The 101,016-nt window shown below is 36.2% G+C and overlaps 3 protein-coding genes and 1 long non-coding RNA gene across 7 annotated transcripts; 2 read left to right on the top strand and 2 right to left on the bottom strand.

The window, feature by feature from the left end:
* The first annotated feature begins 2,621 nt into the window (after nucleotides 1-2,621).
* Nucleotides 2,622-33,504, top strand: LOC121731514 (NADPH--cytochrome P450 reductase). Of its 3 annotated transcripts, XM_042120960.1 has the most exons (12): nucleotides 2,622-3,118; nucleotides 7,768-7,954; nucleotides 8,819-8,968; nucleotides 15,273-15,397; nucleotides 15,475-15,669; nucleotides 15,831-15,958; nucleotides 16,147-16,388; nucleotides 16,764-16,961; nucleotides 17,200-17,363; nucleotides 20,459-20,633; nucleotides 31,380-31,537; nucleotides 32,398-33,504. In XM_042120960.1, exons 1-12 carry the CDS (start codon nucleotides 2,934-2,936, stop codon nucleotides 32,540-32,542), a joined length of 2,052 nt encoding a protein of 683 aa, XP_041976894.1. In that variant the 5' UTR covers nucleotides 2,622-2,933; the 3' UTR covers nucleotides 32,543-33,504. The 3 variants fall into 3 exon arrangements, with proteins under 3 accessions (XP_041976894.1, XP_041976895.1, XP_041976896.1); XM_042120961.1 differs by lacking the exons at nucleotides 2,622-3,118; nucleotides 7,768-7,954; nucleotides 8,819-8,968 and adding an exon at nucleotides 14,896-15,072; XM_042120962.1 differs by lacking the exons at nucleotides 2,622-3,118; nucleotides 7,768-7,954; nucleotides 8,819-8,968 and adding an exon at nucleotides 14,969-15,113.
* An 8,390-nt stretch (nucleotides 33,505-41,894) lies between these two features.
* LOC121731505 (A-kinase anchor protein 1, mitochondrial) lies at nucleotides 41,895-51,178 on the bottom strand. Of its 2 annotated transcripts, none has more exons than XM_042120939.1 (8): nucleotides 51,008-51,178; nucleotides 49,023-49,833; nucleotides 48,599-48,839; nucleotides 48,082-48,221; nucleotides 47,827-48,004; nucleotides 46,283-46,501; nucleotides 44,245-44,378; nucleotides 41,895-43,274 (listed from the first exon to the last, which is right to left on the bottom strand). In XM_042120939.1, exons 2-8 carry the CDS (start codon nucleotides 49,809-49,811, stop codon nucleotides 43,203-43,205), a joined length of 1,773 nt encoding a protein of 590 aa, XP_041976873.1. In that variant the 5' UTR covers nucleotides 49,812-49,833; nucleotides 51,008-51,178; the 3' UTR covers nucleotides 41,895-43,202. The 2 variants fall into 2 exon arrangements, with proteins under 2 accessions (XP_041976873.1, XP_041976874.1); XM_042120940.1 differs by having other exon boundaries at nucleotides 47,827-47,998; nucleotides 51,008-51,177.
* Nucleotides 51,179-57,934: 6,756 nt separating this feature from the next.
* On the bottom strand, nucleotides 57,935-59,060 carry LOC121731506 (eukaryotic translation initiation factor 1A, X-chromosomal). Its single transcript, XM_042120941.1, has one exon. The coding sequence runs from the start codon at nucleotides 58,958-58,960 to the stop codon at nucleotides 58,514-58,516; it is 447 nt and encodes a 148-aa protein (XP_041976875.1). The 5' UTR covers nucleotides 58,961-59,060; the 3' UTR covers nucleotides 57,935-58,513.
* Nucleotides 59,061-60,059: 999 nt separating this feature from the next.
* LOC121731507 lies at nucleotides 60,060-62,295 on the top strand. Its single transcript, XR_006036247.1, has 3 exons — nucleotides 60,060-60,257; nucleotides 60,809-60,967; nucleotides 62,183-62,295. It is a non-coding gene; the product is annotated as an uncharacterized LOC121731507 (long non-coding RNA).
* Nucleotides 62,296-101,016: the final 38,721 nt, after the last annotated feature.

Below are 101,016 nucleotides of genomic sequence, written 5' to 3'. Positions count from 1 at the left end.
ATGATCCAGGGCGGGGCAGCTGCCCCCCCCCCCTGCCCCCCCCCCCTGCCCCCCCCCCCCCCCCCCCTGCCGCCCGTAACAATCTGCCCCCCCCCTGGATCATGTTGACGTTCCTACTAAGTATAGTATCTAGTACTTTTATCTATAAAAATAAAAAATTAAGAACGAATTTTTGCCATTTGTTTGCAATACAATATTTTTACGACAAAAAATTATTAATTTTTTATTCTTTATAAACACCTAGCTTATGAAAAATCTGATTTGCCCCCCCTGGCCCAGAACCTGGGTGATTTGCCCCCCCTGGCACCAGAACCTGGGTAATTTGCCCCCCCCCCTGGCCCAAAACCTGGGTACGCCCATGGTCGGCTGTACACTCTCGCCGAGAGCTCTCGGGCGAGAGTCTCGTGCGAGAGCCCCTTGCCCGAGTGCGATCATGTACAATGTACATTCTCGCTTAGTTCAATCGCAGTTTAAATGAGCTCAGAGAAGATGGACCATTATTTTTCTCTATGAGATGGACGAAAACACTTCTTTTGCAGCTGCTGTAACCCTTTGTCTCAGGCGCAAAATACCGACACCGGACCGAGAGGGTCCGAGATGAGGCGAGCGCACCCATTTACAGCCCGTCAAAAAAGTCACGACATTAATAGAGTCACCACTTGTTTCCGGTGTGGCCTCTTATGGCCACACTGTATCCAGTCACTATAAAAGATTTTGATACTTTATATTAAGTACAGTGTAAAAAATACGTAAATATTATTATGATTTATAATTATATAATATGTACTTAAGAAAATTTAAAATAATTACAAGAAACAATCTAATCTATGTAAAGTATTATAATCTTTGTATCATAGTCTGTCTCTGTCAAGAAAGTGAAGAAATTAAAAAGTGGCAACATCGTAGTGTCATCCCTTTCAAATCAATCTAAGAAAAAAGGGATGACATTACGATGTTTCCACTTTTAATTTCTTCACTTTCTTGATGGACTATATAAAAATGCAATAACTCGATTAAACGGTTGAACCGATGTGGCTAATTTTAGTCTTAAAATATTCCTGGAAGTCCAGGGAAGGTTTATAAGTGACACGAAGTTCACCGGGACATCCAGTCACTAGTGAGACATATTATGAATTTATAGCACCTGTTATTTAAGTACCCTCTCTTTCTGAGAGCTGCAGAGCTACTTTGATGACTGTGAAAGCTGAGAGAAGCTCACTTCTTTTTTATTAAGAAACTACTTATTTAATAAAATACAAAAAATAAATTAATTAAAAACACGGTTTTGTTATTTTAATAAAATATGATCATCCAAATATTCTACAATGCAGCCGGAAACAGAATCATCGCCACTTTCTAGGTCCATGTAGTTACAGCAGTGGTGTCACAGTGAAGAGGCACTTTCATCTTCAATAAGCAGCTCTTCAATATCCTAATAAAGGGTTAATTCCCACTTCTTGTATTTATTTTCAGTGTTTTTTTTTTCAAAATTATAGCATATATTCTCCCAGTTATTTCGGTTATTTCGTTAAACGCTTTTTCTGCTACCTGTAAACATAAAACGTAAAAATTGTAATATTATATTACGCTGCATCAAAGTACTAAAGGAGTTAAGCACATATACTGTGACGCGAGAATTTTATATACATCTAAGATATATAATTACGCAAAGCACCTAAGTCAAAGTATCAATCATTGTTAGGCGCGTTATATGATAGATTTCTATGACAGTTCAGATTGTTTACGTAAACATAGGGTTTATGTAAAATTATTGCTTTAATAAACTACATAATACTTACTCAGGCTACTTAAAATTGCAATAAACAATAAAATTAACTAACAAAATTTATAAAACAAACGCTTAATTATCTGCTACTATGGTGATTGAGCGATCAGAATCGGAAATATGGACGCGAGAATTTCAGTAATATTTTCGCATTTTACTATTTTTCTTCAATGAAAATCTTCTAATTTTCAGCACTCATGACACGTCTTTCACTTTAATTATTCATATTAATCACAGTAACATGTAGTTTTCACATTGTAAAACTAAATTTAAGCAAATTGAAAATCTTTGTTTTGTAAATTTTATGTCATAGAGTATTGATACAACAAAGGGACAAATGTCACAAGAGTGTTGCTATTGCTCAAAAAAAAAAGTTTCGCCTCCTAGACATTCTTGACGCACTATACACTCTCGCACTCGGGCCGCCTCGCTGTGTCTCGGCGAGAGTGTACAGCCGACATTACTAGACACTGGCCATGGTTATACTTTATAGCCGAAGTGCCATTATAAGAAGAAAAAAAATTGTATTCTGTTGTTGTCAGTGTTGTCACTGTCAAAAAGTTAACCAAAGTCCAAACAGCAAACTTTCTTGACAACTCACCGAGGCGGCCATTTTTAAAAGAAGAAGAACTACAAATATATTTTTTACATTGCATTTTCTATCATAAAACATATTATTTTATGATAATTTATGTAAATTTCTATAAAATTTTGCTTTTGCTCAATACAGCCAATTCATAGAAAAATGTTTGCGGTAAACATTTCATAATATTATTATGTAGGTAGATATATTCAATGTCAAAGTCGTGGCATTCGTGGTTTGCCGCCTGAGTTAAAGCAAATATCTTGCTCTTTGCGTATTCAAATATCTACGAGCGCGACGCGCCGTGACGCCTGCGCTCGCGCATTTGAATTAAATATTGTTCACGTGGTAGTTCAGTGCAAGTGATTACGTATACTCTGTGAAACTTGTTAGGACGACTTGATTTGATCAGTGTCATTTTGCTGATGAAACCAGTACGTTGTATAAAATACGAATGTATAGTTCGTTTTCCTATGGTGTGAATTAATTGTAGGATTAGTGATAGAACTAAACTAATCATAGTGAAAGTGAAATAAATATTGAACCTGTATTCAGTTTATTACTATGGCTGATAATACACAGGAAATCCTAAAAGAGGCAGCGGCAGCGGCCGCTGTCGGTGGATCGCTCTTTAGTACATTCGATATAATTATGCTAGTTATCTTATTCGGTGCTGCAGTGTGGTGGCTTTATAGTTCTCGCAAAGACAATAAAAAGGATGATTTACTATTAAGTAAATATTCTATACAGTAAGTACTCTTCATACTACACACCCTTAATGCTTACTATCTTTTAAATAGTTATATTTATATGTAAAACAACTTTGTCCTCAATGGCATCATCAAAGAATTTGCTAGGAGTCAATAAACTAATTTCTTAGCTTAGGTATATTTTGTTTATTATGATATTATGTATGTAACATATTATATCATGATGTAGGCATCTATTTTCACAGACTTGTATATTTAATTAGTACTATAAGAGATCTGCCTGTAGTTGAAATTTGCCCATACTAAAAATGTTTTAAATATTTCTCAAGTATCTTGTACGATCAAAGGACTTTTTTCTCCCATGGTTTAGAGATTTTTCATGATACAATAAAATGTTCAACTTTTCAAGACCTTTCATTTGGTATATATGTCTCAAAGTGCTACATTAGTTGCATATGAAGTGCCCCACTTCGTATGCAACTAATGTAGCACTTTGAGACATATATACCAAATGAAAGGTCTTGAAAAGTTGAACATTTTATTGTATCATGAAAAATCCCTAAACCATGGGAGAAAAAAGTTAAAGAGGGTAGAAGGTAATAAAAAATCACAAAGAACATCCTGTATTATTGCATCAGTTTATAGTGTTGCTGGTAAGGAATCATTTGAAAGTAATCATATATAGCAATTTTGAGGAAAGTGTTGTATTTTAGTATATCATTGTTTAACCCTTTCTGTACGGGTGACATCTATTATATAGTTGATTTCGCGATGTCAGCCCTGAATATGGGTGGCAACTATTGTTGATTTGAGAAAGGGCCTACTTTAAGCCCATGTATTTTCAAAACTATACCTTCCTCCTTTGAGTTAAAGTTTAGGATGTGAAGTCGATAAAACAGTCTTTTACCTTAAAACAGTTCCAAAATATTTCCATAGATGGAAAACAAATAAAATAATTAAATTCAAAAATCTCGTTTTTTCACTGGCAACTATTGGTGCCACCCGTATTAGTATCCGTAAAATTTTAAACTCTAATGGCGGCAGTTAGTGTTGTGCAAAAACTATTGTCGCGGTTTTTACGTGAGTGTTATAGGTTTCTTGGCATAATTTGATATTTTTAAGCTATTTCACAATTATAATTAAGGTAATAAATAATGAAAATATTGGTTTTTCCTAGGTACCAAATTTGGTGACACATAAGTTATAAAATAGTACTTAAACCTTTTTTTACCGAATTACGTAAGTAATTAAAATATGTTAAAATGATAAAATACGTTGATTAATTATTTAATTTTATTCTATATTATTCTTTACCCATACAGGGTAGTTATGAAATCAACCACGTCACAACTCACAAGTCACAACACGTATTCCGCTGTATCGATACTTGCACATCACTAGTTAGTGCCGAAAATTATAACTTAAATTTAGTTGTTTTAAAACTAAGTTTTTATTTAATATATTTTGTTAAATTCAGTATTTTTGTAGACGAATGTGTAACAAGATATTGTTGTCGTTATTTCAATAGTAAATTATCTTAAAATGAAGTTTCGTTTGAACAAAAACAGTGATTTAAACTTCTTAACTTCGATTTTTGGTTATTATGTGAAGATTAGTAAACGAATTGGAATAAAACTAATATACTTCAAACAATGATAATCTATGTTACTAACGTAACTAGATTGGAAGTTTACGGTAGCAACGCGTTGCCACTTCGAAGATGCCTGCAGGCATATCTCACATACATAATGACATAACGAATATATGACTTGACATTGTCTTTTGAACAAAAAAGTGGTTACGCATTTCTGAGAATCTTTTGTAAGACATTGCTACTCTAGTATTTTAGAAACTCATTGACTTCAAAGGTCAGTGAAATAATAAATAAGTGTATAAAATTTTATGTGTCTAGGTCTCATAATTGAAAAGATACATCGAAATTAATACATAGCATACAGGGTTTGGAAACCTGGTTAATCTTCGCGATCCTGTTCGTTAGAAACACATTATACATACATTTCCAAAAAAGCGTTTTCATTTCGATTCCACTCTGAACGGACCGAAATTATTTCTGGTTTAGTTCTTAGAGCAAAATTAATTGCTCACTGCTCAAAATACCGGTTAGCACCGTTCGCGGTTATGTTAGCCCCGCCCACTCACACACACCATGACCCCCCATTGTCCACACATAAACAAGTTATGGCCTATTGGCTATTAAATGGTGCACTAGAAAGGGATAGAAGATATCACTGCATTAGTTACTTTCCGCGAGAAATTAACCAGGTTAATTTCAGAAGCAATACCGCTCGCATCTCTATTTCGTTCCGAACGAACACTTATTCAAAAACCTGGTTAAAGAGCGTTTTAACCTGGTTAAAGAAATACCGATTCCGAGCCCTGATGGCATATTACGCTCGCGCGCGAAAATATACCCGAATTAAGTGCTGACATTGCTTTTAAAACCCCATACAGAAAGGGTTAATATTTTTAAGAAATGTATAGAAAAATAATAAAATCTTAAAAATCTGACCTTTCCTAGATTTTACCGTATATTGTTACCTTGTAGAAATTGTTTATAATAGCTACTGGTGCAATAATACAGGATGTTTTATTTAAAAAAAAAATAAGAAAAAAATATATTCCTGTACTTATTATAATTTAAAAATATAAAAATTATATAAATTAAAATTAATTAAAAAAATATATTCCTGTAAGTATAGGAATATATTTTTTTCTTATTTTTTTGAAAAAATAATACATCCTGTATTATTGCACAAATCATTAGTATTACTAATTATAAACAATTTCTCCAAAGTGATAATATACGATAAAACGGAAAGGTTCGATTTTTAGCATCTTATTGTTTTCTTATACATTTCTTTAATATAATATGTAACAATAATACATTTAAAATATAACATTTCCTCAAGTTTGCCATATACAATTACTTAACAGAAGTGATTTCTTATCAGCAACACTATAAATTGATACAATAATACAGGGTGTTTTTTTTTTACTTTCTATCCTCGTTAACTTTCTCCTATGGTTTAGAGATTTTACGTCATACATTTTCAAGCCCTTTCATTTGATATATGTCTCAACGTGCTACAGCTTGGGTACGGGTCCCATACAAAAAAGCCCCTTCTTTTTTAATAATAAGTGATTTTGCATATTTCGGCCATTTTTCGTGCATCGTGCATATAATCCGATGTCTAGTTATATCTTTATATAGCGACCGAACCGCGAATACAGAATGTTATTTATTCATTTTCGGAAAAATAAAACATCCCGTATTATTGCGCCATTCGCTAGTATTGCTAATTATAAAACATTTCTCCAAAGTGATTATATACGATAAAATCCAGGAAAGGTTAGATTTTTAAGGTTTTATTGTTTTCCCATACATATCTTTAAAATATGAAAGAATATACTAAAATATAACACTTTCCTTAAGTTTGTCATATACGATTACTTTCTAGAAATGATTCCTTACCAGCAACACTATAAATTGGTGCAATAATACAGGATGTTTTTTTGTGATTTTTTCTTACCTTCTACCCTCATTAACTTTTTTCTCCCATGATTTAGAGATTTTTCGTCATACAATAAAATGTTCAACTTTTCAAGCCCTTTAATTTGGTATATGTCTCAATGTGCTACATTGGTAGGTACGAAGTGCTCCTCCTTCTTTATTGTTTTTTGAAGAGCTTTCCGGTGGTGCCGTTAATAAATGTGCCAATATTCATCATTCCATCAAATCCGGGATTTTTAATTGCTATTTCAATAATAGTATTTAAAGGTAAGGGAGCCCTAGAACAATATTTTTTTATTACTATCAAGATAATTTTTGTGAGTAGCTTCATTTTGATAAGACAAACAACATTTTTATTTGCGAAAAATCTCGAAAGTGGTAGCTAACTGAGATAGAAAGGATTTCACACTTTGATTTGATGGTCCTAAAATATGGACAGTTTTATTTGTAGGACAATATTACTCTTAAATTATATGACTAATCAATATTAGTGTTCCGTAATAGGGTTCTGTAATCAACAAAACTTACTAGACTACTGAACCTTAAAACGGAACCCTAACAAGCTGATTTTTTGTATACCTACCTACCGATATGATAATACATAGTTATATAATTTAAGAGTAATAATAAAATATCTACCACACACTTGCTAACTACTAGTTAGCAAGTGTGTGGTAGGCATTGTCAGTGATAACTAGTTAGTAACTAGTTATCCCCCAGACCTGACCATTACATATTCTGTTCTTGATTGAGCTAGGCTTTCATTTCACATTTTTCGTTATGATAGGATTGCGTTTTTATTAATACAAGCGTGTAGGTATTAGCTGTACACTGAACACTCATGCAGCAGGGCTAGCATCGCGGAAAATTAATTATAAAGGGTGAATTTCAAACGCATCGTGGATCTATAATTTTAATTTTATTTAATTGTTTTTATGTATCTCTTCAAAAGTTACGATTTTGAAGTGTTTTCATCGTACTTTTTACAAACTACAGAAATCGATTCTTGGGTGATTTGGTGTTGATAATATTGTACACTCTGGTTCTAAATCTAAATCTTAGTTAGTTTTAAAACCAATAAAGCTAGACTAATGATGTGACATTAAATATAGTTAATACGTAATGTAATATTAGTAAACTAATATCTTACTCGTAGGCCAGCGGGTTCAATTCAAGTCACAGAAAATTCATTCATAAAAAAACTACAAACGTCTGGAAGAAGTCTAGTCGTATTTTATGGATCGCAAACGGGCACAGCCGAGGAGTTTGCGGGAAGGCTGGCCAAAGAAGGTATTAGATATAAAATGAAAGGAATGGTTGCGGATCCAGAAGAATGTAACATGGTGAGTCCAACATGCTGAAATAGTTGCTAACTATAGCCCAAATAAACACGAAGAAATTCGGACATAGAGTATCTACGTTACTTGTCTGTCCACTCGCGTACGAATATTTAGCTTAATTTCTACAGGTATGCGATTGTGATAGCGAAGTTATGTGAATAATGCTAAGTGCTCACATTCGGTTTTGCTCGATAGTTTTACTCCAAATCGAGCAAAAAGTACCGCGTGGACCGCAAAACTCACAACTTGAAGGCTCGCATATCAAAATACAGAATAAACTGTAAATAAATATTGTGAGGCTCGCATCGAGCCGGCTCGACGTTTCCTTCGAATTTAGGTACTTGACGCGAGCCGTCGAGCTTTACTCAAGCGTGTGGACGTGACTTCGAGTGGCGCGAGTCAACCTTCTCCTTAGTTGAACAGACATCTTTTTGCTCGAACGGTTTGGTGAATACTGAACGGCCAGCTTACGCAATAGAATAATGCTGAATATGTGGACGCAAGCCGCGGGTTTAGCTCGATGTGATTGCTCGATCGAGTAAAACCGTGCTCGATAGTTTTATTCCGAATCGAAGGAAATGACATATTTGACATATTTAATTCTATCGAGGCCGGCTCGAAGCGAGCCTTCGAGCTGTCAGTTTTGCGGTCCACATGGTGGTTAAATTGCTCGATTTGGAGTAAAACTATCGAGCAAAACCGTATGTGAGTACTTAGCATTATAGAGACAAGAGACGATAGTCTTTAGGTCAATGGCTGATATCTGCGTGCTTAGTAACCGAGCTATAGTACATAATAACGTTAAAGTTACTGTGTGATTTGGTGTCATTATAAAGAGCGATGCTTAAAAACGAACCCTTTTTTCAGGAAGAACTTACGCAACTGAAAGACATAACGAAGTCACTTGCTGTATTTTGTTTGGCAACATACGGTGAAGGTGATCCTACAGACAATGCTATGGAGTTTTTTGAGTGGCTCAAATCTGGAGATGGTGATTTGACCGGTTTAAATTACGCAGTAAGTAATAAATGCGATGTTTTTAATATGGGAATTGAGATACTGTATACGTCGTAAACTTAAATAATAATAGAATCCTACAATTTAAACAAGACAATCTTGTGTATTTATAATATAAATATAATATAATAATTTTATTTATTTCTCACCACATAATATTAAAAGACAGAAAGTAGGTACATAATTATAGACACAAAGTAGTATGATTATAGATAATTGTAGATAAAGTAGTATAATTATAGACACAAATAGCTCGACAAATAGCACATTATAGGTAGGTTTCATGTGGGAGACTGGTGCCTAAACTGGGCGTGAACCTGTATTTCAGGACACCAGGCCTCTATCCCAGATTAAAAAGCTCTACAAAAGAATGATTATGTTTAGAAGTAGATGTTCGAGTTTTAGATTACATAAGAAAAATTATTTTAAAGGTAGAGATGGTGAAGTCAGGTTAGTATGAATATTGTGTAGTATAGAAGATGTAAAGAAGTGTGTGTATGTGTGTGTGTGTTTGTGTGTGCATGTGGTGTGTGTGAGGGAGAGTGTGTATGTGTGAGTGTGTATGTGTCTGTGTGAGTGTGTGCGACATGCGTGTGTGGGAATGTGTACTCAATTATTGTCTATAGATCTGGGACTGCCATTAACTTTTCAGTATCGTCGTAGCTTAGATTTTGGAGCCATTTGGTAAGTCGGTTTTTACAAACTGCTTTTGTGAGGTCGTGTATTTTTTCACATCTGTTTATTTTATTGTATAGATATCCCACAATAAAACAAAAGAAATGGTTACTTAAACGGGTACGAAAAAGTCTATTATTATTAGTGTTGACGGGATTGTGTCGTCTCTTCCCTTGGGATGACGTTTGTTCGTAAGATAGGAGACTGTGCTGTTTGAGTATTTATTATATATTTGTATTTATAATACGATTATTCGATTATAATCAATACGATTTACTCGAACGAGGTTCCATTTCATAAGGATTGTATCGTCACAAAATTTATTAGTTTTTTAGAGAAAAACGATTTAGCTAGGTTCTATCTCTATTCCCTAGGGCCTAGGAAGACTCGCATCCGGCTAAATAAGTTGTTTCGGCATTGCCAGCTTACATCAGTGATCAGCTTAAATCTAATAATAAAGTCGCCGTGGTCATCGTCCTTACGGATAAAATATAGATATTATGTTGTTTTTATACAACACATCATACACTTTGACCTTCATAGAGCAAAAAGGAAACCGCCTATTACGAGCTCACCTTCAAGTCATCATGCGTTCAAAGCAAACATTAACGGAAGGCTAGATGTTTCGACAACTTGTTGCGTTAGAATACCAATATTAACGCGATGGGTGTTCCGCGAATCGATTAAAGGCAGGACGCTATTTCCGTTATAATACGATCAAATTAATAAAATCAGCGGAAATATTTCGTGTAGTTTTGAAAATCGCTACAGTTATTCCTTGTGATATCCAGATGAACATGTCAAAAGTCCTCAAGGGTGGGGGGTGAGCTAAGAGTGTAGGGGGGGGTCAAAGGACCCTTTTTTTAGGTTTTTGCTCATAAGTAAAAAACCTGCACAAATAGCATTACGGTTACTTCTAGGAAAATTTTCTACATAAAATTTCCTCTAAATTATGTCCTATAATTTTTTTTGTACGGTTGATACTTTAGGAACTACAGGGGGGGTCAAATTCCTCAAAAGTGCGAATCGCGAAAATAACACGCATCGAACGTCCGAGACTAAGAAAACAACTTATTTTGATTCAAATACCTGCTATTCACAGATAATTATTTGTCCTAGCTGCTATTATTACAAAACGTTAGACTAGTCACCATGGAATTAGGAAGTACTATACAGCTGGAAGGCTTACTTCATCATTTTGAAATATTAAAATGAACCTTACTTCCATGTGCTAAATTATTATTTTTATTAACTAATATCTCCTTATAGTAGCGAGCACGAGCGAGAAATCGATTTTCTTGGTTTGTCCCTTTCGCACAATTGCCATGTAAAATATACGATAATACATTGGTAGTAAATTGAAAAAAGCATTTTTCGTAGAAAACGATAAAATAAGGCATAAATATTATATAAACGACATGTTTTAATACTGCGCTTTCCTGCTTCAGTTTAATATTATTTAATTTCAATAATAATGGATGTTTTTGGCGATGTATCGTGCAGCCACTGATCAGCTTGATCTTAACAGACATCGATACTCAGTTTTTGTCAAATCCAGCACCAAATCCAAACCAGATCTTTCCTCTTTCCCACCTACAAAAGCAAAATTTCACTCATTCCGAGTGTTCCACCAAGTACAAGAGTGGTTAGGTAACGCACTGCCTCCTGAAATGTGGGGATGGAAGCGAGGAGCTGATGGAAACCTCGAGCCTGTTACCACTCATGATCCTCCAGCTCCTGACACCGTGCTGAAGTCAATATTTTGTCGCTGCAAAAGTGATTGCACTGGTAATTGTGGATGCCGAAAAGCTGGTATCACGTGCAGTCTAGTATGCAACGGCTGCTTGGGTTCATGTACAAATGGCGTACCTGTAGATTTGGTAGATATAGAAGGTGAAGATGATGATGATGTAGTAAAAGAAAATTATTGATTTAATTAAGACTGTCTAATTATTATTTTCTAGTTTTGAATACATTTTGAAAACATACCAATTTTATTTTATTTATAAAACCGTCTCATTTTTTATACCTATACACTCTACAAGGAACATGTACACACCCTAAAGTATTATCACTAGTTTTTGTTACACACTGTATAAAGTTGAACACTCTGTAACTTCTAAAGTATCGACCATACAAAAAAAATTATAGGATCAAATTTAAAGGAAATTTTATGTAGAATGTTTTCCTAGAAGTAACCGTTACGCTATTTGTGCAGGTTTTAGACTTATGAGCTAAAATCTAAAAAAAGGGTCCTTTGACCCCCCTCTACACCTTTAGCTCACCCCCCACCCTTGGGGATTTTCGATATGTTTATCTGGATATCTCAAGGAATAACTGTAGCGATTTTCAAAACTACACGAATTATTTCCGCTGATCGTCCATTTTCGGCTTAATTTTCTTAGGCTATTACTGCTTTGAATCAATCACTCTATAGTTCCTTACATTTGTTGACGTAAGTCATAATATTATTTGATGATAAAAATCATATAAAACTTCAAAAACCTTACTTAAATAAAACTTGAGAGGTGTCAAGGGACACCCGGATGAAACAAAGTTATTAAAAAAACGCCAACGCCACGCCAGGAATACTAACAACGACACTTTTGTGGAATTGAAATAAAATTTATTTAAACGTCCGGTAGATGTCGCTGTTTCTTCTCAAAAACGCCATCTATTTGACGCCCAGGAATGCTATTTACGCCTCTGTCCATACAGCGCAGGGACTAATAAAAATGTGTCTTTACAACTTTTCCGTCTAGCCCCCTTTCGCAACGCGCGTTTAGGAACTTCGTTCCAAAAATGTGTTGTAATGCGGACAGCGGGGACGACTTGGGAGTTAGGGGTATTCCTATTATTTCGAAATAATATTTTGAATGTTTTTGCTAGGTTAAAATCTCTGGAACTAACCTATCAAAATATTGTAAATTAAAGAATAATTCGACCTGAAACTACTTCATGCCATAATATGAGCTTACGCAACAGCGTCGTTTTAAATGCAGTCAAATTAATAAAAGATGATGCAAGTCTGCAGCGTTGGCTACAACTACATACACTGACAAAATTATCTTTTATGTTTCTTAATTATCTCGGATCAACATAAATTATAGTCTGTCAAAAAAGTGAAGAAATTAAAAAGTGGCAACATCGTGGTGTTATCCCTTTTAGGGTTCCGTAGCCAAATGGCAAAAACGGAACCCTTATAGATTCGTCATGTCTGTCTGTCTGTCTGTCTGTCCGTCCGTCCGTATGTCACAGCCACTTTTCTCCGAAACTATGAAAGCTATAAGATTGAAACTTGGTAAGTAGATGTAGTCTGTGAACCGCACGACTTTGATACAAAATTGGAAAAATTATTATAAATTTTAGGGGTCCCCATAGATACAACTGAAATAAAAAACATTTTTTTTCATCTAACCTATGCGTGTGGGATATCTATGGATAGGTCTTTGAAAATCATATTGAGGTTTCTTATATCATTTTTTTTAACCTGAATAGTTTGTGAGGGAGACTCTTCCAAAGTGGTAAAAATGTGTCCCCCCCCCCCCCCCCCCTCTAACTTCTAAAGTCCCTACTTTAGAAGTAGGGATCATATATTTTTTTAGAGTTATCATGCCCCTGCATGATAACTCTAAAAAAATATATGATGTATATTACTACAAAAACTACCAACGAAAATTGGTTCCAACGAAATCTAGCCAGTAGTTTTTTTTATACGTCATGAATGGTAAACCTTAATTTAACTTTCATTAAATCAACTGAAATATGAAAATAAATCAAAAACCTCTTAATTTCATAAAAATAAACCTTATTGCTGCTGCGGAACCCTTCATGGGCGAGTCCAACTCGCACTTGGCCGGTTTTTTTTCTTAGTTTGATTTGAAATGGATGACGACGACGATGTTGCCACTTTTTAATTTCTTGACTTTTTTGACGGGACTATATTTTAAAAGACCATAATGATTTATTATAATCTTTCGTCTATTATGGCGGCTCTCGACATAGGCGAACGCGTTGGCCAACGCGTCTGCAGACGCGTTGGCCCAATGTGTAGAACGGGCGTTCGCGCGTTGGCCGTAGGTATTTAGACGTTGGCCAGCGCGCGAACGCCCGTTCTACACATTGGGCCAACGCGTCTGCAGACGCGTTGGCCAACGCGTTCGCCTATGTCGAGAGCCGCCATATAGCATACGATCTTCTTAGGGTGGGTTGCACCAACTTACTTTAACTATAACAGTAACTTTAACTACAATGCAAAATGTCAAATCTTTGGTTTAAAGCCAAAAATGGACGCCATATTTAACCATAACCATAGTGATCGACAAGGATTTAAATGCACGGCGCGAAAATAGGAATTAACGCTGTCATCATACAAAAATGCCATTTTTCACAGTTCTTTACCAGCAGCGCCCCCGCCCACGTTCATTTAAAGCCTTGTCGGACCAGCAACGTATTCTCACAAATTATGTGGTCAAAATTAAGGTTAAAGTTAAATTAGCCTTAACTATAACCATAACTTTGACCATAACTTTAATTTTTACCACGCCTCTGGTTCTTTCAGTTATGTCGTTTACATACCTTTAGTGAATTATGATACATAGGTAATAGGTAATTATTGTTTAACGCAGACAACTATCTAGGTGAGGTCGAATAATTAAGTGGAAAATTACTTAAAAACTGGTTCCTAGTTCCTACGTCATCAGTAACCTATTCGCGATTCTTAACCAGTAGGTACGTCTTTTAAGTACGATTGCTTAAATTTTGTAGGCGTTAAAGTATGAAGTTTATTGATAATTACTGCTATCAAAAACGTGTTTCTCGGCAAAATATACAAAAAAAGCCAGTAATAAGAAAATTTACTTGAAAACTAAACAAACAACATCAACATAACAACGCGCATTTCATGCAAATGTAAAAAACTTTCAACACTGGGAAAATGATTATTGAATCTTTTCCTTGCGGTGTTATGCATAGACTTAATATATGTGTTATGCATATGAAACCATAGTATTTGGTAAGATGGCTGTTATCACTTATATTTATCTGCCGTCTGTTAACTGTTTATCCATATTCCATATCACAAATATATAAAATGTGTGTCTTGCTTCGTAATTAAAAAAGACGACGAAGTGTCATTGTGACATTCGATGTCACTTTGTTAATTTATTTTGACATAACCTTTTGAGGTTATGTTTAGAGTTTGAACTCTACTGTTTAAATAATTAATACCGTAATTTCGCGATTTATTTTTCTAAAATAGAACAAGAAATATACATGTGCCATAAAAACATGAAGACGTGAAGATGGTGGTGATTTTTACATCGAGTTAAAATCTATAACATTTGTGTACTTATTAATAATAATGTTGTCAGTGCTTGAATCTTTTGCAACACGACTTCTTCCGCGTTATATAAATGATTTCATGCGACGTAAATACGTATTTAATTCATTCTTTAAATTTAAATATGTGGTATGCATTATTTCTGATCGTAAAATTTTAAGTTTAATGCAATTTGTTGCAGGTCTTTAAATTGTACAGTAAAGTTTCTGAAGTATTTCATCAGATTCTTTCATTCAGTTTATTTACAGTAACAACATTTGAATTATAAGTTGTTTTTTTATTCATTAGGTTTTTGGCCTGGGAAATAAAACATATGAGCACTACAACTCTGTGGCAATATATGTTGATAAACGCCTCGAAGAGTTGGGCGCTACAAGAATTTATGAATTAGGTTTAGGAGATGATGACGCCAAGTTAGTATAACTTTTTATTTTTTTTGTGATCCACATTTAAATTAAATTATATTTCTTAATGATGTTGTCAATTTTAGTATTGAAGATGACTTTATTACTTGGAAAGAGAAGTTTTGGCCAACGGTCTGTGAGAAGTTCAACATTGAAAGTACCGGAGAGGAAGAATTATCTCGACAGTTCACTTTGGTGAAACATGCCGCTGGTGAATTGGCACCAAATGAAATCTTCACTGGTGAAATTGCCAGACTACATTCACTACAAAACCAAAGACCGTAAGTTCAATGTTTATTAATTTTCCTGAAGAAGAAGGAATAAAATCATAATAATGACTACAATACTGTATAAAATAACTTCGTTAAAGTCTCACACCTCACAGTTAAATGATCTGTTTAAAAAAAACAACTAAGATTGATAATTAATATTTTTCTTTTAGACCATTTGACTCCAAAAATCCATTCTTAGCACAAATAAAAGTCAACAGGGAGCTCCACAAAGGTGGTGACAGGTCATGTCTACATATTGAGTTGGATATTTCGGACTCCAAAATGAAATATGAAGCAGGTATGTATTACAAAAATACTACCTTAACCAAATTTAAAAAAGGAAGTTTCCATTTTTTAAGGACACATTTCATAGCTTTGCTAGGACAAAGGCATAAGTGCCAAGCATTTTTATAATGATTTACCTTTGGTTACCTAAGGTACAATGTGTATTTTTTGTAGCAATATTCAAAGAATAAAAATTTTTAGGTGACCATGTTGCTGTGTATCCAATTAATGATAGCGGTTTAGTAGATAGGCTAGGTGAACTATTGAATACAGACTTAGATGAAGTATTCTCCCTCATTAATACTGACTTGGAGAGCACAAAGAAACACCCATTCCCATGCCCTACGTCTTATCGTACGGCATTGTCACACTACTTAGAAATAACCGCAATACCAAGGACACATATTCTAAGGGAATTAGCTGAATACTGTACTGATGAGGAGGTAAGTTGCATTCTTATTAATTTTTTTAAAAACCTTTTACACTATCCCACTGCTGGGCAAAGGCCAGGCCATTTAGCCGAAACTTTTTCGTTTTCGCTTCGTTATAGAATCGCCGATCAAAAAGTATGGAATTGACATAAGACGAGTCGAACATCAACGCCATATCAACGAACGCTTATGTCAATTCCATACATTTTCATCGGCGATTCTATAAAGAAGCGAAAACGAAAAGATTTTGGCTCACCCCCCTGTAGTGCTTAATTCTTATTAGATACATTTAATTTTTTTGCTTTAATAAATGTAAACCTGAAAGGTCTTCAATCATTTTTTTTATTACAAAAAAGTCAATTTATGTAAATAATACAATTTTTTTAGGACAAGAAGAAGTTATTGTTAATGTCAACTAACTCGCAAGAGGGCAAAGCATTGTATCAATCCTTTGTAGCTGATGCGTGCAGGAATATTGTACATATACTTGAAGACATTAAGTCATGTAAACCACCACTGGATCACATTTGTGAACTGCTTCCAAGACTACAGCCAAGATATTACTCAATATCATCAAGTCCTAAGGTAATTTATTTTGCTACTTTTATTACATGTCTTTTTAATTGCTTCTTATCTCATTGAATATGTTATTACTTATTGGTTATTTAAATCTGTTACAAAGTTATGAATGTATGTGTGAAAATACATACAATTTTCATAAGTTTGACACAGAAATGTGCATCTTTAGTATTTTATTAAGCATTTCGTTTGAGGGTTTGAAGGCTAGTAAATAATTTACTTAGATAAATGTGAATTACTGTAGCTTCACCCGGAGACGGTTCACGTGACTGCGGTGGTAGTGAAGTACAAGACAGCAACGGGTAGAGTGAACAAGGGAGTGACAACCACGTGGCTGGCCGACAACAAGCCCGAGCCCGGCAAGCCCCTACCTCGAGTGCCAGTGTTCATCCGCAAGTCACAGTTCAGGTCGATATTTTTTATTATGTAACATATTTCTACAACTTATCAATACCCGCCCAGGCTACGCGCACTCGTAAGAATTGCTACATCTAAGCAAACACACCACATTAAATCTACTTTCTTTTTAATTACATAATACAAATATACATTTATAACCTTTTACCCAACTGCGTCTGAAAGCAAAATGCTTTTATTTTGTCTTATGTTTAAAGTCAGACTTTTATTTTGTCTGTATATTTAGAGTTAGACTTAAGAGTCTAAAGCCTAATTGACTAGTACTTGTGGCAAAACTTCCATTGCTCTGATTTTAAATTCACAAGTATTATCAGATGGTTCACTATTAACGTAATGGCTTATTATGTAAGTGGTAGTTTATCGAATTAATAAATAATTGACCTGTTCATACTGCTACGTAGTTTTTTAAATCGTCGAGTCACGAGGTGTCATCGTGTTTTTATCATACTGTGTATCAAAACATTTTAATATTGAACATAAACAGTTATTTACAAAAAAAAATATATATACTATTATTATCAAAAGAAACTTCGTTTGTAGAGCCATAAATGACTTTGATAAAAAACTTTTTTCGCGTCACTTTCTGAATACTTCCTAGTGGGAATCGCAGACACAAATCACAATAGATTTTTAATTGTTATGCGATAGCCGGGTGCCGCTTGGGGATTGATGGGGTAATATTATAAATGCGAAAGTGTGTATGTCTGTCTGTAATACCTCTTCAAGCCGAAACCGCTGAAATGATTTTACTGAAATTCTCTATCGAGATACTTTGAGAACCGAGAAAAGACATAGGACTACTTTTTATCCCGGAAAAATGTATAGTTCCCGCGCGATAAAGGAATTTTGGCGCAACGGAGTTGCGGGCGTCATCTAGTGTAAGTATTTTAGCTATGTATGTACATTTAACGTCGCCTCAATTATCATAATATTTCTGATTATGGATACAGTATCTATAATTACTATACTAATACATGTTAGTTAACGCCTCCATGGTCCAGTGGTTCAGAGCATGGATCTTGACTCGGAGGTCGTGGGTTCAATTCCGTTGGAAACATGTCATTTTCATGTTTGGTTAGAACAATGCAGGCTGATCACCTGATTGTCTGACAAGTAAGATGATCCATGCGTCGGATGGGCATGTAAAAAGTCGGTCCTGCGCCTGACCTCTCGCCAGTTGCAGTAGTGTCGGTCTTCCGTCCCACTGAGTTATGAGAGTAAAAGGAATAGAGAGTGTTCTCGTGTATTGCGCACACACTTGGGCACTATAAAATTACTCCTACGTAACTGGCCTGGTTTCAATTAAACCGGCCACCGTCACCGAAACCGGTGTGGGAGTTATTATTATTACACGTTAGTCTTATAAGTTATAACCCTGATAAATTATTATCGTTTCACAAATCACAACCAACCTACTTCCTACTTCCAGGTAATTTGTATTGGCAAAACTGGTTTTGTGTTTTAGTTAAAAAATAAACCAATGGAATCATCTAGAAAATCTTGAGAACAAGAAAAAGATTATTATAACTACTTGTGAAATAATAGTTGGCACTGGTGTGCTAATCTAAGTAGGTACTTATTTATGTCGGAAACGAATGTAATATAACACATACTTATAGGTCTTTTATAGCTCTTGTAGTTGTAGATAAGTAGGTAACTACTGACACTTAGATATTATATAGGAGTTATATTCAAAGTAACGCTAGTAAACCGTAAAGTGTTCTACTCGGTAGTACTTTTAAGAGAATTTTAAACCGACCTTTAATTTATTTCAGTATATTACTTAAACATATTTGGTCTTACTACTTTAACGTTGTTCGTGGCGGCCGAAAAGGAAGATCTTCCGACCGAGTGAGATAGCATGCTCGGTCAGGCCGAAGCCCACTGACGTCATTTCAGACGTTGTATATATCTTGCCGTTCTACGAAACTTCGATAGCGCGATGCAGGAATGTTAGGCGAATTGTGGGTACCGCCACACTACAAAAGATTTAAACATCCCTTGAACAGTTGATTACAGAAAAATTCAGTACTTAAAATGGTCTCAAAACAACTGTTCAACAGATGTTTAATCTTTTGTGGTAAGACCGTTATTTTCTAAGGTTTGTCACTGATTCACGGAAAACTAATAAAAGTAGATAGTAGTTTAGGCTTTGGATTGTGCTAGTCAGGGTTTTACCACTAAACTAATCATAGTTTAGTGGTAAAACCCTGACTAGCGTATTATCAAATACACTATACAAATGTAATGGAATGTTTCCTTGAATCGGTTAGTTAGGCATTTGTTTATAGAGATTTCAACCCGAACAAACCTTTAGGTTTGTATAATATTATGGAATTGAATATTACTCAGAACTCAATAATGTTGAGTTTCCCCTAACGTCATAAGCCGTAATATCAGCATTTGCGTAGCGGGCATTCCGCTCAAGCGAAGTCTCACTACTAATATAGACAACATGAATTATATTACTACCTCATTTGTTAATCACGGCAGCGAAGTAGTATTTACAGTGGCACAGTGACCTTCGTGTTTTGCTCTGCACGTAGCTGTAGCAAGTGTATTTTATGAGTTAATGTCATATTTAAAACTTTCTGTGCAAAATTTAGATGCAGGAGACCATGACGTTAACTAAAAGATCGTTTAATAAAATCAGTTGGAATGATCTGCCCACTTGTATTTACATGCGTAGGGCTAGTGGCTACCATAATAGACGCTGATCCACCTACCGACGGGGCTCCGCGCTAAAGAGCCCTTAACTGTGTGAAAAAATCTCCTGAAAAAATATCCTGCAAGAAACGATCGATATGCGTCACCCCACTGCACAGTGGTTTCCCGGAGCTGCGAGGATTGTTTTGAGATCCAATAGAATTGATTCATTTGCTTGTCCTCGCTCACCTCGCTCAGAGCAATGGATTGGATCTTAAAAACGCATTCCTCGCAACGTTGCGTATTGTAGCGCAGCGAATAACCGTGTTCGCGACGTATTCGCTGCGTGCCTGTCCCGCCCCAAAGTCGCTTGCCAACCGCTATTATGAATGAACCCTTAAACTCTGGCAATGCACATATTAAAAACGATGTATAAACAGGTTGCCGCTGCAGCCGCAGACGCCAGTGCTGATGGTGGGACCTGGCACTGGTCTGGCGCCGTTCCGCGGCTTCCTGCAGGAGCGATCCGTCGCGCGCGCCGCCGGCAAGCCCGTCGGTGACACCATCCTGTACTTTGGTTGCAGGCACCGAGACCAGGACTACATCTACAGAGAGGTACGTGGCATCTCACAGATCTTAGAAATTATTTCCTTGTCTATTTTTGTGTTCCGTCCTGGAGCTTGGGGAAACTCGTCAAGACTTTCAGTGTAATCACCCCTATACTGCCATATAGGTCAATAATATTGTTAATTGCGCTCAAATAAATATTTTGAAACGGGCCTAAATCGTGGTTCATTTATTGCTCGCAAATTTTATAAGTTGTAGAAGGCTGAGAGAAACAAAGCTATATTGCTCAAAATAGTGTCACTTTTGGCGTAACTAAAAAGGAAATAATTTAATGGTAATATGTATGTAATTTATTTTACTAGCTACTTTATTACCGACCATAAAATATTCTCAAAATTGCTTATTTTATTTCCGAAAAAAAAATAGATAAAATCTAATCACGTAACGGAAAAACAAGACTGTAAAATAAAAAATTACGTGTATTATCAATTGTGAATTTTATCATTACTTACAGCGTAACATCTCTCTTATCCACATTTATAATATAATCAATAATTAATATTACTACGCATTTAAAAGTTGGTGGCTTGCTTCTTCTCAAAAGCGAGATAGTTATACGGTCTACATTCGTCTGATCTTTCATCAAACAGAAATTTACTGATAAGATTTTGGAAGAGTAATTAATTTTGTAAGTAAAAATCGGCCAAGTGCGAGTTGGACTCGCGCACGAAGGGTTCCGTACCGTTATATAGGGCAAAAATAGTACAAAAATTATGTTTTTTGTTTGGAAGCCCCCCTTAAATATTTACTTTATTTAATTTTTAAAGTACACATAATATTATTAAGGATTGTGTGAAAATTTCAAGTGCCTATTTGTTAGTTGTTACCATTGTCCATTATTGATATTGAGCAAAAAATCACGTTTGTTGTATGGGAACCCCCTTAAATAAGTGTTAATTTTGTTTTGTTTTTAGTACTTATTTGTTGTTAGAGTGGCAACAGAAATATAAAATCTGTGAAAATTTCAGAAGTCCAGCTACAGCGGTTCTTGAGATACAGCCTGAAGACAGACAGACAGACAGACAGACGGACAGACAGACAGACGGACAGACAGACAGACGGACAGACAGACAGACGGACAGACACCGAAGTCTCAGTAATAGGGTCCCGTTTTTACCCTTTGGGTACGGAACCCTAAAAATTGTATAGTATCTAAACTAAATACATTTTTCTGAACATAAAAAATACTACTTTGAACATTTAGAAGGCGGAGTCGACACTCGAGACGACTGAATAGTGAATAGATTTAAATAAAACACACACCGTTACATGAATACAAAGAATAAACCACGGCTTAACAATATCGTAAATACAAAGTTTTACATACTTGTAATAAGTTCTATTCTTACAAAGATGAAATGATTTAAAATCATTTTAAAAAGACTCGAAGTGCGCTGGCTATCGAATTTACTATCAGAGAAGTTGATTCCCTAGGCAAATCAAATCAAAATATTTTTATTTAGAGTAATTTTTTTACAAAAATATTTATGAACGTCGATACTAAGGTGCCTACCACCGGTTCGGGAACTAACCCGGCGAGAAGAACCGGCGTAAGAAACTCGCACGGGGCCATCTTTTACTAAACAGATGGAACATTACAATTTAAAACCTATATAGTGCAGTTGGCAGACCTATGTCCTTTGGTCGGTTTATGTTAATTCAATGTTTTTCGTGATTTATTAGCTGGATTTGACATAACGCGACTAAATTACTTAGGTCCGTCATCTGCCTATGAATCAACTTCTCTGATAGTAAAAAAAAACCTTAAAAACTAGCCCTTTCAAAAGAGTTTTGTTTCAGAGGAATTGCTGATTATATTGGAACGTTTTTTAATATCGGAAAAACCTACATTTAAGTCGCATCAGCAGAGTATTTGAAAGCAAAGTATTTTTTGGTGTTTGGTATAGAAATCGGGGGACATAAAACCTTTTTAATAATTTTTGTAGTGAGCTCATAACAGTCATGTACTTAATTTTAATTATGAAATAACCCGCATAAAAGCAACATTTTGCATTAATGAACTTACCAAGGTGATCTTAATTTTATCCTCATACAAGAACCTGCTACAAGGTTTTGGTCACTGACAGCAAACTATAAAATATGTAAGCTTAATTACTTCTTTCTTTTTTTTGTTTCATTTAACTTATTTAAAATAAGATGTTAGAAGACATTTCTAGAGTCTGAATTCTTTACATCATCTCTTTAATTTTGTTAGTAGCAGATTAAAAAGTTGCTATTATTTTACTGAGATCAACATTTATTTGTTTTTATGCAGGCTGTAGGTATTTTAGTTTTTAACCTACATTTAATTTCTTGTAATTAAAACAAAATACCATTAGTCCAGTCTAAGTTAAAGTTACAGTTAAGGTTAGGATTGGTTGGTGCAATCCAGTCTTAGACTGGATTGCACCAACTACGAGGGCTGCTATTTATGTATCCGGAATTAAAAAAAGAAACAAACATATATCATTTAATATGGTTTTATTGCTTTTCAAAATATTCGCCGCGATGATCGACACACTTTTGCATACGCTGGAACCAATTTTCATAGCACTTTTTCCATTCTGATTGAGGTATCTCCAAAACGTGCATTTTGAACGCATCAACAGCCTCTTCGCGGCTCGAAAAACGTTGACCACGTAATTTGTTCTTCGCGTATGGAAATAAAAAGAAATCGTTAGGTGCCAAATCAGGGCTGTACGGCGGATGACCAGTCAATTCGATCTTGTGACCCTCCAAAAACTGAGTTGTTTCAGCTGAGGTGTGACAGCTAGCATTGTCGTGATGTAATATGATTCTGCGTTGTCGGTTGTCCTTTCTTATTTCTTCAAAGACTTCTGGTAAACAAATGGTCGTATACCATTCAGAATTAACCGTTTTACGATTCTCTAATGGCACTGTAGCCACATGTCCATTAATTCCAAAAAAACAGGCGACCATTTGCTTCAAAGTACTTTTTGCACGAGTAACTTTTGTTGGTTTCGGCTCATCTTGGAACACCCACACCGTTGACTGTTGTTTAGTTTCGGGGTCATATGCATAGATCCAAGATTCATCACCTGTGTAGATATTATAAACGGCTTTTGACGTACCACGGTTGTATTTTTTTATCATTTTTTTGCACCAATCGACACGAGCCCGTTTTTGATCGATTGTCAAGTTGTGCGGAATCCAACGCGAACATATTTTTTTTACAGCCAAATGTTCGTGTAATATCTTATGTATGCTCGTCATACTTATGCCTAAGGACGCCTCTATCTCGCGATATGTAACATGACGATCACGCATTATTAGTTCCCGCACAGCATCTATATTTTGTGGGACAACTGCTGTTTTTGGGCGACCTTCTTTATTTTCATCCGTGAGCATAGACCGCCCACGATTAAACTCACTGTACCAGTGATAAACAGTGGTTTTTGATGGTGCTTCATCTCCAAAAGTTGCGGTGAGTTGAATAAAGCACTGTTGTTGATTTAGCCCACGCCGAAAATCGTAGTAAATCATTGCACGAAAATGTTCACGCGTTAAATCCATGGCAAATGAAGACACGCAATTTTCAAAATGACGCCACAATGGAAAAATAATTGACAGTCACATGAAACAAAATGTATTCTTCAACCAAAGAGTTCTATTTTCAAATGTTGTAATTACTTTTTAAATATTGTTCTTGTAAGTGGCCAGTTCCGGATACATAAATAGCAGCCCTCGTAACTTTGACCTTAACTATAACCGGAAAAATTGACAGATGTCGTATGACAATATGGGGTGTTTGGACGCCATATTTAACTTTAACTTTACCCACGCCTCTGGTGCAACCCAGTCTAAGAAAGAAATTTATTTCGAAAGGGTAAATCGGTTGTATAAGTTATTGTCGAATATATTGTCGTTTGAGTCGCGATCTAATGAACAATTCATGATAGAATCGGAAACGATAGACGAAATTAAGTCTAAGTTCGAGAGCATTATTGATGAGTTAAATTGTTTATTATTGAAGGACGACTCTGATGCAACTCCTGATTATTAATAAAGGTGTTATTAGCCTTTGAGGAATTGTTTACTCGCAATAAACGTACTAGAAATAATATAATTTCCGCTTCTTCTGTCACAGTTGCTTCTCCGTCTCGTTCCAGTGATCGGATACAAATTAAATTAATAAATTGAAATATTTTTGAAATACCTAGTTTTGATGGAAGTACAGAGAAATGGCCAATTTTCTATGAATCTTTTAAAGCGAACATACATAATAATACTCAACTGACTGACTCGCAGCGTGTACAGTATTTAGTTGGTAAACTTACTCATAGTGCCTTGAGGGCCATCGCTGGTATTGTACCAACGGGTGAAACTTATAAGATTATTTGGGAAGATTTAGTTAAGAAATACCAAGACAAGCGGTCATTAGGTACTTTTTATTTAAATAATATTTTCGATATGAAACCGTGTATTAACACAACAAATAGTCTGGACACCTTCATAGAGAAATATTCTGCTTCAGTATCTGCCTTAAAACAGTTAGGTATTGTAGATGTGACTGATTTTATTTTGTTACATTGTGCTTTGAGGAAACTTGATACTCAGACTGCTCAATCCTTTGAGCTGTCAGTGCAGAGTAAAGATATACCTTCTTACAATGATTTAATTTTTTTTATGAAATAAGGGGGCAAACGAGCAAACGGGTCACCTGATGGAAAGCAACTTCCGTCGCCCATGGACACTCGCAAAATCAGAAGAGCTGCAAGTGCGTTGCCGGCCTTTTAAGAGGGAATAGGGTAATAGGGGAGGGTAGGGAAGGGAAGGGAAGGGAATAGTTGAGGGTAGGGAAGGGAATAGGGTAGGGGTTAGGGGATTGGGCCTCCGGTAAACTCACTCACTCGGCGAAACACAGCGCAAGCGATGTTTAACGCCGGTTTTCTGTGAGAACGTCGTATTTATCCGGTCGAGCCGGCCCATTCGTGCCGAAGCATGGCTCTCCCACGTATAATTTCGTTTGTACGCGATCAAGTTAAGATCTTGGGGAGGTCTCCCACTAACCATAATGTTAGTTTGCCTAGCTCGCGTTCAGTTAGTGGTACAAATAAATCTAGTAAAAAATCAGTATTGTCCACCCGCTCTAACACAAATAAAGATTTTATAACAAAAAATTATAACACAGTTACTTCTATTGCCTCGGTTTGTGGATATTGTAATGGAGCAAATCACAAACATTTATATGAATGTGCCCAGTTTAAATCTTTGAGTACACCGCAAATTAAATTTGAAGTTGTGAAGTCAAAACATGGTTGTGTGAATTGTTTGAGTATGTCACATACTCTCTCAGGCTGTAGCTCTTCATCTGTCTGCGGTATATGCGGTTTGTTAAAGGGATTAACAAACTACCCTTAAGATTTTTGCAACGCTGGTTGGCTCGTGCTTCTGAGAAGCTAGGGTGAGCGCAGCGGAGATGGTTCTATTAAACGCACTTGAAAATAAACCAAATTATTCAAGTAAAATGCATAATTAAGATGCCAAAAATGCATCATACACTTACATACTTTAATTAATTAAATATATTATACAAAAAAAATGGACTTTATATTCGTCCCATACAAAACGCCAATTTCATATGTAAGGGCCTAATATTTCTTTTTGGCAAACTATTGGGTATCAAAGTAGTTTTGGTACTGGCATATACTACGCGTGGTCACCAGGGGGAGGGGGGGGGGTCAAAAAATCTTAAAAAGTAGGTAACGTAGTATGGGTATGCTCCCAAATGTACGTTTTCTGTAAAATTCCTAATTTACGCGGGCGAAGCCATAATCCATTTTCAATTTGTCAACTGGTTGTCAACAGACTTCAACCACAAATAAAAGAGTATAATTCGTATGTATAGGCTTGTCACTCAAAAATCTGTAATTTTTCCTAGTAATAGTGTCGTAATGTGTGTAACGTTTTATTTGTTAAAAATATATATGATAAAAGCATAATTTTAAAATAATATTAGCTCGATGCACTCCTTCACCATATAAACTATAACTGTGCGAAATTTCATGCACCTACGTTTCCCCATTTTTCGTAAAAAGGGTTACAAAGTTTTTCTCTCACGTATTAATATATAGATTAGGGGTTTCGGGGGCGATAAATCGATCTAGCTAGGAATCATTTTTAGAAAATGTCATTTTATTCGTGTTTTATCGAATACCGAGCAAAGCTCGGTCAAATAGCTAGTATTAATAATTATCTAACACTATGACTGTCATGAATCCATACTAATATTATAAATGCGAAAGTATCTCTGTCTGTCTGTCTGTCTGTCTGTCTGTCTGTCTGTCTGTCTTGCTTTCACGCCAAAACTACTGAACCGATTGCAATGAAATTTTGTACACAGTTATTCTAGAGTCTGAGAAAGGACATAGGCTACATTTTGATGTGGGAAAATATCTTATTTCCATGAAAATATCGATGAAAATTTATTCGCATTGCGCAGGCCAGCGCTCATCCCGGGGGTCCTGGGTTCGAGTCCCGCAGGCGGAACAAGTTTTCAATGTTCCTGGGTCTTGGATGTGTATTAAAATAATATTTCAAAAATCTTAAATATATTTTATGTATAATATTATAAAAAATCCAGAAATATATCGATGCAATTTAGTTCTAATACGATTCAACAGATGGCGTTTTATTTTATTTTAGTTCTAATACGATTCAACAGATGGCGTTTTATTTTTTACTTAAATATATTTTATCCATACTAATATAATATTATACTAATATAATGCGAAAGTATCTCTGTCTGTCTGTCTGTCTGTCTGTCTGTCTGTCTTGCTTTCACGCCAAAACTACTGAACCGATTGCAATGAAATTTTGTATACAGTTATTCTAGAGTCTGAGAAAGGACATAGGCTACATTTTGATGTGGGAAAATATCTTATTTCCATGAAAATTTCGATGAAAATGAATTCGCATTGCGCGTGGCCAGCGCTCACCCCGGGGGTCCTGGGTTCGAGTCCCGCAGGCGGAACAAAAAGTTTTCAATGTTCCTGGGTCTTGGATGTGTATTAAAATAAAATTTCAAAAATCTTAAACATATTTTATGTATAATATTATAAAAAATCCAGAAATATATCGATGGAATGAACATTTTAGTTCTAATACGATTCAACAGATGGCGTTTTATTTTTTACTTTATTGTAACATAGAACTAATCATACTTATTAGTTAGTATGTTTTTGTTTATAGTTTTTAATACGTTAGAATATTATCTATACTAATATTATAAATGCGAAAGTATCTCTGTCTGTCTGTCTGTCTGTCTCGCTTTCACGCCAAAACTACTGAACCGATTGTAATGAAATTTTGTACACAGATAGTCTAAAGCCTGAGAAAGGACATAGGCTACTTTTTAACTGGAAAAGGGGGTTGTAAGGGGGTGAAAATGCGTAAATTTGGTCAAATTAAGTTAGTTCCAAAAACTCAAAATAGATGGCGCCAAGAGTCCCCTAGATTCGCTATTGCTTGCTCATGCGTATTTCTATAAGAGGTTGTACCATGTTAAACATGGGTTTTCGATTCTTTCGATTGTTATTTTTTTTTTATATGAAATAAGGGGGCAAACGAGCAAACGGGTCACCTGATGGAAAGCAACTTCCGTCGCCCATGGACACTCGCAGCACCAGAAGAGCTGCAGGTGCGTTGCCGGCCTTTTAAGAGGAAATAAGGTAATAGGGGAGGGTAGGGATGGGAAGGGAAGGGAATATGGGAGGGTAGGGAAGGAAATAGGGTAGGGGATTGGGCCTCCGGTAAACTCACTCACTCGGCGAAACACAGCGCAAGCGCTGTTTCACGCCGGTTTTCTGTGAGAACGTGGTATTTCTCCGGTCGAGCCGGCCCGTTCGTGCCGAAGCATGGCTCTCCCACGTTATACACGTTCTATACTAATATTATAAATGCGAAAGTATCTCTGTCTGTCTGTCTGTCTGTCTGTCTCGCTTTCACGCCAAAACTACCGAACCGATTGTAATGAAATTTTGTATACAGATAGTCTAAAGCCTGAGAAAGGACATAGGCTACTTTTTTACTGGAAAAAAGGGTTGTAAGGGGGTGAAAATACGAAAATTTGTTTAAATTAAGTTAGTTCCAAAAATTCATACTAGATGGCGCCGTGCGTCTTTTACATCGCGCTAACGCTTGCCCAACATCTTTCTATAAGAGGTGGTATCATCATACAACTAAGTTTCGGTTTTTTTCGATTGTTATTTCTTTGCGTTATTTAATAAGCCTTATATATTTTACATTATATTATTATATTACATAGGGTGACGTAACCTTACACCTATCAATGATAAATAGTTTATGGGTAAAGTTGTGTAATTGGGGGGCTAAATAAGCTTTAAAATTTGGCATAATATATAAAGTTTAATTTTAAAAAAATGAAATATTATGTACACACTGCACAGCTGTTTTGATTTAAGGGGTACCAGGGTATTTTTTATAATAGCTTTTGACACCAATTTTGTTGACATCGCGCGCTATAAACTGAAGTCCACGCGGACGAAGTCGCGGGCAACAGCTAGTATTAAATACACGCTTTGAAGTCCTTAATGCGTGTACTTAATATTCTGTTTAATTTTTACTTCACTATTCACTACAGTATGCATGTAGGAATATATTAAGTAGTACCACAGTATTTGTAGTACTATACCTAAGTATACTTTTTTAAGTAAGTACTTTTTTTTTTACAACGTTACATTATGATTTTTAAAAATATAAAAAATTGTGTATTATCACAGTGATTTCTGTAAAATGTAATTATGCATTCCCGTGATTTGGCTATTACTTACATTATAAAAATGGGAAAATATTTTTGTAACATTTTTATATTACTTACTTATATCTAATACATTTTTATACATATAGGTTATATCTGATATTTGATATTAAGAAAAAAATCTAATAAAATATTTGCTTATAATGATGATTTCATGAATACAATCACGATGAACCGCGAGAAGTTTGAAAGTTATTATAATAATAAATAATTTATATTTGTCTCTGTTTATCAGTACGTGAAGTAATTAGCTTTCATATCCTACTCCACAATGTCAGATTACAACGGCAAATAGATAAGATATCGTCTTTTTGTCGCGACGAAATATATTCTGTAGGCGGTTCTGAAATCTGAATACTATAATACTTTATCTATGTTTCTGAGTGCGTAATTTACTGCGGCAACATTCTTCATATTGCGAATTAAAGTACAATGTTGTCGACACCAAACTTCATGGAGTTCATTTCTAATCTGTATTCATTCTTATATTATTAAAGCTAAAGTGTGTCTGTCTGTCTGTGTCCTCTTCCTGCCCAAATGAACCAATCCAATCAAATCCAATGACTCGGAAATTTGGTATGGAGATTACTTTGAATCCCGGAAAAGGACTTCTAAGGATAGTCTTTATCCCGAAAAAATGTACGGTTCCCGCGCGATGAACGAAATTTTGAGTAACGGAGTTGCGGGCGTCATCTATATTATATTTATTATCGCGGTAAGCCGCAGCCCCGCAGGCCACCGACCGTCGCAAGTCCAAGTTCCAAACGGGCACTCGGAATGTCAATTACATCTACACAACGCCTGATACCATTTAAAAATAATTTGCCCGAAGGTCGTTTTTCATTGTACCGATGAAACTACATATTATCATCATCATCATGAACTTAGACCCAATTTCATTAACGTCTGTTAGTGTTAACAGCTTGTTAAAATGTCATGTCTTCTCTTTCATTCATATGAAAGACGAAAGGGGTAACGTGATGAGAAGAAGAAGGAGGAAAGCTCCCATACAAAAACACAATTTTGGCCGATTTTTGCTCTATAACGGTACGGTCCGTACCGTTATAGAGCAACAAGAGGTCGTACAGGAGTATAAATTAAATGTTTTTTGTATAAGGAACTAGGAAGTATAATATTATTATACTAATTATAATTATATAAGCTTATGAAATACATAAATTAGTGAACATTATTTCCTAAACTATAATTCTGTAAACTATATTAATTCTATGAAAATTAAAAATAGTTCCTAAATGCGCACATGCCCGAGGTAGATTTGATTATCACTTCCTTGTTGATAAATATTTAGTATGTTTGTCAATAACGATTAACGAACCAGTTTTATCGTCAGCATATTAGTTATGGAACTCCATATTTCACACATATCTGTCAAGAGTCTAGACTCTAGCTAGTCTAAGGGCCTGTTTCACCACTTCCTGTAAGGCTATCCACCACTTAACTTGTCAGATAGAGTATGGAGAATCTGTCAAATAAGCCTATCCGCCACCTTATCAGGAAGTGGTTAAACAGGCCCTTAGAGTTCTAGACCCTGGTCCATGACACATGACTGTTTTAAAAACAGGCCAAGATATGGCCATAAATTGTCTTGTTTTATGATAAAGTAAAATATTATTGGCTGTTTAAGAGTTATTAACAGAAAGTCCCATTATTTATTGGCATTCCTGAATATTTTCTAATAAAATCTAAGGTGCCAATAATGTGATGACTGCTGAAGTTTGCCCTTATTCATTATTTTGTAAAATTTTAAGGTGTTATTGATAACAATTATTTAAATTTGAAACATGCTCGTTGCCCTCTGGTGAGGGTAAAAAATAAAAATCTATGATAATGCTGTTACGCCGCCAGGCGGCACTTCATTCGTCTGGACTTTCTGGATACTGAAAAACAAATGCTGATTTCCTTATTCATTGCAGGAGCTAGAAGAGTATGAAAAGAACGGAGACGTGACCCTCCACGTGGCGTTCTCGCGAGACCAGCCCGAGAAGATATACGTCACGCATCTACTAGAGAACAACTTGGACCAGATCTGGGACCTAATCGGCAAGAGAAATGGTCACTTCTACATCTGCGGGTAAGTTTTAATTGCCCCTAAAGTCGTAATTATTAGACTAGAACGACCGTGTCGTGTAACTGTAACATGTGGTACGGCCTTCATTTTTAAGCAATTGCAAAAAAAAAAGTTTAGTTTTAAAACTTTTAATCACAATGACCTACATTCATAGGTCTGTGTAAAAGCTAAAACAATAAAGTATTAATTGGAGTTATCAGTATTGAACTGCCGAAGATACCTAAATTAATGCTTTCCCTTTCTGCCTGCGGTTGAAAATGCTAAAAGATTGTTTAAACTTTAAAGCAAACCTCTATATTATACGAGTGAATACTAAGGAAATTCCTTATATTGGCTTTTCTTGTTTTTTGAGGTTTTCACTCTAAGTGTTTTCAACTTTTCACACACTAGGCCGAAGTTACGCGCCGTAAATTCCGCATGATTACGCCCGCAATGTATTTTAAATTACCGATGACACACTATTCCGTCGCGTTCCATCCGTATTTTGTATGCGTTTGACATTGCGGACGTAATCATGCGGAATTTACGACGCGTAACTTCGGCCTAGTGTGTTTAGACACTAAGGACTCATTAGAGTCTATTTATACTAGTGCAGAATCGAAGCGCATCGAAGCGTCTTACCAAATTCGCTAGAATGCGCACTGCGCAGGTCTTTTCAAAACCTCAGAAGTAATGTTCGCTCTGGAGTTGACGTTGAATTGTTATTTTCAGTTTTGGTAAGTCGCTTCGATGCGCTCTACGCTAGTATAAATCGACCCTTAGTCCTTAGAGTGAAAACCTTGTTAGGACTTTTTCAATCATTGACACCTTTGCCAATTATTGATAAAGTTCTATGCATTATTATTATAATATTTTTTATACAGCGACGCGAAGAACATGGCCGTGGACGTGCGTAACATCGTGGTGCGCGCAATCCGGGAGAAGGGCGGGCGCACGGAGGCCGAGGCGGCGCAGTTCATCAAGAAACTCGAGTCCATGAAGAAATACTCCGCCGACGTCTGGAGCTAAACCCTGGCCGGGTGCCGCCGTACTCGGTCGACGCGATAAGTGGCCAACTCGTTTGTTACCGACCCGATGACTTCGTTCTCTCGTAGCAACAAATATGCGGCGATAACGAGATATTTAGCGAGAATCGAAATGCAAAACAGAAGTAGGTTGTTGTTGTCCGTCGCCGACCGCCGTGCGTCAGCATGTTTTGACGTTAAGCGTCGTCATGATGATGAAGAATAAGCGTCGTCACGATGACGGTCGTCGTTTGAATGTTAATTTTTTACAATTCTAATAGTAACATATAATTTTTATTGTAACGACTTTTTCGACGTTACAGATTCTAGGACAAGTGCGTATTTAATTAGTTATAATTAGCAGTTCACAAATTATATAACTGGAAGTATATAGTAGTTAAAGATATCTAATATTTTTGTTAAGCGAAGGTCATATTTATACTATAATGATACATCGGAAATATTTTTTAGCTTTTATAAGTAATATAGATTATCTAAAATAAATTATTATCGATTGTGTAAACTGATCCAACTGACTGTGATGTTGCGCGTGTGAACTGTGACCTAGCTGCTAAGCTGCACGCTGTAGGGAGTCTGGGAAGTGGCCGAGGGGGACTCCCCACTCCCCAGTCCCCACACCGAGTGCGATCTAATACCATAATAAAATCAAACTATTTAATTTATATAGTTTAAATCCGACATTATATCGTTAATATTGAGTGGTACAACTATGTCGTAAGTATTATGGTATGGCTGAAATAAAATCATACGGTTGAAAATATGCTACGTTTTATATTTTTTATAATTTAAAGATTTTATTTTTTTCGGTTGTAACTTTTATATATATTTTGTAGCAAATGCTTAATGTTTTAATACTTTTAATACTGTTGTTAGTGAAAATATGGAATGGGTATTTTTAGTTTCCGCATAATTTGTTATTTAAGTAAAATACATTTATTGTATACAAATTGTTTTTTATTTGCCGACGTCACTCCTCATCAATCGTCGTGTGTACTGTGTAGTACTCGCGCGGTGCGTGAAGGCCAAAGTTGTTTCTAGAACATGCTCGTTTAATCTTTAACTGTAGTTGTTTAACTTTTGTTTTCAAAGTCGCTTTGAAGTAATAGGTGACAATAATAGCTTGTACAAAAGTAGTAAACTATATATTCATGGGCGTACCCACCTTCTGAGCCAGGGGGGGGCAAATTATGCAGGTTCTGGGCCAGGGGGGCGGGGACAAATCAGATTTTTCATAAGCTAGGTGTTTATTAAGAATTAATAATTTTAGTAGTTAAAATATTGTATTGCAAACAAATGGCAAAAATTCGTTTTCTTAATTTTTAATTTTTATAGATAAAAGTACTAGATAATATACCAATATAGGGCGATTCCATTATCGCGGGTGCAACATTTTGACGCACTTAAAGCGTCCTACTGACAAAATAAAACATATTTATTAATAAATTATCTTCAGAAGGGATACATTTTAACTAGTTTAATCATGATTTGTAAATGAAAACTATAATTAAATCTAAGAAAAGCCACAAAATATGTTTGAAGTACTATCGCGGGTGCAATCAAATCGGCCCTCCATTAACAACTCGGACGAGTTCATTTGAGAATACTGTTAATTGTGAAACTTTTAGTAATTTATTAACCCATATTTTAAAAGTGTATAAGACAAAGAAATTATTTAACTAGATACAATTAATTTAATTTATTAGTACTAGGAATTATTAACAATTTCCACGATCGCGGGTGCAACATCAGAATATCGCGGGTGCAACAAGTCTAAAGAAATTGAATTTACTCATAAGTCTGCGACTAATTTCTACATTTTTGATAAGCAATAATAATATTATTAGTAAGATGTAATAATACTACTTAAAATTTTGTTATTTTTTAATTATCAGTCATTTATCGATCAGATTAAGTCTGCGACTAATTTCTACATTTTTGATATGCAATAATAATATTATTAGTAAGATGTAATAATACTACTTAAAATTTTGTTATTTTTTAATTATCAGTCATTTATCGATCTGAATAAGTCTGCGACTAATTTCTACATTTTTGATATGCAATAATAATATTATTAGTAAGATGTAATAATACTACTTAAAATTTTGTTATTTTTTTATTATCAGTCATTTATCGATCTGAGAAAATAAATCGTCTAAATCACTAAAACAATTTAATAATGTAAATTAGGCAAACGTTTTTCGATGTATTGCTATAAAACCGAACTACAGCAAACATTAAATTCAAAATTAATATCTATAATTTAAAAGAATATGGGAAAATGATAAGTAAAAATATTTTTTTCAAAGAAAAATTATATGATTTTTTTATGTCATTTGTAGCATGTCTTCTAAAATGTTTAAAAATAAAACAAGATTAATCATCATTTGAAACATCTGTTTTGTAATACATGTCCCCCGTGATTTCGTAGCAATATGTGAGTCGACGGCGACTCACATATATAAGGACGGCCTTAGGGGCATATAGATTATCATTTGTAGGATCATATAAGTATATGGTCCAATATAAATCAAGGAGGAAATGAATCATATGTCATCATAATATGTCTATATTACATTATATAAATGACTCAATGATCTAGGATGCAATATAAATGATAATGTAATATCTCCCTAACATTTGATAATATGGAATCAACGGTTGCTTCGATCCGTATCCACTATCCAGACAATCCGGAATGACGCAAGCGATTCACATTTCAAAAGAATAAATTTTCCAACGGGAACGAAATTTTGAATAACAAAGATTTGCTTTTTTTGTGATCCTTGAGTTTGTAGGTCATTGTTGAGGTCGTCATTTAAGTTTAACTTTTATTATCACAACGACATCTCTGAGGGTATTATCTTGTTATTTTTGTTTTTTATTTGCCTTACTAGAGAAAAAGAACAGCTTCGATAAACCCACTGCCTAGTTATCTGACGACAAAGACAAACAAATTACACCTCTAGTGCCAAAGGAGACACACATACACTAGAAAACATAACACTTAGTGCCGCTGTCGAATAAAAACAATTATTACTTACTTACTTAAAACGAAATTGACGAGATTTTTATAAACTACAATATAACAAGGAAAACCACCGAATGGAAAAGTCTGTATAAGGTCTATTCCGTTCGTTCGCCGGACATGTACGACGTACGTATGAACTCGTTTTTAATTTACTAATTTGGAATATACCAGGTAGCGTGATATCCTGCCCATTATTATTTATAGATTTAAGGCTGCGTAAAGGCGCAAACTGCCGATAAATGAGTATTAATCAGTCCGAATAATTTATTTATAACGACCTACGATTGAAGTTTATTACGAAATTGCACACGCGCAGTTCGGCCCCCACTAAGGTCGCTAGCGAAAATAATGTTCAGCTTTAAATTAAACGTTAAAACATTGTTCGTGCACACTGCACATATACCTAAACACATCCATACTAATAGTATAAATGCGAAAGTGTGTCTGTCTGTCTGTCGACTGTCTGTTATCTTCACGCCCAAACCGCTAAACCGATTTGCTGAAACTTAGGAACACTTTGAGTACCGGGACATAGGCTACTTTTTATTCTGGAAAAATTTGCGGTTCCCACGCGATAAATGAGTTTTGGCGCAACGGAGTTGCGGGCATCATATAGTAGTAAGTAGTTACACTTCAAGCAAGTGTAAGGGTGGGTTGCACCAGAGGCGTGGTTAGAGTTATGGTCAAAGTTATGGTTATAGTTAAGGCTAACTTTAACCTTAACTTTGACCACAGAAGTTGACAGATGACAGCTGGTCCGACAAGGCTTGAAATGAACGTGGGCGGGGGCGCTGCTGGTAAAGGAGAACTGTCAAAAAAATGGTCCTTTTTTCGCCACATTCATTCAAAGCCTTGTCAAGCTCAAGGTTATGGTTAAGTATGGCGTCCACGGTTTGACTTTAACCAAAGATTTGACATTTTGCATTGTAGTTATAGCTATAGTTATAGTTAAAGTAAGTTGGTGCTAGAAAATTGCTTCTAGAAAGTGCTATTCTGAATAGCACTTGATAAATGGCAAAGGTCAAGCAGATTCGAGGAGTATTTAAATTTTGCGGAAAATATACTGATTGAATTTTAAATTAACACAATATGTAGGTAAGTACATGTTAGTATAAGTTATAGATACAGAATTAAATATTCAAGTAGGCATGTGAATATAACGAAAATGAGGTGGTAGTTATAAACTGTTTAATAATAAGCCGGTTGTTATTGTTTTTTTGACATAAGTAAGACTTCAAGCTCATACATACTTAGTTAGGTATGAGCTTGAAGTCATGTTGAGCTACATTGCTCCTTTGGTGGAGGTGTTTTGACATGGTCCATATTATTATTAAAATTACATAATATTATAATTATAACAATAAATAATCAAGTACCTGAGACTGTGTGACTGTGCATGCATTAGAGTCCATTTTTAAGTAAAGTAAGTCCATTTTTAGAGTAAAGTAAGATAAAGTGGGAATTGGGATACCATACCTACAGCATACGATGCTCCATTCGCACCGGACCAGTGTCCTCGCTCGTATATTAACCTATTGACTGTTGTCACCTACACCTACAATAATCATTCACTACTTAGTATTGATATTTGAGATGATTATTGTTACTATTATTTTTTATATCATAAGGGGCAAACGAGCAAATGGGTCACTAATAGAAAGCAACTACCGTTGCGCGTTGTCCGGCATGGTCACTCGCAAGTCCCAACATAAGAGTAGTTGCAGGTGCGTTGCCTGACATTAGATTATTAAGTAGGTAGTAGGTACGTATCTAGTATTTAAAATGACACTCGTTAATTTTAAGTCAGTTGGTCGTTCACTCTCCGTCATTTGAAAAGCGTGTTATGGCTCCTTATTGATTATCTTATATATAAAATTCTCGTGTCACAATGTTCGTTCCCCGCGTACTCCTCCGAAACGGCTTGACCGATTCTCATGAAATTTTATGAGCATATTGAGTAGGTCTGAGAATCGGCCAACATCTATTTTTCATACCCCTAAGTAATAAGGGTTGTCAACCCTTAATTTTTTTTTAATTTTTTGAATTATTTATATGGCAAAACAATGTTTGCCGGGTCAGCTAGTTATAAACATAAATAATAAGGAGCCGATCCCTTCAAACTCAAAAGTCAAAACATACTTACGAGTTACTGTACGTAGTTAATTTATAACGCCTGTGTTTTTTAAAATATCGTAACTAATGTTTACTGTCGTGTTTACTGTATTCTTCGTGGTTCTTCTCGCTGGGCTAACTCCCTGACCCTATGCACGTCAATTCTGAAAACATTCTTTAAAATATGTAGATATTTAGAAATAAAATCTGTTCTGAGAATAAAACTAATTCTTACAACTTGACAATTAAAGTGTACATGAATAAGTGTACAATTTATTTGGCGTCAGTCACGATTCACGTCATGCCATTAAACCTACTTCTTTGCAATTAAAATTGTAATTTTAAATTGCAAAAGTTTTTACTGCGTCGACGCTTAATGTGTGTACACTGTACACACTACACATGTAGGTACTTACCTACTTGTTACATAATATCATGTTATTACGCAAATAAGTCAGTATAATAATATTTTCTTCTAAAGGAAAATTATTCCATTCGATAGGACGATGTATTTACCTATTACAATTTACATGACTACTTACTACCTAATCCTATGCTGTTAATTGCTGTAGAACGTGTCTGTCACAGAAGGTATACATATAGTAGAGCATCTGTTTAGTTTACCTTACACCAATAATTACACCTATATTATTGCCTTGATAAAGATAGTAGAAATCACAACTCTACATAAGCGGTAGGAACCTGTTTAGTGCTGTACAGCGATTTTTAAATTTTTATTGTGTGATTGCAAATTCTGTATTACTGTAGGAATTACATTATATTGCATCAATAATAATTAATCTAAAGTAAAATTTTAGACGCATACAAGTTTGCCAGTCCTATAAAAACTAACTAATAGTTTACCTACTGCTTTTATACCCATCACTTGATTTTTATTGACCCTCATTTTAATGATCCTTAAACTTTAATTTAATAAAGAGTTTGACAGATAATGTATGGGCTTAGGTAAGTATATCTTCTTTTAATATCAGTTAAGTAGGTAATTACCTAATATTCGTGTGCGGAAGTAATTACTGATACTTAATTGGTCGCTGTTAAGCATTTGTGTACTAAGTAACTCACAATTAAAACATTTTTTTGTAGAATTAATGCAGTCTTGTTCTAAATGATCATTACTACATACATTTAACTTAGTACGTTTTTTTTGTGGGATAATAGTTGGTACACAAATGTTTAATAGCGTCCAATTTAGGAAGCGACATATTCATTAATACTTAAAAGATATAAAATGATAATATCTACATTCTACGCCCTGTTAATGCTATCAATCATTAATTAGGTATGTATTATTAGCTACTAGCTGTTGCCCGCGACTTCGTCCGTGTGGACTTCAGTTTATAGCGCGCGATGTCAACAAAATTGGTGTCAAAAGCTTTTATAAAAAAAACCCTGGTACCCCTTAAATCAAAACAGCTGTGCAATGTGCACATAATATTTCATTTTTTTAAATTAAACTTTATATATTATGCCAAATTTTAAAGCTTATTTAGCCCCCCAATTACACAACTTTATCCATAAACTATTTATCATTGATAGGTTTAAGGTTAAGTCACTGTATATAATATAAAGTACTGACTTATTAAATAACGTAAAATAGTAGTTAATAACAATCGAAAAAAATCGAAATTTTAATGTGTAATGATATCACCTGTTATAGAAAGATGTTGGGCAAGCGTTAGCGCGATGTAAGAGACGCACGGCGCCATCTAGTATGAATTTTTGGAACTAACTTAATTTGAACAAATTTTCGTATTTTCACCCCCTTACAACCCTTTTTTCCGGTAAAAAAGTAGCCTATGTTCTTTCTCAGGCTTTAGACTATCTGTATACAAAATTTCATTACAATCGGTGCGGTAGTTTTGGCGTGAAAGCGAGACAGACAGACAGACAGAGATACTTTCGCATTTATCAAATCAAATCATTTAATTCAGGCATCAGAGGCCCATTTAACAAATACCTTAAATCTAACATACATATAATTATATAATAAATACCTTAAAACTAACATACATATTTTATATATACTTAAAAACTAACACTGTTACATTTTGCCGGCGACGTGACTCGCTTCGTTCCGGAGTCTCCCCCGGAACCTCCGATAGACTACATCCATCGGCCAGAACTCCGGCGCCTTGAAAGTCGACAGAAGATTCGTCGGTACTCTCACCACAAAGGAGCTAAAGTTAACATTGTGGCGAGACTGCAGACGCTCGACCCTCAGGCGCAGTGTCGTCTTCTTCTGGATGTAGTCCACGACATCCTGGACCTCCATGGACCAGTGCAGGCGGGATATGTACAGGGGCGTCGCGGGGACCTCGCTCCGCAGACGCAGCTCAGGTACATATGGTGCGGTGCCGCGATAGTTGCGGGCGGCGGGCTTCTTCCTCCTCTCCACCAGTATGAAGCCTCCTCATCGCACCTCCTGCCTTCGTCCTTGCCAAGCCGAGAAGATTCCACCTTGTGGCTCTTCGTAGCCTTGCGGCTCTCAGTCTCGCGACTCTTCGAAGCCTTGCGGCTCTCATTCGCCCCATTAGTTTTCGCCCGCGGGGGAGGTGCGGGGCGACCAGCAACAGTCAATTTATAATATTAGCATAGATTATGTGTTATCGTTATGGACCATATCATGTGGACATTGCTATCTCTATCTAATCACACCTCTTATGATTAGCTCTAGGCTCTGTTAGGTATTATTATTCAAACACCTTTTCAGGAAATGATTCCGATTTTGTCACACAGAAAACGACATTCAAAGTATAATAATGCAATGATTTTACATCAAATTCTATACTTACAGTCTATACCCGTGGTCGTCCGTTATCTGTGCGGCCCGCGACAATGTTAATTATTTGAATGTTCAACTAAACTACACAATGGTTAGAATATCTGCGGCCCGGTGCTGGCACTCACTTTGTAATGTGTGGCCCTTGCTTGGCCAGTAAAGTGTGACGACCGCTGATCTATTACTCTATACTGTTTAGTATAATCATTAGTTTTAAAAATAAGTAGGTAAGTAGTACAATCGAGCATAGAACCTTCTGCTGTTTGAAAGTCGGTTAAAAATTTCAAGTGTTCAAGAAAGCAGGTTTAATCGCAAAAAAACACGTTTTATTACATCCATAGTAATAATTATAAAAATGTGTCTTTATTTTCTCTTTTAGTGGGCCCCTAGACTCAATTATATTGTGCAATATCATTGAACAATTTATTTGACAAGATTGAAAGGCGGGCGCGTTCAATATCTACCCTAGACCGTCAATAATATTGCAAGGTACGTGATATTGTACAATAAAATTGATCGTCTAGGGCAGCCTTTCCCAAAGTGGGTGATAACGCCCCCTTGTGGGCGCTGAAGGTCTAAAGGCGATACAGAAAATAAATTGGGGGCGTTGTGTAGAGGCTACGGGGCTAATTTGTATTTTTATTTCATCTAGTGCATTTTAAGTTGAAACAATGGGGGTGCTAAAACATATTAATTTGTTCTCGAAGTGGGCAGTAGACAAAATACGTTTGGGAACCCCTGGTCTAGGGCCAGCTAACGCTTATTCACTAAAGCCTAACTGCCGCACTTCAAGACATTTAATGATGATTAAACTACAATTTTATGAAGTGGCAAACAATATCTATTATTATACTATTTTAACTTATAGTTGTAGACTGCAGATGTTCTCAATTCTCATATCTACTATGAAAACCAAAATAGTTAAGGTCAAAGGGTACTATGTATCTCATTGTATCAGGACACAGTTCGATGCTTATGCAAATAGTACATGGGTAAATGTATGAGCTGTGTATTTATTTTCTAAGGAATCATAATGTTATGATCTTTGTAAGATGAATTTAAGCATGTTATAATAATATGTATTCTAATTTCCATAAAAAAATACCTGCACTCCAAGTTCAAACAAAGTTTAAAGACATCTCTATTGCCTGCAATAATTATCATCATTTAGAATTTAGATGAACATATTGACATTGTATTTCAACTACATAGGAAATAACCACATTCAAGAAAATTTGTCTTTCATATTCCACCACCTATCATTCCACCTATTCCAGTTTCAGTTTTCTTCCGTTGGTGATATTTCTACACAGTATGTATTATTTACAATTTTTAATTAAAATACTTTGAAGTCTTAAGATACTAGGGTACAGGCTTAAAAGAAATGCCAGATAATTTTAAAAACGATAATTTATTGATTTAACCGCAAATATATTAATTTATATACAATAGGGGTATCAACAATATGCAAACGGAGACCTAGCCACAACGATCAAATCTCTCAGAATTCAGCTAATCCAGTATTTGTTCCGTAAATAAACACCATCGATTTGTAATAAAATATCAGATACAGAGTGTACTCCCGAAGCTAACTACAAACCAATGTAACCTTAAACAAAACATAGCCTGCCAAATTCACTACACAGTATGCATACAAACTCGAACACTATTGTAAACACCTAAATCGCGAACATAGTAAAAATACTGAACTTTAGAACACAAGTACCAAATTGCTTTTAGTATCTACTTAAATCTAATATTATGTACATTATTAAAGTCAGGACAATCGACTGCTCATTATAACTTAAGTATTTGTATAAACATGCCAAATTTAACAGTGTGCATAGTAGCAGCCTAGTCGGTACCTGTCTCAAATCATCTCGTACAAAATATGACTCCCGAGTCACCTTATTGAAAGCGACCAGCTCCAAGTCACAGACTTTAAAGTAAAAATAAATGAGTCACAAATACACCGCGTCACTTCTGCATTGCGACAAATGAGAGGCACCGGTAAAGAAGAACGCTTACGTACTTTACGTAGATCTACATTTAGAAATATTTACATTTAATTTTTAGAAGTCAGATCAGTACAACAAAAAAGTTTTTCCAGAAGAATTTTCTAAAAAAACTTCTACATCTTAATATTTTTACATCATATTACATGAACAAGGCACGATTCATAAGGCGAAATAAAGATTGCGGATCCTATCGATACGGAAATCGGTAAAAAAATGCTCGAGGCAGTGCGTTTCATCGATTATAATGAGCATCCTGACCATCACTCGACGACCTAAAGTGCCAAAATATAATTCCTAAAACTATCAGACAGCATTCACTGCTCGACTTAACACTTAAGCGTATAATTCGTATTACTCGTAGGATTATACGCGTAATTAAATACAAATCTAAACTCCATAGGAATATGTTCGTTAGCACTTACATCAGTCGTTTAATATTACTTCAATATACAAAAAAAAGTCAACACATAAAAATCTACTCTGGAAACGGACTTTCCCTGCAGCGGCGCGACAAACGAAGTAGCTACTGTTATATCGAGGAACGCGAAGACTCTTTGAACGTAACTCGTAATGTAAGATCACACGTTAACGTGTTCGTGGTGAGGGCTGGAGGATGTCTGACGCTAGGATGTAATCTCACATTAGGGTCGTGTGGGGCGGGGCGGGCGGCGGGGGGCGGAGCTCACGTGTCGGCGGGCACGTCCCACTCCGCCAGCCCGCGGTCCACCAGCTCTTGGTTTAAGAATATCACTTGCTGGAAACAAAAAAAGCACATTTTTTTTATCTTTGGCTTAATTTAATTATAATTTTTAATGACTATTCTGCCGTACTCAGAGTGGAACATTAATTACTTAAATGTCATTAATTTAAAAATTTGACATGAACCTCATACATTATCTGTCAAACTCTTCATTAAATTGAACATTAATCATAATTAAATGTCTATGAGTGTGGCCGTATGGGTAATAAATAAATTATTTGATTTGACATACTTTAATATGTGAATTCAATCCTATATAAAAGTAGCATAATATATTATATTTCCTAAATAAACATGTTATTAAACACACACAACTTCTTCAAAAATCTTAATTTTATTATGTATTTAATTACGTTCAACTTTCAAGTAATTAATATTCGTCTCTGAGCGCAGCACTTACTAGTTGAGTTATATCGACGTTAGATCGATATACAATCGACACTGTGATAAACATGTCTATGGTTTATAGCTAGCAGGAAAACCACATCAAAAGAGTAGCATTACAATTTGCGCGCGGCTCCGCCCGCGTAAAAACAGTATCCAACGGTAATCGTACTTCTCCCTGTGATAAAAAGCCCTATGTTCTTTCCCTTAAAAAATCGGCCCAATATTTTCACATGCAAACAAAATCTAATATATAATATACAATTCTCGCGTCACGTGGTGCGTGGTCGTGTGCTCCTCTGAAACGGCTCGACCGATTTTCGTGAATCTTAGCATATCGGCTAGGGGATGAGAATCGGACAACGTCTACTTTTTATATTGACAAGTTGATGTAAATTATTACAACTCGAGACTGACGGCGACCATTGTTTGTGCGACGGGATAGCGATGGACGTTGCCATGGTGCCATACTTATTTAGTCACTTCAATAAAATAATATGGGCGAAATACTTTATATGGCAAAACAACGTTTGCCGGGACAGCTAGTAATAGTATAATAAACTACTAGAAGGGTACAAACCTGCGGGTTGATGGTGAGGTAGAGGTGCACCAGCGGCCGTGCGGCCTCGTCGTATCCCGCCACCTGCGCGTGCAGCAGCTGCCCCGCCGTCAGACCCGCCATGATGCGCAGCGCCTCGCCGCTCCATTCCGCTTCTGAAACCACACATTATAATATAATCTACAAGTGCCTATAAATTTTACCTCTGACCTTATAGATTTGATCTCTATGTATAATTATAAACCAATGTTGTTTCAGGCAGGTCACTTTTATGGACAAAACTAAGTGACTTTAGGGTGTGTATTTATTCCTTATATAGTAAGTAGGGGAGGGGAAGAGGGGATTTCGCAACCTGCTCGGGCGTGTCAGATTAAGCTTGTACGTATAGACTTCCGACATGTGTCTAGTTATCATGGTATTATAGAAATTAGATTTCTCACGTGGTGGGTTTAAAAAAGTAATTTTGAAGTATTGAATTATTATTGGATCGATCGGTCAGATTAAGATAGGGGGATGTTGAGCATACCCCAAAGAAGCTTCCATATAAAGGTAAGGTAAGCCTGTAGAGACATTTTAAATTATAGAAAAATAAAGCTTCATATTTTTCTAACCAAGCTTTGCAGGTATTTTATGTTGCACTTGACTAAATAATTTAGATCTTGTTGTCTAAAATCTTGTTATAATTTATATAAAAAACAATTTTCTAAATATATTTTCTTTTTCATTACTCTTTTAGCGCTGCTACTTTCACAGTGAACTCAATACAGGAAACTCGTACACACTCTAAACTCTAAAGTATTATCTATTAATAATAATCTCAACATTCATAATAATATTATTTCAAATTCCTTGGTTCTGGTGACACAGATAACTATAGTTTGTGCGTTTTATGATCATATGCGTGGCACATTATAATTGACAATAGTAGGGAAGTTACCTAACAAAAATTAATCGATAGTTTCAAAATATCGAATAACTTCGTAAAGGAACTGCAATCGAAATTATCGATTTCGTACTGACATTTCAGTGGTGCCGGCGATTTAAGATGGCCGCCCTTTTTTATCGATTTGATTTCGATTCAACAGAGTCAATCTCTATTGACATAAGTTCTGTTTCATGCATATGACATTTTTCAAATGTTTTTGTAACAATAATTTTATACTCCTATTTCACAGTTAATATTTATAATTTTTATTAATAAGTTAGCATTTAGCATCTTTTCATTTTTATTCATTTACAATTATTATAGGAAAATTTGTTTTTGTAGATGGAATATAATTTATTACATTTTGATTTTTTTTGTTTTCTTGTAAAAAAACCCCATAGCAAGGAACATGAAAACTGTCACCCATATCATCTTAGAACGCACAAACTATATTTTAACAACCCCCATAGTAAGATAGAACGTCAAAGGAGAAAGAACCTAACATAAATAAAAGCTGGTCAAAAGTCAATTATTAATCACAACATTAAAAAAAGTACAGTCATGGGCACCAGCCACCAAAGAACCCACATACATGATTTTTTTTGTGTATTTTATTGTGAATGTGCTCATACTGGTGTGTTTGTACCAACCTTCGTCAACTTTAATACAAAATAGTGTAGATGAAAGGGTGGACGAATGAAATAAAGAAGCAACTAAAAATTTCTACCATTTATAAAATCATGCATTAATGTTTTGCTTTAAAAGTTTAGTTAGCATAATTAAAATACAATCAGAAAAAATATCTTCGTTAGCATTTAGCATATCGATATTTTTATTACTTGTCATGTAACTGGAGCAGTATTTGCATAAGTAATAGGACTAATAATGAAATTAAATTTAAATTAATTAAAATCATCAGTAGATTTTCAATGAAATAAAAATAATTTAACAGTAGTTAAATATTGTAGAATATAAATTAGAATTATAAAAATAGTTACAAGTTCATATAAGTAGAACAAGCATAAATAAGCAATAAATCCATAAATAATTATGTCGAGAACATAAGAGATGAATAGGAATAAAGAATTAATGAAGAATTATGCAGGATGATAATAATAAATCAATGAGAATAACCGTTGTTTGCTGGTTTCACAAACGCTAAAAGGGCTTCCGTTGCCTGGAAAGGAAGTGTCATGAAATCTGAGCGAATCTGCCTCAGCTGGTCATTGTCTACGGTCAAGTATCCGCCGAAGTCGACGAGTTTCACCACGGACGTGTCATTCTCTTCCGAGGTGGAGATCACTTGCGCGCGATACCAGTTGTTCTCTGTCGGTGCGGCGCAGATGGAACCCTCTGTAATTTGAAAATATTTCATCCCTGTAGCTCTGTGATCAAATCATTTTACAGTAAACGTAAGCAGGCAGTCAGGACCTGACAGCCGACTGAAGACTGTTAAGTGCTGAAAAGTGCAAACTGTAGCACATTCACACATTCATATATCAAATGGAAGGGCTTAAAAAGTTAATCATTTTAGTGTATCACGAAAAATTTCTTAACAATGGGGGAAAAAGTTAAAGAGGGTAGAAGTTTAAAAAAAATGTACAAAAGGAAAACCCTGTATTAATGCGTCAATTTATAGTGTTGCAGCTAGTAAGGAATCATTTCTGGAAAATAAGAATAGCAAACTTAAGTGTTTTTTTTAAATTAATTTGTTTCACATATAAATGGAACATATGAGAAAATCATAAAATGCTGAACATCAAACCTTCCCTTGATTGTGTGGGATATGTCGTAGGATGATTTGATAAATCCGTGTTTTCGTAATAAGCGTGATTATGATGAAGGAGGCGTGTTCTGTCGAGGGTCACCAATGTGGGATATAAGCGTGGTGGCCACAAAGGAAGATCTTCTGACTGAGCGACGTGTTATGCTCGGTCACGCCGGAACCCACGTGATACATTTCAGCTGTCGTATAGGCAATATTAGGCTAATTCGCCACAATTGTATTGTATACTATCACTTAGAAATATTGTTCAATATTAGCAATACTAACAAATGGACAATGTTACAATAATACAGGTGTTTTTTTTTTCTTTTTTTGAGTCAAATAAAATGTCTTGTATTTATTGCACCATTTGCTAATATTGCTAATTATAAAAGGCTATACTATATTATATTACTCTCTTAAACTTTTTCTCCCATGGTTTGGAGATTTTTCATCATACAATCAAATGTTCCACTTTTCAATCCCTTTCATTTGGTATATGATCAAGGTGCTACGCTTGTGGGTAAGATATGCCCCTCCTTCTTTGTTATAGTTTGGTTAAATTTCGTTACATTGCTTGGACTCGGGCTTGTTTTTTAACCCTTAACTGGTATCGGAGGTCAAAAATTACTCCAGGCGTTCGAATTTTTTACGATATTTTTACTATTTAAACATGTACACTCTTGTGCTTCTGTGTAATCTCGTTACGACGGGTGACGGAAGTGCGTCGCTCTACTGTTGCTGGAAACATACACTGCTGGGGTCAAAAATTACCCTCCATTACCAGAAGATTTGAGTAACATTAGTAAGGTATAATAGGGTAAGCTAATTTGTTATTTTTTTTATTATAGTAATATAAACATAAATAACCATTATCATTTCATAAAAAAAATTTAATGACTTTTGCACTTACCTTTGATGGGATGTGGCAGGGAAGGCACATCTGAATTTTGATATGTGGTAGCCATCAGCCGATGCAGGGCATGCAGTGATGGGAAGGTTGGGTGCAGCGGCTGCTGCAGGAAGAAATGCCCCGCACTGACTAGGCATGTCATGATCGTGTCATTATTGACCGACTCCACGAGCTGTAACTAACACATTAGCATATATTGCTCATCGACCGTTGACATTTAATTTATTTGCAGAACTGTTAGTTCTAAAAACTTACTTGCAAAAATTCAGGCAGTAGAGGTACCAATCTTTGATATAATTCTGCACTTATTTCTTGCGTCGTGAAATTGGGGAACCTCTTTTCTGGGAATTTCTCTTTAATCATTTCTAATGCAGCTTCTATTTCGCTCTGGGTTCCTGAGAATAAAAAAATATATATTTTCACATATAATTATTCTACTAAACAATCAGTATCATGATCTGTTACTTTGTTAGTTCTGATCTGTTACTAGGTTAGTGTTTTAAAAACAATAATATATATTTTTTTGGTTTTATCTTATCAGAATTTTACCAATTCAAGCTAAATATTGAAATTATGTAATAATATTTCTTGACCTTTGAGAAGAATTATTATTTTAAGCATAATACATTACAAAATATATTGATAGCTGTGTTATTACCATGCAGACTTTGGAAATAAATGGGAATGTACAATTCTGTTCTAAATGTAAACAAGTCTACATTTAGAATAAAGCAAAATATAGGTAAAAAAACCAAAGACTGGCAAACTGTACCTTCAATTGCACATATTTTTTGCTTCATAAGTTCTGGGTGCTTTCTGACATACACAGTTGCACCAGTCTTAGCCTTTATTCTGGTCACAAATGAGCCATATTTTCCTATTAATAGACCAACTAATGTCTGTGGTATTAAAAACTGGTGTATTCTCAAACCGGCCTCTGTAGATACCATGTTCATATTGGCCGGAGGCGGGCTGGCTGCTTCGGAGCATCCTTTTCCACTATCACTGGATCCCTGAAAGCACATCAATTTGATTAGAAGATGTCAATGTTCCTTCCGACAAGAGTAAAATAAATAAAAAAAATAAAAAACAAGAGGAAATAAAGGGGCTTGCAGGGGATTTTTACAACTCTCACAAACAAAACAGTTAATTACTTGGACAAGTGTCTATTTAAAAATAAGTACAGCAATACACACCTCACTGTGACTGTCAGAGAAGTGACATACTGATGGACTTGCAAGCAAAGGATCCACAGGGCTATGATTTGCAGAATCCCTTTCTGAAATACGCCTAGTTTGAGGATTTGAAAATTGAGCTTCATTTTCTTGTGGTGCATTCTCACAGGACTCTTCTTTAACACTACTACTGTTTTGGCCATCATTTTCATTCAGTCTGTCAGCAGTAGAGTCATGGACTTCACAAGTCATTGTGTCCTGGGGCTGCAAAATATTTGAGTCTTCGTAATGCTTGCTTTCTATTGGAGGCTCTTGGACGACTTCCTCTTTTACACTAAAAAAATTATCAGCGGGAGATTCCGCTTTGAAAGATGCAACTAGAGTACAATTAGGAGCTATAGTTAGAGATCCACTAATCACACATTTATCACTCTCCTTCTGGCTGCCATTGACGACAGACCTCTTCTCTTTTTCTAAAGATTTCTTTCTTATGATCTTATCTATTTGTATGTCAACCTCCTCGTCCGTCAGTTGCATCGGTGATGAGTGTTGTGAACCATAACCATTAGCAACGATGTCAATAGGTGCAGACTTAATTAAGGAGCGGTCTGCTTTGCCTATGGGAGATTTTTTCATATCCTCGAGTTGGGCATTTAGAGCTTCTGCCAACTCCTCTTTCAAAGTTTTCAACTTCTCTCTTCCTCCAGGGTCAGATTTTGCATACTCCCTTTTCTTTTTGAACCAGTATATACCTAGTAAAACTGCTATTGATGGGACTGACCACATGATAAGTTGACGACATGGAGCCATTATGATCAGCCACTTTCACAATCTAGAATAAAGAGTTAAATAGATAATACTTTCTAAATGTGGCTTTGGTTTTTGGCATACAATTTGGATAGCTGGGTAAAGGTACCTTAATGCTTCAACTCCCAAGCGGTTAAATTCGACAGCGAAAACAATAAATTTCCAGGAACCACGATCGAGGGATTAAGTTGAGAAAAGTTCATGTCAAAGGAATCTTTAATAATCATTTTATTGATTGAATTAAAATAGCTGATAAAGAATACAGATACAATTCATAATTTATATACAAGGGTTATGGTTGTGGATAGAGTAAATGTGAAAGTTGTTTATCCTTGACTTATGTTGGTAACCAAAACATAAATCTCGATATTACAAAATATAAAACAATGTTTCTAAATATTATACTACTAAGGAATATTTTAAATAAAGATATTTCCAAGTTATAAGAGATTTAACCTCAATTTATGAGTGATAAGACACAAAAATGTGACACAAGCACAACTGATAAAAATAGATAAGAAACTTATAAATTCAAACATTTCTGTATAATTTTTTGTGCTATTTTAAATTGGCAAAATAGCACACATAAAATATGTTTCCGGTGTTATTGTTTGTATCAACTAACCTCGATATTTAATTGTAAATAGGTATATCATGCTATTTTTATCTCTATAATAGAAATAGGTTAACAACATTCAGTTTTCATTTAACCGATCAAAAATGATATATTATGAATGTTTGGTTAATAAGCTGAATTCAAAACATTACCTACAATAATTATACATCGCCGGCCCAAACCATACGGAAAGTAGTAACATGTTATAAACGCCACGATTCGCCTACATATTTACATAATATAATGCTAGAACCTACTTACGCTTAAGCTTTTAATGATTTTAAAACATGTGCTTCTCGTTATTTTAGCCAAATGTTACGTTGTCGGTGAGGGTCACGAGCATAGTGGAAACCTTCACGGGCAACACGTAAGCATTTGTACCAAATTAAAAAAGAAGGTTACGCAATTTTTGGTTGTACAAAAATAGAAAAATTAGTTACTCGTGATATTTAAACATTTAAATAAAGCATTTGCTGTTACCAATATCAAAGTTATATGGAAAACTATGAAAAATAGATTCTCATCGAAACTCGTGTTAAAATCTTTTAACATTGCCGGTATGTAACGATATTTATATACTCACGTTCACAATGTAATGCAATTATAGTCACTTGGAAAAGTATACTAATAATAGATAAAATTTGTAAACAAAATGTTGAAAATATCAATGAATTTTGGTCAATAATAAATTTTTTACAATCCACGTGCTCTCAATGTTTTTCACCGAAGCACAACAAAATCCAATATGGCGATCTAGCAGTTGGCAACATTGATCAAAATTGAGGCCGCGAGCGAGTGGAAGTACTAATATATATTCTGTGGTGGAAGTCACATTACCATAGAGTATAAACTTGAACAAATGCTAATAGACACACCATACACGGTTACGTGCAATTAAATGAAATGAATTTTTCTATAATAACACTGATGAAATACTCAAACCAGATATGTTACCACCGCGCGCGTTGTGAAGCTTCAAATACGGCCCAATTGGGCCGTCTGTTGTTTAGTCTGCATCGAGCGCAGTCACGAACGTGCTGCGTCTTGTCTTACCTAAATAAATTGAAAATGACGTCGTGCGTGTTTCGAAAATGTACCAATTATGACTCGAAAGTAAACAAAACACATGGAATCTCTTACCACATGTCTTGATTGCAATAAATACCTCGATTATTTACATTTTCAATTATTTTTTAGCTAGCTCATTCGCATAGCTCAGGCGAAGAAAGAGACAGCGATACGATTCGAGGCTTAAAAATAGAACTGTCTCTTTTATGTAAATGGTTTTTCGTATCTTTTGTTTCACTTATCTGTCAAATTTGTCAATGTCTGCAATTTTGAATTTGAAAATTGTTCGGAAGAGATTTAAGCCGGAAAATAGTATGGACGTAACATATCTGTATAAGTAGAATATCATTGTATAATAATAATAGCTCCCACACCGGTTTCGGTGACGGTGGCTGGTTTCATTGAAACCAGGCCAGCTACGCAGGAGTAATTTTATAGTGCCCAAGTGTGTGCGCGGTACACAAGAGCACTCTCTAATCTCTATTCCTTTACTCTCATAACCCAGTGGGACGGAAGACCGACACGACCGGCGAGAGATCAGACGCAGGACCGACTTTTTACATGCCCATCCGACGCATGGATCATCTTACTTGTCAATCAGGTGATCAGCCTGCATTGTCCTAGCCAAACTTGGAAACTAACGCGGGAATTGAACCCACGACCTCCGAGTCAAGAGCCGCGCTCTATACCACTAGACCACGGAGGCGTTATTATATTATGTATTTTTTCTATAGGTATATTAGTAAGTATAATATATCCAAATAATATTTTATTTGGAAAAAGATTTCGTGCTCTGTAGGTACTCTATCATGCTATCGCATTGTTTCCAAAATGTGCGGTTCCTTTTTGCGTGTATGAACTATCACAATTCACAGAACACTATAATCCTAAGTGAACAGTGGCAACCTGTCGATTACTCTGTATTACGATTTACAAACCCCTGAAGGCTGATTCTCCAAACCGCAAAATTTAGTTGTCCGGACGTATAAACTACCCGCAGAGTTACATATGTAGACCTTTGTATTTTTTTATAGTAATATAAGGTGTGATCTAACTGGGCCACTTAGGTTCTGTAGAAAAACTTAATTGTAAATATAATTAAAATTAATTTAAAGGTCGAAAAATTGGTTCCCTGGACGTGTCCTGTCCCCAGAATTCACTATAAATTCCCAAAAAAATCCCACAAATACGATGAAATTCTAATTTCAAAGTAAATAAATCGTAAGAGTATAAACAAAATATTTATAAAATAATTGTATATAAACGTATATATTATCGTTATATAAATAGAAAAAGTCATTTTAAGATTTGTCCTGGCTCACATAGTGATTCCCTATACGCTTCACTTGGAGGCTCGTACCTCCCTAGTTATAAGAAGCACGTGGTTGCGGGTGCGCAGGGCGGGAGGTTCGGTAGCCCTCTAAACATCATGGAAGGAGGTCACACAATTCGTTGCTCATATTTTGATATTATATATATAGCACAATATTTTGATTCCCTACTTAAAATCCCCAGGGAATCATCAAAATGTACCTATGTAGAGGGAATCAATAAAAAGTTAGTTTTTCCTGAGGTGTACAAAAACTGTGCATGTAGGTTAAACAATAAATAGTCTAACTAAAAACCATACTCATTATCGTCGTTTACATCGTGTCTAAGCAAACTTAACTTTGGAAATGACATTGTAATTAGCGAATAGGGAATCAATTGTGTAAGGAACCAAGGTTGAGGGAATCAGATATTTTCCTTTGTAACTCGGAAACGGAGCAACGAATTGTGTGACCTCCTCCCATGATGTTTAGAGGGCTACCACGTAGAGGTTCAATCACGTGCTTCTTATAACTAGGGAGGTACGAGCCTCCAAGTGAAGCGTATAGGGAATCACTATGTGAGCCAGGACAAATCTTAAAATGAGTTTTCCTATTTATATAACGATATATACGTTTATATACAATTGTTTTATAAAAAATTTGTTTATACTCTAACGATTTATTTACTTTAGAATTAGAATTTTTAATTAGAATTTAGAATTAGAAAAGATTTTTTTGTGAATTTATAGTGAATTCTGGGGACAGGACACGTCCAGGGAATCAATTTTGCGACCTTTAAATTAATTTTAATTATATTTATAATTAAGTTTTTCTACAGAACCTAAGTGGCCCAGTTAGATCACACCTTATATTACTATAAAAAAATACAAAGGTCTACATATTATGTAACTCTGCGGGTAATTTATACGTCCGGACATCTAAATTTTGCGGTTTGGAGAATCAGCCTTATATATGATCATTTCTATGATCATATATATGATCCAATATATATGATCATTTGATCATATCTGCGTATTACATTATCATATTTCATTGATCTTAATTTACGTCATATGTGGTTTCAATAGCCAATGGAGAGCGCTAACGCTGACAGGTATTGACGTCAGGGTTACTAGATCTCAGAGAATTCGATTTGTCAAAAGACATCGTCATTTTTAATATGGCTTTTTTTGTTATTTCAGCAAGATTATCCACGTATATAATTAGAAAAATAATTACATTACATTATTTGAAACATATTAACGAACAAGAAATTAAAAACTCTTTTTTATATTAAATAACTGGCAACACCTATTTCTATGACAAGGGCCGTGTTCGTCGGCGTATTTTTGGACAAAACTTTTATTGCGCATGTCCAAAAGATGTCATGGCAACGCCATAAGAAGTTGCTTACAAATTAGAAATAATAAAAGCTAAACATAAATACATGAACCGAAATTGTCTAAAATAATTATTTATTTAACACTAATCCTCCCATAATAAAATAATGAAACACTAGTTTCATTATTTTATTATGGGAAATATGGATATGGATCACTTGGAAAATTTAGTGGAGGAAATTATCGATGTATTAAATATTATTTAAATGGTTAAATGTCAAGTCGTAAACAGTTGTCGTTGCCATGGCATGACATGATTTGGACATGCGCAATAAGTAGGTTTTGCAGCAAATGCGCTAAAAATTAGGGTATGCGCGCACGGGCAACTTAGTTACTCGGCGATTTATTTGTCTCTTGATGAAGTCTAGGAGCTAGTATGAAAGTGCGCGCACGTAGCGACGCAACTCTGGGCAACTTTTTCGTTGCCCAGAGCCCGTGACGCAACTGTCTCCTTCCCTATTGGTTTCTATGCAAGTGCGCGCACGGGCAACAAAAAAGTTGCCGATCGGCCAGTTGCCACTCGACTGCCGCTGCGTGAGTTTGTGTGTACTTGCAGCAATGAGTTTCTAAAATACTAGAGTAGCAATAGCAACGTCTTACAAAATATTCTCAGAAATGCGTAACCACTTGATAGCTCAAAAGACAATGTCAATTCATAATATTGTTATTGTGTCATTATGTAGGTCAGATATGCCTGCAGACAATGAGTTTCTATAATACTAGAGTAGCAATGTCTTACAAAAGATTCTCAGAAATGCGTAACCACTTTTTTGTTCAAAAGACAATGTCAAGTCATATATTCGTTATGTCATTATGTATGGGAGATATGCCTGCAGGCATCTTCGAAGTGGCAACGCGTTGCTACCGTAAACTTCCAATCTAGTTACGTTAGTAACATAGAATATCATTGCCTGCAGACATCTTCGAAGTGGCAACGCGTTGCTGCCGTAAACTGCCAATCTAGTAAGATTCTGCACAGTTCATCGAAACTTTCGACACTCAGTCTAAAGTAACTTAAAAATTTTTTTTGGGTATGCTCTCAATTTCATAAAACTAGTATAAAATTTCCTGAGAGTCAGCCGATCGCTCCATAGTGGATGCACCCATTATTCTATTTTTCGACGCTTTCTTCGGTTTTTTATAGCGAGTGCAACGACCACTGCAGCCGTCTCGACCAAATCCATGTTGATGACTGTCAAGAAAAAAACTGAAAAAAGTCGGGTTGCTGTCGCTCTCGTGCGCGCACCCCGACGACATGGCAATTATTTTTTCGAAAGAGACAAATAAATCGCCGAACAACAAAGTTGCCCGTGCGCGCATGGTCTTACGCCGACGAACACGGCCCGTATTGGATCCAATCTCTCAGCAAATGTCAAAAATCTATGATCAAGGAAGAAATGAATCATGTCTATATTACATTATCCAATATCATTGACTCAATGATCTCGGATCCAATATATATGATAATCTAATATCCCCCTGGATATTAGATAGGATAAATTTTTTTCCCAGAGAAGTGTACGGTTCTTGAACGGGAGAAGAATCCCGGCTTAACAATGTAGCCGGCATCAGGGCCCCCGTAAGGGCTTCTGGCGCCCGTGTGCTTAAAAAGATTTTGACGCCCCTTTCTAAGGCAAATTTTTTGGGCCCTTGGTTTTGGCGCCCCTAATGATGGCGATTTGGCGCCCCTAGAGGATGGCACCCGTGTGCATTGCACACATTGCACATATGGTAGCGGGGGCCCTGGCCGGCATCATTGTTTTAATAATATGTACTTACTTTAATATTAGTAGTATATTTTTCTAGTGTATATACCTACGTATATACTTACTCTGTTTCAGTTGGTACTGTTGTTTTTTGTCAGGCTGCAGATATACTGTTAACAACAGCGATCCTCAAGCATTACCTCTATGCCTAAGTGCGTGAATTCTGGCTGATACATGTAACATGTAAACTGTCACTCTGATCCCTTTCTGATCGCGCGCGTGTTATAGGGGGGTAAAACAATCACACGGGGAAGACTATCAAAGTGTAGACGAGGTAACTCGTTATATGCAGCTTCTTCGCTAAAATCCAAAAGCGGCTGAATCGATTTGGCAAATTTTAGTCTTAAATTAATATTCAGTGCTCGGTATAGTAAACACTCATTGACTTCGTGTTACTTAATAACGCCATCTGCTGGTCATTAAAACAATTAGTTGCTCACGAAATAGTATTATTATTCGCCAATAGATGTCAGGAAGAGTCATATTTTTCAGTTTATCGATTATCGATAAAACACGAATAAAAAGACATTTTCTGAAAATGATTCCTAGCTAGATCGATTTATCGCCCCCGAAACCCCCAATATACAAAATTTCATGAAAATCGTTGGAGCCGATTCAGAGACTCCAATGATATATATATACATACAAGAATTGCTCGTTTAAAGGTATAAGATCAAAGTCCAGGGCACAGTATAGCAATATGACATATCCCTATAATATTGCTATACTGTGGTCCAGGGCATGGGCGTACCCAGGGGGGGGGGCGGCAGGTATCCCTGGATCATTGACGTCCCTACTGTATCTTATCTAGTACTTTTATCTATAAAAATAAAAAATTAAGAAAACGAATTTTTGTCATTTATTTCGTTATTATTTATTTTGAAGTGAAAACTTCTTTTGCGGCGTTGAGCACTTTTGCCGATGGGTAAAAACTGTGAAACTCGCGTCAGATTCTCGTGCTGATCGAAAAACCGTAAGACGGTTGGAGAGTAGTGTTGTAACATCGAAATCGATTAATCGAACAATCGATTGTTTTTTTTTCGATTATCGATATTTTTTAATCGATTGTAAGGGCTTTTTATGAACGAAATTTTATGAAAATAGATTTTTTAAAAATCGATTTTCATAAAAAATGGGTTAAAAATGTAATCGAAAGGGTTTCGATTGATTAAAAAAATTTATATTTTAAAAATCAATTTTCATAAAAAATGGGTTAAAAAAAATTGTAAGGGTTTCGATTAATTAAAAAAATCGATTTTTTTAAAATCGATTTTCATAAAAAATGGGTTAAAAAGTTAAAAATTTAATCAATTGTAAAGGTTTCGATTAATTAAAAAAACGATTTTTTAAAATCGATTTTCTTAAAAAAATTGTAAAAAAAATAATGCACAACGTTAATAATCAAGTTTTCACTTCTGCCGGCACTCCCGGAGTGCAACCCGTCTTTTTTTATTCTTTATAAACACCTAGCTTATAAAAAATCTGATCTGCCCCCCCTGGCCCAGAACCTGGGTATGCCCATGGTCCAGTGAATGTGTATAATAGAAGGAAAGTGTCATCTAGTTACTAATAATAATATTATTTTACTAGGCAATTTTGTACTGGATAATGGAAACAATCAGCTACTGGCTGCTAAATAATATGCTTACATTGTAAGTTATAAACATAATATTATAGGGCTTTGGTATAAGTAAATGTTATAAATTATCACTTAAAAACGAATTCCTTTTGTAATACCTTTAAATCTTAGTTCTTAAAAGCACTGTACATTTTTGATGATGATAGCAACAGTTGTAGAAATTTATACAATAGTTTTTCAGTGAAGAAACCCCTAGAATCTAGATGATTTAGGGAAAAAAAGTAGGTACATTGATTTAATGTGTAATAAAAATGTTTCACTGAATTTTCATCAATCATCATCAAAATTATTCTATGAGACATAAGGCTAAGAAAGAAAAGGCTTAACTATAATACACTAAAAATTTATTTATATCAGAAATATTATGATGCTTATAGAACTTAGATAATGTCATGTATGATATCTTGGCTAACAATATAAGTTCTAAAAGTCATCTTTTAAGCCTATAAATTTGAGATAAAGGACATTGTGGTTGTTTGCTTATTAATCATTATGAGACAATAATTTATAACAGAAATAAATTACCTATAGATAATAATAATTGTTATACTCTATGTTCAATCTCGCACAAACAAAACTATCCTGCCTAACAAACAAAACTTATCTGCGGGGCTTTTAAAATTAAGGTCAATAAATAATGTAAGTAAGAACCAAAAATAATTGTTTATTTTTAATGTATGTACATTCCTTATTATTTATCAGGAGGTAATTCAAATTATGAGGAATGTTATGCAACAATTTTTGAGGATTTCGTATAAATAAATTAACAACCTCAAATTTTATAGAATACTGAGTCTAGCAATCTAGACATATGCAAGTATAATTTGAACAATTCAAAATTACTGAACCACAACAAAGGTATGGGAAGTAAATTTACATTAACTTACTAGAGCTGTCATACAGTGTTTATATCGCATCAACAGCATCAGCTTCGTCGTCTGAGCTGACTTCGTCGCCGAATTCTATATCCTCGTCTAGACCATCAACAGAATATACAACAGTCTCGTTGATGCGTACCGTTTCAGGGAATTCTCCGTAAGTTTTCAGATTTCTTGCCTCATCGGGAGTGTATTTTAGGATGACATCTGCTTTAGCATCTTGATAATCTCTTAACCCGATTAATATGATGTCACCTTGATTGATCCATACTTTTTTCCGTAGCTTTCCTCTTATGTGGCAAAGTCGTTTACTGCCATCAAAGCACATGGCCTCTAAGCGGCCATTACCGAGCATTTTTGTGACTTGGGCGTACTCTTGTCCGTCTTCCTTGAATACTAACTCACGCTTCTCAGTTTCGTTTTCGTTCTTTCCTCTCCTCCTGTTTTTACCTCCTTTTCCTTTATTCTTCGGCATATTTTATAGTAATTTAGTGACTAACGATTATGAAATATACAAATAAAATTCTAAATTCCCATTTACGTTGACAGATAATACCAATTCCCAATGACAAAGGCTGTATGAAAGTATTGAAATGTCATCTGACAGTGGCAGCTGTCATTTTATTTTTCTTTTAAATGGCGCTATGGCGAAATAAACCTTTGACTGGCAAAGGTTTATTATCAAGTATAAAAAGCGGGAAATATTTTTTTGTGTATTAAGAGCTCACCTGACTCTAAAAATCAAACATCGTCCTTCTCTCTTCACACTCACGCCCGTCTTTCATATGCCAGGTGAAAAAGGACGGCGCGGAATCATCGCCGAGTTAGTTTTACTTGAATAAAAGACGAACTATAATGATTATGAAAAAAGTGTTTTGAGCAAATTTAGGTTTTATCAATACCTTTTTAGATATTAAAAAATATTAAAGAAAAGACAGCAAAATTCGAAGATCCAAGCAAAAATGTGTCTAAAACAAGGTTTTTTGTAAAAAAGAAACTATCGAGCATTTTTTGAGTAATCGTGTTTTCGTCTTGAGCATTTAATCTTTATGAACTGAAGTTACTTGTGTCAAAAAATCAGTTTTCTAGACCTTACAGATTTTGAGATCTAGGTTAAAGTATGTAGTCAAGTTAGGGTCATATGGGCTCTTAAAAGGAACATTTAAATATAATATTTATAAAAAATTTGCTATTAATTTTGTTAAAAAAAATATAAAAGGTGGGCCACTGCAAGGTTAATATTTAATAAAATATTGTTTTTTTACAAAAATTACGAATTAAACGGATTTCAAAACACCAATCAGCGTTCAGTGACGCGAAGACGACGACAGTGACACCTACTATCCCTGCGTTCCATTTAGCATTAAAAACGATCAAAACCGTAGACAGAGTAAAAGTATAGACAGCTGTATATTTCCTTTTCACTCACACAAAGAAAGAGATAGTTAATTACGTATTGCTTGTGGAGAAAAGAGATAAAATAATTATTTTCTGTCCCTCACCGCGTGGCCATTTTTTCCAATGTGATACTCTTATAAGAGTAAAACCATATATACTAGTAATCTGTGAGTAAAACAAAGTTTGACGTTTCGTAAACAAACAGCTGGGATTTACAAATTTTGTTTGATTTAACTAATTATTGTAACGTTAGAAGTAGTGGTTTGTGTTTTTCTTATTTTGTATGTGCAGTAAATTAAAATAATGTTTGGATGTAGTGTTATGGGCTGTAAAAGCAATATAATAAGGAAAATTGAGGGAATATCTTTTCACACGTAAGTTTTCAAAAATGTCTTTATATTTTATTAGCATCACAGTTTTTATAAATTAACTTTCTTTAATTATTATTAATATTGAGCACATTAAGCACATATTTTACTAAAATTAGCATTTAATATATTGTATTTTATGTATTTTGTTTTTATAGCCTCAAATACCAGTGTTGCCAGATGTTGCTTACATTAATTACCCTGCTAATGGGGAAATTTAAGTAAATATGTTTTGACTTCAAAAACGGAGGTTATCAATTCGACGCGTATGTAATATTTCTAGAACTGCCCAGTTTTTGTATATGTTAGTCTAGATCAGTGTGTGAACAAATGTACCAAATTTCAAAAGTGTATGTATTTATGTATGTATGTATGTATGGTTGTACAGTTTGGTATTGTTCAACTTAAGGAATACTGCGAGTTTCATCAAAATCGGTCTAGTAGTTTCGAGATAACATAATTTTAATTCTCAATTAAGTACAATTATTTTGAAGTCGGTTTTATATTTTTAAAGTACTATCCCAATACAATTATCATGTAGCCATTTTTTTTTTCAGATTTCCTTATGACCCTAAAATCCGTAAATTATGGATAACTGCAACAAATAGACTGAATTGGGTCCCACCGCGTGGTTCAATAATATACAGTCAACATTTTAATAAAGAAAATGTATTAAATGTTGGAAAGAAAACATTTCTTTTTCTGTGCCTGTCAAGGTAATTTCTTTATAATTAACTAGCTGTTGCCCGCGACTTCGTCCGCGTGGACTTTAGTTTATAGCGCGCGGTGTCAACAAAATTTGTGTCAAATTTAAAAACTTTTTAAAACCCTGGCAAGTGCTTCCGGTGTAGCGCGGCCCTTAATTAATCAAAATACCCAAAAACAGCTATGCAGTGTGCACATAATCCATACTAATATTATAAATGCGAAAGTATCTCTGTCTGTCTGTCTGTCTGTCAGTCTCGCTTTCACGCCAAATTGTTCCGCCTGCGGGACTCGAACCCAGGACCCCCGGGATGAGCGCTGGCCACGCGCAATGCGAATTCATTTTCATCGAAATTTTCATGGAAATAAGATATTTTCCCACATCAAAATGTAGCCTATGTCCTTTCTCAGACTCTAGAATAACTGTATACAAAATTTCATTGCAATCGGTTCAGTAGTTTTGGCGTGAAAGCAAGACAGACAGACAGACAGACAGACAGACAGAGATACTTTCGCATTTATAATATTAGTATGGATAGTATGGATTAGAAATGCAGTAGGAGTTCTACATAAGATAAGATAGATTGATTATTATTATACCAAGTGATAATATTATTAAACATAATATTCTAACGTATTAAAAACTATAAACAAAAACATACTAACTAATAAGTATGATTAGTTCTATGTTACAATAAAGTAAAAAATAAAACGCCATCTGTTGAATCGTATTAGAACTAAAATGTTCATTCCATCTATATATTTCTGGATTTTTTATAATATTATACATAAAATATGTTTAAGATTTTTGAAATTTTATTTTAATACACATCCAAGACCCAGGAACATTGAAAACTTTTTGTTCCGCCTGCGGGACTCGAACCCAGGACCCCCGGGATGAGCGCTGGCCACGCGCAATGCGAATTCATTTTCATCGATATTTTCATGGAAATAAGATATTTTCCCACATCAAAATGTAGCCTATGTCCTTTCTCAGACTCTAGAATAACTGTATACAAAATTTCATTGCAGTCGGTTCAGTAGTTTTGGCGTGAAAGCAAGACAGACAGACAGACAGACAGACAGACAGACAGACAGACAGACAGACAGACAGACAGACAGACAGACAGACAGACAGACAGAGATACTTTCGCATTTATAATATTAGTATGGATTAGGTAATTCTTGTCTGTGTACAGAAATTAAATTAATATTTTTTATTACAGCTCCTAGATTCTAAGAGCATCTCACACCCATCGTGTGAGACCTCCCGCTTTGTACGGTGAGGGAAAATGGGAATATTTCCTACTCCTGCTATGACCTGTCTTCTTCTGATTAATTTCATTGCGGGTCCCAAGACAGCTTTAGCATGTCCCTCGGGCTCCCTGAGATCATATCAAAGGGTGTTTCGGGGTTGGATACCGCAAAGCCCAATAAAAAATACTTCTTTAAAATTTAAATAATTACTGCCGTACTCAGAAATATTTACTGATTATTAAACTTCAAATAAACGAAGAGTTTGACAGATATTGTATGGGGCTTAGAGCATATTATCAATTAATGTACTATGTTAAATAGCAGCGTTTTACCCTGAAATAAAACGCTTATTAAATACTTACCTTATTTGAAGCATAATACAATTATTATGCGAGGTAAAATCTGCGGAAACGGAAGTGCCTATCTCAATAGATAGGCACTTCCGTTTCCGCAGATTTTACCTCCTTTTCTTTCCTGAATGTTGGTAGCTCTGTCAACCTTGGCGCCATCATCGAGCAGGTAGAGGGAGAATTCCCGCTCGACTATGATCATTGAGTCGAAATTACACCAGGCAGAAATAAAGTTATGCTTCAAATAAGGTAAGTATTTAATAAGCGTTTTATTTCAGGGTAAAACGCTGCTATTAAACACTTGACCGTTATTTGAAGCATAATAATTGAGAGGTGTTTGTTATCGCCTGGTGATGATGTACGCCAATGTGACAAAATAAAAGTAAGACGCCAATGTGAAAAGAAAATATAACAATATAAAATAAAAATAGTAATTCCTTGTGGAAATACTTCAAAAACTTTATAAATGAATATATAGGTGATATAAGAGTGATGGAATAGAAAATCCAGTGTTCAAACACTTTTTTACACAATTATTACACCAAAAACTGATTGACAAATCAAAAATTCAACTTGTAAAAGCTTTGATATGGACATAATGAAATCAACTAAAGGAACAAAATAATTTCTTAAATCGTTAGAATTAGATTAAAGTACTAGTTTTTTGTACCGATTTTCAATAACGGCCCCAAAAGTATTTCATGAATGGATACATTGTCTATCCAACTTTCAGCCATAGCTGAGCGGACGTTACCTGGTGGTGCAGTTGTCTCAGACAAGTTAGTTTTGATACCGCCAGCTAAAGGCGGCAGATGGTTTTCCTCGCAAACTCGTAAATAAATTGCACATTTAGCTTCGCTAATCGCTACGCCTGCGATGAAAAAAGTGATTACATCATTTAAGCCAGTAAACAGCAAGGTTGCTTATTACTGGGATTGCTTAAAATCTTCCAGCTAGATTGCCTAGAATCAGAACTGTTCGTTTTAGTTATGACTAAGTAAATTAATCACATTAAGAATTTTAAACCACTATTCTTACAGTGTGTAAGATCATGTACACGTCTGCCCGACGAAAACAAAAGCAAAATATCTGTATGTCTAGAAAATACAAATAAATTACTTGCGTCAACTGGCGTCAACAGTATAAGACTTCAATAAGTTTTTAATTTATGTTGTACAAGCTTTTTCAATGCAATAGATTTTAACATGTTTTACCAAACCGTAAGAACTTAAAGGGCCAGAAATCTCTGTATCAGACATGGAAGATATCTACTTATGTAAGAAAATAGTGTTATAAGAGAGCTTTATCTATTAAAAATAGATAAGCTAAGAATTTTGCAAGGACTGTGACCGTCGGCTTGTGAGCATCATAGCATCACATCTGTGAAACTTACACCAGGATAACCATCTATACCAGGCAACTTTATAAGTTTTGAAAGTAGAAGGTCGCCATGATAATAACAATAATTTTATATGGTTATCATCTCAGCCTCAGAAATTTTACAATTTTACGACCACCTCCACATTTCTATACTTCCAGGGTCATTTCCTGATCTTTGGAAGAGGGACCCCCGCTGAAATGTCGATTGTGTATTTCTCCAGATCGCGAATCGCATACGGTGCTGCTATTGCACTCGACTTGAGATCTGCTCGCCAAAATACTCGTTCCCAGCGTGGAACCACTAGGAGATAAATTCTTTGAGCCTGATTTAGGTGAGCCAGGTCTTTGGGTATTAATTAAACACCTAGGCTAGGAGGTACTTCTGAGAAAAGGCATCGTGATATAAACCTGCTTGATCGGTCAAGTCGAGAGTTACATAATTAGTCACTACATGAGCTTCGGCGGAAGCAAATAGATCGGTCACACAAGTAAGCCGCACTTTCTGATCTTCTCCGTGCAAGAAGTTAACAGATTTGGGAATGATCCAATAACTCGAAAAATCTGAATGGTTATGTCCATCAGAGCATCTGACCTGGTGCGACCTTCGTCCCAAATATAGGTTATAGCTGTTCGATTGTCGCTCTGCCAAAGAACTGTCGAGCGAGTGAGAGTCTGGTGCTGACTGCTGACCTCGGAGAAGCAGAGCGCTAGAAGCTCTTTCTGATTGTAATGCATGAAATTTTCTAATGCTGACCATGTCCCCGTTAAGGAAAGGTGGTCGAGTTGAGCACCCCAAGCTAGGTCCGACGCATCTGTTGCCAAGCAGTGCGATGGTGGGCCCCAATGAATGGAAGTTGATAGATGATGACTTTGCAACCACCACCGAAGATCGTCGCTTGTCTCGGTAGAGAGCAGCGATCCGGAAATGCGGACTTATCCAAGTCTATGAGAAGAGACAAGAGAGCTCGGTAATGTAGCCTTCGGTACTATGAAACTGGCGAAGTTCAGTAGACCGAGGATGCTCTGCAAGGTCTTTAGATCTACCAGACTCTTTGTCAGGACTCAGGACTGTATCTTTTGATGAATTTTAGACATTTTCTCGCCTGGAAGTAGCTTTTCGTTTTGAAACGTGTTCCAACGAACACCTAGAAATACCAGGTCTTGTTGAGGCGTAAGTAAAGCCTTTGAAGCAAAATGTGGACATGCTTCTGTAGGATGATTTTGTTTTAATAAGCAATAAGATAATCGTCCTAATAAACGATGATACGCAGAACTTGCTCTCTGAGGGTTTGTTTAACCCAATTGGTCAGGGAAGCAGGTGACCGGACAATAAGCAAGTAATTTGCAGCAACTGTCCCTTGTATACAGACGTAGGAGCCGTCAGTGCGATGGAGCGACTACCAGGTAAAATAAGCTTGGGACAGGTATATTTTGCAAAGCCAATCGTCGGGTTGCAAAACGAAACTGTCATTAGTTGAACATTTATGAGCCCGAATGGCTGAGTCAAAACATAATCGAATAGAGTGAGGGACCAGAAACATTGTCGAAATAAAACTTGGCAAGGGGCTGGCAACTTCTAATACACCCTGGAATATCATTTGTCGAATTTGGAGATACAGATCTTCCGACTCTGTGGTAGAAAAAAGATTTTGGTTTAATTTTGGAATGAACCGAGGTGGTTTCTCCATGAATGGTATGCGGTACCCTTTTAGAATCTTTATAATAATAATCTGGAGCATCTAGGCGCTGCCAACGAGAAACGGCGGTAAAACTTCAAAGTTTGACCCGCTCTGAATTTTTGATTGTCAGTACTTACGTTTTTTGGCATTTCCGAGATCCCCGAGATTCCCGAGATCCGAAAGAGAAGCGGTATATTCACGGGTACTTTTGCCGTGGAAGTTCCCTCAGTTGTCCAATCGAGCTCCTCTCGAGTGAAAGGAACTTCGTGCATTGCCAGGCATTGACCGTGGTTCAAAATTATTTCTTTGTCCCCGTGGGGTACGGTTGTATGAACAGCCTTGCGCAGGCTGGTGATCATGGGAAATGTGCGAGCTAGCACAACATCCATGAGACATACCCTGCGCGGGTATATAATTCTTAGTCTGCCTCTGCGGGGGTAGGCTAATCTCTCGAGTGAAAAGAACTTCGTGCATTGCTAGGCATTGACCGTGGTTCAAAATTTATTGTTTATCCCTGCGGGGGACGATTGTAAGAACAGCCTTGCGCAGACTGGTGAGCATGGGAAATGTGCGAGCTAGCACAACATCCATGAGACATACCCTGCGCGGATATGTAACTCTTAGCCTGCCCCTGCGGGGGGCGGCGAGTCAATCTGTTGCTCTAGAACCCGCTTGCGCAGCGGCAGCAACATTATTCTGACTATTCGCAACAAAGGTTTTGCGAGCTCCCTCAGTCTTTTCGAGTAGTGACACCAGCAACTCGGAATTAACTTAGATAAAATGATTGCCAGAACTGGGTCATGAACGAAATTTATAATTGCATTGCGTCTCATTTGAAAACCTCATAGATCTCAAAGCCCAGCTCAGACCACAAATTAATTGAAGTAACTCTGACGTTGTGATACAAATCCTTAACGGTTTCATTTAACCTTCAGGGGTCAAGCTTGAAGCGTGTGACCATTGTAACAATTTCTTAAGAGCAGATTTCAATGCTCCGCGCTGCATAAGTACGCAATATAATAATGCCGCGTATGATTTGTGCACGTGATATTTTTTTTTTTTGAAAATCTAAATATTTAAGCTCATCATTGACCTCTAAATCAACAAAAACTAGTATATGATTATAAAATTCTTGAACTTCAGAATAACGAACTTCTGACCATTCGTTATTATGTTGAATATTTATTTAATACCAGCTGTTGCCCGCGACTTCGTCCGCGTGGACTTCAGTTTAAAGCGCGCGATGTCAACAAAATTGGTGTCAAAAGCTTTTATAAAAAAAACCCCCCTTAAATCAAAACAGCTGTGCAGTGTGCACATAATATTTCATTTTTTAAAATTAAACTTTATATTTTATGCCAAATTTTAAAGCTTATTTAGCCCCCCAATTACACAACTTTACCCATAAACTATTTATCATTGATAGGTTTAAGGTTACGTCACTGTATTTAATATTAAGTACTGACTTATTAAATAACGTAAAAAAGAAATAATCGAAAAAATCTAAACTTGAATGTATGATGATACAACCTCTTATAGATGTTGGTCAAGCGTTAGCGCGATGTAAGAGACGCACGGCGCCATCTAGTATGAATTTTTGGAACTAACTTAATTTGAACAAATTTTCGTATTTTCACCCCCTTACAACCCTTTTTTCCAGTAAAAAAGTAGCCTATGTCCTTTCTCAGGCTTTAGACTATCTGTATACAAAATTTCATTACAATCGGTTCGGTAGTTTTGGCGTGAAAGCGAGACAGACAGACAGACAGACAGAGATACTTTCGCATTTATAATATTAGTATAGATTAAAATGTTGATTGCATTGGTATATTTTCTGGATGGAATATAGGCCAACACGGTACACTCGAACTCTTTTATTTTAGAGCGCCTTCTGTTGTCAACTTGTCACATATATTAGAAATGCAGTAGGAGTTCTAAGATAAGATAGATTGATTATTATTATTATACCAAGTGATAATATTATTAAACATAATATTCTAACGTATTAAAAACTATAAACAAAAACATAATAACTAATAAGTATGATTAGTATTTAGTTCTATGTTACAATGAAGTAAAAAATAAAACGCCATCTGTTGAATCGTATTAGAACTAAAATGTTCATTGCATCGATATATTTCTGGATTTTTTATAATATTACACATAAAATATATTTAAGATTTTTGAAATTTTGAAATATTATTTTAATACACATCCAAGACCCAGGAACATTGAAAACTTTTTGTTCCGCCTGCGGGACTCGAACCCAGGACCCCCGGGATGAGCGCTGGCCACGCGCAATGCGAATTAATATTCATCGATATTTTCATGGAAATAAGATATTTTCCCACATCAAAATGTAGCCTATGTCCTTTCTCAGACTCTAGAATAACTGTGTACAAAATTTCATTGCAATCGGTTCAGTAGTTTTGGCGTGAAAGCGAGACAGACAGACAGACAGACAGACAGACAGACAGAGATACTTTCGCATTTATAATATTAGTATGGATAGCCAAAACCCCCAAAAGAGAAGTTTTCGTAACGGACGTTTCTTTAAGTTTTGTTTCAATTTCAAAAACAAGATTCGGTTATAAAGAATTGCTAACGGTCGTTTCATTTTCATTTGATTTGCTATACAATTCCCGACTGACATTATCGTCGATGCAATTGCATGACCTTGAAAAATAGATCGGTTTTCGTAAAAATAATTAACCTTTTTGTTAAGTTCATTAACCTCTTGAGTTAATTTAGCTAAAGGGTGGTTATAGCGCTGTCTGTATTTGCTCCCCCCCTTTTTGTAGCGGCGGCGCCTCGATTTACGTTTGCTGTGTGAAGTAGAAGTCGATGAAGAGCTCGAATCATTTGTTCAACTACTACTACTAGATGACCTTGCACGAGAACAAGGCCTTTTTATTAACCACATTAGTGGGTAGTTTCAAATCTAACGTTAGCTGGTGTCACTACCGAATCATGAACAAATTCACATTCGTTATTCATTATTAATAGCTACCTTAACCTAAGAAAGAACACAAACACAAGAACTTAACTAGAAAATTAATATTTAAAAATTTAAATGTAGTATTTAAATTTATATTCGTTATTAAAGTAACGATACGAACGATAAAATCGTTATTAATATGAAATGTTCATCTTTTCTAAAGAAAAAATGTATAAAAATATAACTTACGTGAATTACCAAAACCTTGAAAAACGGTAAAAACACAACACTGAAATTATTTCACTTTATACTTAAATTATATAACTGGGAGTTATATAATAAGGAGGTATAATACGTAATGACTTCTGAGCACGACTGTGCGGTGCGGAAAACAAAACGCCAATGATCATAGTCGAGCGGGAATTCTCCCTCTACCTGCTCGATGATGGCGCCAAGGTTGACAGAGCTACCAACATTCAGGAAAGAAAAGGAGGTAAAATCTGCGGAAACGGAAGTGCCTATCTCAATTATTATGCTTCAAATAACGGTCAAGTGTTTAATAAATATGTTAATGATTGAATTGTGTTTTTTTTTAATACACTAATGGCTAATGCCAGATTTTACCCGCGGGTTCGCCCGCGTATAATTCTAATAGATTGCTGGTCGTTAATGCAATAAATCATAAATATAATATACTAGCTGTCCCGGTGAACTTCGTGTCACTCAAAAACCTTCCCTGGACTTCAAGGATTATTTTAAGGCTAAAATTAGCAGAATCGGTTTAGCCGTTATCGAGTTATAGCGTTACTAACACAATTGGAAATTAATTTTTATATAGATTACTAGCTGTCCCGGTGAACTCGGTGTCATTTTAAAACCTTCCTTGGACTTCTACGAATATTTTAAGACTAAAATCAGCCCAATCCGTTCAGGCGTTTTCGAGTTTTAGCGCGACTAACACATTAGAAAATCCATTTTTATATATAAGAAAGAAGAAGATAATATCTAATTATGTAGTTTGAACCAATGTAGTTTACGACCGGAAAAATGTCACAATAATTAATAATAATATTATAATATTTTTGGTGTCGAATATTAATTTAAAAATTTCAGTACATATAAATGTAAAAGACTATTTACATTTATATTTACTGAAATATTTATATTTACTGAAAGTTTTTAACTAGGCGTTAATATAATATTAGATCCGTGGGTAATTTTATCATATCTCTTATTACTGGTAACACTAACTACTTTTCTTGTTGTCCCTTTCAGTGGCACGCTGAGAATTATTCTACTGGGTTTCTTTTTCTAAGCACTATAGGGACCATAAACCTATAATGCTATATATTAAGTCTATGATAGGGACCGTGCAGAAACTATAGAGGGCGTCGTAATTCGACAGCAGCGACACGATGCGAGTAAAAGAAGTAACTTGTGAGTGACTTTGGCTTCGCATTCTCTTTGACCCCGGCTAGTTTATAAGTGTTTTTTATATGTTTTAAACTATAAAATGATTTAATACTTACACTCCCAAGTTGCCACATGCGGCCGCGAGAACAACAACAAATTTCCAAGAATCCGCGATCGAAGGATTAAAGTAAAAGACTAGGTAGATGACGCCCGAAACTCCGTTGCGCCAAAAATCATTTATTGCGCGAGAACCGTACATTTTCCCGGAATAAAAAGTATCTTATGTCCTTTCCCGGGGCTCAAAGTAAATCCATACCAAATTTCAGCAAAATTGGTTCAGCGGTTTGGGCGTGAAGTGCTAATTACAGACGTCTACACTTTCGCATTTATAATATTGAGAATGGATGAGTTTCTAACCGTAAACAAAGAACGAAAGCGTGAATAAAAATGTTTAAAGCATATCTAGTTATCTAAGAAAATATCTGAAAAAGTAATTAGTAGCATTGATGTCTCTGAAATTCTTTTTTAAAAGAGTTTTTTTTTATTTTCTTCTCCAGGAAAAATAATTGTAAGAATCATCATTTTGAGAACCAACACTTTGACAAGATGGTTCAAGATAAACACTATTACGGAGTACTATTATATTATATTCTGTGCCTCAGTGTTGAATTCCTGGCAGGACTTCTCCAAATTATCCTTACTTTTGATGCAACTTGTTGCATTCTAGTTGATGTCTTTGAAATTCTTTTTTAAAAGACATAATTATTAATATTGAGCACATTAAGCATATATGCTTAATGTGCTCAATATTAATAATAATTAAAGAAAGTTAATTAATAAAAACTGTGATGCTAATAAAATATAAATACATTTTTGAAAACTTACGTGTGAAAAGATATTCCCTCAATTTTCCTTATTATATTGCCTTTACAGCCCATAACACTACATCCAAACATTATTTTAATTTACTGCACATACAAAATAAGAAAAACACAAACCACTACTTCTAACGTTACAATAATTAGTTAAATCAAACAAAATTTGTAAATCCCAGCTGTTTGTTTACGAAACGTCAAACTTTGTTTTACTCATAAAAGAGTATCACATTGGAAAAAATGGTCACGCGGTGACTGGTGAGGGACAGAAAATAACATAAACCTGTATATTAAGTCTATGGAAAATAATTATTTTATCTCTTTTCTCCACAAGCAATACGTAATTAACTATCTCTTTCTTTGTGTGAGTGAAAAGGAAATATACAGCTGTCTATACTTTTACTCTGTCTTCGTTATGAATACTCGCAGAGCATGTCTGCCGCATGGAATTAATATGTACTACGTACAGCAGTACATATTAATTCCATGGTCTGCCGTGTTTACGTTATTGACAGACAGTAATGCCAACATGACGGCAAAGGAACTATTCGATGAAACGCACTCTATTTCACGCTAGATGTCAGACAATGAGGGATTTTCCTATATTTTTAATTTGATTGTCAAACAGTTTCCATTTTAGTAACTAGATGGCGTATGAGTAGACAACTATCGGTAATACCAGGGAATACCATCAATAATTGCTACAAAACTGGGCAAAAGAATGTAAAACTTGATACATATTTTCAACTTGAAAAAGACGCAATAATATTCCAATGAATAGGATAATAAAGTTATTATAACGATGTTTTAGCTAAAATTCACGGAAGAAATAGCCTTATTTACCGATATTCACACCAAATGTCACAGGAATTTTGGTTTTGACAACATCTTACCTGCACTTGTGCAAGATAACGGATATTTAATGGCTAATATTTTACCAATAATGAATATAAAAAACCCAAAAACCACAATTTGGGAAAAAATAATAAAAACCACACCAACAATAAAAAGTAGAAGGAGTTTGAATGTGACATGCCCGCCAAAACTCTTTCAGTTGTCAAGTTTCAGTTTTTATTATGTCAGCGTGATCCTAAACAAGTTTTTATTATGTCAGCGTGTTCCTAAACTATTACCAGTGTACTGAAGAAGAACTAGAATCTCTGAGAGATAAATTTAAAGAAATTGGTATTCTAACTGTTGCTTCTCAATACATTTTGGATAATGTAATATATGTTAGAAAAAATATAAGTAAATTTAAAGTTAAAAGTGACATTCACTCTAGGAATACTAGAAATAAGCACAAGCTAGATATGCCGGTGATCAGACTTAGTATACGCCTTTACAACAAAATCCCAGAAAACGTTCAAAATCTTTCCATTAATAAATTTAAAAAAGTAGTTAAAGAACGTTTGTGTGCCAAAGCCTATTATAAGGTCAATGATTTCATAAACGATGGCACACCTTGGGAGTAGGATGGCTTCTTGCAAGGCTACTTCTTCATTATTATAGGACTTACAATTATGTATGTGGATATTGTATATAATATTTAGTTACAAAATTGTAAACTTTATTTTAAAAGATTAATTTTTTTCTCACTTTTTTTGGTAAAAAAGTGGGCCCCGTGCGAGTTTCTTACGCCGGTTCTTCTCGCCGGGTTAGTTCCCGAACCGGTGGTAGGCATCATGTAGGACATTCTGAAAACATTTATTTTAAATTTATTCAGAAATAAAACAATTTTGATTTTGATTTTGATTTTTTGACTGGCCTAATCGCGTAGGCCAATGATCGCTTAGGTTTAAGATATTTTGATTTATGTCACACTTGACAGTACACTGATATTTTTTGGAAACACAACCCATATGTAGTCAGTGATGCCCATAAACTTATAATGCATAGACCAACAAAGAGTGCGAGAGAGAAGAAAATCCTTTATGGAATTATAACAAAATGAAAAGAGAGAGGCAGTCTAATGAAAATTGCAACAACTTTTATTTGACAGGTCGTCAAAAGTCGTCAATCGTTTTTATGCCCTTTCGGTATTTGCAATTTATTATTTAAATCGTATGTTATTTTCAACAAATACTATTATATATAACAATAATAACTTGTGCTGTGAGTGATTGCAGTGTAAATCATAGGAATAATCCTGAAAAATATACATTTCACCCGTAATTAATCTTCATGTCCTAATTGCTACGATGTGTTTATTTTTGCTCTATTCTTTCTTTAGCTCTCTATTTCAAATAAAATATTGTGAATCCTCCCTTTTACTTTCATATTTTGCGTAACTAAAGTTACTATTGTTCTTATATTACACAAATTTTGAAGAAAAATTTTTCATTAAAATTTTTTACATATACGCTAGTGCTTGAATCAAATTTATCGATATGCTTATCGATATTTTACAATAACATAAAACTAAAATAAAAATCATTTACCTTTATATTTATTACCTTAAAAAGGACATATTATCTTATTTTAACGATTATTTATAAGTAATAATTATCTTTTGACATACCTAGTATAAAATCAAGGTTTCACAGATCAGTCACTTGAATCTAATACTCAGTGAATGCAGCTTTCAATAATATAATAGACAGTTCTCTGACAGAATAGGTATAAGTGCAACTTATATTATACTTAGGCCCGATTCGACCAAACTTGAAGTTACACGAGTATAACTATCATGAGAATAATTTTACTCCTTTAATTTACTCTAGGGCATAGACTTAATATATACTGTCGTAAAGACCACCTGACAACCCGAAAATGCGTGACCATTTTCGATCTGTCAATGTGTGCGTGTGCTAGTGATGTATATTTTACTATCGATAGTATAGTATTTTGCTATCGATAGTATAGTCCGTTCGAGTTATTTTACCTGACTTTCTATAAGAAATAAATAATATGCAACTTTGACAGATTTGTATTTCAAATTAGGTATCATAAATTTTAATTGGCAAAAAAAGGTGACGATTGAAAAGTAGATACACATTTTCTTTTCGAATGATTTTTCAATCGTCGGATATGTTATGACATGAGGTTCTTATAGGGGTAAATAATATACACTTAACACATTATAAAGTTACTTATTTATTACTCAGGTAAAATCTATCTGGTAAATCAGTCCTTACATTGAAAGTAAACAACACACATAGTATATTATATTTTATTCTTAAATTAAATACATATCATAAAATATCATAATATTTTTTATTATAATTATTTTTAACCGACTTCCAAACAGGAGGAGTCTAGACGTTCGGCTGTGGATATATTTTTTATGTATGTTCAACGATTACTCCGCCGTTTATGAACCGATTTTCAAATTTTTTCTTTTGTTGTACATTGTATTGTTCCGAGTAGGTATCATGTTCACAAAAGTGGTGGTCTGGTGATGGAAACCATGAGAAATCGAGGTGACTCCTTGATATTCAAATGGGAACATATTATGGTCCCAGAAAACGTTCAAAATCTTTCGATTAATAAATTTAAAAAAGTAGTCAAAGAACGTTTTGAGCCAAAGCCTATTATAAGGTCAATGATTTCATAAACGATGGCACATCTTGGGAGTGCTGAATTACTGCTTGCAAGGCTTTTTTTTTTTTTTTTTTTTTTTTTTTTTTTTTTTTTTTTTTTTTTTCGCAGAGAAATGCTGTGACGCATTCGACGCAGGGGATGGGGACTCCCACTGCGGATATGTGGGGCTCGCCGCGGCGAAGATGGTGAGTGCCGCGGCCCTACCCACTAAAACTCTGCGGTGCTCCTCTCCACCACTTTTAACGGTGACGTGGGAACTGTACAGACACCACATCACCGTCAGTGGACGTCTGCTTGTTGCAGACTCCTCTCTGTGGGGGCGTTTACTCGCCCCCCAGGCCAAACAGAGTCCCCTGTAGGGGCTTGCTTAGACCATTCCACTGCCTTTTGTCGCGATGCACACGAGCACCCTGCGCATCACGACCCTCTCGGGGGCTCAGTGCAATGGACGACGGCATCCCCATACCGTCGCCCTGAGCACCCCGGTTATGGCGGGACGTTGTTGTCGCCATTGTTGGCACGACGTCTTCGCCTTGGCCGTCTTCTGGGGTCGAGCGCCTCTTTCTCTCTTGTGCGCTCGGCCTCTTCTTTAGCAGAGATGACCTCTTCCGCGAAGTCTTCTACCGCTTTCCATTCCGGGTTACCGCGCAGCATTGAGCGGATCAATGCTGGCAGTGTCAAGTCGTGTCCAATGGCGGCCTCGAGGGCCGCACGTTGTCTAATCCAGGAGGGACAGGCCGTCACGGTGTGCTCGGCCGTGTCCCTGTCCGCGTCACAATGATGACAGCGTGTGGTCTCTTCTCTTCCAGCGATCTCGCACAGGTACCGACCGAAGCACCCGTGCCCGGTCAGCACCTGTGTGAGGCGGAACGAGAGTGCTCCGGCTTCTCTGTCAATCCATTCTTTCAGAACAGGACGGATGGCTAGGATGCAAGGCTACTTCTACATGACTTACAATTATTATGTATCTATCTATGTTTACATTGTATAATTTTTAGTTACAGCATTGTAAATTTTATTTTAAAAGATTATTTTTTTTCTCACTTTTTTTGGTAAAAAGTGGGCCCCGTGCGAGTTTCTTACGCCGGTTCTTCTCGTCGGCTTAGTTCCCGAACCGGTGGTAGGCTCCATGTATTCTGAAAATATATTTTATTTTAGATTTGTTCAGAAATAAAGCAATTTTGATTTTGATTTTTTAAAACACCAACTGTAGGTATAGAAAACCTTAAGGACAGCTAAAAAGAGTAAAATTATCATTTTTTAAACAAAAAATTAAAACCGACTTCCAAGGTAATGACAATTCTTATTCTGTACTCAGTATTAATTCTGTTCTCAATCTTCATTATTTTGCAATCGGTACCAGCTAACCTAATCGCCAGTTCTCTGACAGAATAGGTATAACTGCAACTTATATACTTAGGACTGGTACCGACTTCAAAATTATGAAGATAGAATAAGGATTATTTAATACTTTTTAGTTAATTTAAGTATAATCTTAAATGAACTAAAAAGCAATAATTGCTTATAATTGCTTATTTTTAATAATTGCTTCAGTAACAAGTGCAACAGTAGGTATGTCAAACTTACTGGCACAAATAAAGTTGGGATAGCTCCTTTAACCAAAATAGTATTTATTCTACTTTTTCTTTAAAAATTTTCAATGAAATGTTTGCTACATATTGTTGAATTTTTCTTGGGATTCCAACCAACACGCCCAATTAATTTCAGCCATTTTCCTCTTATTAGAGGATCTTGAGGGAATCTGTAAAACAAATGATTATGATATATAAATATAAACCTTCCTCTAGTTTTAGAGTCACTCTATATTATAGTAGTTATATTATATTAGCTATATTATAATATACTATTAGTTAAAATAAGATAATATGTCCTTTTTAGTCCGGCCGCACATTATCCGAATTTGTGATCACTAAAATTCGGACGCCCCGCCCCGCTCGTACATTTTGACACATCAGAAATTCTTTTAGTATGATGGGTCTACAACAAAATGTATGAACAGAGTGCGTTCCGCCGGGCGTCCGAATTTTTCTGATCAGAAATTTCGGATAATGTGCGACCGGGCTTAAGGTGATAAATATAAAGGTAAATGATTTTTAATTTTAGTTTTATGTTATTGTAAAATATCGATAAGCATATCGATAAATTTGATTCAAGCACTAGCGTATATGTAAAAAATTTTGAGGAAAAATTTTTCTTCAAAATTTGTGTAATATAAGAACAATAGTACCTTTAGTTACGCAAAATATGAAAGTAAAAGGGAGGATTCATAATATTTTATTTGAAATAGAGAACTAAAGACAGAATAGAGCGAAAATAAACACATCGTAGCAATTAGGACATGAAGATTAATTACCTGTGAAATGTATATTTTTCAGGATTATTCTTATGATTTACACTGCAAACAATTACAGCACAAGTCAACATTTTTAAATATAATAATATTTATTAAAAATAACAAACAAATTGAACAATATATTGGAAATACCGAAAGGGCATAAAAACGACTGACGACTTTTGACGACCTGTCAAATAAAAGTGGTTACAATTTTCATTAGACTGCCTCTCTCTTTTCATCTTGTTATAATTCCATAAAGGATTTTCTTCTCTCTCGCACTCTTTGTTGGTCTTTAGCATTATAGGTTTATGCTCTAGGGTATTATCGTTTGCATTTTACCAAGTTACTCAAAGAGTATGAAATAAAATGTCAATTATAGTTCACAATGACACCGACCGTGACAGTTGAACCCTGTTGTGCAACTATTCTCAGTTTAATATTTACTCCACCAAAATAGCCCGTGTAAATATTTACTCCCGTGTAATTACCTTATTCTTGGATTAGAAGTTGGAAAAACGCAAAACCAGCTTACTCTTAGATTAGGAGACAGTTATACTCGAGTAAAATTTTAATCCAGTTTGGTCGAATCCGCCCTTAATAGGACTGGTACCGACTTCAAAATTATGAAGATTGAGAACAGAAATACTGAATACAGAATAAGGATTATTTAATACTTTTTAGTTCATTTAAGTATAATATTACTATTGTCTTTACCTTCAAATCGGTTCACAAACGGCGGAGTAATCGTTGAACATACATAAAAAATATTATATCCACAGCCGAACGTCTAACCTCCTCCTTAAAGTCGGTTAAAAATGATTGTAATAAAACGTATTAGGGAGTGCCTCCGCTGCCGGCGCCGGTTGCCAAAATGGCTGCCTGCGCCGTTTTCCGAACTCCGAAGTTTGCCGAAGTCACGCGATGTTTGCCGAATAGGCTGCCGGCGCCTATTCGGCAAACATCGCTTGTCAAACAGAATAATGATCAAAAACATCAGACTTGAGCTAAATGACTATGAAAAGTACAAATAATAAGGTCATAATAATAATTGTAAGGATGCATAATTATTTGAATCCTTCGATCGGGGATTCTCGGAAATGCTATTGTATTCTATTGATGTCGCGATCACCGGTGCTCGTATGGGGCTTGAATCTTGGATGGGTTAATGGTGGTGATGATGAAGATGCTGATAAATGTGATCTGCATAGTAGCATTTAAAGACAATATCTTTGCTTCTTTAAACAACGCTGAAACTCTCTAACATGTATAAGGAATCTGAAGTTCTGTTCAGTACCTTCGGAAGTATACCACGGAGTTTATAACTGTAGCTGTGGTGCAAAACCTTACTTTTTGGTAGCTGAAAAAAGATAGCTAAGGTAAAGTTAAGCTAAGAAAATGCATCACAAAAAACTAAAATATCCACAGCCGAACAAATAGGTACCAAACCTTCACCTTTACAAGTCGAATATATAAATTGAGATTATAATTATAATTTCTTTTTCAAATTTGTGTATCGGCACTGGAACCTAGCGCTTTACGCATTATCACCGGCTCCCATTTTGAGTGCCAGCGCCAGCAGTCGTTGTTTTATATTTCGGCTGCCGGCAGTATACTTACCGTAGTTCCCATTACTGATATTTTTGGGAGCCGGCGCCGGCAGCGGAGGCACTCCCAAAAGTATTATGATATTTAATGATATGTATTTAATTTAAGAATAAAATATAATATACTATGTGTGTTGTTTACTTTCAACGTTTACTTTCAATGCAGCAATGTAAGGGCTGATTTACCAGATAGATTTTACCTGAGTAATAAATAAGTAACTTTATAATGTGTTATGTGTATATTATTTACCCCTATAAGAACCTCATGTCATAAGTTATAACATATCCGACGAATGACGATTGAAAAATCATTCCAAACGAAAATGTGTATCTACTTTTCAATCGTCACCTTTTTTGCAAATTAAAATTTATGATACCTAATTTGAAATACATAACCTGTCAAAGTTGCATATTATTTATTTCTTATAGAAACTCAGGTAAAATAACTCGAACGGACTAAACTATCGATAGCAAAATACTATATTATCGATAGTAAAATATACATCACTAGCACACGCACACATTGACAGATCAAAAATGGTCACGCATTTTCGGGTTGTCAGGTGGTCTATACGACAGTATATTATAAGTTTATGGTGATGCCAACCTGCAGATAATTTCAGATCGGTAAGGAACATAAACCTATAGACAAGTCTATGGTGAGGAACCAATACTGCCGATCCACACTCGCGCGCGACAGCGCGCATCGCGCCGCGGATCGCGCATTCTGCCAAATTACTGATCCACACTCGCAAAGTTCGCGACATGTTCGCAATGTTGCCACTTTTTAATTTCTTCACTTTCTTGACGCACTATAGTTTGCGCCCTTGAGCCAAATTTATCTTACTTTATATTATAAACTAGATGTCCCATGCGGCTTCGCTCGCGTATATTATTAGGAATTTTACGGAAATCGTACATTTTTTCGCAACAAAATAGCTTATCTCTCTTCACGTAGTCTACTCTATATCTGTGCCAAATAACATACAAAATTGCTTTAGTAGTTCGTGAGATAAACCCTTGCTAATAATTTTCCGTTTTAACCACATTACCTCTGTTTCTTTGGTCCTATTAGTTTGCGTGATAAAATAGCCTATAGCCTTCTTTGATAAATGAGCTATCTAACACTCAAATATTTTTTTATCGGACCAATAGTTCCTATGATTAACGTGTTCAATCAAACAAATAAATATTTTTTAAATCGCTTGACAAAATCGAATCTTGATCTAAATGACTATGAAAAGTACCAATGGGTCATAATAGGCTCATAATCATGGGATGCATATAACTTTATAAGGTATAATATGGTAGTGATGATGAATGTAATTTGCATAGTAGCATATGCTTTCCGTTCTTAAAGCAATGCAAAGGAGTTCTCTCAGCACCTTCCCAATCTAATCATGGTATACCTTGGTGCAAAATCTTACTCGTTGATTGCATATGCTTAGACTACTTCCCACGAAACCGAAGTCACCACATGTTTCCATATAAATTTTAAGGAGTTCCCTTGATTAGTCATGGCTCCCAGCATCAGATCACCACTTTTGTGAGTATAGTACCAAATTGGGATGACACTCTGTACGCAAAAAGAAAAATTTTGAAAATCGGTTCACAAACGGCGGAGTAATCGTTGAATATAAGAAACGAACATAACACCTCCCCCATTTTGAAAGTCAGTTAAAATTGTAGCCTATGTGTTATTCTGATGTATAAGCTATATCGATGGCCCCAACGAATAAACGTGCAATCGAAAAAAGACAACTTTTCAGGAAGACAAAAAAACGTTTGGAACCACATAACTTTGACTACATAATAAATAGACAAATATAATGTAGAATCAAATTAAAGGTAAAAAAAACATCTTTCAGCTCATATATTTTATAAAAATCAAATATTAACGGTTTACCATATATTTAAGAAAAACCATATTAAATTATTATTCTAGTGAATAATATGTGACTTATTAACACTATTGTATCAATGCACGTTTATTCGTGTCATAAATGAAGTTTTAACAAGTGCAGTGAAATGTTGCATGGTTATTCCACGTATATTTTTTCTCCCCTGAGCCATGCTCTGGTCATTTACACGTTTATTCTTGTATATTTTGTTGCTTTTACGTGTTTGTAAAGATAAAAGCCCGTATATTAGTGTTAAGAAGATCGACTTATTATTTATGTAATACGACCTTATTAGTGCATGGTATAAAATATAAATCTATACTAATATTATGAAGTGAAAGAGTTTGTTTGTTTGAACGGGCTAATCTCAGGAACTACTGGTCCGATTTGAAAAATTCTTTCGTTGTTAGATGACTCATTTATCGAGGAAGGTTATAAACTATAAATTATCACTCTAAGACTAATAGAAGCGAAGAAACATGGGAAAATGTAGAAAAAACCGGCAAAATTATTTGAAGGCGCTTATCTCGCGAACTACTGGATGAATTTTTAAGTTATTTGGCACAGATGTAGAGTAGAGCATGACGTGAAGGAATATAGGCTACTTTTTGCGGGAAAATGTACGGTTTCCGTAAAATTTCTCATTAATTCGGGCGAGGCCGCGTGGAACGTCTAGTTAGCTAATATTTTGTTGTTGACGGTTCAGTAAAAAATATTGTTGACCTATTGTTGTTGTTGATAAATATTGACCTCCCTCGCGCCTATGCGTGTCATGCGATCCTTAAAAAGAGAGATCACTCGGGCAAAGAAACAGCACGTCAATAGTATTGGTGAGAGACTCGAGTGCCTTCCTTTGGAAACCCGTGAATTCTGGTCTCTGGCCTAAGCTATTGAACGATATTTCTGAAATCCATCCTACCATCCCTACAAGTAGGAAATGGATCGTTGGTCCACGACGCAAAATGCAAAGAAGATCTGTTGGGTAAGCTCTTTGCGTCAAACTTGACCCTTGATGACCTTGGGATAAAAACCACCGACCATACCACAATGCAGGGGCATCATGTCGGATATTAGGTTACATCAGCGCTCAGTGCGAATAGCCCTGCGTGCCCTTGATATCCACACTTTTTCAACACAGTAGGAGGTGGGCCTGACGGAATACCTCCTGTGTTGAAAAAGTGTGCTTTAAAGTTGGCTCCGGTCTTAACGCGTCGTTTTCGGTTCTCCTGTACACTTCTGGCATTGTCCCAGCTTCTTAGAAGACAGGCTTAGTGTACCCGATCCGCAAAAAAGGTGACCGCTCAAATTCTTCCAACTCTGTAGTCGGTATGTACAGATTGCTAAAACCTCCGTCTTCTCGAAGATAATGGAATCCATTATCAGCTCTTAGGATACTTGGGCGGCCAGAAATTACTAAGCGACAAACACGACAAACAGTACGGGTTCCGAAAGGGTCGCTTGGCTGGTTATCTCTTGGCGTACCAAACTCATCGTTGGGCTCAGGTGATTGTGTGGAGAGGAGAGGCATTGGCTGTTAGTTTGGACATTGCGAAGGCTTTTGATCGAGTTTGGCTCAAAACGCTGCTATCAAAGCTTCCGTCATAATATGGGATTCCCGAGAATTTATGCAAATAGGTCACAAGTTTTTTGACATGGCATTTATTGCTATGCGGATGATAGTATAGGTGATGCCCTATCTACCGGTTTTCGCCATATTTCTCGGCTAAATGTTATTGACAGTCGAAACGAACTTATGTCTTAAATAGAGAATTCACAGGAGAAAGTCTCTGAATGGGGTAGACGACATTTAGTGTGATAGTCCAATTCAACCACGCTAATTCTGCTCGTTCACAACTAAAAAGTCACCAATGGTCGTATATCCTCGTTTTCAGGGCACCTCTTTAACAATCCCCTCCCAGCATTGAAAAACTTGGCGTAAACATATCGAGCGAAGTCCAGTTCCGATGTCATCTAGAAGGTGATGCCAAGTTAGCCTCGAAAAAAACTGGTGTTCTTAACAGGCGAGACAGTATTTCAGTCTGGACCAATGCCTGCAACTCTACAACATGCAGGTTAGGTCTCATATGAAATACTGTTCTCATCTCTGGGCAGGGACCCCAAAACACCAACCCTTTGGATCGTATCCAACGAAGGGCCGCTCGACTTGTTGACTGCCGTAATGTTTCAAACGGGCTGAACCCCTTGGAATTACGCCGAGATGTAAGTAGCTTCACTCTGCATCCTCAATCGGTTGTATCACGGGGAGTGCTCTGAGGAATTTTTCTGAATCATACCTCCTGCAACTTTTTGCCATCGTCCCACGTGAAAAATATACCATCCTCATAACTTTGATGAGTTGCGTCTTCCACCGTGTTTTTTTCACGTAAATTTCTGCCACGCGCTGTAAAATTTGGAATGCACTGTGACCAGTAGTATTTCCGGACCTATACGACCTGCAAACCTACAAGAAGAGAGCGTATTCCATCTTAAAAAGACCGGCAACTCACCAGCAGCTCTTCTGATAAACTTTACAAAAGCTCTTCCAATAACCTTTAAGAAAACAGAAAAGACAAGAGAAATTAGTAAAAGATAATAGAATAGCTGTGATTATTATATTCAAAGTTTCGCCATCTGCAATGAGGCATTACTCATAGAAGTCGCTTGCATTATTACGCGAATAATCGTGCAAGAGTTATAACCCGAAGGAAAGGATAGACACGTGCGCCAGATTGTTTTAACACGTTTATTCTGGTGAACTGAAATAAACAAAATAATCTGCAAGAAGCGCATGTTTTATTATTAATGTGATATATTTTATTATTTTTTCCGTACAATAAAGGTCTACATTGCTATAAAATCGTTATTTTAAGTCAAAAAATTTACATAATGGAAACGAAAAATAAAAATAAAAAATTTTTGAGTAAGAGCTCTTGCACGTTTATTCGTTGGGGCCATCGATATTATTGTAAAGTTTCATTAAGATACATTCAGTAGTTTTTGCGTGAAAGAGTAACAAACATCCATACATCCATACATCCAAACAAACTTTCGCCTTTATAATATGATATAATATATAAAGAAAATAAAGTATAAAGTAATAAAGTTTAAAGTAGGATTAATTATATTCTGTTCACTAAACAATGCTGGCATGTCTTGTATGGCAAAAGCCCTTATTAAAATAAAGATTTAAAAAAATCTCTTTGTCGCGGGACAGAAAACCGACAACAATCGGGGAACGGGCCGCGAAGTGCGAAACATATGCGAATCGGATCTCTCACTCATGCTTCGTAGGAATTTCGCGGCGCCGCGGCGTCGCGCACGGTCCGCGCGCGAGTGGGGATGCGGTCGGGGAACCAGCCGCGAAGTGCGAAAAATATGCGAACCGGATCCACACTCACGTTTCGCGGAAATTCCGCGGCGCGGCGTCGCGCGCGGAACCGCGAGTGGGGATGGGGCCATAGAAAATCTAGAAGTGTCTATCCTTACGCCATCTAGTTAAGATTGTTAAAGCTAAAATTAATAAATATAAATGAAAATCCCTCATTTTGACCGCTACCTGCGTAGCTAGCACGGGGTTTCCCAGTCGATTCTTCGGAAGAAAGTAATGGCAGTTTCTTTCCCATGTCTACATATCTTATTCCCGAGCATGGCACCACCCATCGACTTGAGTTTCAGTGGACAAAGACAAGAAACTCTTTCCATAGCAACCATTAAAGCAACGGCAATTATTTTTTTTTGACATTTAGTTTCTTGGTTCTTTTTTTTTAATTATGGCACCTCGGCTATAAAACCATGGCCAGTGTCGAGTAAATGGCGGCAAATTAAAAAAATCGACGTGTAGCAACCTTGTCTATAGCCAGAATTATAGTTTTGATCTACGAAATACGAATAATAAAAACTAAGGAACTTTATTATTCGTAGTTTGTAGATCAAAACTATAATTCCAGCTATAGACAGGGTTGCTATACATCGATTTTTTGAATTTGCCGCCATTTACTCGACACTGGCTATGGTTTTATAGCCAAGTGCCATAATAAAAATAAAAACAGAATCAAGAAACTAAATGTCAAAAGCGGATCGTCATGCTTGACTTAAAGATTTTCGAAAGCGAAAGATATCGAGATACGAAAGAAACTTTTACTCCAATGTTTTTCCAGTAAAACTGTCAAAATTTAGTTTCTTTCGTTTGTCTACGTGCTTGTGCTAGCTATGTTGGTACTACTAATATTACTTATATACTCTGTGCCGCTACTCAGCTGGTGCGAGACACTGCGGCTGCCGCATGACACAATATATCGATATTATCTACAGACTGGACTTGATTTATAACCGACTCCAAAAAGGAGCGTGATAAAATTTAGCCTATAGCCTTCCTCGATAAATGAGCTATCTAACACTGAAAGAATCATCAAAATCCGTTGCGTATATATATATATATATATATATATATATATATATATATATATATATATATATATATATATATATATATATATATATATATATATATATATATATATATATATATATATATATATATATATATATATATATATATATATATATATATATATATATATATATATATATATATATAATTGGAATCTCGGAATCGGCTCCAACGATTTTCATGAAATTTAGTATATAGGGGGTTTCGGGGGCGATAAATCTATCTAGCTAGGAATAATTTTTAGAAAATGTCATTTTCATCGAATACCGAGCAAAGCTCGGTGAAATAGCTAGTAATATGTATAATTGAAATATTTCCAGAACTGATCAGTTTTCGTGTGTGTTAGTCTATATATCGCCTTCTGAACTAACGTACCATGTTTTCAAAAGTGTATGTATGTATATTTTTTGTTTGTGTTTCCATACCTCCGGAACTACAAGTGAGATTTAAGTGATTTTTTTGTTGTACTAGGTTTTGTTCAAGTAAGGGATTACTGCAAGTTTTATCAAAATCGGTTCAATCAAAATAGTTTTTGAGACAGAAACGACAGGGTGTTATTTAACTCTCGACGCAAAAACGACGGGGTGTTATAAGTTTGACGTGTCTGTGTGTGTATCTGTCTGTGTGTCTGTCTGTGGCATCGTAGCTCCCGAACGGATTAACCGATTTTGATTTAATTTTAGACAGTCTAAATCTTATTAAATGTTAAAACTCAATACCTAACATATTTTTAAGTATATTAATATTAGAATAATCCTTCATGTTGTTAACTGCACAGAACAATAAAAACATGTTTTTATTGTTCTGTGGTTAACTGACTTTTTAAAGTCACAAATGAGTTGATAAAGTTTCATTTATTTTTGTGAGAATGTTACAAAATTTCGATATCGATAAAAGGCATTTGGTTACATCCCTAAACGAGTAGCAAAAATATTCTACATCAAATGCTTACTTCAAAATTAGCTTCAAAATTATGCTTTATTGCTCAGGTAATAAGATTGATTTTGGTTTGAATTTTTATAGCGAACTGACACTCGACGACACGTGTTGCTGCGTGCAAACAAATAACTCGACTGATGTCGAGTCTGCACTCTGCGTAAGTATTTAGCGAGCTTGCGTTACAACGCAAGCTAGTGACACGCGTGTTCCGCTCACCTACCATTTCTACTGTTTTTATTGTTGTGTGTCCTCACCACAGATTTTAGAAGTAAGAGATATTATGTTATAGAGCGTGTCACATGTCACAAATTGTCAGTCGTATGTCAATCACTAAACGGCTTACACGTTTTCACTACGCCGTAAATTGTAAACAAAATGCTGACTTGTGCTATAATTACCTACAAAAATTGCAGCGATACTGTGAATTTCAAAAATAGCGGGATCACCTATCACAGCCAACTGTAATTTATACGAATTTTTAATTTAAAAATCAATTATTCTTCACGAAAAATGTTCCGTGAACTATCAAACTAAGGCACTAGTGATGTGGTGTGATGCAGATTTTGGTATCGATATTTTTATCGACATTTTTTATGCGGTTGCGTTATTATCTACACTAATGTTATAAAGCTGAAGAGCTTGTTTGTTTGAACGCGCTAATCTCAGGAACTACTAGTCCGATTTGAAATTTTGAAGTATCCTTTCAGAGTTAGATAGCTCATAGCCAAGAAACAGAGGAAAATGTGGAAAAAACGGGGAAAATTATTTGAAAGGGCTTATCTCACGCACCATCCAGCAATTTTTATGTTGTTTGGCATAAATAAAAAGTAGACCACATGAAGGATCATAGGCTATTTTTGTGGGCTAATTTGTCTTTGAAATTCCTAATTTACGGGGGTGAAGCCGCGCGGAAGGTCTAAATTTATTATAAATATGCGGAAGTTTTATTTTATAGTCGAAAGAAGTGGTGCTTTAATGCTTACTCATATAATAACTCACAATAATTAGTGCATCTTTGAAGAATGATTTGTATTACCTTCATCGCTTTTAGTCCTATTTCAGTTTTTCCAGAGACGCAAAATTCAAAGAGAAATGTATGAAAAAAGTCGGCCAAGTGCTAGTTGGCCTCGCGCACGAAAGGTTCCTTATCATAATAGAGCAAAATTAGGCAAATAATGTGTTTTTGTACGAATCCTTAATTATTTAGTTTATTTTAATTTTATTATTAATTGTTATAGTATAAATACAATGGAGTATTTTGTACTTTTCAAGTGCCTACCTAGTACTTGTTGCCATTATTGATATCGAGCAAAAAATTGCAAAAAAATCACGTTTGTTGTGTGGGAGCCCCCTTAAATATTTAATCTAATTTGTTATAGTATCTGTTATTATAGCGGTAACAGACATACACAATATGTGAAAATTTCAGAAGTGTAGCGGTTATTGAGATAATTATACAGCCGAGACAGACAATAAGACATCGAAGTCTTAGGAATAGGGTCCCTTTTTTTCCTTCATAAAGATATTCAAAAAATAATAAGCGGGGGATGTTACTACATCGCTATAGAAGCCAAAACTGTTGTTAGTTTTTTGTCTGTCTGTCTGTATGTTTGTTCCAGCATCACGCGAAAACTACTGATCCGTTTTGAATGCGGTTTTCGCAGATATATTTGTCTTTTTCCAACTTAAAATCTGGTTATATAATATTATGAATGTTTGTTTATCTATTGCCTAGTTACGATTTTGCCAAACAGCTGATTATTTTGCCGAATTGAGTTGGTCCCATAGTAAAAGTTTTTCGTAATCACGGATGATTTCAACCCCTTTCGGCCCCTTTAAGTTGTTTTTGTTAGAATGTAATATTAATTATTTATCACTTTCATTCTTTTAATATTATTTAAATACCTACCAAAAAACACCCATATCGTCGTAATAATAATTAATCGACACCGTAGATAGACCGGACATCACTAGACCGTGTACCGTTGACACTATGCTGACAATATAGTGTCATTGAAGTCGGCGACATAGGCACAGTCACAATAGACATAACTACCAGTAGTTCGACTGCAAAGAAACGGACAGGTTTCAATATCTGCCAAATTCGTCGGGTTTCACTAGGATTATGAACGGAATGTGCCTCACGCTGGCTGATATAATTTATTTTTAAATACTTATTTAAAATAAAGATTTCAAAATTGGATTCTGATAACTTTAATCGAATATGCCAAAACACAAACAACGACCAAAGAGGAACACGTCCAGCTAATATGTCATAGTTTTAAATTCGTAGGTAACAAGTTAACAACCCTAGCGACGATTTTCGTCATAATACGTCAAATTTAAAAATTTCAACATCAGTTCTAAGCTAAGTCGGCATACTCTATCATTCTGTCTACTCTGGCACAGTATAGCAATATGACATATTGCTATACTGTGACATAGGTTTCCATATAAACGGCGCTACATAACACTTCTCCTTATTTTCCTGTTCTGAGGTCCACACCATAAAGTTAATATATTCCGCTAGGTATATTAACTTTATGGTCCACACTATGCGCTTTCGTCTTCAATTTTCGTTATCTTCTTTCATTCAACTTTCGTTTTGGCGCATTCAATAATTGAATGCGTTCGAATATTTTATATAAAAAAAAACTAGCCAAAAATTAGCGACCGTATAAAATATATAGCCACTGAAAAAATGATTAAAATCGATTCAGCAGTTTTGACTAAATCTGTAATATCTTCGAAAATGTTCATTTAAATCATAATATTATGCTGTAAAGGGCCATATAGATCAATGTATTTAAGTTATTTAATTGGATAAGGATTATTGCTGTAAAATTAGCTATTATTTGTCGTAAAAAGAAAATGACAAAAAAATGTTATTGTGGGATATCCATGAGATAGACACAGGGCCCCCGCTACCATATTATGTGCAATGTGTTCAATGCACACGGGCGCAATCCTTTAAGGGCGCCAAATCGTCATCTTTAGGGGCACCAAAACCAAGGACCCAAGAAATTTGCCTACAGAGGCGCCAAAATCTTTTTTTTGCACACAGGCGCCAGTAGACCTTACGGGGGCTCTGGATAGACATTAGACATTCGCGAAGTTTTCTGTAGATCTTTTCAATGTGTACAATACTTGGTACATTATTTTGATAAATCTCGTAAGGATAAGCCTGCGTTTGCAATGTAAGCGGAAAAAAATGTAATTATTTACGACATCACATTAGAAACCCCAACAATAACAGTATTTCTCCACTATTTAATGAATGTTATTATACCTATAACCTTTCTCTTGAATCACTCTATCTATTAAAAAAACCGCATCAAAATCCATTGCGTAGTTTTAAAGATTAAAGGGAACAAAGGGACATGAGGGAAAAAAAAGCGACTTTGTTTTATAATAATACTAGCGGTCGCCCGCGGCTCCGCTCACGTGGATGTCGGTTACTGCTGCAATTTGCAAAAAGCCTACCCAGCAAAGACACGGTCAGCAAAATGATTCCCAGGTCTGACCTTGACCTGGCAGGTCAATTCACAGACACCGACATTAACATCGACGACGCAGTCATTATCCGCAGGCTGTAAGATTATCTTTCTGTGGATGTTAAAGTTGTTAATGATGAGATTATTTAAATGTACTTAATTATTAATAAGTTTTCACTTCGTCGGCCGGTAGTCCCGGAGTGCAACCCGTTGTTTTAGGATAGATAACTAAAGCGATTATTGTAGAGCTTCTCTACGAGTATAAACAACATTTGACGTTTAGTTATTTTCGTAACAAAATAATATACTGATGGTCGGGAGCTCCGACTCGTAATAGGGAAATGTAAAGTTGCCCATACGTAAAAAATTATTTTTAACCGACTTCCAAAAAGGAGGAGGTTATAACTTCGCCGTTTGTTGACCGATTTTCATGATTCTTTTGTCGTTGTACAGGGTTGAATTCGAATTTGGTACCATGTTCACAAAAGTGGTGATCTGATGATGGGATCCATGAGGAATCGAGAGGACTCGTTGAAATTTGTATGGAAACATATAGTGATTTCGATTTTTTCTGAAGCATTTGAGGTAAATGCTACCAAAAAGTAAGACTTCGCACCAGGTACTGAAGGTACCGAACAGAACCATAGTAAAAGGAGGGGAAGTAAGTTATCTTCATACAAAGGCACCGCGCGCGGCTTGTATGTGTGCGCCATAGTATCAATGCGTCGCCACGTACGGCACACAACAAAATCTCGGCCAGTTTTATAAGGCCCGGCTGGTACCGCCGAGATTTTGTTGTGTGTGTACGTGGCGACGCATTGATACTATGGCGCACACATACAAGCGCGGTGCCTTTGTATGAAGATAACTTACTTCCCCTCCTTTTACTGTGACAGAACTTTTGAATCCTTATACAGGGTGTAACAAAAATAAGTGATAATACTTTAGGGTGGGTATGTGTTCCTTGTAGAGAGTTCACTGTGAAAGTAGCAGCGCTGAAAGACCAAATTTTTTTTTCACTTTTGTATGGGGAAACTCGTGACGCATTGGCCCTTGCCCATACAAAAGTGAAAAATATTTTTCGTCTTTTACAGCTGCTACTTTCACAGTGAACTCTCTACAAGGCACACGTGCATACCCTAAAGTATTATCACTTATTTTTGTTACACACTGTAGATACAGGTTCGGGGATTTCGGCGTTGTTTAAACAACTGAAAGCATAAGCCAACACATCAATTTGATCATTATCATCACAACCATAATTGGTACTTTTACTTCAAACGAATGAAATTTTAGTACTGTAGAATTTGTTGAGATTTAGTCGAATTTTGAAAAAGGCGCTAATGAAGAATAAGAATTATTCACTGGAATTATTTCATACTTTTTAGGTCATTTTAAGAATACTTAATTGTTTTTTCCTTGGCCGTCGGGTTCAATTTTTTGTTAAAAAATAATAATCGTAAATCTATTCCTACTAATTTGAATGTTTGGTCCTGGGATTTATTTATCGTTAGTGCAAAAGAAATTTTTACAGAAAATTGGAGCCTTTTGATGGGTACTTATAGCATATAGGCAAATCAGTAGGGATCATTGGTATTCTTGGTATATGAGCTAATTCACCAGCTGCAGGGCCGGTCATAATCTTCGCTACTGCGCACCCCCGCCTTGGTACCGCCATAATTTCGCCATAACTAGAAGTTACGAAGAACCAAATGTCCAATTTTAATCATTCAAAAACTAAATATTATCTACACAAACTGTACTTAGTGATAAAATAATTTATTTTGATAAGGATTATCAGCATGAGTAAAATAAATGCGTTTAAATGTAGTCCAAAAAAAATCAAGATTTTTAAATAAAAAAAATGGTTGTTTTGCCTCAATCGACATAGATAGGTAGGTATCTGGTATAGTGTGTCGCGGACATTTTTGTAGATATTTATAAGATCTACATTTACTTAGAACATTATATGGTTCTATCTTTTATAGTTTGTGCAGCGTACGCAAAATCAAAGACTTCTATTTAAATAGAAGTTTTTGCGCAAAATAAGTAACTTTTCTGGTTGATTTTTTCACCTTGTGTCAGAAAAACCAAAATATCTTACGGAACCCTATATTTTCCAAAATAAAAAGTAGCTTATGTTACTCGTAAATAATGTAGCTTTCGAATGGTGAAAGAATTTTTAAAATCGGTCCAGTAGTTTTTGAGCCTATTCATTACAATTTACAATTAAACAAACAAAGTTTACCTCTTTATAATGTAGGCAGTTGAAATTTTCACAGACTCCTCAATTATGTATGTAATTACTTTAATAATTATTATTAATAACAAAATTAAAACAAAGTAAAAATTTAACATTTCCCATACAAAAAACAAAAATTATGGTCTATTTTTTATCTATAACGGTACGGAACACTTGGCCGATTTTTTAAGTAGCCCAATTGTCTATCGTTAAGTACCTATTGTATACATCATGCGCGTAATATAATCAATCTGCAGTTGATTTTACAACGCCTTATAGTTTTCCAATTTCCTCGGCTTTTCTTCAAGCTGACCTTCAAAAATGATGATGCTTTTATAGCTTTGATAGTTGCAACGTGGCTAGGGTGCACTGTGCAGTGGGGCCGGGGGCGCCGGGGGCGCGGGCGGGCCGCAGGGGTGAGGCCAGACGGCGAATGAACTGCAGAAGGGTTAATGTTCGCTTCCCCTGCAGTGCCCGTACCCACCTATGTTTTTCACTGAACACTTATTTCACCTACCTAGTACCTACCTACTCAAATTAGCGCGACACCGAGAAAGTTAATACCAGCTACCTTATAGTACCTGAAATAGGCTTTTCAGAATCATAATTTTGTAATTTCTAATTAGGTACCATCCCGATTTTTTGACGACCTCTGTGGCTCAATTGGTTGAATGTGTGGCAGCTCAAGCCGGTGGTCGCGGGTTCGAAACCCGCCAACGGAACAAAAAGTTTTCAATGTTGCCAGGTCTGGATGTGCATTAGATATGTTTATGATATAATAAAAATCTTAACTATATGTAAATAGTATAAAAGTATTAAATATATTTCCGTTGTCTGGTATCTGTAACACAAGTCTTTCAGGTACTTAGCACGGGGCCAGACTGACGTGGTGTAAAGAGTCCATAGATATTAATATTATTATTATTTTGATAAAAAGGCCTGTAGTCGAATCATCGTATCTAGTATCTAAATAATATTAATTGTTACGAAGAAGTAGCTTTTAAAAAATGTTGTGCTCAAAAGTCAAATATTATATTGCTCATACTTTTTTTTTTATACACGTCTTTTTAATATTATTATCTTTTAAATTTTAATGAATTTAGTAAATTAGTATTTGTTGTTTCAGCGACATTATTTGTATGTTGTAGTGGTGTGGCTGTGTGAATCTAGCAATGAATCAATGAAAGCTTTGAAAGCTTGGAAAAATTTGGAAATTTTTTATGTCACAATGTTTTGGCACGAGTGGGCCAGCTTGACGGCAATTGCGGCCTTCCTTCGGATGACCTGTTGGCTCGTCTTCCTTCTAATGTAATAAAAAAAATCTAATGTAGGGATTGGTTTTCAGTTTTTACGTGAATATGGTGAATTATCGGTGAAGCCAAGAGAAAGGGTATAGCGAGTATTGCAATAGATTATTTTATAATATGTAACAAGTATGTATGTTCGTTCCACCGTATCGCCTAAACTATTTACTTGTATCATATTAATCCTTTGATCGTAGATTCTTGGAAATTTATTGTTATTCTATTGAGTCTCGCTCACCGGTGAGCTTATGGGGCTTGATGGGTCAGTAAAAAGGGGTTTTGTACATATTACGTTCTTACGGTAACCTAAGATATCTTAGGTCGACTCTATGTACACATGTACTCATACACACCCTAAGCTCATATTTAACACTACTTTTGTTACACATTGAATACTTGTACGTAGAAATCCGTACATTTTTTTATGATAAAAAGCCTATGTCCAAAGCTATCATATTTCTGATTTTTATTATATTATCTATGTTTTATGGTGATGTGAAAGCGACTTATATATCATTTAACTTCTTAGCAAAGCGACTATAGCAAAATCCTACTTATACGGTAATGGCACAGCAATAATTTGCTCTATAAAGTGTGCCCAATTTGGTCATGTAGAGGTTGCGTAAAAGCTTATATAGCAATTTTATTTCAAATATTTTATTAGCCAATGGCGATGTAAAAAACGTGCTCACAGCCTGTACTCAGCAATTTTGTGCTACCTGGGATATTACAACCTGTATAAAAGTTAGTTAATTCAACCGAAGTACTCTGGTATTGCGGATGGCGCAGCTTAGCAGAAATCTGACAATCCGTTTGGATCGACACGTCGCCGAACGGACTTTGACGCATGTGCGTTTTTTCCTTTTGGGTACGACGAGTCAAGATTAAAAGTGTCTACCAACATTAAACATGAAAGTGATCGTAGCGTCTCAAAATAATTTTCTTCTAAGGTTTGTACCTTCGAAATAATAAACCTGCAACTTTTCGCTATCGTTCCATTCCACGTGAAAAATATACCATCCTCATCACCTTTACTTGATGAGTTGCAGTCTTCCGCCGTACGTTTTTCGCATAGCTTTGGGCCGCGCACTGTAAAACTCTGGAACGAATTGTCATCAGCAGTATTTCCGGACCAATACGACCTGCAAACCTTCAAGAAAAGAGCGTGTTCCCTCTTAAAAGGCCGAAAACACACCTGTAGCTCTTCTAATGTTGCGAGTGTCCGTGAGTGACGATAGTTGCTTTCCATCAGGTGACGCGTTTGCTCCTTGGGCCCCTTATTTTATTAAAAAATATATACAGGGTGTAACAAAAATAAGTGATAATACTTTAGGGTGTGTACGTGTTCCTTGTAGAGAGTTCACCGTGAAAGTAGCAGCGCTGAAAAACCAAAAATTTTTTTCACTTTTGTATGGGGAAACTCGTGACGCTCGGGCCCTTGCCCATACAAAAGTGAAAAAAATATATTCGTCTTTCAGAGCTGCTACTTTCACAGTGAACTCTCTACAAGGAACACGTACACACCTTAAAGTATTATCACTTATTTTTGTTACACACTGTATAATGAAATTGGTTTTATAAACCTAGTTATTTCGCAAGTGCATTCTTTTTCTGTTTATTATTACTGTTTTATTTATTTTTCACCTACTGGTAGTATTTATAGTAAATTATCTTGTCTTCAAAGTTTTATAAGCCAACATATTTTTTGCCAAACTATCGTTACTATGTTGCAATGTGGCAAAGGCCTAGGAGTATTCACGTTAGGCTATGTTATGATATTTTTTAATATTTTTTATTATAGTCACGTCCCACAGCCCACAGATTGAAAAACACCGGGCTGGGATAAAACCATGATTGTTACCACGATTTTCTATACCACACTCTATAGTCCAGGGGCTCCCAACCTTTTTCAGCCTGCGGCGCAGTTATAGTCTACGTCACAATATTTTGTCACGGCGCGGCGCCCTTCTCTACCTAATACTTAATAGAAAAATATACATAAATAAACACCTTTAATGATTATAGTTTTAGCTGTTAAGCGGGTAAATAGTAATGAACAAATATTTAATCATCTACCGCCCTACCGGCTTTACATAATTAATATTATAATTTTATTTTATAATTATTATAACATTAGTGGTTTTGGATAATGATGGAGGATCGACTCACGCCTCTCTTTGCCTTTCCACGGCGCACCAGGGCGCCGCGGCGCACACTATGGGAACCCCTGCTATAAGTCTATAAGTAAGTATTAAGTAAGTACACACAAATCATAATCGACACCTACTAGCCTACTACTATACTACTTACAATATTGCTTTGCATAGGTTTTGCAACTCCGGTTTAAAATTGTATAAATAGCCATTTAACCATACATATTGTATGAGCATCTCGGCCTTAACAATCGAAGGTCTTGGACTCCACCCTGGCCTTAAAGTCATGGTCTTCAGTAACGATCAAGTAATATTCTTTGACCATGGGAAGAAAGATAGTTTTGTCATAGGAGACTTTACCATGCACAGCCTTGCAGTTAATGCTTGCTGACCCCGACAGACGTTGTTCTGTTACGTGAAAGTTTTGAGTATCATGTTATATTTTTTACCAAATCATAATATTTATTAAGATAAAAGTAAATTGATATATCAAAACCGGCTAAGTGCGTGTCGGGCCACGCGCAATATAGGGTTCCGTAGTACCGCTAGTTTTTGAAAATTTTTGTATGGTCAATGAATGTACTATCAGAGAAGTTGATTCCTATGTAGGGATTGCAATCCGGAAAACCGGATCCGGAAATTCGCCGGATCCGGTATCATTTTACGGTTACCGGATCCGGTCCCAATATACCGGATCCGGAGACCGGATCCGGTGCTAGTAATTGGTAGTAAACTGACATTGTCGTTGCATGAAAAAGGTGCTTCAAACACGTTACGCGTGGTGTTTAGGCTTTATCTTGTTTTTTTATGATAATATTTCGCTGATAATAAAGCGAATTAGTACACTAGTGTCTTAATAGAAGCTGTAAGGGCCTTTCAGCCATAAGCAGCTTTATTAGAAGTAGTTTACCAGGTGACGCTTGGGTGGTCACACTTTCGTTGGTTCCTCCTCCTCGCGTCGAGTCCCTCATTGCTGAGGGTCGTGATTCCCCTTTAGGAGTTTAGAGGTGACCACATTACGCCATCTGTGACGATCCTTGGCAGAATGGAGGGCATCATGAAGGCCGGTGTTTAGCGTAGTGCGCACTTGGTCAGACCATCTGATAGCGCTTCGGCCTCTTGAACGGCGACCGTCAACTCTGCCTGTAACCACAAGCTGTTCAAGGTTATGGCCATCCTTTCTTGCGATGTGACCAAAGAAATCCAAAACTCTTCGTAGGCATATCGACGACAGTCTTGTTTTTATCATTAAGTCACTAAGGATGGATGAAGACGTTGGTACGAAAGGCGGTATATGCCATGGTATTTGGAGCATTTTCCGCCAGCACATCTCGAAGGCGTCAATTTGATCGCGATCCGCTTTCTTAAGAGTCCACGTCTCCGCTCCGTAGGTGAATATGGAGAAGACTAAGGACTGGACAAGTTTGATTTTCCGCCAGCACATCTCGAAGGCGTCAATTTGATCGCGATCCGCTTTCTTAAGAGTCCACGTCTCCGCTCCGTAGGTGAATATGGAGAAGACTAAGGACTGGACAAGTTTGATTTTTGTCTTCCGTGAGATGTTACGATCTTTCAATATTCTTTGGAGCTGCGAAATTGCATTCTTGGCCATACCTATAAGTCTTATCTCCTTTTCGCATTGGTTGGTTGTTGCTTTTAAATTATAAGTAACAAATCGTTAATATAAATATCAACTCGCTATTAACTACAGCTAAGTCTTAATTATTTTCTTGATGTCTATGATTCTTTGCATTGATTTGGGTCAGAACTAAATTTTGTATATTTATGATTTATTTTTATGAACAACCCACATATAAGTTTAATGACAATTGAATAACTCAATTATTTTGAACTAATAGAGCGTTTGTGGCCTAGTGGGTAGACGTATGATTCTCACTCGAGAGGGTGCTGATTCGATCCTGGGTGGATGCGTGAACTAATGAAGCTCGTACGGAAATATCGTGAGGAAGGTCTCACATGGTTTAGTCCCAGACGTACTGATCTGCTCATTCCTCTGGACTAGGCCGACTATGTTGCGAGAATGCCGTATATATGCTTGGGCAACTATACGCATATTTGAAATCATGTACGAATCACTACGGTATATGAAAAGTGGTTACTTCGTTTTGAAAAAAAAATTATGTCATCTACAACAGATGCCGTTTTTGAACGAAAATGCAAAAAATAGGATGATTTTTACTTTTTAGTTCAGTTTCATCAATCCGGTCGGATCCGGCCGGACCCGGCCGGATTGATGGGAATCCGGTCAAATCCGGTCCGGATTGGAAATGACGCCGGATTGCAATCCCTATTCCTATGCAAATCGGGGACCTAAGTTTGGTTGCATTACGTCAAACCCAGCTGACAGATCACAATTCACAATTAACATTGAATTGACATATTCGACCAAATAACGTTGGTCTGTCAATTGCATAGGAATCAACTTTCTCGATGGTACATTTATGTATGTACGTGTTTTACACTACTAACAACATCATCTCAGTTACATTCAAATGGATTTGAACGTAAAGTTCCTTTATACTTCGCCGAATACATTTTTTTAGTTGATCGATTATTACTCAATAACTTACTGTTACGTGCTAGGGTTCGAGGATTTGGAGAGAAAGACCTGGTGACTCTCTTGAAGACTTTATTAACACTGCACTAAACACTAGGTCACAACACTTAGCACTAAGTCCAAACACTAATCACTAGGTCCAATCACTAAGCACTATCACTGTCCTAGGTCGTAGCCAAGTCGCAGGTTTCACTGGTTCACTCACTATTGATCACTTGTGTTCACTCCGAAATCGCCTTGATGATCGCTCGAACCGAACTGAATAGCCGGGCGCGCCTGCGGCTCTTTTTATATGGCGAGACGAATTCCAGAAATTTCCCGATTCACGCAAACAAGTAAACAACCGTGGGAAATTTCTAGGAGGCCCGGGAATGTACCACAATAAAACTGCCGTCCCTGCGATAAGTGCAGTAAGTTGAATTTAATTTAGACCTTATGTACTCAGTCATAAGGTCTAAATTCAAACACGCTAACAAATAAAGGGTAAACACGTAAACAAACACTGGACCTTCCCAGAAGGTTCGAGTATGTACTTGCGCACCACGTGTCCGTATACCATGTACCGTAACACTACTCCCCTCTTAGAGATGCTCGTCCCGAGCATCATTGTTACTGCCATGGTAACGCGCCAGACGGTCTATGTGTACCACTTTGAATGTCCCTCTTGGTTGCTTTTGAATCCTGTAAGTCACGTCATTCAATCGGGTAACCACTTTGTATGGGCCGTCCCACTTGGTCTGCAACTTTGGAGATTTGCCTTTTCGGCGAGTTGGGTTATGCAGCCACACCAGTGACCCTTCTTCGAAGCCGCTTGTATTCGATTTCCGGTCGTATCTGGTCTTCATGTTCTCACTTGACTGTAACCCATTTTCCCGAACCATGGCGTGTATATAGCGCATCTTTTCCCTTAAATCGCAGACATAATCTGGTACGGTCTTTGGTTCTTCCGGTGATCCTCCTGTCAAGAGGTCTACTGGTACTCGCAGTTCTCTACCGTAATTGACATACGCCGGGGTAGCTTTTATGCTCTCATGCTCGGCGGTACGGTACGACAGAAGGAAGAGCGGTATATACTTGTCCCAGTCCTTTTGTTTGTCATCTACCAATTTCGCCAAATGCCTCTCAAGGGTCTGGTTAAATCTCTCAACCATTCCATCAGACTGTGGATGGTACGCGGTGGTCCTCGTTTTATGCATTCCCAAAATTTTGCACACTTCCTGGAAGACTTGCGATTCGAAATTCCTGCCCTGATCGGAATGGATTTCTAGAGGCACACCAAAGCGAGATATTACTTCTTCGACTAGCTTAGAAGCAACTGTTGTAGCTTCCTGGTTTGGTATGGCGAACACTTCGGGCCATTTGGAGAAGTAATCCATGACAACCATGAAATACTTGTTTCCTGATTCCGTTACAGGAAATGGCCCAGCTACGTCAACTGCGATTCGTTCCCACGGTGCGCCAACGTTATACAAGCGCAGGCTCCCACGGCTCCTTGTCTGTGGTCCCTTCACTACAGCGCAAGTAGTGCATTTGCGGCACCAATCCTGTACATCGTCTCGACAATGCAACCAGTAGAATCGTTCTCGCACTTTTGTTAACGTCCTCTTTACTCCTAGATGACCTCCTGATACGCCATCATGCATTTCACGGAGAACATCCGGTACTCTCGTTCTTGGGACAACTATCTGAAGGTGGAACTCTCTGCCGTTGGTCTTCTCCCATTTCCGGTAGAGTATTCCGTTTTGAAGTATCAGACTGTCCCATTGCGCCCAGTACGCCTTAGTGACAGCGCCAGTGGGTGCTACCTCACTCCAGATTGGTTTTTCATCACGCCGTTTCTTCCATGTGATGATGTGCCGAAGGTCGTCATCTGTTTCTTGAGCCTCCCTCATAGCATCATTCTCCCATGGGCCCAAAGGACTTGTTTTCGTTAACTTTAGTGTCACTTCATTAGATTCCTGTTTAACACAATGGTTGCAGTCTTCTGAACACGGCCTTCGTGAGAGTGCGTCGGCATTCCCATGCGACTTTCCGCTGCGGTGTTCCGTCTTGAAGTCATACTCCTGGAGTTGTTCTATCCATCGAGCTACTTGGCCTTCTGGGTTCTTGAATTGTAGTAGCCACTTCAAGGCTGCGTGATCAGTTCGCAGTAAAAAGTGTCTGCCAATGAGATACTTGCTGAAATGTTGTAGCGTCTTTACGACAGCCAAGAGTTCTCTTCTTGTCACACAGTAGTTTCTCTCTGGCTTAGATAAAGATTTGCTGAAATATGCAATTACAACTTCTCTTTCACCCTGTTTTTGAGATAACACCCCTCCAATGGCCGTGTTGCTTGCGTCCGTGTCGACTATAAACTGACCTTCAGGTTGTGGATACCCTGATTCCGTCCACAAATGCTTGCACAATATTCGTGTCGACCATCTTGGCGTCAGCTCCTGGGTGTGCCTTCTTGACGAGTTTTTCAATTTCCAACGCCCATTGTTGTAATCCTTCTCCTGAGCGTTGGACTCTGTCACGAAGTTGAGCACGGAACACGTGCTCCAGGTGTCGCTCCCCGTATCTGGATTCAAGGGCTTCCATCAGGTCTTTGAACCCATTTCCAGTATGTGCTTCCAGGACTGACAAGGCTTGCCCTCTGAGCGCGACAGTGAGAGCGGTCAGGCATTGTTCGTCAGTCCATCCGTTGGCAGAAGCAACCGTCTGGAATTGCTGACGATAAGCGTTCCAGGAAGTAGTACCGTCGTATGGTGGCACTTTAACTCTTGGTCCTTGTACCACTACGGAAGCTCCACTAGACGCCGCGATTCCTGTGGTTTCCAGGCGCAGTACTTTCTTCTGTAGTTCAGTGAGGCCGGTTTTCACATTTTCCACATCCACTCCTAACCCGGTAACGCGTTCGTCCATTACGTCGACATCTTTACGAAGCTTAGTCACCGTGTCACTGACATCCTTTATGGCCAGAAGCGCTTTCTCTTGGAGGTCCTTTTGTTGCTCTTGAGACTCCTGCAAAGCGCCGAGCTTGCGGTCTTGTGCCTCTCGAATCGCTCTGATTTCAGCCCTTTGTAGCTCCATTAATTCAATTAAACTTTCTAAATGAAGGGCCACTTGGGGGGCTGTAGGAGCTACGGGTGGGGCCTGGTGGGCGGGGCCAGTGGGCGTGGCCTGAGTGGGCGTGGCCTGGTGGGCGGAGCCAGTGGGCGTGACCATGCCCAAAGTGGGCGGAGCCAGAGGGGCGTGGCCAGTGGGCGTGTCCCGGTGGGCGGAGCCAGTGGGCGTGGCTTCATCCAAAGTGGGCGGATCCTGGTGGGCGTGGCCAGTGGGCGGAGCCATGTGGGCGGGGCCAGTGGGTGGGACCTGTCCCTCAGTGGGCGGAGCTTGGTCCCCAGTGGGTGTGGCCTCCGCAACTCCTCTCTCGGAGTCAATGGCAGCAGCTCGCTGCGCCCTTGTCCTGACACTCCCCTTGAAGTCCTCTCTCGGAGTCAATGGCATCTCCAAATCTCACTTCCGACACCAGTTGTTACGTGCTAGGGTTCGAGGATTTGGAGAGAAAGACCTGGTGACTCTCTTGAAGACTTTATTAACACTGCACTAAACACTAGGTCACAAC

This window comes from Aricia agestis, chromosome 11 (assembly GCF_905147365.1).
Source record: "Aricia agestis chromosome 11, ilAriAges1.1, whole genome shotgun sequence".
NCBI classification, from domain to species: domain Eukaryota; kingdom Metazoa; phylum Arthropoda; class Insecta; order Lepidoptera; family Lycaenidae; genus Aricia; species Aricia agestis.
The sequence above is the reverse complement of the archived record's forward strand: the minus strand, read 5'-3'. Positions and strand labels throughout refer to the sequence as shown.

Bases quoted from the DNA above. Each gene is read 5' to 3' on its own strand.
- LOC121731514 (XM_042120960.1), top strand. From the start codon at position 2,934: ATGGCTGATAATACACAGGAAATCCTAAAAGAGGCAGCGGCAGCGGCC. The intron at 8,969-15,272 runs GTAAGTAATAAA...TTTATTCATTAG, and splicing joins TGACCGGTTTAAATTACGCA to GTTTTTGGCCTGGGAAATAA. The intron at 20,634-31,379 runs GTACGTGGCATC...TATTCATTGCAG, and splicing joins AGGACTACATCTACAGAGAG to GAGCTAGAAGAGTATGAAAA.
- LOC121731505 (XM_042120939.1), bottom strand. From the start codon at position 49,811: ATGGCTCCATGTCGTCAACTTATCATGTGGTCAGTCCCATCAATAGCA. The intron at 48,005-48,081 runs GTAAGTTTTTAG...CTAATGTGTTAG, and splicing joins TACTGCCTGAATTTTTGCAA to TTACAGCTCGTGGAGTCGGT. The intron at 46,502-47,826 runs GTAAGTGCAAAA...TTCAAATTACAG, and splicing joins CCTGCCACATCCCATCAAAG to AGGGTTCCATCTGCGCCGCA.
- LOC121731506 (XM_042120941.1), bottom strand. From the start codon at position 58,960: ATGCCGAAGAATAAAGGAAAAGGAGGTAAAAACAGGAGGAGAGGAAAG.